Source organism: Podarcis raffonei, chromosome 5, assembly GCF_027172205.1.
Source record: "Podarcis raffonei isolate rPodRaf1 chromosome 5, rPodRaf1.pri, whole genome shotgun sequence".
NCBI lineage: Eukaryota > Metazoa > Chordata > Lepidosauria > Squamata > Lacertidae > Podarcis > Podarcis raffonei.
In genome coordinates, this window is record NC_070606.1 from 71,236,232 (window position 1) to 71,380,410 (window position 144,179).

At 42.1% G+C, this 144,179-nt stretch overlaps 1 protein-coding gene across 4 annotated transcripts; it reads right to left on the reverse strand.

Annotated features, from left to right (window-relative positions):
• Positions 1–10,119: 10,119 nt before the first annotated feature.
• PAX3 (paired box 3) lies at positions 10,120–114,071 on the reverse strand. Of its 4 annotated transcripts, none has more exons than XM_053390011.1 (9): positions 113,809–114,071; positions 111,359–111,594; positions 108,929–109,058; positions 106,269–106,403; positions 38,569–38,774; positions 30,654–30,819; positions 29,611–29,825; positions 13,655–13,901; positions 10,120–11,620 (listed from the first exon to the last, which is right to left on the reverse strand). In XM_053390011.1, the coding sequence occupies exons 1-9, from the start codon at positions 113,891–113,893 to the stop codon at positions 11,586–11,588; spliced, it is 1,455 nt and encodes a 484-aa protein (XP_053245986.1). In that variant the 5' UTR covers positions 113,894–114,071; the 3' UTR covers positions 10,120–11,585. The 4 variants fall into 4 exon arrangements, with proteins under 4 accessions (XP_053245986.1, XP_053245982.1, XP_053245983.1 ...); XM_053390007.1 differs by having other exon boundaries at positions 108,929–109,055; positions 113,809–113,976; XM_053390008.1 differs by lacking the exon at positions 106,269–106,403 and having other exon boundaries at positions 113,809–113,976.
• Between the last annotated feature and the right edge of the window lie 30,108 nt (positions 114,072–144,179).

Genomic DNA, 144,179 nt, shown 5'->3' on the forward strand with positions numbered 1-144,179 from the left:
CTGAGGTTTTCCCTTACATCCCAAGAGTAACGACTTAATGCCACAATCCCTTGAGCCTTGGGAATATGGAAGCGGGGAAGGGAAGAAATATCCTGCAGGAGAAGTGCTTGTAAATATTTCTGTGGAAATTAAATCCTTGACTGTCAGCGACAAGTGGGTGACATGGAGTATTTTGAGAGAAAGAGCAAAGGGTTAAGTTGTGCTCACTGCAGGCTGTCACAGGTCATGGCTACTTGTAGGATAATGGCAAAGCGCAGGAGGCCTTTGTGGATCCCTGCTTTCTATTGTGTTTTACAGGCTTAAGTCATTCTAAAGTAAATTGTTGTTTTACAAAGGAGTGAAACCTTATCTGGCTGCAGAAAGGAAGGGGGGAAAGAGCTTGGCTGCCACAAATGACTATGCCAGCTGTTTCTTCCTGTGATCTGAATTCTAGGGAGCCAGCCCCCGAGACTTTGAAGTGGGGAGCACCTCAGCCGGCTAGCACTTTGCCAACCACGTACTGTTTCTCTAAGCCTGACCCCTGAACTGATTATATGATGACTAATTCACATGCTAAGATTGCGGGTATATCAGTATCACTTATGCAGCCTGCGTTTGTCATTAAGGGTTTGTTGTAAAAAGAAAGATGAAAGCAAAGCCCTGTAACGCTAGATGAGCAGACTGTACGATTTATGGAAGAAATGCACCGCCATGCATTTTAACTATTTGCTTTAAAATTAGCCTTTAAAAAGATGCAAAAATCCCCATAAAGAGTAAACGCTGAAAGAAAAAGAAGGAAACCTCCGGAAGGAATTCATAAGAAGCGGACTTAGGCAGAGTCGGACCATTGGTGCATCTAACTCAATACTGTCTACACTGACTGCCAGCAGCTCTCCAGGCGTCTGGTATCTCCAGTTGGTTCTCAACCAGGACCCTGTTCTACTCATCCTAAGCATGTGTATTGCCCCATCCACTAGTAGGAGCTTATGTATGTCTGCTTAGAATGAAGTGAATCTTCAATGGGGCTTACTTCTAGGGAAGTGGGGGCAGGATTACAGCCGAAGAAGGTTCAGTTGGAGCAGAAACAAGCCTTGAAGTAGGCACAAACCATATCAGAATCAACTTACTTTATAATTAAATGAGGTGAGGCCTGAGACCCTTTGCACTCACAGAAGGGTTTTTAATCCATCAAAGATACCCACTTATGGAAGGGCAAAAGAGGCAGTTTTTACCAATTCTCCCTCTCCCGCACAGCCTTCCGACTGCTCTGGTGAGTCCTCCAAATCACTTGAGATGATTTTCAGGGGATACTGGGGAGGGCAGAAGGAAGGGCCTTGGTCGAAATCACCTCCCATTTTCTTCTATTTGAAGAGCAGCACCAACAACAACTTATTATTTATAACCCCCAATCTATCTGGGTTTCCCAAGCCACTTTGGGTGGCTCCCAACAGAATATTAAAAACACAATAAAACATCAAACATTAAAAACTTCCCTAAACAGGGCTGCCTTCAGATGTCTTCTAAAAGTCTATCTGTTTATTTCCTTGACATCTGACGGGAGGGCATTCCACAGGGCGGGTGCCACAACCATGAAGGCCCTCTGCCTGGTTCCCTGTAACCTCGCTTCTCGCAGTGCGAGGGAACCACCAGAAGGCCTTTGGCGTTGGACCTCAGTGTCTGGGCTGAACGATGGGGGTGGAGACACTCCTTCAAGTATACTGGGCAAAGGCTGTTTAGGGCTTTAAAGGCATAGATTTCCACAGGATCAGAAGCCCTGCTCGAGAGAAATCTGGCTACCACCTTTGACTTTAACAGAAATCTTTGGTCTTCTTTTTGATTTTAATTGTTTTGCTTTCCAGGTTTTTACTAAGTTATTTTTGTACTGGAAGTGTTTCTGGCTTTTCTTGAACTGGGAGAGCTTTGTTTTTTTTAGTAACTCAGGTATAGGTACACTTTCAAATCATGGGCCATAGTATATGAATGGCTTTATTTTGAGAAATACTGGGGTTGTTCGTACCTTCATAGTGCATGAAGGTACTCATCCTGGAATAAGCACAATATCTTATAAGCACAACCCTAATAGTCCCAGGGGGACCTGACATACATTGTGATACTTTTAGTGAAATGATGGCCTGAATGCAGGCTAGCTTCTCCATACATTAGTCCCATTGAAATATCAGAGGGACAAAATAGTAATGAGTATCTTAAGTCCTACTGATTTCAACTGGGCTAAAGTGTGACAAATGTACTTTGGATCCAATCCAACTGGTTTTAAAAAGAAATTCAGTACTTGGAAAATATGGCAGGACCAGGTTAGGAATTGCTTGTTGTTTCCCAAAAAAGATGTTAAACTATTTTTGTATGCCACTATAGCAGCAAGACTGCTGTTAGCAAAAAATTGGAAGTCTCAAGAAATTCCAACGGTGGAAGAACGGCAGATGAAGATGTTGGATTTCCTGGAGCTAGCTGACCTGACTGGAAGAATCTGTGACCAGAAAGAAGAATATCAAGCAGGCTGGAAGAAATTTAAGGACTATTTGAATAAATATTGTAATATAAAAAATTAGAAATCACTTGAAAGTACCAAACAGGCCTAGGATTTAATTAGGATTTAATTAAATAATTGGGATTTAGAACAGTAAGAAAAGTGAACAAATTAGACAGGAGCTGGAAATATTTTTGTGGGAGAATGATATTGGAAAGCTGTTACATGCAGATACAAGGAAATTCAGAAGGGAGGGATTTGAGGAAAATTAACAATGTAAATAAAATTTGGGTTTTAAGGGATATGGCATAAAATTATTTTTTTATTGTTGTGGTTTAGGTTTTCTCCTCTTTTTTCCTTTTTTCCTTTTTGTTTGTTGATGTTTGTATGTTTTTCTGCTGTTGTTTCTCCTTTTTATCAGGTTGTTTTGTTATAATTGTGAAAATTCAATAAAAAATTTTTTTAAAGGAATTGCTTGTTGTTTTAATTTGTAATAAAGTTTTGTAAATTGTGAAGATACTGATAGCCAAAAATATTCTTAAAAAGGAATTGTTTAAATAAAAGATACGGGTTTATAGAAATGACTTAGCAGTTAGGAAATCTTGCCACTTTGATTTATCAGGTTTTATGTGACCTGTAGTGATCTGGTGAAGGTGAGATTCTGGATACGTTGTTACCTACAAGAAGAGGCCACACTAATGATTTGTGTAGCTCTCAGACATCTTAATCTGATGTGTATGTTTTCCCATGATAAAATGCCCCAATAGTTTACTGTGCCAGAATTTCAAATTGGGTCCTGTGGGTCCTTTCTGGATCCTAGCTATTATTTTGTCCATTCTGATCAGTAGATGCAGTATTAAATCTTTATGTAAACCAACTAATTACTTTAGTATGGAATGTTCCTAGCAGGGTAAGGAATCTTTAGCCACCTCCTGGTTCATGATATAATAAATTGCCTCAAATTCAATCCCTAATCCCCATGTGGTGCTTTTCATCTACTCTTGCTCAGTGCTTTTCTTCTAGAAAAAGAGGTGCTGTTACTCACCATGAAGTTGTTACAGAAATGCCACATTTTTAACCAGTGCTTTTCTTCTAGAAAAAAAGGTGATGTTACTGTGTACCCCCAGAAAGAAGCACTGCTCTTGCTAATTTTTGGGCTATTACATTGGACACATTTCATTATTTCATTGCACCCTCTCCAAGATCTATTGGAGAGCAATTCTTAAAACTCTTGTCCTTTATATAATGCATGGACTATAAATGTCACTTCCTGGGTCCTTGGAATCCTTTCTAACGTTTCTGAAGTATTAGCAATTGGACATCACACAAGATGTGCTATATAAGCTATGGCTTCGTGGGACTGAGATTTCCAGAAGGTTAAACCCAAATACTTTAGCGCAATTGAATGTTGACCAGAACCACAAGTTGGACAAGTCAGGAAAAGGTGTGAAGGGTTGTTAATACTTTGTGCATCAGCATTTGGGGTAGTTTAAAATATTGCTCAAGGTATTTTTAGATATGGACCTTGCATTTGCGTGGACAGGCGGAGTCCCCAGATCCCGAGCGGTCCCCGTCCCCCCCCCCCGGTCATGTGGAATAACGACTCAAGACAACGTGCTATGGGATTAAATTGGCCACAACTTTATTAAATTTCAAATGTGGGTAGACCTTGGCTCAGGCATTGGGCGTTCTCCCTCCCCAGTCCCCAGCCGGGGACCTAGGGAGCTTCAGGGTTATCCAGTGTGGGGGGGGGGGATGGGCCGGCTCTGGAGAACATATGTTCAAGCAGAGATAGCTGCCCCCATTACGCCGCCGCCGCAGGGGAGAGCAATGACGACCTTTCGGCGTACGGTCAAAGCCTCCCTTCAGAAACCCCTTTAACGGGGAACCCTGGTATCGCCGCCGCAAAGAGGAAGATGGACTAAAGGATTCCGCCCAGGGCCTGATACCACCAAAGTTGTGACGTTTTGCTACGGGAAAGGTGAAACCTGCCAATGCAGGGAAATTCCTTTCCGGCCCTTTAACAGCGACCTTAACGTAGCAGCACCCGCATACCTATGAGGAAAAGTTAACCTGCAAAACCTATGAAGAAAAGTTAACCTGCAAAAGAAGACATTAACTGAGGGTGGGTAGGGTGGGAGAAGCTCTGGAGCCAAGTGAGGATTCCCAGGTAAGATCCTCCCTCTATTGTGTGGGCAGGTAATCCCTCCCCTACCTGGCCTGGTCTCCTTGGCAACGCTTCCCCCAGGTGGGATTGGACAACTGACTGAGGTAGGCGGAGACCTCCAGGTATCCCACCTGAGGGAAGGCAAAGTCAAGCCTATGCTGATGGGGCCGCTCCAGATCTAGGGCTGCGCGTGTCCACGCAAAGGGCGCCCCCCGTTTTAAGTGGGGAGCGGTCATTACTGCCTGATTATGTGTGAACCAGAAATTACTTTTTAAGACAGATCATGCAATGCAATGGTGTAACAAATGGTGTAAAAACTGTTGTAGAAAGATGTGATGGTGCAAGTGTTTGGAGCTTGGGTCCATGTTTCATTGACATGAAGGCAACATTTGCTTCATGTGCAGACTATCAGAGAATGTGTGCTGAGTGTGTTTAAGAAGTAGATGCCCATCGCTTGTCTTAAAGAAATGGAAAAAAATAATGTTTGGGATTGCACATTATCATTTCCATAGGATAGTTAAAGGATAAGAAATTCATCTAGTGATGGTAGAGACAATGAATGAAGATTAAAAAGAAAGCATAAGATTAAAAGAGAAATGAACACTCAGCAGAGGGAACCAAGATCAAACAGTGGATTAGCCATTTTACTTGTTGTTTCCCAGAAATTAAATAAGTATGGGGGATAAGGAATTTGTTTCCTTTTGGTCCTAGAAAAATGCCAATTATGGAAGCTAAACTGCTGGGATCGCATATCAGTCTGCTTTGGAAATGTGAGAAATGGATGGGAAATATAAACACAGGGCAATAGCTTACAGTTATGTTATGAATTAAGACTAAAAAAGTATCAAGATTTAGTCACTGAATAAACTGTCACAGCTAATCTCCCCTGATGAATTTGAGCAAAATCAGAATAGAAGCAATCGCCCTGTATTTTTGCAGATTATCATTACCATGAGCTGAAGCTCCTGGGCCAAGAAAGTTCTTGCTCACTGGAAGACTGTTAGAAGTTAAAGAGAGAGACGGGTGAACAAAGAGCCAGCCCAGGTCCCACCAATATGGTGGACAGTGACTGTCAAAAGCCCGCATGACTTGACTTCCTGTTCCTCCTGCCTCTGTTCTGTCTGATTGTCCCACCTCCTAACAACAGGGCTCATCACAGCCGAAATAAAGAGAACTAAGGCAATTATCACATGTGATTGTTCACATAGCAACCTTCTTTAACCATTTCTGCTGAGCAGGGCACCATCCTATGCTTCTTTATAAATTTTGGAATCTAGTTCCTTCAGAACTGTAAATGGCTTTTAGTTGAACTTGCCAAGTTCCCAAAGCCAATAAAACTTCCCAGCTCTTCCAGGTCATGTGGTATCTGCAACTTGCCACTGATATCACAGTGGATCTTTGTAGACATTTCACAAGTGTATCAGCTGCTGAAGTGTTGCCCTCCATGCCTTTTGCATCAGCAGCGGTGATGTCCCAGCCTATGATGTCAACTACACCCAGCAAGACTTGAGCCTTACAGCTGATTATTTTTGCAACACTGGAAAGCTTATGATTCTACATTCCAAGATTTGTGGGCAACATTTGGACACCTTGTTTGAGAAGATCTGTTGAGTGGTCTTTGAAGCCCTTCACCGGAGACCTCCCTAGCAGGATGTTTTTCTCTAGAGACAAAGGATCTCAGAGGTGAGTTTTGCCAATGACATAAGTGTATGCTAATTTCTCAAATAAAAAGCATAACAAAACAGTTAATACAATAAAACCCCAAGTTCAGTTCAAGGGAATTCTTATTTAAGTAGGTGTCTGTAGGAGCCACCAGAATGAGCACTGATGGGCCTCTTATATTTCAGCAGGAAAGGCATTCCACAAGAGTAGCAAGGCTAGTCAAAAAGTCTGTTTCCATGCTCCCACAAGCTGAAAATTGTCATGCAGAGAGAAAGAGAGAGAACCAACTCAGACCCATTGAAATCAATGACTTTGTTGAGCATCATTCTCCATCAATAGCAAGATTTGGATACAGTACTGTACCATTATTTCTTTGTGAACCATCAAACAAGCTTCATTGTGAAACCTGGGTTATGTTCCAAACTTTTGACCTAACTGCACCTCTCCATCTGCATGTCTTGGGAGAAGGGCTGCCAGAAAGAAAACTGGTCCGGCCTATTCTTGTGGCATTGAAAGCAGTACAAACTGCTGAGATCAACATTATTGTCTGCTAATGTATGCAGCTTAAGCTACTGTTGAGGCACATGAGCAGGAGGCATTAACATTTAAAATCTTGACCATAGATATGGGATCAGAAATTAATTGAAATGCACATCACCCAAGCATTTGCACCTATCTGTAATTTAAACCAGATGAAGTTGTCCTTCGAAGAGCCTTGTTCTGCTGAGAGGGAGTTGATCATTCATTCAGGAATCCCTAATCCAAGGTTTCCCAAACTTCCTTTGCACATTGACCCCTTCATGAGTTTATAAGACTCCTGTTGATCCTAACCCAAATTCTTAGGAATGTAAATGAAATAAATTCAACAAATACCACCTCTAAACATTTTTTCCCCCAATAAAGAACCACGATCTGAGAACACTCTTGAGTTGTGGAATCCTCTTATGAAATACAGTGATTCTTCAATGGCAAAGGAAGTGCACTCTGTATATGCCCATGCTTTCTGTTCTGAAGCTCATAGTTCCTACTTTTTGTGCTATGATTCATAAATTCATTTTCCACCCATGGGCCCTTTCCATCTCCGTGGTCCTTATTCATCTTCCTGCTTTGAAACCAGCAGATCCCAAGGAAGGGCTATAGTTCAGGGGTAGAGCATCTGCATTGCATGCAAAAGATTCCAGATTCAATACCTGCTATATCCAGTAATGACTGGGAATTATCCCCAGTCTGAAAACCTGGAGAGCTGCTGTAAATCAGTGTGGACGATACTGATGTACCAATGCACTAATTTCGTATAGAGCTGGCTACATTCTTAAAACCTGATCTGCCCCTGCTATGCCTGCTTTTGCCTTCTCCACTGCAAGATGATGGAGAGGCAACCAGAGAGGTATCTGCAGCTGCAAGGAAGATACCTCTATAGTCTTCCTGCTCTACCTGCAGAGGGGAAAATCCACACTATTCCATGGACCATAGGATTGCAGCCAAAATCAACTTTAATCCAATACAAATCAGATAAAAACCACCGTAAGCATTGCTTTTTATCTACCCTGTTTCTGCTTCATCATTACTTGTGGCACACAAGTAGTCTAAAGATTGTTGCCCCTTTGCAAAGCAGCCTGGCATTTGGGGCATTATGTGCATTTAAAGAATACATAACATTGTAGGCAAAGGTGGACACTATCCCTTCACTGCACACAGAACAGGGTAGTACAGCATTCCTTTTGCTGCCCAAAGAAAAGAGGCACAGAAACAGGGAAACAGGCAAATATGCTCACCATATGAAAACAGTATAAGAGCTGCTGAGGACACGGAATAGTTAATGAAGCCTCTGAGCTGCTTCCAAGCTCAAGACAAGGAAGCTATAGTTTTGCCCTTATCAGCAGATGTTCTTTCATATTTGTGCATCGGGCTAACTTGATTAAATTAGCCCGTAAAGGTCAAATGAAGTATGTCTTCCCCACTTGTATTTTGATTTTTCCTGACGTTGCCTGATAGGTTTGATAACAAATGATGCCTGACCACAATGGTTTTGCGCTGCAGACATTTGAGATGACATAAGCTCACAGGATCATTTACCTTTGCAAAAACCACTTGACAACAGAGGGGTGTGGGTGTGTGTACATGTGTTTAACGAATGCATTTTAGTTTCTTCTCATTTTCCTTTCTGTACCATAGGATCAAAGCTTCAAGGCTTAAACTGAGTAGAGGTTGATGGGGGAGGTGGGGTTTAGCACAAGCCTCCCTTAGGCATATAAAGACCACTTGTGGTCCTTGATGGTGGCAGCAGCTGCATCCTGGCAAGCTGTGGAAGGGAAATAAACTCCACGTGGTTGGCTGGCCAGTGTTATCAGCTCCAGCCAGCTGTGGGAAGTGACAGAACTCCTCTACCTCTTTTGAATCGGCCAATCAGAGGTCAGGCTGTGAGGTGGGGATTTGGAAATAGACTCTTTCCACTCAGGTCCAGGTTTAAATCATGGTCCCATCTCTGAAAACCAGCAGAGTCTCCTTCCAGCAGCGCAGTTGGCAATCGGAGCTTCCCAATTAATGTCCTGGAGGAGTCACCCATATTTGATGTACATCATATGGGGATCTTTAACTCAGGATTAACCCTGGTAACTTTATCAGCCAGCAACTGAGTTGGCTGATCCAGGATACATAGCTGATGCCTGAGCCAAAGATTTCTTGCATCTGTAATCAGTAAAGTTGCGGCCATTTCGATCCCCCAAATATTGTCATGTCGTTTGTTGCTTCCTGTGCCCCTACCCTGGCAACGTCAGGCTTACCAAGACATGGCCCGCAAAGTAATGACAAAGCAGAAAACACCTTTAAGCATATTCTGTCACTGTTAGTAGCCACAAGCAGCTCCCAGAGCAGGGCCTTTCAAACAGCCCTGAGCTGAGACTCACTCATTTCTGTTTGAGAGCATAGCAGAATTGCTCTGCAATAAAGCAAGGGCAAACTGATCTTTCCCTGATGTGAGCATGTGGGATATTCACAGCAGGGAAAACACCAGCAAAGATGGTGTTGGTAGACCAAAAGATGGATTGGTAGATGCCTTCAGATATACCAATTAGCATTTTTATAAAATCCATTGGACACGTCATTCTGAACCATGCTTAAGTGTGATGTGAACATGGCTTATATTTTCAACTCGGATGGAAGCCAGTTTGAGGGAAAACACATTGACCCATAGTATTGTTCAAAAAAGTACAAGGAAGTATATGGATTCTGGCTAATATCATGTTGACATGGCTTCAAACACCAGTGGTGGGAGCATGCTGGAATAAACAATAATATGTACACATTCTAGGACCAATTAAAACTTTTCACTTTTGTGCCTGGAGATTTTCTCTCTTTTCCCTTCAAGTTGTGGTCCAAGGCACAGCATTTTATAAATCAAACAAGGCTGGAACTGCATGGAACGTGTATTTCTGACCTTGGACTGTATGTTCCTTGTGAGTAATGCTGCCATAAGAAGTTTCTTGGGGAAAGGGTTATAGTTTAGTGGTACAGCATAAGTGCATCTACAGAAGGTCCCAGGTTCAACCTGTGACATCTTTTGGTGGGAAAGACATGGAGGACTTCTGCCAATCAGTGTTGACAAACTGAGCTAGATGGACCAATGGCCTGAGTCGATACAAGGCAGCCCCCTGTATTACTGTCATTTTACTCCCATTACTCTGTAGAGTGGATTGTACATTGGTGATGCTTTGGGGGGGGGGAGAAGCACTAATAGCAGTAACAACAACAATACTTCATGAAAGCCCATTGATGCTATATCATTGCTGCTTGCACAATTTATGACCAAAAGCAGTGAGTGCTTGGCAAGTTTTCATAGCTGTTTATTCATTATAAATAGTAAATATTTACTGCACTTTTTAATATGAGACTTTTTTTTTTACAACACGTGTGTTGTTGGTAGAGGCTGTAACACAAAGATAGTATTTCTTTTGTTCCATCACCCTTTAAGACCAATCTGAAAACTAATCTCTGTACCTAGTCTTACTAACTCACTATTTTCATTGAGTTGAATTCTAAAAGGAATGTATTTGTGCCCTACCTCACTCATTGTTCCAAGAATAAAGAAAAATAAATAACACTGCCTTCCATCTTCCTGTCCCTCCTAACATTTCAAAACACAAATTTATTGACATTTGAAAATGTCACAACACAAAAACGTATGTAAACCTTGGTTTCCATTGGATTTTCCTTTATATATTGGATGCCACTGTATAATTTAAAATTACATGTCACCTACAGAGACATTGTGATTTATGTCCTGCATTTTGCTAATAATAATAATAAATGTAAACATAAGAATTTTAAAATGTGTTGTCTCCCCAGAATGGTCACCTGTCAAAACTAAGAAACTGGAGATCATTTAAAGAGACTGTGACACCTCAGCATATTAAAAGAGTGAACTATGTACTGAAAAAATAAAAGTACCTGGAAAAATATAATTTTGATTCTATATATAAGGCCTTGGATGTTACCAAGGCTTGGTGAGGTACGCCATATTGCACTTTGTTAAGCAGTCATGGAAATCAAAGGTATTCTGTATTGTTTGTTGTTGCTTGATTCTTCCAGGAGGTCTCACGGACTAGGAAAACTTCACACGCACAAAAAACTTTTGCAGAACTTTTCTTCATGTTACACAATTATTTCATTTGCTGCAATGAAGAAAAAGAAAACCCTCGCATGTGACATTTATCAACAATATGATTACAAAGAACAAGAAGATAGCCAATAACTTATTTCTGGAAGTCTTCAAACATCTAGTCTAGCTTCCTACGGACCTTAACATTTCCTTTTGAGTTTCCAGTGTGTAAAACAGTGTTCTCCTGCCCGTGCTTTGCAAACTGAGCAGAGTCAAAAGTCGGCATCAAATGTCAAAAATGGTTTGAATTTGCAGAATATCCCATGCCATATTCTAGAACATGGTGTGTCCAAATTAATCCATGCCTCTTCGTCAACCTAAAAATGGAATGTTAACTGCAGCCCAGCAGTTTGAAACATTCTGCCATTTTTTTTCTTCTTTATACAAATCAGTGCTGAACTGTACTGCTTTTTATTTGTGTTATGGCTCATGGTCTTTGTCTTCCGAGCTGCTTTACCCAACATGTCCAAATGTCTTATTGAAAGCATTGATTGGAGGAAAAAACATAACAGTCCCATTATCTCTTGTATGATCACTCCGTTCTGGGCCTCATTTTGGTGAGAAGATCACTCCATTCCAAATACTGGAGTGAGACCAGGAACAAGACTGGCTTTAACTTGGAGTGGGCAGTTCATTTATGCAATATCTGGCTTCAGATAATGAAAGGCACCTGTAAGAAAAGAAAATAGCAAAAGAAGCTTTTTAAGTCATGCTGTGACAACCTCACAGCAAGGGGCAGTGTCAACTACAGGTTGACATTGTCATATTTAATACTGATATATCAAAGGAAAGGGCCTAATATTTTTATTTTTAGGACAAGTTTGACAAAACTCTATGTATCTGGGATTATATACTATAATGATTCTTGAGCTGACCTCATTAAGAACATGTGTTTCTAATAGTGGAATGCCAGTGGTTATTTCATTTTGGACAACCCCTCTGTTTTACCTAATGGCAATCAGGTTTCATGTCTCAACAATTAATAACATCAAGATGTTGTTGACATCACTTTAGAAAATAATTATGCAGCAGAAATCTTGCTGGAACAATCCACTGTCTTAGCAGCAAATGTAACTCTACTATGAAAGGAAGAAAATGAATGTGCTTCACCATCGCTCTTGACTTACATGTATTCTTGTTATTTCTTCTTATGGGCAAACATTTTCATCTTGTTTTGTTATTACAGATGTATGCATCACTTTTAATGGTCAAAATAAGACTCCTTTTGTTTTGGAGGAGGTGTTAATGGTTTGAGCAGCCCAATAATCTTACCCAATTTTAAATGGGTTAGAAAATTGACCATTGTGTCATTTTTAAGGAAAATATTTTTGTCCCAGACGAAGAGAGAATGACAATTCACACCTGAATGTTACTATCTCTTTTGGAGGGGTTGTATACAACCCCTTTGGCCATTCTCCTTGGCAGGAGTGAATGAATTTTGTAACTATGAAGTTTTTATTATTAAATATCACTAACTTTATTATAGGGCCTGCCTACCTGTCAAGTTGTGCACTGAAATATGGTTTTGCTGCCGGGATCACTCTAGGAATAACATGGCCCCTGGGAATACTGATATTTGCAAATTCTATACTTAAGTCAAGAAGAGTTAGATTAGGTATAATTTATCATGTCAATATATACAGGCTATTATAATCTCTGTTTTACAAATGCAGAATGGAGGCTTATAGTACCATCCTCTGCCTGTTTGTTTAGAAGTAAGCCCTATTGATTTTAATGGGATTGAAGCCTAGATGAAATTTACTTTGCCAAGGTACTCGGGGGAATCTGTGGCCCACCAGATGTTGTTGGGACTACAACTCTCTCTCTCTCTCTTTAAGATTATCTTTCTTGAATTTTTAGTTACATATTATACATACACATAAATTATATTTCACTACAACTCTCATTAATCCTGACTATTGGCCACACTGGCTTGGGCTGATGGGAACAGAGTCCAGTAGCATCTCAAATGCTGGAGGTTCCCTACCTCTGATATAACATTCATTCATTCATTCATTCATTCATTCCTCTGATATAACAACCACTCAGGCTAAAAACAGGTTTGGACTTGGATTCTCAAGAACTATGATGGTGGTGAAATGTTTTTCATAAACTTGCAAAATTCCCATCATTTATTTATTGTAAAATGTCTAACCCCCTTTTGAAAAAAAAAAACACACACACACACACTATACAGCTTAAAGATATTAGCAAAATACAATCCATAAAAAGCCATGATAAACCATTAAACATACATGATAAATTAAAACAGCATGAAATAGCACAGGTCGTCAGGAAAGAAGGGGTCTGTGCATTAAGAGAGCCTCAAAAGTTTTGTCTTCAACAGGAGACAGGTTCTTCTTGCTGTATCACTGAACTCAGTAGATACTATTGAGAACTGAGCCTCATAACTCCACCCTTGAAGCTTCATAATTCTACCCTGGGTACTGCTTTTGGCTCATGCTAGAGGATGGACCAGTTCGGACAGTACCAGGGTGGTCCTAACTGGCACAACTCAATGATGTCTCAAATAAGACCTGTTCAACTGTTGCCCTGCAATGCTAGAGCAGCCTTTCCCAACCTGGTGCCCTCCAGACAGATGATAATTGTAGTCCAAACCATCTGGAGGACATCCAATTACATGACAAAAAGACAGAACCCCAAAACTGGCTTTTATATAGATTGATCATGACCTAATACTCACTTTGTCCATATTGTCCATACTGATATCCCGTGACAGGGTCCATACTATAACCAGTGGTGCTGTATGTTGGTGGGCAGTACGACTGGGATGTAGGCAGGCTATCTAAACTTTTCATATGATCTAGTCTTTGACTACAGCTAGCCGATACTGTAGTGGTCGGTTCTAAACCCCCAGTTAATGGGGACAAGGCATAGTCAGTTTGGGGCTGGTGAGGTACACCACCATGGTTAGTTAAGAGGCCCATTACCTAAAACAAAAAGGGGGGAAATGGTTAATAGACATGCAAAACTATACATTAAGCAATCCACAAGAATATTAAGTCTCTAATTCTTGACATTCAAATTTCAAGAAGAAATAGATATGGCATATGTTTAAACAGATTGACTGGCATCCCTGCTACATCACCACCACCCAAATAAAATAGTATCTGTAGTGTATAGGAATACCATTTATTTGATTCTATAATGACTGATCACAAATCACAATGGTTTTAGCCTCTTTAAGCTCTATGAAAACACACACACTGAGACTAGTTTCACTGCAGTTGTTATTTTTCATTTGCTATTTATTATATTTTACACCCCACTTTTCTTCTAATGAGCTCAAGTTGGCATACATAATTCCCCGCCTCTCTCCATTTTGTCCTCATAGGCTGAGAGTTGGTGACTGGCCAAGTGAGGATTTGTCCCTGGTATCACATGGCCTAGTTTGACGCCAAAACCATTACATCACACTGGCCCTCCTAAACTAGTGCTCCCAAATGGATAACCAACTTTGGCCTAATAATTCAAAAAGTGGTTTTACTTAGCTGGTTTTCCTATCAGAAGATTTTATTGTTGTTATTATTACCCCCAATCTCCTTCTGAAAGAACTTGTGGTCTTCAGATGTTGTTGGACTGCAACTCCACCATCTCTGAGCTGGCTGGGACTGATGGGAATTGGAATGTAACACAGGTTCTCTGTCCCCAACGGCTAGCATAAGTATTTTGAGGATAATTGTATTTGAATTCAATGGCAATCTGTTTACTAGGAATTCAGATCCACTGAACTTGGTGAAGTCTCCTTCTGAGGAATGTTTGGGGTTGTGAGATTTGTCCTTTCAAGACTCAGAAATAATGGATTGCAGTGGGAGGGGAGGACTTCATTTTGGGCCTGAGTTATGTCAAAAACAGTAAACCTAGAAGATATTTATTTTGGCACAACCTTCATGATTTGATTAGAGGCTAAAGTACAAATTATTTATCAGAAAGTTAAAATTCTTCAATGAACTGCATAACGATAAGATTGTTAACTTGATTAGCTATTTGGAGACAGGTTTGCCTATTTGCTGTAGTTAGCATAATAGGTCAAATCCTGCTCATCTTCAGCTCTGCAGTTTTGCAAAACATTTCATCTGACTGATGCAAATGCAAGATCCCAGCTAAATCCAGTTGCTGGGTTGGTTTAAAACTGAGATGTGAGGATCCGAGCATCACTCACAGAACCCACTGCAACCTCCCAATATCAACACAGTTGCAAGTTTCTTAGGGTTGATTTTCTTAGGGCAAAAATGGCACTTCTACATATCTTTGCAGTTATTTGCAACAGTCTGCTTTCTCTTTAAAAGCTGTATGCCAGCCTTGTGCAACTCTATTCAATCCATGTTTACTCAGATACAAGTTCCAGTAATGGGACCTGCTCCCAACTGAATGTTTATAGGATCGCAGGCACTCATAATTTGGATGCACTTAGAAACGTTCCCTGATCAGGGTAGTTAAGAACATAAGAAGAGCTGTTTGGATATGGCCAAAGGCCCATCTAGTTCATCACTCTAGTCTCACAGTGGCCAACCAGATGCCCATGGGAAACCCACAAGCAAAATAATAAAATAAAATAAAAATTTATACCCTGCCCATCTGGCTGGGTTTCCTCAGGCACTCTGGGTGGCTCCCAACAGAATATTAAAAAAATGATAAAACATCAAACATTAAAAACTTCCCTAAACAGGGTTGCCTTCAGATGTCTTCTAAAAGTCAGATAGTTGTTATTATTGATGGGAGGGCGTTTCACAAGGCGGGCGCCACTACTGAGAAGGCTCTCTGCCTGGTTCCCTGTAGCTTCACTTATCGCAGTGAGGGAACCACCAGAAGGCCCTCGGAGCTGGACCTCAGTGTCTGGGCTGAACCATGGGAGTGGAGACGCTCCTTCAGGTATACTGGGTCAAGAACATGAGCACTCTCCTCACATGTGATTCCCCGCAAGTGGCATTCAGAAGCATACTGCCTCCAACAGTGGTGGTAGAACATAGCAATCATAGCTGGTAGTCACTGACGGCCTCATATTCCATGAATTACCTGTCTGTTGGCTCTGTCTATGACATCAACCCAGCATTACCATGCTTCAGTGAAACAGTGGATGTGGTGGTGCTGAGATCACCATTATCGTCAGGGCATCTCATAAGATTAGGACTGCCTGGAAAGTGTTTTTAATTGCAATCACATTGGCAGGTGGAAATCTATTCCCATTGTAGAAATTACATAGGCAAGATTATCCAGTCCTTAATCCCGGAGTAGATCTAGAAAAGCTCTGTTGTGATATGCTGCCTTTGTATCCCACACTTCTTCTAAGGAGCTGCAAGTGGTGTTTAAGCCCATGACTCTAACTCTTTTCAGGCATTACTGCCATCAAGGACCAGTGTGAGCCAGTTCATTTCAACAGGAGATACTGGCACTACACTTCATTGTTTTTGAGGAAAATTAGGCTGACTTGCAGCAGCTCTCAATGGGAGATGCCAGAGATAAAACCCAGACAGTGCTCTACCAATGTTTTATCTGAAATTCTGAATGCCAGAGTGGTGTAGAGGTTAAAGTATTAGATGGATCCGTGGAAAATTGGGGTTCTAATCTCCACTCAGTGATGAAGCTCACTGGGTAACCTTGGGCCACTCACTGTCTCACCACCTAACCTACCTCACAGGGTTGTTGTAAGGAGGAAAATGGAGAGAAAGAGAGCTATGTGTGCCACCTTGAAGGACAGGTGGGATACAAATGTAATAAAGAATTTCGGGTTTCACTTTTGATGAATAATCACCATTCACCAAATTCTGGATGTTCACTGAAAGGCACCCATTTTGCCATGCCCACATGGTAAAAGTGGACTTGCGAGGTGAATTAATTTCATTTCCTCCCCCCCATTTTAACCAATGTTTGTTTCAGTCATCTCTGTCAAGTGTTAGGCACTACCTAACATATCCAACCACACAACACTCGTAAATAACTAATCTTCATGGATGGAAAAACAATAATACAGAATCAGAGCAAAAATTGTCATATTGGAAATACTTCCAGAGTCTTTTGGATTCGTGCTGCAGTTGATTAGCATCTAGGTAATTAGATTTTGGGCCCTTTCTCTTTGAAAGCTATAAGGGAAGTAGCCTAAAGGCAGAAACTCTCTCTTGCGGTATGTGTCGTGACCTTATAGCACCAGTACAAGGAGTTACAGGAAGGGCATGGCTCGCTTCACCCTAATCGCTCTGTTAGGAAAGCAATTAAAAGACTTATCCTGAGACATGTTGAGCACCTCTACTTCCCAAGGACTTTAGAAGTAAATGATGCACAGCAGGGCAGTTAACCTATAGACCTGCAGATGTTGTTTAACTACAGCTCCTGCCATCCTTGACCATTGGCCATGCTGGCTGGGGCTGATGGGAGTTGGAGTCCATCAACTTCTAGAGCCCCTCCTGATGGAGAGGCCAAGATAAGCAGTACATTCTACACCTGGATCTAAGTTTCTAGAGATGTGAACTGACTTGCAGTAGAGATTTTTCCAGCTACAATTGTGTGGCTTTTCTGAAAGTCTTCCATATATACATATATGATTAAATAAAAAAAACTATAAAAGGAGAACAAATATATGGTGGCATTAAAGAAACAATGAACTGTAAAAAGAGAAATAATTGCTTCTCTATGATGTATACTGTTTTGTTTTGTTTTTTTAAAAAAGCTAAATCTATTTCAGGAAAAAATAATTCTATTTTGCATTCTCTGTTGTGCTAACATGACATTTTAACAAGCTGATAGAAAGGGTAGTGAAAGTTGTTTTGTCCTTGTATTATGACATTGTTGTTTTATTTAAATGTTTATTTTAGGCATTATGTGTTTTAAGGATCTTTCACTCTGAGCTTCCAAGAATGAATGGGAAAGGGAAACATGAATATGAGATACACAAATGTTAGCTGTTTAGGGATATAGTTCCATTCCTGCTAAATGGTTTCAGAAAGCCAGCAAGAAAAAGCCCAGCAGTTCAGTTGGCAGTTTATTTCCTCCTGATAGGATTCATTCAGTGCTATCTTGACCACTTGCATAGAATTCGGTTGCACCCAGCATATGCTAAACTGGGTTCCACTCCCTTTAGAATTAAAATCTAACACCCATTGAAGCCAAAGGTCAAACCAGATGTTGAATATGCTACATATTTTACGTGATTAAAGCATAGGAGGAAAATAAAGTATTTCCTATGTTTTACCTAACTTCAATATTTACTTCAGAAGGAATACAATAGATGCCCTCCAAATGGTGTGAACCTTTGAGTTTACACAACTAATGATTGCATGCCTTATTTGCACACACCTATGGCCCTGGATTCTCAATTGCATGGGAGCCTCCACTGATTCAGAAGGTCCCTCCTTTGCTTCAGAAGTTTCCTTTCTCTATAACGGAGGCTGGTAGAACCATGTGACCTTTGGGGCAAGGCTAAACATGTGGCCTTTCAGCCCTGCTGAATCCACGTTGCCGTTTCCTGCCAGAGTTTCATTAGGGCTCAAATTTTCAATCTACATATATGCAGTGCTATTTTTCTAGAAAAAGAGATGCCAGAACTCACCATAAACGCTACCCTTATTCTCTTATAATGGCAATGCAATCCATCAGAGAGGTGCCAGAACTGAGTTCCTGTGAGTTCTGGCTGAAAAAAAGCCCTGCATATATGATTCAAAAGCACCCTGTTTACTCGCCCCTAGTTTTCCTGGGGATACAATGGATGTGTGGACCCTCCAGACACAGTAGATGTAGAACATCATGTGCAGAGGTCAAACAAATAAATTTAATGATACTGAAAACCCATTTGTTAATATTAGTTTTCAACAAAATTCTGTTGCTTCCAAAAAGCCAGGCAAAATAGTGTTCTGATCTTCTGAGAGAAACTGGTGTGGACTTGGGATCACATTATGCAAGAAAACTCGCTTCATATATGCCGAATGGTTTCATCCTTTCAACTGCCATTTCCCATTATCAAATATGTTCCATCCATCTCTGTAAGAATACACTGTGGGTCCCACTTTCTACCTTGAGCGCAGGCTCCCAAGCATAGAATACTAAGCCTGCCGCTAAATGCATTGAACTAAGAAACATCCAATAATATACAGAGATGTTGTAATTTCCAGAAATAACAAAGTAGCTCAGCTGGTGTAAATGCCCCATCCCCACAACAGCTGAAGAGCTGACCCTCTGTATTTAAGCTGAGGTGAGTGATGAAATCTTAAATATATGTAGGCAACATCTGGTTTATTATTAGGTTATTATGGCAGGTCCATCTATCCTGAATAATGTAAATCCCGCTAATCTGAGAAAAAGGTTATTTCATTGAAATGAAATGTGATGCCACTTAACATGATTAGTATTATAGCAAGTTGGACCTACCATAGGCATCATAAAAGCCTCACATGTTTTAATTCATTTACGCATGCCTGCATCTAATATGCTCTGTGACCATGTCTGCAATTAATATGATTTATGGGAGGCAAACACGTTCTATATTTTGGGGTTACAGTTATACTTTTCCCCCTCCCTCCTCTCTCACCCTGATTGAAAGATTTAATGAAACAGCACAAAGAAAATTGTTGGCTGTTAACGTATTAAGTTGAACTGACAGGATCATGAGTAAACTTTGGTGGAGTTAATGATATCCTCTTATCTGACCCTGACACATTTGCAGCATGTAATTTACAGAAGCTCTGTCCAGGGAATCTTGACAAATGCTCCTAACGATGTCAGGGCAGTGTTCCATTCTAATGTAAAACAGATGTGGGTCAGATACCCTCATTCATCACTACACTGAACATTTCAAACTGCTGCTAAGATGGATGGCATTACCTGCTGTGCTCTCTTTTCACTAGGAAACCACCTCCCCTTTTGCCCCGGCCCTCAAAAAAATTACGCCCCTCAAAAAAAAATCACATTCTGCAGCCCACCTCTTCAATTCTCACGGGCCTTGAACACGTGTCGAGGACTACAGCCTTTAAAGTGATCATCTCACCTCAATCACGAACTCGCTTAGGAGTTCTCTTTCAGCCTTACATATATGGTGGTAAATGAATGATTTGAATAGAAACATCGATGAAGTAAGGATGGGAAGTCAAACTCTTAAAGGAATACTGTATTGAAACTGAATCGGATTTGTTTAATTGTTTGAAAACTAATAAAAAATTATGAAGAAAAGGATTGCAGAAATAATGCATGTGAATGACTTGATAGGCACTATATAATTGCTTATCTGTGTTCTTATCATCACCATCATCAATATTATAAGCCACAGCTGTCATCATTTGTTCAGGGACTATTGTCCCTAGTCACTCCCTCACATTTCTGGAAACTCAGTTGAGTACATGGAGCCCAGGGAATTCCTGCACCTCTCAGGAACAGGGAATGTCTTTAGCATAAATAACATAAATCCGGGCTCCATGTTTCCTACATGATCCATTAAGATTGCTTATCCAGCTCTGTGCTGAGATTTGCTCTTGTTGCAAAGATAGTAGGAAAAGTCAGTGTAGCCGAGTGGTTAGAGTGTTGTACAGTACTAGGATCTGGGAAGCCAGGATTTAAAGCCCCACTTAGCCTTGAGCTCCCTGGGTAAGCTTGTGCTAGTCACAGTCTCTTAGCCTAATCACAGGGCTGCTGTGAGGATAAGATGGAGGCAGGGGGACCATGTACCTCACCTTGAGCTGGAAAGATGGGATATAAATGTGATAATAAATAAATGAAAAGCAAGTAATAGGTGAACGTATCATCCCCCTGTTAAAATTCAGCAACAGTTTTCTTTCCCTCTTTCTTTTTCCACTTCTCACAAGTGTCCTAAAAGATACGCAAGGGTTTGAAACCTCTTTTATACATATCACTATTTAACTGTCGCAACAGAGAAGTCTCTCACTAAAGTGAATATGTGGGGATAGAGAAACACAATGAAGCGTTGTCAGTCCTACTAAAGTCAATGGGGTATACTTGGTTTTAGAGTTAGGGTGATTAAGCAACTAACATATTATATCCAAAGACCTTCATTGGGTGCGGGTTGTCCTGGTGGGCAATGCTGTTTCTCAATCCAAACTATCCAGTCTGAAAGCAGACCACAATAGCGGTTCTTCAGGGCCTGTTACAATGCTGCACATCAGATATATGGTCTCCTTTGTCTGTGTTAGCCAAAACAAGCTTCATTCCTTGCTTCCTTGGAAAGAGGAATGGTAATACTGGAAGGAATTGTGCACTACCGCACATATGCTACGAAACATATTTCATATTTCAGCTTAGTCTGTAGGTCTGTACTTGATACTCCCAAATCTAGCTATGTGTGTTTCTAGAATCACTGAATGTTTTCCAAGAACCTCAGTGGCTCCTGAAACTATCAGTTGCTCCAATAAGATCCTGAACTTTCATTTAAATGAATGTTTCAAAATGGCAGCTTTAGAAATTATTATTATTATTATTATTATTATTATTATTATTATTATTATTATCATTACTACTACTGTTTAGACTTGTTTGTGACTTGTTACCCGAAGATCTCCAAGCAGCTTACAACACATACGAAAGAAAAACCATAATCCCAAACAGTCAAAAATGACAAGGCAATGCCAAAATCATGAAACGTCATTTAAAAAGAAGAAGATTGACTTCTTTATCTACAGGACATGATAGTGCAGGCTGTAGCTAGGGTGATTTTCCTAGATTATTTTAGATTTTAAATCTTTAAAATGAGCAAGACCTTCTGCAACAGAGCAAAGCAGGGAGGGGAATGGCGGGGAGTGAGATGCAAGGACAGAAAAATTGCCCTGTATTCTATTTCATACTTCGGAAGAGTAAAGTCTTAACCTTTTGATCTAATACTTACATGCTGAATCAAGAGCCTTATTGCATTGACTGCAGGGCCATTAAGACTCAGCACCTCTTGGCTACAAATTTCAGGCTTTACAAGTGTTTGCCAAAAAGAAACAGCACTAAAATACCACAATCTCATTTGCAGGAAAACAGAAATAGCCTGCAAAGTATGTGCACAGAAGTCAGAATAGACAGCATTATCACAAAACATACTATTTACCTACATTGCACATCACCAATTGCCATTCCAACATGACAAGTTAAAAGCTTTGTTTCATTGGCTCACACGCTGAGATGAGGAGGATTTCTCTTAAAAAAATACAAACATAGGCAATGCTTGACATTAGATCTTGACACCATTAATCACTTCCTTGTTCCTGTAAAGACTGGCCATTTGTGACAGAAGAACTCTCACCACCACTGAGTATTGGTAATAATGAGCAAAGCAGACAGCAAAGAAATAGTCAATCAGCCTGATGAGAAATGCAGGTCTTCTCAGAGTTGTGAGAGAAGCCAAGACTGGAGAAGGATGTTTTTAGGACTCATTCGGAACAGCTCTAAATTAAGGAGCTGCTGGGCCTTCATCATGGGGTACAAATTCCATTTTGGTGCATACAGATGGAAACCAACTGTATAGGGCCCACGATAGGATGTGAAGAGATCAAATTGGAGAGTACTGATCACTTATTTTGAGCACATCTGTGGAACCCATTCCAGCCCAAGGGCCCATATTGCCTCCTGAGAAACATTGCAGGGGCCATATGCCAGTGGGCCTGGACCAGAGACAAAAGTGGGAGGAGTAACATGTGTAAATTTTACCTTTGGACAGTAGGCTAGTTTCTACACACACACAGTCCCTGCTCTCTATTCTCCATCCAGGCAAACATCAGGTGTTCTTAGAGTTCAAGACACATTGCAGCCAGGAGGGGGTATGACCTGGAGACAGCTCCAAGGGCCAGAGAGAGAGGACTGGAGGGCCACATTGAACCCCTGGGTCTGAGATCCCTGGCCCCTGTTTAGTTAATTTAATTTAATTCCATTTATGATTTACCAATATACACATACATGATGCAATTTGACATACAGTGGTACCTTGTTTTGTGACTGGGATCTATTCCGGAGCCCTGGTTGCTAGCCAAAAAGGACACAGGGCAAAGCGAGCGGCAAGCCCAGAAGTAACCTGTTCCGGTACTTCCAGGTTTGCTGCGGATGTTCACCAGAATGGACGCTAGACAAGGCAGACGTTTGTGGAGGTATTACTGTAGAACAATCTAGCATTTAGAAGCTGGATTCAATCCCCCACCCTCTAAACTACATGCAGGCAGCCTATGGGCCACATGCAGCTCTGGTCAGTCCTTTATGCAGTCCTTCTATCCCACCTCAAAATGTCCCCTGCAACCCAAAGGTTGCTGCCGGTGTTTAAAGATTGCCCTCTATGTCTGCTGCCGATACCTGCCAGCACTGATCTAACCAGTTGCTCTAGTCTTTGCCTGCTTCTCCCAACAGCTGCTCTGCTCTGGTTGTCACTCTCAGAAGACTGACCGCAGAGCACCTCGTTAGAGCACTTGGCACTCTGAATGGTTCTCTGTGGCCAAGCATTATAGTCAATTACAAAGCTGATCAATAATAAAGTAAGGAGGGTGTGGGTGTGTGGGTATGTGGGTATGTAGGCATCTCTGCCAAAAGTCCCTCATGGCAAAGGCACCTCAGATCCCCAGAACAGAGGGAAGAAAGTTCACCTCACTGCAGCTTCTCCAACACACAATTTACTAGCCGTTATAGGGCTTTTACCATAGCTCTTCTGCCCACACACTCAATAAAGACACTGTAGCCCTTATTCCACAATCATGTGCCATTTAGGGCAGAGCAGGCCACACAAAAACTCTGCCATCGTTCTCCCATCAAAGCACTACAGAATTGACATGTCAAAATCCCACCTGTAAATCCCCCAATACACTTCCAACAGCTGGCCTTTGAAGGAATGTCTGCCTGCCTACCCACTACTAGAGTCTTTCTACAATGGCCTGTCACTACATTTTCTTTTTCCAGCTTTGTTCTTCTCCCATGAACCTGTTAGGATATTTCCGTTCCACCTTAAAAGGGAGCAGGCTATGTGAGTCACAGAGTCTGCGTATTTCCTGTTCACAGGATGTTTATGTTTTCTGTTGCTTTCGTTTCTCTTGTTGCCTGAGCATACCGAAACAGGCAGTCATGTTTTCCTTTGTTCTGATCAACGCTGAATAAACTTGGAAAAATGCTCTCCTGCCGTGCATCTTTCGCTGTGTGAATTCTGCTGATAGAGTGTGCACCAGCCTAAGAATGTGGCAATCTATTTCTAAGGCTTCGTGTCGCTAATTGCTGATACTGCCTGTCTACGGGAGGTCGATGGATCGTCCAGCAGCCGGCTTGGGGGCTATGATGGACTTTGCCTCCCTGGCAGTATCCCCTTGCTGTTTCAGATTCAGTGCTGTGTTGTTGGTTTTTTAAAAAAGTTTTGTAATGTTTTGACAGTTTGCAGCTACAGGCAATTCCCCACGCAGGGGTTATGTTCTGGGCCCCTGCACACATAAGTGAGACCATGTAAAATGGGAGCACCCACGAAACACCCTCTCTGCCACTGTCTGTTCAATCCATACCAAAAATACCAGTGCTTTTTAAAAAAAATGTTTAGGGGTACTCTCATTTTCCTACTCATATTGAAATACTGCCCCTCAATGAAGCCAAACTTAGATTCACAAAATGTTTAGGGGTATGCATACCCCTGCGTCCCCCCAGAAAAAAAGCACTGAAAAATACTATATCCACAAGTAGAATTGAAGCTCTGGAGCTGGCAGGAGGCTGGAAAAAGAGGGGACAACATCTGCTGCTGCACTGCCTTGCATGTCAGCTGTTAGACAGGGAGGCTGAGCAGCCAAAACAAGCCCCGCTGCATCTTCAGTCTCTTTGGGGCTTCCTCTGCCTTCACTGACATCCTCTTCAGGCCCTGTGGATGGTCTCCTTGCAAGTCACAAGGTCTCTCCAGCTCTCTCCCCACCATTTCTGGGTATGAATTGAATTATTTAATTATTTCCCAGTGTCATGCATATATAGTGGGGTGGGTGCACACCTATATTGATAATGCCCTCAGTCTCCCCTTTCCTTCCCACTGCAGGGATCAAAAAACTACACACATGTTAAGGACCTTCTTAAACAAGATACATAGATTATACAATGCAATGCACACTGGGCGTCATACATAGCACAGACAGCATGCTAGCACAGCACCCAGAGAAGTACTCATCGATCACAATATCCACACCCTTCGTTCTTCCCATTCCTGATCACAATCTCCCCCATAACTGTAATTTGACCTTTCAAGAAAAATGAAGGTACCTGTATCTCCCACTGCAACAGTATTTCTTCAAAGGACAAATAACAGAAATAGTGTAGGGGGAAGAAAAATAGTCTCTCTGCACTACTGCTGTTCTAAATATATTGACAGTCATCCACAGTATTTCAGAGACAGAGAGAAAAGGATTGGAAGATCCAGACACAAACCTTCCACATACAATACATATCAGCCTCGTCTTTGCTTATGCTTTTTATATTTAAAAAGTTTATATATAAAAAGTTCTATGTTGTGTAATTTTATAATGGTCCATTTAATCAGCAGAAAGGTGTATAAGAAATCCTCCCAAAAAAGTGCCAGAGTAGAATGAAATTGAGGCACCTAACAAAAATGCTACTCAGAAAAGCCACAGGAATTATGGGCCTATGATGAGAATCAACATCAGAAGGGAGTTGATTTACAGCAGCTGAGAAGGTTTCACGTGAATCTTAAAGCAAGACATTGTCTCTCCTATTGCATACTATGCTGAAGAATTTGCCATAAATCCAGCTGGTGTCATGTATATCATACTCCTGTGGTGTTTGCCAAAGGGATGTAATTGATGACAAGGATCACACAGACATAAATGTTCAATAAGAGGAAAAACTTGAGGAGGAACAGTAGCTGATTGATAGAACACGTGCTTTAAATGCAGAAGCTCCTAAAATCTATCCCTGGCATCTCCAGTTGAAAAGAATAGGTAGCAGATGATATAGAAGATTCTCTCACCTGAGGCTCTGAACAGACACTGCCAGCCACTTACAATTATCTTTTCCGTCAAAAATATGTGTGTATCTATTTCAATGTGTTTATATTGTAGCAATTCAAGTCTTTATACAATGGATCTTTTTCCAGGAGAATTCAATACATCAAAAGTTTCCAAAAAGGTATCGTCAATAGTATCCTTTTAATGGACATGGATACACAATCCCATGTAACTGAATCAGTTGCAAAGTGTGTCTTTCAAGCTATAATGATATCTAAGCAATCTTTTACAGCAATGGTTCCCAATTGGGGGTCCGTAGACCCCAGGGGATCCACGTAACCCACCCAGGGGATCCATGTCACCATTCACATAACAAAAATTGCCACAGAGATAGAAAACTTTTCAAAAATAATGTGTCCAGGGCTTGGCTGTTGAAAAAACAGCAGGTCTACAGTACTTAGCTAATTGGGAACCACTGTTTTACCGAACTGTTAAGTGGTACTGATTTTTTACCACAGCCAGACCCATGGATTCACGTTTATTTTCCTTCCAAAATCTAGCCTCATAATGATTGCTTGCTCAGCAGAACTAATTAGATGGGAACAAAAATACGGATTCTGCATTTTTAAAAAGTCATAGGTGAGTAAAACATGCTTGGGAGATTCTGGTGTCTGGAAAACATAGCTCAGATCCACATTACGTTTGACAGATGCATTTAATTTCTAAAATTCTTTCATATGGCAATATGTACCACTGAAGTGAACCATGAATTCTAAACCCCTCTTGGTTTCAAAAAGTCTCATTCCCCATTCCTCCATTTACTGGGCCAAAACAATTTTTTTCCCCATTAACCAATCAAATCTGGAAGATATGAAGTTGTGAACTCCAGACACGCCAGAGGACAGTTATGCATTATTGAGTTGGAAATGTCTACATCCAACTGAAATGTAAACAAAGTACATGGAAAGACAACCTTCCTTAAAGCTTTACCCAATCCTAGGCGACAGTCCTATGCACATTTGCCTAGGAGTAAGACTGGTTAAATTCTTAGGACTTACTTCTGAGTAGACATACATAGGGCACATGAACTGCACAAGTGGAAGATTACGTAGGGTTGCCATATTTCAAACAGTGAAAATTCAGGAAAAGCTTTTTTGGAAAAATTGGAAGAAATGCTGTTTCTGAGCAGATTTTCCTGGGCGATTTCAGCCTGCACACTGCTGTCAGATGCAGTATTCTGGATATGTCTAGCAAATTCTCTGAACTCTAAACAGTCCAAATAGCAATTCAGACTTAACATGGTCAAAAGGACTACTGCGGATACATCATGATAATGAATCAGCCAAAGTAAGACAGATTTAAGTCACATTGATTTCAACAGGCGATCTAAGCACATGTATCTCTCACTGAAACAAGTGGAATTTAATAGTGCTTGACTTTAAATTTGAATTGGGGTACATTCCAGATAAACAAGTTACACAATGAATCCAGATCTTGTGTCTTCAAATTCATTGTGAATACTTAATTCAAAACTTCCAGTTTTGACTGAAAGTTTTGATTGAAACTTTTGATTATTATTTTTTCAGCATGTTGAGAAGTTATAATTTCTAAAATAGCAACTGCTTGGCATTATGGAAGTTCTGAAATGAAGAACTTTGACTAACTGATCTTGATGTTCCAAAATCTGTTTCTGCTTTGAAACATAGATTTAGTTTTTAATTAGTTGTTTTTCTAAAACAAGAAGAGAGCCACAACAAATTCTCTTAGAACACCCTCTTTTTCCTTTTTTTACTACTGCATATTTGAGTATCTACAAGCACCAGTCTTTGAACTTTGTTCTGAACCTTCTGTTCCCTGAACACTGTCTCCTTCTCCACACCATTCCACAACTGGAATCTGAAATGGCATCCCTGATCCATGGCAATGAATCCTTACACTCTATACCTTTTGTAAGAACCCAAGCTTGCTTAGCAATGAGCCACAACCTGAACAAATGTTATCAATTCAAGGATCTCAACTTGATAATCGCAGTGCTGAATAAGTGAGGTTGGTTTATTTAGCGGGAAGATGACTGTGGCATAAGCAGCTATGTCCATCCAAGAAACTAGTTGATCCAAATGTCACAGGACATATCTGTCGTTGCTCTTAATTTTATTTTCACAATGTAATAATTTTGTTTTCATCCAAGAAAACATTCCCTGTTGCTGACAATGGCATTTGCTTAGTTTTGATGGATTAACTCCGAACCTCGGAAATGTTTTATATTTAAGTCACGAGAACATTGCACACTGTGAGTCTAACAGCATAATGAAATGTCAAGCCTTTTGTTGAGAACTGCACTTGAAAATGGAGATTCTTCAAAACCGATATTAATTAAAGTCTTACTGGAACTACATCCACTTGTTTTCCTATTGGTTTCTTTTTCTGCTAAGGTCTAAAGCCATAAAGTTTTGCATCCCACTATGTGCTATACAGGGATCTCTGAAACTTAATTACATTTACTGTTACAAAAAAGGGTTTATGAACTCTTGCCTTTAGGCAAAAATGTTTATTTCATTGCCTTTGCTATTCATTCTTTTCAACTTGGTTGCCTTTGAACTCTTCAGCTGCACAGAGTTATCACCGTGGTGCAGAAACCAGGAAGTGTACTCCCAAGATAGAAACCACAAGTTGAAGCAAGAGAAGGAGGCAAAGATATAGGAGCCGTTAGTTTGGCCACCCTTTGTGCTATTAAAATCTCATTTTCTGCCTGTTAGACTGCCCTCTCACTGCTTAGGCAGTGGTGATAGTCAGTGATTAGTGTGTAATTGAGTATAATTGTCTTTTCACTTTTCATTTGTGTCATTCCAAGCTTCCCTCTGTTTGTTTTTTTTTTTATAAAAAAAGAAACCCCCACACACATACACACAGAGAAAGAAAGAGCAGAGAGAAGATAAAGCCGTTAAAACTCTCACTCTCAGCCCTGAAGATATCCCTGATTGTAATTATAGATTGCATCCCACCCCCCTTTGTGAAATTTGCTCAGGATTCAGTGGACAGCTCTCTCTTCTAAACACCTGTGCTAAATCCACGCTAATAAAATAAACTACCGAACATTTTAGCAATTGCTAATAATGTCAACCCCAAGGCAGATGCCAGAAGTAGGAAATTTAACCAACCTTCTTGACACTCAATTATCAAGGCAATTTATTAACACGATCATCCAGGGAAAGCTCATGCAAATTAGGAAAACAATTATGTCCTTCAAGTAGTTATAGGCTTCCTGGGTGCAGTAATGCTCTTAATTTATGCATTTACAACTCGATTATGGCTCAGCCTGATCTGCATTGCTCATCAGCTGAGCCAGGAGTAACTTGTATTCTACTTTTAAGGTTGTGCGTGTGATTTTCTATTCATTACATTCTCTATAAGTTGACAAAGAATTAAAACTCAAATCATTATCTCTGGAGATAGTTTTTGTTTCATTATTTTTAAAGATAGAAATGGACAAATTAAAAAAAATGCTTGACAACTGACTGCACACAGAAAGTTTTCATGATTACATTAAAAAACATTGCCTTAAACTAAATATAAGCTATGACTTTTGATTCAGTCAGTAGGAAAGGGGGGCAGGGAGGAAACCAGCAAACTGAAATCATGTGGCTTATATAAAGAATACTTTATGGTTTAAATTTGGCAAATCATTGTACTATGGCCTTGGGGAACAGACAATTTAGTTTGGGTATACAAAAAATCCTGTGTCTGAAAAAGCAGGACTGACCTGGGGTGAAAGGCCGTTGCCAATGGCAGGGTTCATAGGATTTGAAGGCCCGGGTGGAGGCACAAAGCTGTCTGTATAGCTGGAAAAGCCATGCCTTGTGCTCGGGAGGCAGTACGCGGAGCTGCTTTCTGGGTTTGATGGCAGGCTGCTTTGGTGCACAGTGCTTGGTGGCAGAGGCTGAGGTCTGTGGACTGTACTGCTTGGGTCTGACACAGCTGCAAGGAAGAGACAATACGTTTTGCAAATCATCCACATTTTCATGCAAAATTCTACACCGAGAAACTTACTCATGAAAACAATAAACCAGGCCAGATAATAATATTTAATGCTATTCAGGTTATATGCCATGCCTTGGCCTTCAATGTTCCCCCTCATCAATCTCACACTGCCTCCCTCAGAGCCTGGTTCAGGAAAACCCCAGTTCTGTGTTATTTTGAAAGCAGGTAAACTATGGGTTTAGCAAACGAGAAAGTGAAAGAGTGAATCAACAAATGCATGAAAAAGAGAAGACGCATAAGCTCAAAGCATGGTCCCAATGGTAAAACCGTGGCTTATATGTTTAAAATGGGCCATTAAAAGAAACTCATCTAAGGCAGCAACAGAAAGTTCCAACAGAAAGTTCCACTAACTTCTAGAAAGAAACTGAGAGGCAGTTATCACTCATAAATTCAATGACTATTTTTGCTCAGGAACACACACCTTGATGTGGACTAATCCATTGTGATAGATTTTTAAAAGCTAACTACACTGATAAAACAGAATCTGGCTGCTTTATTTAACTTCTTCCCGTTCATACCATTCTAGGACTTACACATGCTGTGTTATAAATTAAAAGTAAGGATTTAACTAAGGGGACCAATTCAAATCAGCTATATCTTGGTTTTCAGAAGATAGATGGACTGTTGGTCTGACTTGATATAGGCTTCCTAGGTTTCTATAGTGAAAATATCTCTTAAGAAGTTGTGTTAATATTTTTAATACTGCCCAGGGATAGAAAACAACTGAAAACACCAGTAAATAGAATGTTCTGTTTCCTACTGTACCTTGTGGGATAGAAGTGGGCTGGTAGGAAGATTCTGATAGCTGGTACGTTGGCAGAGTTGGCATGGCACTAGGTGGGAATCCACCTGGGATCAAGTGATTGAAAGCCATCAGTTGATTGGCACCAGCTTGCTTCCTCCATCTAGCTCGACGATTACTAAACCACACCTACAAATGGTTGGAAGGGAAAGAGGCATTTGTGATGGTGCTACAATCAATTTTATGTCCATTCAGTGTTCGCCAAACCACTTGGCACAATAAAGTAGGCACAGTGGTACATTCCCTCCTTAACTGGATTACCATAATACACAGTCGTTACACTGAGCTGCCATGGATGGGCCTAAGAAAGACCCAACAGGTGCAAAATGCAGCAACTCCTGGGAAAGTAGATGGCCACAAATATTGCATCTATTTTGGAACAGCTGCACAGGCTACCAAAACATTTCTGGCTAAAATTCAAAGTGTTGGTTATTATAGCCAAACCCTCAGTGGCTTGAGCTGAGGATGTCTAAATGACAACTTCTTCCCATAACCAAAGATGGAGAAGCCCCTCTTTGCATCCTTTTGTGGGCTAATATCAAACCTAACATGCCAGGATGTGTTGGAAGGCCTTATCTGTGGTAGCACCCCTTTTCAGCAACCACTGCAACCTTTTCATCAGCCTTCATTTCTTTGTTGATGGGTGGCTTTATCTTCCATGTTGTCTCTTTTTCTGGGCTTATCCCCACTTCCCCTTCTTCTGATGCTTTCCCCTGGGAAAAACCACTCTTTAGCACTCAACTGGAGCAAACAGCAATTCAAGTTTTCCCCAGATTTCCATTCGCTAAAGAGTGGGCTTTTCCTTGGAAAGGAGCGGGACAAGGGGAAAACCACTCAGATCCATGCCTTCTAGGCATGACACAAGCAGAAATGTGGCTAAGCTCTCTTATTTGAAATTGTTCCGACTCTTTTGTTGTGTTCATTTCATTGGATTGTTTGGAATGGAATTAGCCACCATGAGTGCTCTCTTATAGGGAAACATTCACTATCAGATATTATAATTAGTTAAGGTCTCCTCCAAATAACCCGTTTATTGGCCATTCATCCTGATTTGCTTGCATAAAGACTATGTTTGGTCTTTACTGACCATTTGTTCTGATACATTTGCAGGGTTATAATAAGCATTCATCCTTATTTGCTTGCCGAGCACATACATGTCTTTCTGTTAATCATTTGTTCAACCCACACTTTTCAGCACATTCCTCCATCAGTTTGTTTATGGAAATCATCTCCCTCCAGCTGCTATTTGCCCCAGGTGTGCTGCTTGCAGTGAACGGCTACCTGTCTACCCACCTTGTTTTCATGGGGCTTGAATTCATAGCAATATAATTCTTGAGAGCAAACTATCCACACGTAGACCACATCAAGACTTCTGCCTGAAACCCTGAAGGGCCAGGGTAGACAATACTGAGCTAGATGGAACAAGGGCCTGACTCTGTTTAAGTAGGGTTGCCCTTTTGTTCTTTTTTCTTTTGGCTAAAGTTGTTGAGCTATTTTAAAGGAAAATTAAACTGCTGACATGGGTTGCCATATGTCCAGATTTTCCTGGACTACTTTTTTTGGTTTTTTTGCAATTTCCACCCAGACACTGCTTCCAACTGCAGTATTTCAGCTATGTCTGGGAAATTTTGGACATACTACAACCCTAGTTTAAAGCCATTCATGTCCGCTTCTCAAATTTATGATAGGTAGTGGGTGGGATAAAAAAGTTGGAACTTCTAGGCTTGCTGCAGTGATTCTCCTGACCACCTCCAGTCCTACCATCACCATTTTGTTAGTTATGGGAGCAGAATTCCATGATTCAGACATTGTGCAGAGTATGAATCAATAACCTCTCCAAACAAAGAAAGAGCTCCAAAGCTTTACTGCAAACTGTTTTTAAACTTGTTACAAAAAAGTTGTAAATACAAATCAACACATTGTTCTTAAACAACTAGCAGTGTCGTCCAGTTTTCTTTTACTTGTTAATATAGTCCCAGAAGAGATAGAGAGAGATACTGTACAGATCCAGAGAGAGATTCAAATAAGCAAATGGCTTCTTCAGTGTGCTGGTAGCTTCTGAGACCCAGGTTGCCAGGGATGAGTCATCAATTAGCATAAAGATTGAATCAAAGACTCCACCCTTTTGTCTGCAGCTTTAGCTGCAGAAGCACCTTTTTACATTTGCTATAGCTACATTCTGCAAATGCAGACCTCCACTAAATTTCATACACTATGCACACAAACATAACATTTTATGCGCAATGAACTTTTAACTTTTTATAACTTCTGTTAAAAAAAATACCGCTTTTCATTTGCGCAAAAGCAGGCAGGAGAATTTAAAGGCCTCTTGCAAGGAAGCAGAGAGGGGGCGTGGCAAAGTATCTGCTTTGCATGCTAAAAATCCCAGGTTCAATCTCTGGCCTCTCCAGGCAAGTCTGGGAGAGATGCCTGCTTGAAATCATGGAGAGCGGCTGACAGTCAGACCATATTGGGCTAGAGATGGGTCAGCAGTCTGACTTAGCCTAAGGCAGCTTGCTATCTTCCTAAATGAATGTTATCAGCTAACCAAGCAGAGAGAGAAATGGAGAGGTTTACAAGGGGTGGCTTTGGCTACAGGACAAAGCAGCAGCAGAAAGGTGTCCAAGAGACACAATCTCTGCCTTATCCTCTCAGCCATCCCTAGGCTAGGTCTGCATACAACCCTTTAGGCTGCAACCCTATACCTATTTACCTGGGATTAAGCCATGCTCAACTCAATGGAATTACTGAATGGACTTGTACAGTGGTACCTCGGGTTAAGTACTTAATTCATTCTGGAGGTCCGTACTTAACCTGAAACTGTTCTTAACCTGAAGCACCACTTTAGCTAATGGGGCCTCCGGCTGCTGCCGCGCCGCCAGAATACGATTTCTGTTCTTATCCTGAAGCAAAGTTCTTAACCTGAAGCACTATTTCTGGGTTAGCAGAGTCTGTAACCTGAAGCTTATGTAACCTGAAGCGTATGTAACCTGAGGTACCACTGTATAGGACTGCAATGTTAGTTTTTCCCGATATATTGCTATATTAGCTATGTATATATTTGCCAAGACACACACACACATCTAAAAATGATATACACATCATGCAGAACAAAATGAGATGGGTGTCACTGTAGCTGTGTCATAATGGAGGTAGCAAAAGATAGACACATACAGAGAGAACAACACAATGTATCATTTATTTCATTCATATCCCACCTTTTCTCTAGGCTAAAAAAAGTGTCCACAATTTCCCTGCTCCCATTGTCATCCTCGCAGCAACCCTATGGTGTTAATTTAGTGGAGAGACGGCCACTGGCCCAAGGTCACACAGTGAGCTTCATGGATTGGTGGGGATTTGAACCCTTGTCTCCCAGGTCTTAGTCCAACACTCTAACCACTACAGCCCTATGTATTTCCCATCATCTCCTTTGCGGTGTTGTTGCAGTAGCAGACCTTCCTGGTTTTCTTCTTGTCCCTTAACTGAGGTTCTGCCTCTACTTCCCTTTTAATTCATATCCTTCCATCTTCAAACTCCCCACCTCATACCAGTCCTCTCTCTCCTGCTTTCCCCCCTTTCCTTTCCTTCATGGCCACTGAAACTAACCAAAAAACACATAAATATTTCTGATGTACAGCAGTGCAGCAAAGGGAATACATTCTCTGGCTTAAATTAGACGTGTCTTTATCAATGTGCCATTCTTTTGATTTGATACATATTTGGCATTCATCCTTGTAAAGCCCAGACTCTGTTTAGAAGAAACTATCCTCTATTGTCTTTCTGAATTCCCTTTTCAAACATTTTGCCTATTTGAATATGAGATCTCGTTGCCTTAAAAGCACATTGGAAACTCTCTGTTTAGGATAAGGCAGTTGAACTGTCAAGGCCAATTTCGCTACGGCAAGCCTTGAGGAAGAACTGCAGCTTTGAAAGGATACCCAGCCAGCGTCAAGGAAATAGGATGTTGCCTTGTTCGGTTACAAACTACTTAAGGGAAAAATGATAACAAAAAAGGCAAGACGTAAATATTAGGAATCAGAGATGGGAAAGGTCTACAAGGTCATCCAGTCGAATCCTTGCCAGAGCTGAACATACTTGACTGATTTGTCCAATTTAATTTGAAGTGCCTCAAGTGATAGTCTGTACTTTCTCCCACAAGAGACTATACTGTGGCCTGATATGATTAATTGTTAAGAAAATATATCTGTGTAATAAGACTTCACTTTATCATGTATCTTTAGGCTACAAAGAAAAATTTCCCCACAAAGGCTCATAGATCTCTAAAACCAAAATTATTTTTCAGTGGGGAAGCTTTGACTGCATCTACATTGGCTAGCACCTGAACTAAGCTGTTCTGAAAAGTCCTTCAAAACCCCACCTCCAACTATTCTGCAGCAATTACCAAGAAAAGAAATTGCATTAAAAATTCTCAAAGGGAAGAGAAAATTTAGGTGAAATTCTCATGGGTGGGGTGCAGGGTTTTTGTTGCACTTGCCTTACTTTCAGTGTAATGAAGGGATTTTTTGACTGTCCTTTCATTTTACAAATCATCTCCCTAGTGGTCTGCATTCTGCAGCCTCCCCAGGTGCCTACACTTCCTTAAAAAAAAAACCCATAACATCCTTGGCTGGGCTTTGCTGTAAGCCCAGGAGAATGGGGAGGCTGCCTCCTATACACCTGGTAGATGTTCATTGTTCTCTCTCTTTTTTTAGGTGAAGTCTTAAATAAATGGACTTTATTCTCTGAGGTAACATTCCTTCAACTGTTAGGGGAAACTTCCCAGTATGGCTTCTATTTAGCCCTTAAAATAAAATTTATCTCTACCTCTGTTAATATAAAGGACTGACTAGTTGCTGTTTATCCCTGTTTTCCACGTACCAAGACACTATGTGTTTTATTAAGGATAAAGACAGGACTGAGCAACAGTGGGTCACTTTATTTCCAGAGATGGGGATTCTGCCATTATCTTTCTCCACATGAGGTGGTAGTGAAACTTGATACCAGAGGAGCTTCTTAAAACAGCCCAATCTGAATATCTGCTGACCCTTCTGATATTCCTGAACAACAACTCCCATTGTCCCTGAGAATTGGCCATGTTGGATGGGACTGATGGGGGATGGAGTCCAACAACATCTGGAGGGCCACAGATTCTCCATCCCTGATAGACGCTCATCTATTATGATGGTATAAAACCATTTGGGTGTTTCTTTTGATAAATTCCTTGCAGTCCTCCTCCAGTTCCATCTGCTGGTAGGCGTGGGACATGTCAAGCTTGCTGACATAGTGACCTCCTCTAAGTACTTCAGACTGGTTATCTGTATACAGAATGTAGTAACTGGAGGCTGGATGTATTGCAACTTCATAATTCCATTGATGTGGATGGTTCCATCTGAAGTAGCTGTTGGTACTATGGATATTGCCCAGTCCAAAACTCTACTGAGACAATTATCTTTCTTTTCCCAAATGTTGAATTTCACCACAGTCTTCTCTATGGCAGCCTATGTGACAGGTCTAGCTTTAAAATATTTTTGCTTGCTCTTTGCTAGAATATCCTTTCTTTAAGTCTCCTTTATGGTACATGATCCTCCTTGAAACTCTCAGCATTAGAGCACATCAATTGCATGACTAAGGTCCCAGGCTCGGTTCCTGGAATCCAAGTAGGGCTGATTCCAGAATATTAAGATCTGTGGATATTAAGATCTGCTTTCCCTGATTTGCTATCTTATTTTTACCATTGAATAGTGTCCCAATCTTTCAGCATGTTGCTATTATCATTTGGGGACTCAAAAACCCATTGTATAAGGTGTAACTTCTTGTATCAAGTTCCTTTTCTTTCTTTCTTACAGCTTGATTAAGACTGGACATGAACTGAAATGAACTGCTAAGAAGAGATGAAGGGCGGAGCTCTACTTTATCCCATAATAATATATACACAGTGGCACTCAGCCTAACCATAGATGTCGAGAAGCAGTGATTGCTGGAATGACAAAACTCAGAACAATCTCCCTGGAGCCCTCTGTGTCAGTTATGTAAAATATGGCTTAACTTTAACAAGTATTCACAACTTGGGCCACTTAAACTCCTGTTCATCTTTAATTCCCAGAAGGTTCCCTCCCACCCCCGGTATTTTAATCATTGATTGACTGAGGTCTCCCCCCCCCCCATGTTGTTCTAAGCAAAAAGTCCATATGTTCAACATAGTAGGGAATTTGCTGGGCTGTAGATCACAGAAGTGAGTATGAGACAAGATGTGTCTCAAGGGAACCCAAGGAAGCCATAAGGAATGTAAAAAGTCACAGGGTTAAAGCCACATTAAGACAGCTGTTATGTTAATGAGACTTCTGCTTTTCTTGTAACTGTGGGTCACTGCTTTAGAAAAATATGAACATTTATTGTTGCCTTTAAAGCTCACAGGTCCCAAAATTGCATCTAAAGGAATTAAAGAGTCTACTTCTGATTAACTGAATTTTTATAAAATCTTCAAATAGTGATTCAGCACCCATATTCAGTTCAATTCCTTTGGGGGGGGAATCACCCGTTTTTGTATCATTTGTTTTTCAACCAATCTCTTTTTCAATAATGGAATCTATTTAAAAACAGTAGCTCATACCTACTTTAGATTATCCTCCACAACCCATTATTGTAGTACTACAGCCTTTTCCTAGTCTCAAGTAGGAGAATTGTGAAAAGATGAGAAATGAACAAAACTAAATATTTTCTCTAGGTTATCAAATGTACTCAGCAGCAGAACTGTAAGGAAATTTGGGAGTCAGGCTTTGAAAAATCTCAACCATCTTTAGGTTTGACTTTTCAAACCTTATTATTTACAACTCCACAGTTTTGATACACAGAGTATGTTTTTGATTTCTTTTTTCATTTTTTAAGATTATTATCATTACAGAACATTCAGCTCTTACAAATTTCAAAATAATGAAATTTTCTCTTTTACTTGTACTGTATGGGCAAAATGATTGTTAACTGGTCAGAAACTTCTCTTTCCAATACTTTTGCAGGGTGACTTCAGGTCTACCTTTTCAAATGAATTCTACATGATCTGTAGTTGGAGGGCAGCACCTGGAGTTTTTTCCTCAAAATCACCATCTGCTTTTTTCCCCAAATGCACACAACCTTGTTTTTCTTAAGCCTGTTTCACATTATATCTGGGACCCTGGACACAAAGGGGATGGAATTATTCATTCAATGTTGCTTTGTAATATAAATTGTATGGGTGTAGACTCTCTCCGTGTGACTGGAAATCATGGCAAAGAAAACACTTGAACATCAAGTTGTGAACCCCATGAAATGACCTGCAATTTCCAAAATAACCTGAAGACCAAGGGGCTGAGTCAGTCACTCATCACATCCTACCTAGCCTTTCCATTAGTGGTAGTTTCCTGCCACTGGCCAGCCTCCCGCTGAGAATTATGCTTCCAGGAGGATTATGCTTGCTTAACAGTGGACATAAGTGACCAGTGGAACAAACCCTCAAATTAAAAGTGGCAGAATTCCTGCCACTTTTACTACTACCTTTGAAATAGCCTGATAATTCACCGTTCATATTTCATTCATTCATTTAAAATATATTTTATCCTGTTCTTCATCCAATTAAAAAAAAAAGACTTGCAGGATGGCTTGTAGTGATAAGATAATCCCTGCCATACCCTACAGGTCAAAAAGACACAACACAAAATGAAATGGGTTTGGGAGGGAGGAGAAGGAAAAGGAAAAGGAAGCTCAGGAACTATTTGTTAGTTACAAACCAATAAACTTAGTTTCTTCAGCAAGAAAATTAATTCGTATTATAAAATAGCAATAGTGTTTCTGTCTAGACACCAAAGTGGCTGAAAATCTTAAAACTCTTTCAGTAAGGATATTCACCTGAACCCGAGCTTCAGTGAGTTTAGCTCGTTGTGCAAGTTCCTCTCGGGTGTATATATCAGGGTAGTGGGTCCTCTCGAAAGCCCTTTCCAGCTCCTCTAATTGTTCTGCAGTGAAGGTTGTTCTACTGCGGCGTTGCTTTCTCTTTAATGGCAGATCTGGTTCAGAATCTATGTCAGAACCTTCATCGGACTGTGGTGCTGAAGCTGGGAAGAAATGAAGAATGGAACAATTAATCTATGGCTAGAGAATGGGGGTAGGTGGGTGAGGGAAGAATCAAGAATTAAAGTAACAGGAGGGGACACAGAATAAAAATACTTTCTTGGAATAAGCCAGGATCATCCTATGAACTAAACAGTCTTGGAGAGATTGCTACAGCATATTTAATTCTAATGAATGAATAATTATCAGTATTTCTTCCATTAATCTAGTCACTTTTCGCCTTTTGAAATATCTGTAGGCAGATACCAATTTGCTTGCCTGCGTTATTTCTTCAAATATATTCAGCACTGGTTTCCTAATGACGGTGCCATATGTGAAATCAAAAGCCATGCAGCGTCACGTTACTGTAACTGGTCAAGTAAAATCACAAGGCCTTGATCCAAAACAGGTAAAGAACAATGTTCATTAATTTAAATGTTCAAACTGCTCTTCCAATTAATTACCGTATTTTTTGCTCCATAACACTCACTTTTTTCCTCCTAGAAAGTAAGGGGAAATGTCTGTGTGTGTTATGGAGCGAATGCCTATGGATGGCGGGGGGATCTGCTGCAGTCGTGAGCAGAGGATCCATGGTTCCCCTTCCTTCCCTCCTCCGTGGATCGCTTTGCTCGCTTTGAAACAGCAAAGCGGGAGAAGAGCCGCTTAGTGGGGAGAAGAGAGGGACAGAGAGCCTGGTTACAAAGCACGGATCCACATGGATCCTCAGGATTTTTGCACTGGGTCACCCCAAATTCACCATCAGATCACATAGCATGTCCACGGCTACAGCTTGCACCAAAAAAATCATGCACCCACTGTTGCCTGGGGCCGCAGTGGTGCAAAAACGTGGTTACAAAGCATGGATCCACATGGAGCCTCAGGATTTTTGCATTGGGCTACCCCAAACTCACCGTCAGATCACATGTCTGTGGCCACAGCATGAACCACAAAAATCATACATTCACTGTTTCGTTTAGAATGTTTTTTTTCTTGTTTTCCTCCTCTAAAAACTATGTGCGTGTTATGGTCGGGTGCGTGTTATAGAGCGAAAAATACGGGTAAAAGGCTGGCGGGTTTCTATGGTTTTGCCATGACTGGTAGAGACCACACTTAGCAAATACTGATGGAGGACAAATTCATCAATTTCCATTTCTTTCCATTTTTCTAATACATCACATTTTCACATCAGTTTGTATTAACAGAAAACGTCCTCATGGAAATCTGTCAGCGTTGAATGTGCACATTTCTCCTAATATGAACATTTTGTATTCAATTTTGCCTAATATACACATTTTCTAGCATTTTCCCTAATGTATTTTATCTTCACTGGCATGTGCATTTTGGGGGCATACTTTCCTCAAATACATATATAGACATCATTTGGTTGGAGAACTGCATCACAAAATTCGGAGAAGAGATTCTTTCGAGCTGCATTCTGTTCTGTTGATTATTTCAGGAAGTGTGAATTAGGGAGGCTTGCATCATAACGCAAACCAAACTGAATTTCTCTACCATCCATATTCTTCAGAATTTTATGCATTGCCCACCCTTCATCTTAAGGTCCCAAGACACAACAATTTACAATACGGCATTAAAAACAATTTAAAACAAATGACAGCTACAACAGGTGTCAAAAGCCAAAGTATGGACCCAGTACATCTTCAACATTCACTGAAAACTGTATAATGAAGGTGCCAGACGCACTCCCCTGTGGGGAGGGAATTCCACAATTTAGGGGCTGCTGAAGACAAAGCCCTCTCCCAGAAGAAAGGCCATGGAACTGCCAAGAAGATCTGTAGGCAATGAAGTGGTCTTTGGTGCCTAAGGGTTACCTATTAGAGGAGTAAAGAGGTTCTGGTGGCTTATTAGTAACCAGTGAGTCAGAGATGCCCCAGCTGCCCCAGCAAATGTCACTTCTGACCTCTTCCTCCAATACAATAAACATGTAGAAAGTTAGAAACATGATTTAACAGCATGTCCTAAATAAGTAGCACCTACATATGGTACCTCTGTATTCCACCCATGGGGAATATTGCTTCAGAATATTGCTTCAAATCAGAAACACCACCTGGGGGAAGGAATTAAAAAGGGTATGGTGGCCCTGATCTCTCTCTCTCTCTCTCTCACACACACACACACACACACAGAGAGAGAGAGAGAGAGAGAGATTGCTTATAATATTATATTTGGCTCAATTTTTCTGATATAGCGAATACACCAATGTAATCCTGTACAAGTGTAAGTCAATGAGGCTTATTTCCAGGGAAATGGATATAGGATTGCAGCCCCCTTCTTCTTCTTCTTCTTCTTCTTCTTCTTCTTCTTCTTCTTCTTCTTCTTCTTCCTCTTCTTTCTTCTTTACTAAACCTCAACACAGGAGGAAAGACCAGCGGAGGAGGAGGTTGGGGGCAGAGGTGAGGGGTGGGCATGTAGCAGCAGGAGGAGAGGGGCAGCAGGCGGGCATGGAGCAGGGTGTAATTTTCTACTTTGCCTCTAGCATCAAAATGCCTTGGACCAGCGCTGCCAGCAACTCTCATAGCCGAGAGGAGGTTTGAACCCAGATCTCAGTCCAGTAAACTATCCATTTCACCACAGGGGCACAGTCTGATTATTTGCTATGCTGTGATAGAGGAGAAAGTTCATTACATTGTTGCTTTAGTTTATATTGCTATTGTCACTTTTAAATTTCTCTGTATCCTTTTTTGTATGAATGGCGTTTTAGGAGTTTTGGTAATAAATAAATAAATAATCATTGCAGGAGAGGAAGCTGGGTTCAGGAGTATCCTTCAATCTCCAAATAAATACAAAAATACAGAGAGAGCACCCCTCCCAGAGAAGCTAATAACTGCTTCCAACTTGTTACAGAAGAGCTAAATAAATGGAAACAGAATGGATTCCAAATTGTGTGTTTTGGGAGAAAAGCATCTGGTCTATGAAACTCAGTCAAAACACAAGACGGGTAAAAGTCTCAACATTGAGCAAATGTAGGTTGTTCTTGGAGGCCTTAGCGCCTTTCCAGATGCTGTTTTTTTGTTAGCACAAGAATGTCACAGTTGTTACCATGGATTCAGTCATCTTCCCCCATAGTAGTAGTACTGTGGTGGAGGGATTGTGTTTTCCTGTAATTCAACCTGATCTATCCACACAGAGAGAGAAGCAAAAGCTATCACTAACTGTGTGTGTTATTTCATCACGCTAGCATCATGGGTAATGCCCCATGGCATCACTAGGGAAAAGAAATACACTTATTTCCTCCCCTCCCTCCAAAATATCAATTACTCATCAAATATGACATCTCTCCATCAGATATATATTGGTGGGAAAGACCTTGAGTAAGATATCACCTGCGTTCTCTGGGCCAGAGAATGATTATCTGAAAACTGCCTTAGTACAAAATAATAGAGACTGTATGACACTTTCTTTGAATGGATGTTGCCTAGGATACTACATGGAGTAGGACAGAACTGAACTTCTGTATTGGTAACATTTCCCCTAATTTCACTTATACAAAATGTCTGTGGGAACAGTCCAGCCACTGCCAAGCCTTTAGTCCCAAAAATCTCAGTGGAAGACATTTAAACACATGCTTAAATCTGTCCCATTGAGTCCTATCGGTCTTAAAAGTACTTACCTTTGGCTGGAATCCGAACCTTACACTTTTCAAAATGTTCACTGACACATACTCCTCCCCCAGAGATCTTTGAACCCAACCTATCCCAAAGTAGATGAAAAAGGGAGGAGTGTAAATCAGTCTCCAAAAAGATCAAGTACAGAACAACAGTCAGACTCCACAGGATTACAAATTCCTTCTTAAAGAATGGGAGGAGAAAACCCATAAGCACCAAACGCCAGTGGAATAGCCATGAAGTTTAATTAAAGAAGGAATTGCAGAATTATAGAGTGGTTCTTTGTCCCTTGAACCCTCACGACCTGTTTGGTGGCCCCGGGAAATACTTCATCCAAGTTAACACTCTTATACACAAAATCTTTGCACAATTTCATAGGGATTTGGTCACATGGAATTCTGTAATTATCAGTTCCCCAAAGAACATCATAAACAGACATGCCTAGGCGAAACACTGAACAACAATAAATACACACAAACACCCATTCTGTTCATTGTTTGTCCTCTCAGTGGGATATTTCATTTGAATAATTATAGGAGCAAAACATGACAACCATTTAAAAACCATATATTTATTACAAACGCAATACAGTGCACTTTACAATTATCTGAATACAGACACTTTCCGCTCAAGAGCTGCAAGAGCACATGGCTTCATTAGCAATGGGATGCTCGCCTCTTATTCTTTAATACCATAATGTTGAGTTATATTTTAAAGCCCTTTCATCTAGCTGTGCATTGCTAGAAAACAGGGGGTGATTCAAATGTAGCATCAAATTTCAATTTAATGACACCTCTGGAGTCACACAGAGCTGGGTTTTCTATCAATTGCTAGGGGAGTGGGGTCATACACAACTGGATGAGGCAATGCAATATTTCGCCTGCCCCACCCCACTCCCCCGACTAACTGCAAGATGCTCTAAAGCTTGCACTATTTTTCATTCAACACAGAAGATGCAGTGGCATTTTCCACTGTAGTTAAGCTGCACACCTTATTGGACACAATACATTTAAAACATATTTAAAAGACATTCCCCTCCTCACAAGAAAACAAAGAACCCTGGGAATGATGGGTTGTGATAGGTGCAGGGAATTTTAGCTCTGTGAGGGGTAAACGTCAGTTCTTTGAGGGGAATGTGTTGAGGGGGGGTGTCCTTTAAATGTATGGCATGTAAGCAACCCTAGTGACATGCACTGGATTGTAACTAAAGCTGCAACTTATCCAACAAAAAGCAGCCTGCCTGGATCACACAAATTTGCTGGAGAGCACTGAATTTTAAAATGATGATAACATTGTGAGTTAGTCGTGCAATGCAGCCACAGCAATACATTTCTAGGTTACAAGGCAACTTACGTTTTGAGAGTAATGTTGTGGAGTGGGGTGTTCAAGAGCATACCACCAGGCCCGATTGGGGCAACTGGCTCATTTTAGCTCCTTCCAATGATCCCCTGCACCCCTTCTTCACGTACCATAAGCCAAATACACCTATTTTACCTCATCAGACGTTGGAGGGTGTATAGCAGGCCTGCACTCTGATCCCTGATCTGAAGTATCCTTTCTGTGGCAAAATCTACGTGACTGACCTCTACCGTGTTTACTCGGGTGCAAGGCAGCAGGAGGAGGAGGAGTGCAAGGAAGGCCGATACCCCTCCTTGAGCTCATAGTAAATGACAAATGACACTTTCCCTTTTGTGAACTTTGGGATTTTTGTTGACTTATTTGGCAGCTTTTGTTGAGTCCTTAGAAATGGCCTGTGGCCGAGGCCTATTCTGCCAATTTCCACGCTCCATCTGTGGTATCCATCAACAGGGCCTTTTACCCACATTCAGGGCTCTGACACCTGCCTAGCAGGATGCAGGAGACAACAAAGAAAACTGAAGTGGATGAGAAGGGGGGAGATTGTGTGGATTTTTATTTTTTTAAGATGAGGTTGAAATAGATGCTCTGTAGGGGTTAATCCCATGTCTCTTCAGTCCAGAGACTTCAGCACCTGGAAGCTCCCTTTCAATTTTTTTTTTATCTCCTCTAGGGAAGGCAGGGGAGTTTTAAAATGTTAAATACATGACCTTAACATTAAAATAAAATAAAAACTCTAAGGGCAGGGGGGAAATCTGTTTAGCCATTTCAGGAGCTTCCCAGTAAATCACAATTGTACACACGGCACACGGCGAAATGTTGTTCTTAGATCCTTGTTTGCTTTAACCAAAAGGCTTCAGCAGCTGCTATTTTAACTGGGGGGGGGGTTAAGGGAGTCCTTTATTGTCAGCGGAGGATGTGGGAAAACGTCTAAAGGAAAACGGAGCGCCTCTCTCCTTCACTTCGATTTGTTTTCCCCAAGCATTTCCATTTAAGGAAACATTCCCATTGGAATCTTAAACATAATTAAGAATTTAGACCCAGCTACTCCCCACAGCTTCCTTCCAGCACAGGCAGAGTTTCTTCTACTTTTCTATTCTCTCTCTCTCCCTCTCTCTATCTCCATCTCCCCCTCCTCCCACCAGTAATATTGTGCAGTTCCTCTCCTCCCTCCTTTTGAATACTCAGCTTCACAGCAGGGGGTCATTAGAAAGAAAATAAACCCCTGCCAGGTCTGGGCTAATCAAAATGGTACAAATAAATTCTGACACTTAGCAACTCCCCAAGTGCTCACAACCCTGGGAGGAGTGTACAGATTACTTATGAATATGCTAGGCAGCAGGAGACAAGTTCAGAAGGTCTAATGTCAGTATGCAGCCACCTGTGCATAGAGTAAAGTGCCCCACATGCATTAATGCAGATTTGTTTAAGATAAGGACCTACAAACTCAGAGTGTAATACCCAACACACACTTTAATGTAAGGGAATAGCTTGGGCCTTTTGAGTAGCTCTTGAAGTTCTCCCACCCAATACCTGTGTAATATTCATTTAACTGACATGAAATGTTGGGATTAGTCACTGAAATCTTTCATGCATTTGGCTTCTAAAAATTGACAATCCTGGTTTTTGTTTTGTTTTTTAATTCTTTGCTGCTAAAGACTTAGTATCAGCAGCAGCAGCTAATTCTATTGGCATTATGTGTTTATTTTCACCAACCTGGGCAGTTTTTATTGAAAAGGCAATCTACAGTGAAACAAGGGTGGGCCAGAGGATCCACTCAAGATCAAAGGTGGCTCCTGGCCAATTTCTATTGGACCATTTGCCAACAGTGAGTTGTTCAAATTCTGCCACAGAATGCAGGACTGGGACTTTGCGGAGGTCCAGTAAGACAGGTCTGAGACTTTCTAGCAAGCTGCAGACACTGGTTAGGTTTGTCTTAGCTATCAAGAGATCCTGTCTTGCTTTATACATTTAAGCAAGAATATTCACAAACCATGACGAGTCTAGTAATATATATGAGCAACAGAACTTCTCCCTCTTCTCCTCTTCTCTTCAGCCTCTATGCACCTTCTGTTCCAGAGGTCTACCAGCATATTTATACCTACCTACATATAACATGCATATAAGTCAGCCCATAGATGTAAAGCATTTATTTATAATCTCTGCAGTGATTATAAGCAATTTGTAATAAATTTAGTAGTAGTAATAGTAGTAGCAGTAGTAGTAGTAGTAGTAGTAGTAGTAATGTAGGGAAAACCCATCCATCTTCAGCATTCAACACCTTAACAGAGGAAATTCCTATCATGCTTACACCACCCTAAGATTGTATGACATGCCCACAGCCAGCTACAACACACTACTTATTTCCTCCTTAAACTAGAGAAGCTTAGGATCTTATGAATCTCCCAGAAGGAACCATCTGGCAACCTTGAAGGTTGAATCACTTGACATTCCATCCAGTGCTTTTTTTCTAGAAAAATAGGTGCTGGTACTCACCATGAAATTGTTATAGTAAATGCCACACCTTTTAACAACAAAAAAGAGGTGCTGGTACTGTGTACCCTTGAATACCCCCTGAAAAAAGCACTGATCCCATCCCACATGAAGGCAGGTTGCAACCAATATCCACCTCTGTTCCTGACAAAGCTACTATCTACTATCATTACACAACTACTACTTGAATTCATGAACTATACCTGCAGATCCATAGTACTGTAAAGGGTATACGTGGCAATAGTCCAATCATTTAACTCTTGACTCAGATCAATGTTTCCTGGCTAGTTATTTTCGGACACCACTTGTACACCTTAGGAAAGGGATGGGGAATCTTGGCCCTCCTTATGTTGTTAGACTAGTGTAAAACCATTCATGTTAGGTCTTCATTTCTTTCCATCCCAGCATAAACCTGTGTCTTTCCTATTCTACCACTAATACTAATTTTCTAGATACCACTGTTTATAGAAAGAAGCAACAGCGCACCTTCAGACCTCCTTATATAGGAAACTGATACACACATCACCAATGCTAGCAGTTAGCATTCTGACTACATCAAAAAATCTATTGCTTTCAGCCCAGTCTTACTTTGCAGCTGCTTTTGATTAAATTTGCTTGATCATGAACAGTTTGAAACAGGCTCTCTGAAATCTTAAGTATCTTCCCAGTGTTGGTGATTACTAAGTGAATACACAGAACATAATACTTGCAACATAAACCACACAAGCAACATCTCTGATAAAACCTCTGGTTATTACCTACAACACATAATTCAGGATACTGCAACATATCATAAGGCAACTGCAACCTATATTTGAGAATGAGCCATACCTCCAAAAAGCCATAGAAGGCAGTCTACCGCTTGTGTATAGGCAGTCACCTAAACTGAACTATTACTTACCAGTGGCAAGTACAGCTCCCTGAAATCACAACAAAGCAAAATATCTTGCTGCAGACCTAAATGTTAATGATGTCTTCTTATCAAAATAAGTAACACCATGTGTAAATGAAATAGTACCATCTGTCACATCCACGGCACTTATATCTGCATAATCCAGGTGTGTTGGCTGGAATTAAAACCTCTGGTATAGATGTGATCCTGTATCTAATATTGCTTGTATTTTTGTTCCATATTAAATACAAATGATTCTTTATCCAACTCAACAATAACAGGTCTGGACTCACACCCATGGTGCTTTGGAGATAGTTTCAATGTTTCAAAAGAACTCCAGCCAGCTTGTCTCCAAACTCCCAGTAGTCGAGTTTTTCAGTCCCGTTTTGACAATTCTTATTTCTCTTTCTGCTAAAGCATTACAAGCTGAATGAAAGTGTTAATAGAATGTTAATATGGTTATATTCTATAATTAATGATTTATAAAATATGCCCCATTTACCGTGATCAACGCTATGGGCACACCACATATGGTAAAGGTCTATTGTTTTTCACAGCTCACTGCTGTGATGCACTTCCAGCCATTTTGAAGCAGGGGTGCCAACTTGAATAAAATATTGGCGGGGGCAGGTAAGCCCTGCCCTGCATAATCAATCACATGATGTGATGCATGCTCACCATTTGACTGGCAATGCCAATCAACTTGGGGGGGCTGCCCCTTCAAATATTTTATTGGGGGGCCGAAGACCTCTCGGCCCCTAGGAGTTGGATCTTATGTTTTTGAAGATTCATCTACTGCTGTCCCACAGTTGTCCTGTACAGTGCTGTGGATGAAGATGTCCCAGTACTAGAGACTGTAGATGTTATTGACATTGGAGACAGTTCGAATCTGCACTTTCCAAGACTGCTTTATTCACCAAACATAGCTGCAAACCAAAACCTACATCGGTTCAGTTTCTAGATGTGATCATGCAGATCCGTCAGAATATGCTATCATATTTTGGAGGCATAACTTCACGCTCTGCTTCAGGTAGAACTATGAGGGGAAATATGCTGAAGGCAGAATGAGGGTCTGAATGGTAGAACAAGACTTCTTAAACTACTGGTCCTACCAAGGGATGGGTGCCATTTACACTCTACTCTGGTCAACAAATGACTTGGGCCAACACTGAAAGGACCCATTTTCTATGTTTCCCATGCTTATTCCTGTCTTCCTGGCCCAAAGTAAGCCCTTTTCCTTGATTCTGTTTCAACTTCTCTGTAGTATGAGTTACATCACTTGGGAAAGAATAAGATCTATCTCCTATTCATAATCTGGAAAGCCTTCAATGGGATATGATCAAGATTTTCAACTTCCCCAGGACCCATCAACAGATGATGATGACTCAGATGGATGGAGTCTAAGTGCACCCTTGTTTTCTGTATTGTGATGTGTCCAATGTCAAAACATAATATTGCTGCTGTATCGCTGCCATAATTGGGCACAGCTTCATTGTCACTGAAGGATTGAGGCATTTAAATTTAGAAGATCTTTGTGGAATTTCTTCATCTCAAACATCAGGAACTCTATTTCCTCTTGAAAAACTACTGCCACTGAAGTGTCCCTAAAAAGCAGGGGGGCTGCATATAAACATGACTAGGGCTGTTATTCCTAAGTACACTTAGGAAACAAGGTTCACATAAATTAATGGAGGATGTCCCAATTAAGTTGATTTAGAAGGGTACAGGAAGCTGCAGTGAGGACGAGAGGAAGGGGAGGCCCTGTTGCATGAGCAGATGCCCACTTTCAGTGTTTACATTTTGCAGTTAATATGTCTCTCTATATTGTATTTGTGCTGCTCTGTCATCATGTGGCAATGGACTGTGCATGCTCCAGGGTGAGGGAAGCCTGGAAGGAAGTGAGAACAAGTGGGTTGGCAGGGTAGGCAAGTGAGCCGAGTTTATGGTGGGTGGGCTTAAAAGCAGGTGAGTGAGCTGGGCTTGCAGCAGCAGAGAGAAGCAGGGGCAGAGTGGGTGAGCAACAGTGTGTGCAAGTGAGTGTGTAGGGCTTCTGGCATGAGGTTGAAATGGGCACATGAGATGGGCATGGGGCAGTGGGTGGGTTGGTGCTGCAGTGGCATGGGCAAAACAGGCAGGGCTGGAGTTGGCAAATGATCTAGTTTTGCAGCATTTGAGCAAAAGGAGTGTTGTGGGGGCACAGGCTGGGGCAGAGCGGGTGAGTGAGCCAGTCTTGTGGTGATGTAACACATTGAGTGGGTGGTGGCACAGGGGCATGGATGAATGTATAAGGGGGAGAGGCTTAAGGGCTCAATGTGTAAGGGGGAGTGGTTTAAGGGAGGGGAGCTTGGTGGGGGAGGGGCTTTGATGAGGAGTCCTTGGAGGAGGGGAGGAGGCTTGGTGGGAAAGGGCTTTGAGGAGAGGGGGTTGACAAATGAAACATCATTGCCCAGTTAACATAAAGTGATGAAAAATTGACCTACACTGCTCTTTTAAACTGTCACACTGTGACAGCCTTTAACAGTCTGAGGCTGAAGGGCACTGAGGGTGGAGAGGACTGCATCTTGTTATTTTTAGAAAGTACCCCATTTTTTATATCAGTTTAAAGATTTAACTTAAAAAATGGCCATTTCCCTCAATTTCATAAGCAGGAGAAAGAACATGAAATCATTTTGCTTTTATATAGCATCTCAAATCTCAGACCGTATTTCAGAATAAAATAGTAGTGATGTGCAAATGATTTGCTCCAGAAGCTACCTAATCAAAGTAGCCAGAATTACGTGTAATAGATATCAGTGACACTAAATTTGATTCACTCCAAACACTTTAGCTTAATGAATGGGGATTTGGCTGGAAACAATGTGAACCCTTTGTAAATATAAGCATCAATTTGCTAGTTGGTTCTTACAAAAATCACCACTGCTGTCCCAAGCTTAAGTATCTCTCTCTGAACAACCTTAAATGAAGCTCCCTTTTTATCCTTCAAAAAGGGCTAACTTGCAACATTCCAAATGTTTTAATATGCCACTGACAATGTTTTCTTGAGTGGTACATTCAAGAATAAGTATGGTTATTGAAAGCTCTAAACTTTGGCCTAAAACAGAATACAGTTAAATGGGAAGAGTAATAGGTGACTTAGTTGTAAATGTTATTTCTGGAGAAGAGGCCTTGAACCAATAAACATCATATGCTGCAATGTACAGGGAAACGGTATCTGGGGCAAGAGTGATTTTTTTTATTATTATTATTTACAATTGCCAAGAGACTGGCTATTATTCCCCATATGTGCCACAAACGCTGCCCTTATCATCGGCAGGCCGTCGTGACCATTGGGAGCTGTTAATGAACTGGGTAATTGAGCTGCTGACATGTGTTACCAAAACAAAACAATAGGAAGAAGAGACAAATGAACATTTTATTTGCCAATCAGAGTGGGCTCTGCTTTTCAGAGGTCTGCAGCTAAGTAAGTGACTGAATACATCAAGCAGTACATTGAAAGCAAGCAGATGCGCACACAATAATGGTTAACTGACAGCTTACGGCCCATCTGCGCGTTAACATTTTGTTAAAGAAATTACTTGACTTGCTAAAGAGGCCAATCATACAGCTGCCCAAAGCACAGCAGTGGAAGAGATAAATCATTAGCTAAACCATTTCATGCTTAAAATGACTGTGCATATTAACAGTTATGTGGGGACATTTGGTCAGGAGGTTTAAGGCAGCTACAACGTACCATTAAAAAAAAATAGTCGCTTGTGGATTAGAAATTAGAACAGCAGCACAACGCAAAACAGTTTAACTTAGCTGACAACAAGACCACTCACATTATTGTCTTTGGATCACCCCGCAAAGCATGTCGATTTTTTTATATTTATTTTTGAATTGTTATGAGTTTGCACTGAACCACATTAATGGTTTGCCGAAAAGCTAGTTTTTGCTTTACTTATGGCGTTTGTTACATGATTATTATTAATTGGATTTCTTATATTGGTAGAAATGTTGCTTGCTGAATTGTAATGCTTTGTAACTGTTGAGAGCTGCCTTGAGTGCAATGTTGTTGTTGTTGGAAATGCTTCGAATAAAATCAGTTCAAGCACTGAAATCATATGCAAAGGTAAAAAATAAAAACTGAACAGTTTCACCTAATATTCTGGGTCAACAATCAGCTTTTGTGCACTTTATTCACATGGCAGAGATCATCAAAAGAAAGACATTCTGTTTTAGATAAAAGAGCTGTGAAAGAAGTCTGCTCAGTGACGGAACAGAATTCTGAACAAGAAGAAAATGATAACTGCAAGATTCTAATAATTTCTCACCCTCTCAGCAATCCACAGGCTGTTTCTGTGTGAATGCTTTGCTACACATTTTATACAGTGATGACCAAATGACAATAATGAACAGATTTATTTATTTATTATTCTTAATGACCCAATGTGTTTCTGTTATTCAAAAAATACTTGGCTTACATAATATTTTTTTAAAAAACCAATAACATCTTGACAATTAAAATAATGATAAGTTAAAGGAGATAACAATAAAAATAATAATTCTTTCTCCGACAGAAATACACATTTTTTGCAAAGCATTTTCCCCTTATATAATTCGTTATTGTGTTCTATTTTCAGTAATGGATTTCTTTGCACACTTTACCCTAGTATATGCATTTTTGTGCACATCAATTGGCTGGCAAACTGCATTGCAAAATTCAGAGGAGTGTGGGTTTATGGCTCTGTCTCTGGTTGCATGTTGTTTTGGGAAATGTGACTTGGATACGTTCAGCTACAAACACAAACTGAAATTATTCCTCCCTGCCCCCCCCCCCATCTCTAGTTCTTAGCTATGGCAAAGGACAAGCCCAATCTGCAAGCTGGTTTTTTGCTGTCAGAACAGCAGCTCCATATGCTACATGGCAAACAAAACTGCCATTGGTACACTGATGTTAACTCTGATATTTCTCATAGCCAAGAAAGAAATCATGAATGATTCATACTTCTTGGAACTCCTGTGAACACACTAGAAAACACTACTGCTAATAAAGATTTGAAACGGGGATTTAAAGAGGTGCAAATATTATTCATACTTTATGAGTTTGTTGCAGGAAACTCCCATTCACCTGCCATGTAATGTGTACTGCTCTGTGTGTCTTGAAGCACATGAGAAAGGAAGAAATGGACCTAATGAATGAAACAATTTTTAAAATCCAAAGCAGGATACATCGTACTGTATCAGTATCTACTCGTACTGATGTATCAATAGTAGCAGCAGTACTGATAGTTTTGCTAGAACTCTTGTATCCACGTGAACTCTTAGGTAACAATGTAAATATAAAAGTACAGCATGTGGCTCAATAAGAGAACATGCATTTTGCATGCAAAAGGTTCTGGGTTATTTCCACAGCATCTCCAGGAAAGTAGACCATCTCAACATCAGTATCAATTGATGAGGAAATGGTTTGTAATGTTGGGTGGCAGGCAGCAAACAAGTAGATTTCATACACTGAGAAACACGGTCTACCTGCACATGAAGGGTAGAGAACCTATGGTCTTACGTTGCTGGTCTCCAACTCCTATCAACCCTAGCCAACATTGCCAATGATCAGGGATGTTGGGAGCTGGAGTCCAGCAATATCTGGAGTGCCCAATGCCTTTGCCATAGAGGGGAAAAAGGATATGCAAATGTATAGAACATAGGTATAGTTGAAGATGAGAGAAGAAGCAGTGTCACATTGGATAGAGACGTGGTGGTGCTGTGGTTGCCAGGACAGGAACAGGGTTGGGTGAGGTAGCACCAAGGTTAGGGGAGCTCTAGATGTGCAGTGGCCCTGCAGGTGCCTCTGCTTTTACCTCTGTCTTGCTATACTCTATCCTAGTAATCATGCCACTGCTGCCCTGCCCTTCCCTCTCCCCTTTATGCAGTGCTGCCAGCCAGAAGAGGAACATAGTTGGGATGGATCACTTTTGTCCTCTCCCACAGTCCGGATAAAATACATGATTGATGTCATCCTGCCTAGATGGGATTTCAGATGTTGTTGCAGCTGACAGAGAATTCCAAAATGTCAAAACAAACTTTATTTAAAAAGCACTTGTCATTTGACCCAATTAAACACAATTGCATGTTTTCCCACAAAAACAGAGAAGGTCGCCAAAGAAATCACCCCACTGAGAGAGGCCAGAGGTTCTCAGATGTCTTCAATGCTTAGCTTCCTTAACCGTAATGGAGACAAGAGGTTTCATCAGCAATACTCATCTTCAGACTAGGACCAATGGGAAGCAAAGGTGGAAAGCTATCCATGGTGCATTTTCAGCATTGTTGTGGGAAGAACTCAAGGGAAGCAGAAGGACCTCAACAGAAAAGCATGTCATACCCCATCACCACCAAGAGCATCATCAATTCACACATGTGGAGAGGCACTCCTGACATAAACATAAGATCAGCACCATGTCTTCTGGTTGAGTAAATATACACATAAGAATTGTCTTAGAAGAAGAGGGGGTGTTTGCTCCTCCCCAACAACTGCTTTCACTGCCTTAGGAACATCTACCTTTTATTTTACATTACTTGGCACAGGGCAATTATCTATACTTTATATCATATCAATTAAGCTGCACTTACTAACTGACAGAAAAAGGCCTAGTTTTGTATTCCTTTCCCTACTGTACTAGGAATCCCCTAAGTGTTTTAATTAAATACTTCCTGAGCAAGGTTCTGGAGTGGGTGGTTGCAGACCAGATCCAGGTGCTCTTGGAGGAAACTGATGTTCTAGACTGCCTCTTTCCTTCTACTCAACTTTTATTTCTAAATATACGTGGGCTAAAGGTAAAGGTAAAGGGACCCCTGACCATTAGGTCCAGTCATGGCCGACTCTGGGGTTGCGGCGCTCATCTCGCTTTATTGGCCAAGGGAGCCAGCATACAGCTTCTGGGTCATGTGGCCAGCATGACTAAGCCGCTTCTGGCAAACCAGAGCAGCGCACAAAAACGCCGTTTACCTTCCCGCCGGAGTGGTACCTATTTATCTATTTGCACTTTGACGTGTTTTTGAACTGCTAGGTTGGCAGGAGCAGGGACCGAGCAACAGGAGCTCACTCCATTGCGGGGATTCAAACCGCCGACCTTCTGATTGGCAAGTCCTAGGCTCTGTGGTTTAACCCACAGCGCCACCCGCGTCCCTTGTACGTGGGCTACACAGCCATAATAAAGCATCAAACAACTACCATACAAAATGCTTACATCACAGAGTTTGAACTGCGTCTTACCACTGCTTAGCCTGGCATGTGAATTCAGTACCAGACTCAGCTCTGCAATGTTTGGTGGAATAATATATTTTTTATTTTAAAAAAAATGTGTCTCAGAGCATGGTCTGTGAATCTTTTTTCACTATGGTAGTCTCACTTCTGACATTAGCTTTCATGTCTATCAGTGCAGAAGTCTATTTTTTTCTGTCCCATGCACACCGTAAACCAGAGATGAAGAACCAAAGCTGCTGAACTCTGCCTCTGGTCGGCAGCAGACAGCATGGCCAATGCTCTAGGATCACAGGAGTTGTAGTTCAACAACATCTGGAAGACCACAGGTTCTTCAGCCCCCATGTAACTTATACCTACAACACTTTAAAGCTCTAAATGGCTTATGATCAGGTTACTGGAATGATATCAGAAGCCTGACCTACAGCCTGAAATGATAACACTCACACACAGGTTTAACATCTCAACTAAGCTATATGGTTAACTTTAGATTGGGATTTTAAAGTATTTAGAACTTTTTTTATTTGCCCAGGCATCTTGAGTATTTTCAGTAGTAGTAGCAACATTTGTTAGTTACTTTACAACAACAACAAAAAGTCTCAAAGCAATTTCAATAGATAAAATAACTTACAAGCCAGAACATTTAAAACTGTGTACATTGAAAACAGAATTCCTAAAATGCTCATCAAATAGCAGGTCCTATACCACCACCCCACTAAAATATGAGCACCATAACAGAGGCTAACTTATGTAACTACCAAAGACTTGGGTAAATGAAGACGTGTTAGCTTGGCATCTAGAAATGGACAGTGATACTGCCAGGTACATTTCCCTGCAGGGATCATTCCATAGATGAGGGGGTCACCACCGAAAAGGCCTGTTTGTGTGGCTACCCTCTGCATATCCCTTGGGGCACACAGAGAAGGACCTGTGATGAAGACCGCGGGGTCTGGGGTGATGGAAGTATTGGTTGGGTAGCTGCTGGATTATTTAAAATGTTTTGAACTGTGTCGTACTTGATGGTTATTGGGTGATTATAATGGCTTGGCATTTTGGTTTTTTTGTTATGATTGTTGGACATGCCAACATCTCTAAGTTTACTTTTTGATAAAGAAACAAATTGAATCAGGCCATTGTGCTGTGTATGTGCTCCTCTTCTCCATCAAAGAGGTTTATTAAAAAATGTTTTGCTAAGAAGATATCAAACCTCACTGGGATTAAATATAACCACACCTCTCTCCCCCCTCCAAATTTAGAGCTTTCCTTCCTTCATTTTCAATGTAAATATCCCTGTTTTGCTTTCTTTCCACTTATTTGCATTTTGTAAACAGATGCTAAGAGCTGTTCTTTCCCTTTGTTCGAAATCTAATCTTTCTAATCCTCAAGGAAAATTAAAAGCAGGTGAATGAATGGCTATTAATAATGAAGAAGTAACAAACCTATAACCTGATATAAGTGCATATTCTCCAACATCTCAGACACTAAACAGGGATGCTAGGCACACTTTCAACTCCCCTATCCATACACCAAGGATCACTGCTGAGTTAGTCATCCCTTTGCCAATTACATATTGCTGTCAAATGCTTCCCCCACCCCCACCCCCCTGCCATGTGTATCTGTGCTGTATTAATTTGCCCTACAGTAGCTTGTTCTGCATTGGATTTGGAAGCAGTGTATGCTACTAGATAAACTAATAGTAGAAGTTTTTAAAACCTTAATATTATTCCTTCCTTCATTCATTCATTGAACAAATTTATAAACCTTTCCTACAAACACTAAAACCATTGTTACAGATGTACAATAATGTTTCAGAAATGACTGGGTCACACCTCAGGGAAAGCCTTCTTAAACAAAAACATCTTCCATAGATGTCTGTCTAATTTGGGCTGGTAGTTGATTCCAGAGGGCTGGAGATGCAACATTAAAAAAACCTCATTTCTAGTACAAACTAAGCACACCTCCATGGCATGCAATACCTTCAGCAGTGCCCTACCTGAAGCATGAAGTTGCCAGGCCACTGCAATATATGGACGGTGATATATGGGGCAATGTAGTCCCTCAGGTAACCTTTCATAGAATGAATGCTTGCAGCTTGATCCAAGAGAAGTTTACTCAGAAGTAAGTGTACATAGGAGTGCAACCTTTGGAAAAGCAAGACTTGTCTCTTCACCCTTTCGTTCTGGGATAAGTAATCTTGGCTTCAGCCTCACTCACACTTTATTTATTTAACTTTTTGCAATGTTGTATTTAAAATTGTTGCAACAACTAATGCTTTGAAATGCTTTAAAGGACATTACTTTCTTTATCAATCCATTAAAGATCTATATATCCTATTTCACTTCCTATGTTTCCATGTCAGTATCCAACTGACAAAATAATATAGGAATGCACTCTCTCTTTTAAATGTTATTACTTTCCACAGGTTAGCTATAAAGTTTTCCATGTTTAGATATAAAACGTGGGTTGGTGGATATGTAAACTGGAAGTGCAAACAATTTATCTTAAACCAGGGTGGGGTATCTGTGCCCCTCCAGATATTGTTGGACTCCAACTCTCCTTATCCCTGGCCAGCATGGCCAATGGTTAGGGCACTGTAGTCCAATAAAATCTGGAGGCCACAGACTTCACCATCCCTGCTATTAAAAAAACCTGCTATAATTGCACCACTATTGCTTATTGAGCTGTGCAGACTTTCACCAGACACACATTTTCAGTGCAGTCAGAAAGGCAGCTGAGTTATGGCCCTTCCCTAAGGTCTTCCCCCAGTCTCATCACTCACACTTTCTTCCCACCTATATGGGAATGAGTATCCTGTCCCCTCAAGAAAGGAGGTGGGAAGTGTGTGTAATTGGACCAAAGGAGGAACAGAGCAGAAGGAATTGTCTTTGCATCCTCCCTTCTGGCTGCAGAACAACTTGGGGGGGGTGTAAAAATAGCAGGATTCTCCAGTTCTGTCTCACCAACCTAACACAGGGCTGACCTACCCTCAGTTTACTCAAATCCAGCATCATGTTCTGTGCACAAGGAGTAGGGGGCTGGGGTTTTTGGTGGGGGTTTTTTTGGTGGGGTTGTCTTACAGCTACATTCTGCTGTCCAGGATTCAAAAATACTTCCATAAGAAATATGTGCATTGGGGTGAGGGCCTGGGGAACCTATAGCACACACACACACACACACACACACACACACACACGGCATTGCTAGACTCTCATCAGTCTCACTGAATATGACCAATGGTTGTGGTTGATGGCAGTTGTAGTTTAGCGCATATGGTTAGCCACCATTTGCTATCACTGATCTACAGAGTAATAATAATTTATTATTTGTACCCCGCCCATCTGGCTGGGTTTCCCCAGCCACTCTGGGCAGCTTCCAACAAAGATACATTAAAATGTCACACATTAAAAACTTCCCTAAACAGGACTGCCTTCAGATGTCTTCTAAAAGTCATATAGTTGTTTATTTCCTTGACATCTGATGGGACAGCGTTCCACAGGGTGGGTGCCACTACCAAGAAGGCCCTCTGCCTGATTCCCTGTAACCTCACTTCTCACAGTGTGGGAACTGCCAGAAGGCCCTCGGAGCTGGACCTGAGTGTCTGGGCTGAATGATGGGGGTGGGCCGGATTTTAATTTTGACTGATTTACTGGGCAATCCTAAAAATGCTAATTTAGCTATGAGTAGAATCTGTTGCCTGTGTGCTTAGGCTTCAGCTGTAATCCTAAACATACTTATTTGGAAGCAGAAGTCAACATGCCTAGGAAGGTGGGACCAACCAGCATAATGTAAGCATTCTAGCTTAACTGGTTTATAGACAAGCAGGCTGCAACAATATTTTGCACAAATTGTAGATCTCCAAAATAGATAAGGGGTGAGGTAAAATAAGGATACTAGCCGGGCAGCTTTAAAAAAAATAGCATTATATGTTCTTTGTTCAACAAGTTCGTCATTTGTGAAGATAGTAGCCCACAAGGGTCGGGCTTCAGCAGCTTCAAAGACATACACATTAATGAAGAACTCCTCTTACAGGAAAGATAAAAATCAAAATAAATGCCGTGGTTTCTGCATTTAGCCTAAAACACAAGGGATCCCGTTGAAGTTTTTGCCATATACAAAGCCAAACATGAAGCCTGAAAAGTAAACTTTTCATTCCACCAAGCTGATTGGCTCCTTCCCACCACTCCAGAGGCCTCCAGGCATGCAAACGAGTTGGCATCTTCCATTCCTACCCTTCGGAAAGTGGACAAAGTATTTTGACAAGCATCCCTTAGCACAGACAGACCTCAAAGAACAACCAGGGCATGCAGCGGTCTAAGCACCGTAATGGAAGGGACTGAAAGAGCAACTGAGACTGAAATGCAGAATGAAACTGGTTTTTGTGATTGCAAGATAATGATTTAGAGGAAACTTTGGGCATCAGAGAGAGAGAGAGAGAGATGATAGATCATAGATAGATAGATGATAGATAGATAGATGATAGATAGATAGATAGATAGATAGATAGATAGATAGATAGGATAGATAGATAGATAGATAGATAGATAGATAGATAGATAGATGATAGATAGATAGATGATAGATAGATGTTTGGAAAAGAAGAAATGAGTGATCTGAATGCAACATTCAGGTCTTGTTATTGCCATCCTAAGAAGGTATATGGCGGAGTATCAGGAAGAATGGACAAAATTTAATAATTATTTAGTTAAATATGTAAAATTAAATTAATTGAAAATAGCTTGCATATATTTAATTGGCTTAGGATTTCATATAAGTTAAGTGATGAATCAATATGTTTAATTTTAAAATTAAAGGATATAAGGATGTTAATGTTTAAGTTAAATTTCATAAGAACTTCGATTTGGAAAACCGTTAAAAGGAAGTGCATGAAAATTCAACCAAGGGGAAGCGAGGAAGTCACTTAACAATGTTAATAAGTGTAATTTTTAAAAGGTTATGATCTATGTTTGTTTGTTTATTTGTTTGTTTTGTTTATAATTTTGTGAAAATTAATAGAAAAATTATTTAAAAAAAGAAAGAAGAAGGTATATGGCAGCCTTTCCCAAAGTGATCTCCCATGTTTTGGACTTTAAGTCGCATCAGACTCAGCCATTTTGAACTACAAGTCCTATCAGCCTCATCCAACATGGCTTCTGTAGTACAAAACATCTAGAGACAACAGGTTTGTGGGGGGTGGGGTGGAAATGCATTGGAAATGAGTTGTTAGAGTTCAATACCTTTGATACAGTAGTAATATTGGAGCAACAATTGCTCCAGGTAGCGGCAAAAGCAGCAGAAAAAGCAGGTAATAATAGCTTCAGAATATGGTTATAATTTTAAATTTTATATTGGCATGTGGCTCTCAATCCCCTCCCTCCACCAGAGCACTGGAAAACTGCTGGTGGGTTTCAGAAAACTGCTATGGTTTTTATTTAAGAGTTCTACATTTCAAAGCATAATATTTTGATAACAATATATTATTCAACACGCGCATCCTTGTCAGAAAATTGTGCCATATTATACAAGGGGCTCAGCAAGATATAAACTGGCCCACTGTAATTTGTTTTTTTATATATATAATAGAAGCAGAATGCAACACACACACACAAACACAAACAAGCAATTTTGTTGCTCCACAACAAAGTCTTGGCATCAAGACTTTTACCCAGACCTCTGAGCCCAGAGATCTGGGTACAAGTTGGATTCAGAAGAATTAAAATAGATCTTATTGAATTGGCATGAATTTACAGGTCGTCCCACCACCACTACCCCAAATTAAAATTTAGGTAAAGGTAAAGGTACCCCTGCCCGTAAGGGCCAGTCTTGACAGACTCTAGGGTTGTGCGCCCATCTCACTTAAGAGGCCGGGGGCCAGCGCTGTCCGAAGACACTTCCGGGTCACGTGGCCAGCGTGACATCGCTGCTCTGGCAAGCCAGAGCCGCACATGGAAACGCCGTTTACCTTCCCGCTAGTAAGCGGTCCCTATTTATCTACTTGCACCCGGGAGTGCTTTCGAACTGCTAGGTTGGCAGGCGCTGGGACCGAGCAGCGGGAGCGCACCCCACCGCAGGGATTCGAACCGCTGACCTTTCGATCGGCAAGCCCTAGGCGCTGAGGCTTTTACCCACAGCGCCACCCGCGTCCCTCAAAATTAAAATTTACATAGGCATAAATGGACGGTAAAAACCACAGATCCAGTGCTTGCCAGCCTCACATAAACATTGATCCAAGGCAAATATCACCATGAATCTCATGATATTTATACCGGATGACAATGAAACCAACTCACAGAACACATTCGTGGATCTACAGGTGGCCTATAAGTTGATGGTGATTTTGATGAGATCCCTTTTTTTTTAATAAGAATAAAAAAGAATCCATACAAGCACTCCTTGTTTTTGTTTCACAGCAGTGCTGAAAACTACCAGATCATGGAGACCATAACGCTCATAGGTCTCATGCTGTTGGCAACGTCAGAATGAAAGAAACACATATCCAGGAGGGGAAAAAATAGCATTCCATCTACAGGCCATTTTATAACCAATTGTTAATTTTGCTTAAAGTCTGGGTGCTACTTTGCTTTAACACTGCCTTTTCTGCTTTTTAGATACATAGAATCATAGAACTGTAAAGTTGGAAGGGCGATGAGGGTCATCTACTGCAATCCCCTGCAATGTAGGAATCTTTTGACCGATGTGGGGCTTGAATCGATGACCCTAAGATTAAGAGTCTCATACTCTACCAAGATAGATACGGTAGATAGATAGATGATAGATACTAGATAGATAGATAGATAGATAGATAGATAGATAGATAGATAGATAGATGATAGATAGATAGATAGATGATAGATAGATAGATAGATGATAGATAGATAGATAGATAGATGATAGATAGATAGATAGATGATAGATAGATAGATGATAGATAGATAGATGATAGATAGATAGATGATAGATAGATGGTAGATAGATAGATGATAGATAGATGATAGATGATAGATAGATAGATAGATAGATAGATAGATAGATAGATAGATAGATAGATGATAGATAGATAGATAGATGATAGATAGATGATAGATAGATAGATAGATGATAGATAGATAGATAGATGATGACAGATAGATAGACGGACACACATAAGTAGGATATAGGGCACAATCTAGCAGGGCCAGCCTTGAAAGAGACCAAAAGTTAAGCATTTTAAAGTTTCATTCATGTTGATGAGGAAAGTTAAGCACGTGCATAAATCTCTTCCATTGATATCAGCGTTGGACTTAAAGGTGCTTAACTTCAGCTAAATTGAGCCCTGAAGAAGTAGGAGTTATTATGGTAGGACTGCTGTTGCTGAAAATCAACAGAGGACATTACCATTTTTATGAGCACCGTGAAGCTTCCATTATGCTAATAGTCATCTCTGGAATGCAGGTTTTCTCAGAGCATCATGTTAAATGCTAAATAAGCAGCAGTGAATGGTGTATTCATCAGCCTTTAAATCAGTTTCAATGGAAGCTGATTTTTATATCAAACTCCTTGTTATCAAGGATGCTTAGCACTGCTTATTGTATGCGCTCCATTCACATTTCTCCCAAAGCAACGATTTGATTAAACAATTGCAATTATTTTAAAAATTAAATGCAACATGAGATAATCTTTTAAACTTAAGCTTTCCAAAGCTAAATAACTATTTTGCTAAAGTTACTGGAATAAAATGATTGAAAAGGAGTTAGGGATCCTGTGGTGGTGGTTGTTAATATTACTATTATTATTGTTTTCAATAGAGAGAGAATCTAACCAGAGAGCACAAAAGAGAGTGAGGATTTTCTGCAGGACAGGCTTGTCAAGCAGGAGGCCTTTGTGGGCTGCTGCACAGCAGGGAGTTCTGCCAGGCCTCCTTTGCCGATCACCATTACCCTGAATTCAGGGGTTCCCACACTAAAGGCTGTGGGAATTGGGAGACGCAGCATTGTCAGGCGAGGTGAGCTGGCAAACCTACTTCTCAAGCGCAGCAGTGCTTGCAGTAAGATCACGTCAAAGGAGTTGCGCTGTCAGTGCATCAAAGGCTTGATATTTGTAACTGGGTGATAATTTGCACTGGTTGATTTTAAAAAGGCACACCTTTATTTTACTTCCTCAGCCAGGAGGATACCACAAAGTATTCCTGGTACTAAACCTTTCCTAAAGCTTGCCGTGCCACCTTTGAGTCACAGGGTGAAATCCAATGGTGTCTGTCCACCACTGGAATGGGCACCATGGACCTCCCCACTGCAGCACCCGTCTCACTGCCAAAATCTGCTCTGGAGGATTGGGGAACGCTATGGAACAGACTGGGAGGCACAAAGGGTTTCAGGGAGAGAAGAGGAATGGGAAGTCTCATCACACGAGTGGAACTCTACTAGCGCAATATTGGATATCAACCATAGTTCTCCAAAGCACTTTCATACAGCTAATCTTCCCTCCCCTCTCTTCTTCTCTGTGTGTGGATAAATATAATGGTCTTCTCTTGAACAACTTGCACCAAGACAACTTTACGGATTCAGTTTTGCTCCTAGCAATGAATAGGTGACTCCAGAACACACTGACCCAAACTTAAGCTTTTACTTTGTGTTTGCTGATGCTGCTCCTTCTTAAGGAGCCTTGCTTCCTTCTTTGGTGAACTACCATCTGACCCCAGCATTGTCCATGCACCTGGAGTGAAGACATGAGACAGATGTGGGATCGCTAAAGAGCCTCATCTTTTATTAGCTGAAAGGATCGGCAGTGCATAGCAACTTGTATAACTTCGCTAAGTGCAGGTCCCTGCAACTTCATGAGAGGGCGGGGAGGAAACTTCTCCCAGTGTCAGAAACCTTAGATGGACAACTTCACCCTGACTCAAAGTACTGCATAAGTCCATAAATTGATTAGAATTTCTCATTATTGGCCTGTCCATGTCCCCACTATCCTAGCAGTTTCCAAGCACAATTCAAAGTGTTGGTGCTGACCTTTGAAGCCCTAAATGGCCTTGGTCCTGTATACCTGGAGGAGCATCTCCACCCCCATCGTTCTGCCCTGACACTGAGGTCCAGTGCCGAGGGCCTTCTGGCGGTTCCCTCACTGTGAAAAGTGAGGTTACAGGGAACCAGGCAGAGGGCCTTCTCAGTAGTGGTGCCCGCCCTGTGGAATGCCCTCCCATCATATGTCAAGGAAATAAACAACTATCTGGCTTTTAGAAGACATCTGAAGGCAACCCTGTTTAGGGAAGTTTTTGATGTTTGATGTTTTATTGTGTTTTTAATATTCCATTGGGAGCCACCCAGAGTGGCTGGGGAAATCCAGTCAGATAGGAGGGGTATAAATTATTCATTGTTGTTGTTGTTGTTGTTGTTGTTGTTGTTGTTGTTGCAGGTCAGCTTTAAATGTGATAATGTGATGGTGTCACCAGAGTCCAAGGGCAGTTTCTCCTAATATCATCTGAGCCTGGTCAGCAAGGAAAAATTACTTGGAGATGTGCTTAGGATGCCTCATCTTGCTTTCTAGGGTAGCCTATCCTTCCATCTCTCCAAACCCACTTTGGACCTCTCAAATGTGATTGATAAATGATATAGAATCCAATGAAATGGTTAAAAAAAAATCACACATTGAGAAATGACAATAGCATGGAATAGATGACAGCACAGTGTCACATAACTATAAGCTGCACACCCAAAAACCCTACTCACACACTGTGAAGCCTTGAAGGTGGGCTGCTACTTATGAACTACTGTGTGTGTTGCAGGATAAGTGCCTGCCTTATAAGGCAATCTCCTGCTCTCTCTTCATTGGTTGGTCATGACCTCTGAGCCATGGACTTTGAGCGGAAATCCCTGCCGTTCATAGGATATGCATACTGGCCAATGGTCACTCTTTTTTTAAAGATGTATTGATCTCTATCTTTTACCATCTGGTCTGATTCAGCATTGTTTTGGTGTATTTGTTTCCTTAGTTACGGAGCTACATTCAAGGGCTTCAGTTGAGAATTCACTGTGTTGAAACTGGAAGGCTCATGATGTTTGGAATTCTTGTACAAACTCCAGTTCAGTTATAAATCCCACTTTTGTGTTTGGAAGCCTCGACTCATACAATTCTGGAGCATTTTTAATAGAAAACAGCTGGAAAGTGTGTCCTCAGAAGACTGAAACGTAGATGCAAGGGGTGATGGGTGGGAAACTTTATTTAAACACTATCAGGAATAAGTCCCAGTTTTTCAAAGCCACTAGATAGCAAAATTGTATTTCATTCTCATCTCGAACTCACACATTGTACCTGCTGCATACAGAATCTATCTATAGCATAGTACCAATCATCTTACCTATTTTGGTTGTAGTAGAATGCCAACAAAGGATATAGCTTTGCATAAAATGTGCATATGTTTTGTGGAAGGCCCAAAAATAAATCAGCAGCCACACATCTAATAAAATGTCTGACAGACACAATATGAGCAGGTGAGCCTTTCCCATAACTGCATTTCCATACTATAAAATGCTTAACCTGATGAATTTCTGCCTGCTGCACAGCTGTTGAAGGCACAAGAACCCTCCTTCCCCCAATGTCAACCTAAACCCAAGACTAGGTTGCAATCATGTACCCATTTACCTGGGAGTAAGGGATTTTGTATAATACCATTGTATTATAAGTTAACTATACAGTAAATTCTTAATGAGGCCCTGCATTTTTTAGGGAGTACCTGATCTCAGATGAGCCCACCACAGGAAAGATGCATCCTGTGTGCTAGGAAAAAAGAAAAGGCAAACTACAGAGATTTCAATGGCTAGAAAATGAGATAGAAGCAGAGAAAGTATGCTAAAGGAAAGGGTGAAACAGCAGCCCTTTAGGACTCTAGGGATTCCTATTGCCTGGTGTCCAAATAATTTACTGACTTTGGTTCATTGGTTAAAATTCTGAAAGATTGGAGCAGCTGGGACAAATCATTTCAGATAAATCACCTAGAAGTGTACCTGCAGACTGTTGTTGCTGCTGCTGTTGTTTGCTTCGTGACTTTCTTTCTGGGAGAGCTAGTACTTTTTAAAAAAAAAAATTTAAGGCATTCTGGATATGAGGGCCCTGATGACTGTTGGCCTAGGACGTTAACAGGAAACCTTCTCTAGGTCCCCTTCCCTCTTCTTAAGTGAAGAAGGTGATCAATAGAGATAGGATGCTCTTGACTGTGTCACTATGCCTCTAAAATTCCTCCTTCTGATAGCTTCATTCACATCTCCATGTGCCTTTAGTTCATTTTGATTCAGCTTCTGCTTGATTTCTCAGCCATTTGAGGCAAAGTGGGCAGTGGCAGTTAGCAAGGTCTTCCCTGTGGTGGCACCAACCTTGTGGCATGCCCTTCCAGATGTGATATGTCAAGCTCCAACACTATGGGCTGTATCCAACAGTGTTGCTCAGCTGCCACTTGACTCTAAGATGTTTGTCAGTAGAACAGGAAGAGAAACACACACAAATCTCCTACTGTGCTCACCCACCCCACCCCGTGGCGCAGGACTTTTCATTCCTCTTTGATCTCTCCATTCTAGTCCAGCTGGCTTGCTTAAACTAACCATAGTACAAACCACAATCCCTAATTCAGATGAACCAGAAAGCTATGATTTACGAAAACTGAAAGCAAAGCTGCCTTCTGGCTTTGCTGGAGGAGGAGAGAGTAGTGTATATCAATCCAAGGGTCACTACAGGTTGTATAGGTCAGGACTACGGCCAGTGCAAGAGTGTCAGCTGAGGTGGGTTGTGGGAGCTGCCACCACCAACCCCACTTCCTCCTTTTATTTGCCACAACAAAACAACAGGACAGGCATATTCCATTCCACCTCACCCAGAATGCCTTGCTTAAAAGAATAACCCTCTTGGCTCTTACTTAAAATGAGGCAGTGAGAAGGAAAGCCTACAGAAGGCCCGGGTGAGCAACAGAAAGAGTATCCTACTATAGCCCACATGAGGCCTCTTTGGGGCTAGTAGGGACAGGACTATAATAAGTGCCCCCAATACTCCTGTAAGTCCAACATAAGTCCAACACCTAAGACCACTGTCTCTATTGACTCATGACTTGACCAGCCCTTATCAAAACAAGCCATGGTTCAGCATGCTGTGTGAACAAGGCTGTTAAGTATGTCCTCCTGCTGTGTACATGCTGTGGAATAACCACCCTCATATAACCAACATGCTTAAGTCTAATTAATGCATGAAGTGGTTAAAACCATAGAATCAGTTCTCCTGCCAGGCTTAGCTCACCTTGGGAGGTACTGGGTAACCAAGCCTTTGTTCCTCAGTCTACCAGAGAAGCTCAGTTTGTAAGGAGCTCTGAGCTGGTTGCTCCAAGCTCAGACTGCATGGCTCTTACAAGCCACTCTTGAGTTCCTATCTCATAATTGAGGAACTTTCAACACTGTTACTAAGCCAAGTTTTCCTGCCTGTGAAACCTATTCTGAAGCAGGTGGTTCTGACCTTTGGAGGGTTCATAAGTAAATCATTTTTAACTTATCAAATAAGTGGTCTTTTTCTATGCTAGGGAAAGAGAGGAAGTTTGGAAGGAACTTAGAAGGACACATTTTAAACGTCTAACAGTCTATATTTCCACACTTTTACTTTGATGCATATTTTGTGATTTTCAATCTCTGCTGGGGCTCTCTCACCAAAGAGTACTTGCCCTGCAGCCCCAGACTTGGATCTTGGCATCCAGGAATTGGCAGTCTTTTCTACCTATTTTTCCTTGCCACCAGTACATGCAAAATGTATCAATGGACCACATGACTTCTAGTAAAGCAACAAATGGTCTATACTGCTAAACTGCCCCATTTCAAGAGGGACATCCAGGAGTAGCAGAAGCCAGTCCCAGCTTCTGACTGGATCCAGGAATGTCCCATTTTTTTGGTTCAACACTCTGGTGTGAGTCAACTGGGTTGCACTAGAGCACCAAAACAAAAGCCGCTAATGTTTTGGTCTTGTGAGACAAAAAATGAGCATCTTTTGATCTCACACTCCCATGCATGTGCGAGAGTTTGGGACATAAAAAGAAGCGTCACAGTTTTGGTCCCCAGGATGTTGGAGGGTATGCTGGTCAGCCTATTCCAGAAACAGAACACAATCAATAACTTTACCTACCGACATTTCTAGCAACCATAAGAGCTAAAGCACTTTTCATATGAACAACTCGGGATCTTTCCTTCACACACCCTCCATGATTTTTCAGAATGAAACTGGTGCATATCCCTAACAAATCAGTGTCTTCTGTATTAAAATAGCAAGTACTGTTCCTTCCTTTGCTGCAAGGTACTGCAGTACACATCCAGTAGCACCAAAAGTGTCCTAGGAAAAAAATCATAGGCACCCTTTCTCTTGAAACATTATGCATTCACCCTTAGGGTGGTGGTCTCATAACGCAAGTCTACTGTCTCATAACGCAAGTGAGATTGTACCCAGTTATATTAATCCCTCTTCTGCTCATTCATGTGTGTGTGCAACTTTATGCACACAGGCTTTGTATGTATTGTTGCGGATCTTACCTTATACATGGTTCCTGAATACAGAGATGGAACCTACACTTTTTCAATTGGATCCATTCAAACCTCCGGCTGGACCTGACCAGAGCAGGACAAAGGTGTGATCCTCCCTCCTCTATCACCACCACCACCACAATGTGTTCAATGAACAAAATATATCATGAGAAAAGAGGAACGGTTACATGCCAATTTTGAACATATGAAATCAGCAAATCAGATAGCTTATGATACAACAACCAAGCAGTGAAATGTAATGTGTGAATGAGATTTAAGCGTCCCTGTGTTTAACTGTCTCACATTATTATTTTTTCCAGGGCATTTCCCTCATTATCTGAGCACCCTATCAATCGCTGAACAATGTATTTTGCATGAAAATTGCTTAATTATAGGATCTGCAACCCCTGCCCCTCTTTTTCCTCAGCTTGATCAGTGTCAGTGGTTTATTTCTCTCAAGTGCACTGGGAGTGGCAAGAGAGAGAGGTTCTCTTTGGGCATGACAGGCTAATGTGTGTTTTCAGAACTGCAGTGAACTGATTCTGTGTATCCAACCTCTGAAAACTACACAGCATTTGTGCAGAACTAACTCTGATCCCAAACACTGCAGGCTGGGGGAATAAGGGGCATGATTCCATCTACACAAGGAAAGGATGTGCAAAACATTGTATGATAGTACTGTCTTGTCTTTGAGGTGCTGTTTGCTCTTACAGAACAGACATTGCCAGTGCAGATTTGACCTTTGAATTGAACAGATCTGGATCAGGCCCTCGCAGAGCTCTGGATAAATACATGTTCAACAGTGCATACACACACATACAAATTCAGTGGCTTTGTATAATTAGCCCAGCTGGAATTCCTAGACAGTGAAGTGTGGATGCATTGCTACAGTAAAATGATCTTGTAACAAGCTTTGAAATTGTCCTGTGTGTCTCATGAATATAGGAATTCCTTTCTTGATATTCCAGTGGCTATATAAAAAGGATGTTGACATTTATTAGCCCACATAAATTATAGCAGAGTACTATTGTGCTCTGTTACTTACAAACCTGTTCTTTAAACAGCTGCAGCTTCACTTACCCAGCCCCCAACCCCACTCTCATACACACACTGCTAATATTTATCAGGTAAAGTTATCATCCTCAAGCCCATGAGTGCTATGTTAATGGCTTCCCCCTCCCCACACTTTTGACTTTACTCTAATAAACAGTATATTAACAACTAGCACTGCTCTTTAAAAAATTTTAAAAGAAAATATTGAGCAACTATAACATACTTAGAGGAGACCCATTGAAACACCTAGAAATCAAATTCCATTGAATCCACTGGCTCTGATATGAGTAGGCTGTATATCTCCTCTTCTAAATAATTTTCTAAACATTCATTACTTAATTTAAGAAATTCCATCCCATCTTATCCTCCAAATGCCTCCAGAAAGTTCAACATCAAATACCAAATTAAAGGCATTTAAATTTATATAAATCACAACTGTAAATCTCAAAAACAGAATGTCAGTACTCGGAAACTATGTATCAGGTAAGAGCAAATCTCAACTGGAAGCTCATTTGCCTAAGGTCAGAATTTGTCTGTTGCCAGTCTCAGATAATACTTGGCAATTGATTTGAAACATTCTCATCATCACTGAGAAACCTTGACCCAGGTAACTGCCATTCTCACCTCACAAAGGGATGAAACTATGAGCAGATACCACCTCAGTCTCATAAGAACATGAGTAGAGCCCAAATGTCCATCTAAGTCCTCCAGTTTCTAACCAACCAGATTCCCCTGGGAAGCCAACAAACAGGGCATGAGCACAGTCACTCTCTCCTGTTATTTGGTTATTTGTCACCCAAAGGTCAAAGCAACTTATATTTAAGAATATAAACATATATACCTTATATCATTTTAAGCCCTTCATTATTAGTTCCCATCAGTTCTGGAGAATGTACTGCCTCTGAACTTGGAGGATACAGATAGCCATACAGATAGCCACTGGTAGCTCAGTCTTCCATGATTTTTTTTTAATCCCCTTTGAAGACCATATAACACCACCACAACCTGTGACCCTAGATTCCATAAATTGGACACTGTGGAGGAACCAATGGTGTTGCAGCAGCGTGACGAAACAAAAGAATAAGTCTCACCATACCACTAAAACCCCAAGTAAGGGGTGAGGATCCACCTGAAGGTATCTTGAGCTAGCCATGCTTTACTGCTGCAGTTAAGATTGAGATGTGAGGTTTTCCAAGCCCTGGTATCTTTCTGTAATGAGTTGCCACCTCTCCAGCATAAACACCTCAGAACAAAATGCCTGTAAGTCAGGTTTCACCACCCTCACTCCGTGACAATAGCTGCCACTGGTGGGAGCAAGGAAAATTGCTATGTAGAACCAAAGAGCTGGAAAGAACCTGGGAGCTCATCTTGTCTAACTAACCCTCTGCTCAGTCCTTCCCAGATGATGCCATAGTGCATGAGCCTTTAGAGATGTTCTGCCAGAGAGATGAACTCATTTGCAAGGAAGTGGCTCCATTGTGGGAAAGAAGATATCTAGACTGGCTCTCAGTGGTTGCTTATTGGTTTTTAGAATCATGCCAGCCACATTTAAACACTAATTATCTGATGAGTCGCCTATTTTTTAAGGCCAGCATTGATAACCCATTAGACTCTTGTGGGGCCCACCTATATATAGTATAGTAACTTGAGCATGTGCTAACAGAGGCCAGTGGGGAAACTAGTCCCTTGGGGCCCTTATTTAATCTGTGAAACCAATGGAAATTGTGAATAGAATTTTACCAGGTTGTGGTCTTATATAGAAGAAGGGAGACCTCAGACCATATGTGCAGAGCAATAACCTGGCACCCCTGGAATCAGTATGCAGAAGGGACTTCTCCGTGTAAACTCCCGGGCTCATTGTTTGATGTGGGTTAAAGTCTGAGCCTTAGCTTTGCACGCGGTGTTCAAACCGTATTCCTCGCAAACTTTCTTTCGACTTTGCAAAATGTGTTTTCCTTTAAGGCTTGTTCCATTGGAAGCCCTGCTTTGCTACGTAGGGAAAACGCTGCAAGAATTTCAAACATGCTAATGCCCCTCTGCAGAGCCTCGGATTATTTGCTTTCCAGTTGGTTTGTCGGCTTTGTTTGGGGTCGGATTTGCTTCTCCCCCCACCCCTCCAAAGTAGCCTACAATATGGCAGTACACAACCCTTTATGTATATATGTTGCATAATTATGAAGACGCGAGTATTTATCACCTTTTCGGAGCACTAAGCAGAAAGAAATACAATACTATTACTTCCAGCTAGTGGCTTTCCCAAGATAATTAGATAACACAGTGAACTGAAGCCTTGGTTAGTCCAATGCTTTTCAAGTTAAGTGATTGACATGCCTCTGTCTGGCTGCTCTATTAACTGTTTCATTTTGTTGCTATTTGCAGTTTGCTCGGCTAATACTTCGAACAAATACAGACTGTTTCTTTAGCCGCTTTTTTCTCTTTGACCTTCTCCTGCCCATTTTCTTTGAGTCACTTCAAGCTGCCTTGAAAAGGCCTGTTGAATGTGCACAGTCCATCAGAGTCCCAGGTTCATCCCCTTCGTTGCCCTGAATGCCTGACTTCAAAGATGGGCCGCATTCTTTAATTGCCCTTTGAATTAATATCAAAGGGTCACAATGCGAGTGCCAACAGAGAAAGAGGCTTTAATGAAGCAAAGAGCTGCCATTCATTTGCAGATAAGCACGTTTTTATGCCTGAGTGGTCACCACGGCTAAACGCTTCGTTAAGAGAAGGCAGGCCAAGGCAAAAGGGACTCTTGCTTAAGTGGTGATTAGTTCAAACAAACAAGAGTAAACATTTTTTAAAAGAAAAAGGAAAGAAAAGAAAAGAAAACAAACATCTCTGACAAGAGAAAATAATTTAATATGGCGGGGTGTGTTAAAAATCACCACAACAGTAGCTCCTAGGGGCGAATCTGTTAGCCCTTTGCAAAGAAAACACACACACACAAACACACCCTCTGAAATTCCTTCAATAGCTTCATGGGGTTACAGTTCTGCTCCTGTTCTCTTGTTCCTGTTTGTTTATTGACTCTTGTCCTCCTTGTTCACAGCTATCTCAAATTTTCTCTTATTCGGCTGGGACTTTCTATCCTTAATCTGGTACCTGATACAACAGGTGAATTTTTTTAAAAAATGGATTTGGGTTTTTTTCCTTTTGGTTCACCAACTACAAAAGTAGTTTCCTGTTTTATTATAAAATAAAAAGTAAACATGTATATCAATGCATTTTAAGCAAAGCTCATATCTGAAAGCAGGGAATATTTTAGTGATGTAGTCCAAGTGGGGCAATATTTATACCGTGTTTGATTAGTTTCTTTGTAATGTTCTTAATGGCATTGTTGCAAAACATTGCAACACAGAGGATTTGCTTCTGTTCAAATCTGGGGTTTTCTTTTCAAGTGCATCTGGGTAGTTGTTTTGGGCAAAATGTTAAAAGCTGTTGAGAAACAATGTAATGATCAATGTTATGAGTTTTTTCCTTGTTTTGTTTCTTAAATAAGAAACAGGTGCAAGGACATAATATTTTAATATTTATATTATAGTGGCTCCAAATTAGGAAAAGTTAACTCTAGTAACGAGATTTAAGCTGGGAGTTCCTATCCAGCTATATGCTTGTTTACATGAAAGTGAAATGTCACTTAATTAAATGGGACTCTGGTATCAAATACATTGAATTACAGGACTTCAATATGTTGCCTTCAGATTCTTGAGTTAAGGAAGTGAGAGACCAAGATTTCTACCATTAAAATTAGAAGCATCATGGATAAAATTCAACTTCCATATGGGGTAAACCCCTGTCACAAATAGAGACACCCTAACTTTGAACACATTCACTTGATTTCAGCAGAACCTTCCGCCCAAGTGTGTGCACTTAGGGTTAAAGCCAAAGGTTTAAGTCCCCAAAACATGCCACCCATATAAGGCAATGTTAGGGAAGGTATGAAAAAAAGCTGCCAAAATTGTTCAGGAGGCTGCCTCACTTTCCTTATTAAATTTTTTGATATTATTAAAATCATTTCAAAGAAATACCAAAGGGGTTTAGAGACCAATAAAGCAATCATATAACGAAATGTAACAATACAAACCATATCAATAAAATGGCAATAAAACACCAGTATCAATTACAATGCTGGGAACCTGTATTAACAGTCTGGAAAAGCTCCAGGAAATAGTTTTGCTTTCAATTGTCAGCAGAACCTAGGAAGCTGCTTTATATTGAGTCAGGCCATTGGTCTAGCCAGTTCACTATTGTCTGCACTGGCATCTGGAAAAGATACACTAGAGAAGTATAAAATGATACACAGTGTGAGAGAAAGTGGATGGACACAAGTCATTCTCCCTCTCTCATAATGTTATTACTTAGACTTGGAGACATCCAACCAAACTGATTGGCAGGTGATGCAGAGCAGACCCCCCCCCCCAAAAAAAGCACTTGCATGCATAGCACACCATCACATTAGTGGAATTCACTGCCACAAACTGTGGTGATGACCACTAACTTAGGTGGGATTAAGAGGAGATAAGACTTTACAATTTTGTCTTATCAACAGCTGCTCATTATCACCCTTTTTTAAACCAGAAGAACTGAAAAGTAACAGGAATTCTGTAACTGATGGTCAGTAAAGTGTGCATTAAGTTATATTAATTGTAATGCCAGGAAATGATCACTAAACCTTAATCCTAAACCATCTCAGACCTATATTAGACCCTATGATGTGGCAGGTGAGGCCTTATTGGTGGTGTCACCACCAGAGGCTGCCCCGTTGGTGTTGATCTGTGACAAGGCCTTTTCAGTGGTGGTTCCCCAGTTGTGGAATGTCCTTCCTAGTGAGATGTGACTGTTAGGAATTTGAATACACCACTTTTATAACATTTTCAGTATGTTTCCGAGCACAATTCAAAGTGTTGGTGCTGACCTTTAAAGTCCTAAATGGCCTCGACCCAGTATACCTGAAGGAACGTCTCCACCCCCATCATTCTGCCCGGACAACAGAGATCCAGCTCTGAGGGCCTTCTGGCGGTTCCCTCACTGCGAGAAGTGAAGCTACAGGGAACAAGGCAGAGGGCCTTCTCGGTAGTGGCACCCACCCTGTGGAACACCCTCCCATCAGACGTCAAGGAAAAAAACAACTATCTGACATTATTATTATTATTAATGTTGCTGTTGTTGTAAATGCTTTTAGATGTTTTTAATTGTAATAGTTTTTAGAATGTTTAAATCCATTTTGGAATGTTTTCATTTTTCAAATGTATATCTTTTTGCCATCCTGGGCTCATTGAGGAGGTAGAGGTGGACATAAATTCATTCAAGCAAGGAAGCAAGCAATATTGCACTGATTTTCAGTAGTAGTTAATTATGTGGAATTGCTGTGATTCAGGGGAGTGTATCCACAGTGTATCTACTTCTTAGGGTCTTGGGCTCCAACTCACTGCAATTTGCTTTCAGCCCCTTGTAAGTGTAAGGGCTCCTCTTCCCATATGGAGCATCACAACCTGCATGAACTTCTCCACTTCTTTCAGAAGAGGAGGCACCAGGACTGGTCTATCCATGAGGCAAGGTGAGGTGACTGCCTCAGGCAGCAGCAGCAGAAGAAGAGGAGTTTGGATTTGATATCCCACCTTTCACTCCCTTTAAGGAGTCTCAAAGCGGCTCACATTCTCCTTTCCCTTCCTCCCCCACAACAAACACTCTGTGAGGTGAGTGAGGCTAAGAGACTTCAAAGAAGTGTGACTGGCCCAAGGTCACCCAGCAGCTGCATGTGGAGGAGCGGGGAATCGAACCCGGTTCCCCAGATTGCAAGACTACCGCTCTTAACCACTACACCACACAGGGTCCGCCAGGACAGCAGATCCTGATTTTCCCTCCCCGCTTCTTCCCTGTCAGGTAGGGGAGCTATTTTGGGGTCCGCCTCAGGTGCCAAAAGATATTGGGCTGGCACTCTGAGGCATCTTCATCCATACAAAGGATGCCCGTGCAGAGGATGCTCTTTCCATTGAAGTGAATGGGAATGTCTGCAAACACAGGAGCACTGCAAGCTGCGCAGAGAACTCAATGTGCCACTTTGACTTTTAAGTGATGGGAAATTATTCCATTTTGAATATGGTGAATTGTATAAGCATTAAACAACCATAGGAAGAATGTCAGAAAAACATTCCTAAGGGGTTATTTCATTACCAACATACTACATAGGAATACACATCAACATATGGAAATCCATCCTTACTTCCACCTTGTAGCCTTAATCCAAAATAACATGTTATTCTTATTCTAGAAAGAAAAAACAAAAGCTGTTCACACAAAAAAGACTGCAAGAAAATTAGAAATATATGGCCACATATCAAATTACTGTGCCTATATCTCTGTGCCTTTGTAACACTGTGAATCTTCTTCATAATTTATTGTACAAACAATTATAAGCTTTTGTGAATATGGGAGGATATCTTTACAAGAACCAATACGCCTCTTAGGACATGGTTGTATTTTTGTATTTAAGGAACTTACATGAAATGCTAATATCCTCCCCCCACCCAATATTCCTACAAAATAAGGTAAGGTTATTAAGAATCTAAATAGATCCATTCCGGACAAAATATATAAAACTGTTTCTAACCCAATATTAGTTTAGTTTTACCTTTGTTCTAGTAACTTTTTATTCATGTGAATGTGTTTTTCTTGTGTACTGATCCTAAAGTTTGCTTTGTGTGTGCGTTTTTAATTGCAGTGTACAACATAAAGGTGAGTGTATATAGACTCCAAAAGTCTTGCTCTCTGAGCCTTACAATGCAATCCTATGCATGATTACATATGTTCAGTGGTGCTTACTCCAAACAAAGTGTACTTAGGATAGCAGCCTATATGTTTACCTACACAAAATTACTCCAGCCCTAAATTAATAGATACAAGAAGTTTGCATATGATTGCATTCTATACACACACCATTAACTCTAGACATTGTGAAATAGCTTGGGATAAATAAATGCAGCTCCTTGCTACATAGAGGTCCCTGTGACTGAACAGCTCATACTTTCAAGGCTGCAATCCTATATTCTCTTACATTAAAGTAAGTCCCATTGAACTTACTGGGACTTTTATCTGAGTAGACATATAAATGAAAGATGAGCATCTCCACCTTTGGGTTGATGACATTTTTCAAATATCTATCTATATTTTTAGGAAACCACCCAATTTTTTGTGTTGCTTTTTTTGCTTTTTTTTTAGGAAAATCCCGAAAGTTGTTGAGCAAAAAAATGTGATTTCTGGGAAAATCCAGACATATGGCAGCCCTAACTGATGCACTTCTAGAAACCACATTGCATCTGGCTCCTATATGCTAGTCATTATTATGTGTTGAGATACACAGAATGGATAGAATATCAGAAGAAATACTGTGTTACCAGTAAAATGAGAACAGTATATATTGCCATTCTACCAGCAACAAATCCAATAACAATTCTAAAAAGGCAAAACCATTCTTTTTCAAGTTCTATAGAGTATGTGCATTTTTAAGCATTTGTGTGTAACACAGGGAAACACAGTAATGGATACAGCTTTCCCAGTACATTCACTGCCTTCTTCCTGAACACTCTGATTTAAACAGTTGGTCCATACTTCTGGACAGCAAAAAAAAAAATCAACGTCAGCAAATATCTTCAGCATCATTTTATTTGTTCTTATGGGCACATCACAGCACACGATGTGCACTAAAAATATATTTTAAAAATCCATTGCATACTTGTTAGAATGTGCAGAAATGGCTATACTTGAAAAGATTTGGAGATTTCACCCCAGTAGGCTATAATTATTTCATCAGTAGAACCCAGTGCATGTCATACAATATTTCCTGCATGTATCTTTTATTTTACTTACTCTTACTCCTACCGTTACTAAGATTATATTACTTATGTAGCACCACCGTTGTGCATACTTGCTTTAAAATGTAGAATTTAACAAATACAGAAGAGAAATTTGTGAGAATTTGAAAGGGGCTACTAATATTCCAATCCTAAACATTTGCACTAGCAGTTTAGCACTGCAACACCAATGCAACTAGCTTGTATTATCCTGGATGAGTCTTTCCTATTGGTACAGAGGTATGCATCTTGAGGTCTTTTCATTTAAATGTAAAATTGCAGAACTCGAAGGTGCCCCGAGTGTCATCTAGTCCAATGCAAGAATCGCAGCTAAAGAACCTCTGACACATGGCCATCCAACCTCTGCTTAAAAACCTCCAACGAAGGTGAGCCCTTCATCTTCTGAGATGGCCCATTCCCTGCCAAACAGCTGCTGTCAGAAAGCTCTTCCTAATGTTTAGTTGGAACCTCCTTTCTTGTAATTTAAATCCATTGGTTTGGCTCCTGCCCTCTAGAGCAGCAGAAATCATGCTTGCTCCATCATCATGCAACAAAACTTAGAATCCACTCATTAGGTTGATCCCTATTTCATAGAGCTTACATATAAAACACAGTGTATATGACGTACCTGGGTCCTTTTCGAATTAATGGGCAGTTAAGCACACACCTTCCATTGAAATCAGTAAGACTATGGCCACCACACAATGTGAAACAGACTTCCATTTTTCTGCCTCATTCTCTGGGTGCTTGAGAATGTTTTTAGTATTTTGGCTAGTACAGGGTTTTGAACTTCCCGTACCATTGTGAGGTGGTCACGGAGGGTGTTTGTGTTTTTCTTCCCAATGAAAAACTCTCCAGCCACCCTGTAGCCTCCCTAGCTGTTCACACATCTTGATCTGAAAGGAAAAGTCCATTGGAGCAGTTGCTTCATGATCATAGAATCTTAGGAGCCCAAGGGTCATCTAGTCTAACCCCCTGCAACGCAGGAACCTCAGCTAAAGTAACTATGACAGGTGGTTACCGTCATAATTTCTTTTTATGTGTCTAGCCAGAATCTCCTTTCCTCAACTTGAAGCCATTGGTTCAAGTCTTGCCTTCCAGAGCAGGAGAAAACAAGCTTGCTCCATCCTCCATATGACAGCCCTTCAGATATTTGAAGATGGCTATCATATCTCCTCTCAGTCTCCTCTTTTCCAGGTTAAACATACATAGCTCCTTCAACCGTTCCTTATAAGGCTTAGTTTCCAGACCCTTAATCATCTTGGTTGCCCTCCTCTGCACATGTTCCAGCTTGTCAACATCCTTTTTAAATTGTGGTGCCCAGAACTGGACACGGTATTCCAGGTGTGGTCTGACCAAGGCAGAATAGAGTAGTACTATTACTTCCCTTGACCTGGACACTAGACTTCTGTTGATGCAGCCTAGAATAGCATTTGCTTCTTTTGCTGCTGCATCACATGGTTGATTCGCCTTAAGCTTGTGGTCCACCAAGACCCCTATGTACTGCTAGTAAGCCAGGCATCCCCCATCCTGTATTTGTGCATCTGGTTCTTCCCGCAACAAAGCAGTTAATCAAACATGGTAGAAATATTGCCCCACTTTGACTACATCACTAAAATATTCCCCAGTTTCAGATATGAACCTTGCTTGAAATACATTGCTATACATTGTTACTTTTTATTTTATAATAAAACAGGAAATCACTTTTGTCCTCCTGCTTGGTGAACCTAAAGGGAAAACCCAAACCCAATAATAATAATAATAATAATAATAATAATAATAATAATAATAATAATAATAAAAAATTCACCTTTGTATCAAGTACCCCATAGCAAAACCAAAGATTAAGCATAGAAAGTGGGAGTCAATCCCTATTTGGCCATGAAGTTCAGTGGATGGTCTTAGACCAGTCACTGCCTCTCAGCCTAACTTCCTTCACAGTGTTGTTGTGGGGATTAAATGAGAAAGGGGAGAACCATGTATACCACCTTGAGGTCCTTGGAGGAAAAGGTGGGATACAAATGCAATCCATCAGTCAACCATGGGACAAATGAACTCCACAGGTAGCATCCTAGACAGTCTCGCATTATAAGGCTGAGCACCAGAAAGTCTAGTGTGAAAATGCAAAATTGTGAAAATGTACAGGAAAGAATATACCCTTGTACAAGTTTTTAAAGTAAGGAGGAGGAACAGACAAATACTCATTCCCCACCTCCTCAAAAGCATGAAACTACTATGGATTGTGGAGGAAAGTGAATCCCTTTTACTTCCCCTACAAAAGTCCCTGGACCTCATTTTCTGCCATTACTCCACTCTAGAGAGTGTCTGTAAATTTGTGTCTGTAAATGCTTTGTGTCTGTAAATTTCATCTACTTTGGTCAAAAGAGATAAAAATGATAACCATTTTTGTACTTCCCATTTAAAATGACTGAGGAACAAAGTGTTTTGGTTTTATAGAGAGGGGCTCAGACCCTAAAACACAGACTGAAGCAGAGAGAGCACAAACTGGCTCAGAAACACATCTGAATATTTAAAAATGTACAGATGCCAATATAGTGCCAATCTTTCGACCTGCACACTCCCCTAGAGTTTACCGTAACCCACAGCGTGCAGTCATTTCATCACAAGTAATTAGATTTCCTCTCCACTTTGCAGCAATAAAATGTAAAAGTGATTAATATTATGATTGCATTGTGTAGAGTGGTGGCTTCATTAATTTTGTAGAGTCAAGCGTTGTTGCCAAAAAGCTTTTCTTCAGTTTCAAGACTGAATTAGAAGGAACATGGAGAAGTGCATGATGTTTTGTGGCTATGGAGAGCAGCTCTGCTCCCCAAGCATCAGAAATCCATATGGATGGTTTCCTGGAAAAAGGACCCACGCTTGTCAACACACACTCTCATTCTGTCTAACTGCTGCAGCAGACATTGTTTATATATATAGCCACCGACTCTATCCACATTTGTTATAAACCAATTATGGCAGGGTGTGGAAATATGTCTACCTGTGCGCTAAGCATTGCTTCAGTAGATCACCAAATTCTGGCTTAATTTTAATGATTTTGCTTGTTTTGCAACCTACCTGTTGTGCATCAAGAGTGCCTCTTTAAAGATGGGGATTTTCTGTGGCCTGGTGTACATCAGTTCAAATGTTATGCAAAATTCATTCACGCTAATTTCACTAAAAGGATTCAGTTCTACAACAACCAAACAGGAGAGACGGGCAAGCCCACTCACCTTTAATATTGGAGAATCGGTGCTTCTTCTTAGCCTCTAGACTAGCTAAGGTATTTGCTTAGTGTAATCAAGGAAGTGAGACATGCATATTTAAAAACACACACCAGTTACACTAATTCTGAATACAAGGCTATCTGTGCAACTTCACAATATTGAATGTGGATATTGGGTGCCTTCTGCTAAGCCTCATTGTCACACATCCCGATCTTTAGCACGGAAAATCAGAAGACGCATTTTGAAGGCGGTCATGCTTAAATCGTTAAGGGAAGCTTTGTGCAACCTTGGAAAAGCATGCTCTGATGTAATGCACTTTGCGGCATTAATTCACTGCATAGAGTCCCTCTCTTAAGGAGGCATACTCCCGTGAGAGCAGATTGGCTTGTAGACAGACTATAATAAGTGTCTAACATCCTTTCATTCACTTCTCTAGTAGTATTAATGGAAAGTATCGATCCCATAGCCAAACAAATATCCTAAATGTAATTAACAAACCATACAAACAGAATGGCGATGAGTAATTTATCTGGCAAAATGCTGGAAGAAGATGCTCACCAGAGTGATCTGGTGGGAGAATTGTAGCCCCTGAGATAGCAATGCACAGAGTCACTGAAAGAGCCACAGTTCTCTCTCACACACACACACAAAATGGAGAAAAGCAATTGTCCTATACTATGCAAACTCTTCCATTTTTCTTTTAACAAATCCTTAGTCTGGACGTAATGCTCCTTTTCCTAGTTACCAAACAGAATGCAGAGCTCATGTTAGGTCAGCTAATGGGCTTTAAAGGAAAAGATAAATATCCACCATACAAAGCTTTCCAAAAAGGCATCCCGCTAGAAGCTTCATGGAAAAACATTTGGCATGAAGTAATAAGCATTTGCATCATTTTGAAGTAGACTTTGTGGTGGTTGTTGTTGTTGTTGTTTTCCGAGTCATTCTCTTTTCACCTGCTTGGGCCTTTGCCGTGCATGGCTTTGGTTAAGGTTTGTTGATGGAGCCTCATGTTGAACCGACTGTTTTTAATTTACAAATTAAACTTGTCAGAAGTAGAAATCCTTCCCTTGGAAGCCTTCCAATATGTCAAGAATTAATTCTAATGAAAACGGTATTGCTTAAATGCAGGATGGCCAGTTACTTACTTTATTTACACAAAGTCCTTCTCAGTTTCTTTGATAAAAGCAGCTAAATCTTTTCCCGCTTTCATGTTTTGTCAGCACTTGATTCCTTTTGTCCCCTGGCTATTTGCCTAGCTGTGGACAATAAGGCAGGAAGAATGGAAGCAGATTGTTGGAGTGGCCCTCAATAAACCTAATTATGACATGTTGACTGCACTCACCATGACATATTCAGGGGATCCAGGCTTATTCAATTACCCTTGCCAGGTTTCTCTTTCAGAGCTAAAGTTATCCTTTGACTGTTTGTATTTCTGAACAGTATTCATGTTCATTGTGAAAGAAAATCCCTGGGACTTTGAGGGGTTTTTTTAAAAAAAAGGAAAAGGGGGAAAAAGAAGAAAAAAGAAGTTGCTGTTAGTGTAGCTAATTTTTATTAACTGAATGATAACATGATAAAGAAATAGACTTTTTGTTCTGTAACAAGAACAAATCAGTGTGTGCTTAAAAGTTACACCTTGCTTTCCTCTCCCCCCATACTAATGGTGCATATAATAAGCTAATAAAGAAAAGAATTCCATCCCAATTCCCCCCCATGGCCCCAAATTTAACTTTACAGATATGCATCATTCAGAAAGGGGGTTTTTTTGAGGGGGGGTACATGTAAGATTCAGACCCACCTCACCACCCCTCTGAAGTGCTTTTCTTTATTAACCCCAGAAAGCATCTATGCCCTGGAACTTGGTACAAGGATGCCAACAGCTATTTCTTCAGCTGTTTGAAATACTTTGTACAGACAGCATTTAATTAAATTCCTGACTCTTCAGAGATCATCCCAAGAGTTCCCGCAAAGATACGCTACAGAAACTCTGAGGGCAAGAGAGAGTTAAAGGAAGGAATTAAAGAAGAAAAAGGCAGAAACTGCTAATCGAATGTTACTTTTGTTCACCAGTTCTGAGGGAATTAATATTAACACGTCATTTCACAATGTTATTTAACTAGATGTAACTAATGTTGTAGAGCTGGTCCCTTCTAAACAATTTTAGTTTACTTTTTTATAAATCTTGACAGGCCTTTAAGAGAACGAAGAAATCTCAGAAGTAAACGGATGTTTTAGAAGTATTTCACGCAACAGATCTCTCTCTTAGAACTTTTTTGTCCTGAGTAGACCTGCAAAGTTATACAAACCTGCTAAGTGTTATATTTTGGCTGCAATCTATAAACTATTTAATTCAAAGTAGTCCTATTCATTCTTGTGAGAACTCGCAGGTGTTTAGGGGTTCTGAAATCTGGCCTCTGAAATTGCTCATATTGTAACTTACCTTGTTTTAAAGTCTCTAATATTCATATTTAAATGCATCCTTTGGGATGCAAAAACAGAATAAAGTGTTGTTTTCTGTCTTTACTGTAGTAATTCAAAATGTTTTAAAAGAGGAAGATTTGGGACTTTCCTTCCCCCTCCGTTTAGTTGAACCTAGGGCTCTAGTGGAGTGCATTTAATTTGAAAACGATCCCTTCTGCAGCAAGGATTTAAAATGGAAATCAATGCAAATCTGAAAATGCTCACATTTGACAAGAATTCTCTCCCCCCCCCCCAGTTTGGTTGTTTCCTCACCCCTCTGCCACTTAAAGATCTATTGGTCCCACATAAAAGAAAGTTTGAAGAGGAGGAACAAAATGATCCATGGACAGAGAAGAAACAACTACACAACTGAAACACGCAAAATTTCAAACCCCCAACATCAGAGGGCCGATAAAAAGATACTACTAATTGCAAAAACCTTACGACTCAAAAATGTATTTAACAACTTTTTCAAAAATGTCGACTCTTTAGAGATTTTGAGGGTCAATGCCTTTTAGACAATTGTAGATTGTGTAACTTATTTCTATGTTGCTTTCTTGAAACACGCTCTGAAAATATCTATTACAGCAATTATAATATCCACAAGTATTGATGCAGTCGATCAATTAACAGCTGCTGCTTTACACAAGCTATTCATTTCCATGGGGCTTGCTTTAAGTCACAACACATATTAAGTACAGAGAGAGCACAAGATGCGCAATGATTGCCATCCAAATAAATGCTCACTTAAGTGCAACCGAAAACAAGGGAATTTGGAAGCATAGTTCTGTACTTAGATCCCACTGATTTCAGTACAACATGTACAAGTTCACTTTGTTGGGCATGCGATCACAAAACTGTAACCCTCCACACAGCCCCACGCTCCAGATCTGTGCTCTGTTTGGCTTTCCCTTACAGTGTTTGAGGCAGCAGCACCCAACCCCAAGTCAGCCAACTGCTCTTTACGCTTGCAGAATAAAGAATTTTTGCAGTCCGGGTCTAGGAGCAGACACAGTGAAATCAAAGACAACAACAAGATTGCGTGCCTGCTGTCTTTTGTGGAGGCCATTGTTAAATCCTTTGGCTCTTGGCAAAAGTCTACAATGTTTTTAAAACCTTTGAAGCAGGCCTAGGGGACTATTAAGTGACAAATTACACCAAAGTAGTTGTATTGATACCAATAGGGTTGCACCAGCCTATATGATAATTGGATCCTACTTTTCATTATTTCTTTTCTTCTGACTTAATATCAACTCAGATTTATTCCTGGTGTAATTTTACTGAAATCTCTGACTGTCTATTTATACACAAAGTAACCTCTTTTAATCACGAGGCAAAACACTTTCCCAGTAGGGATCTGATGTACGTAGTCAGAATTTTCCGAAGCCTCTAATCAGTAAATGTAACTTTCTAGACTATTAAAGTAGGCTTTACCACTTTACAAATATAATCTGCATTGTAACGACAAAGAACTCTAAATATTTTAACAGAAAACACATGTGAAGCTCCAGTACACAACTTGATTTAATGTATTCTGGAGTTAAATAGAATATTAACTCATCCTCAAACCTCTACCAGCATTTTGCTGAAGGAAGAAAATAAGAGACACCAAAGAGAAATAATTACAGGAAACAAAATCCTGTAATGGATGTTTTCAAACTTGGCTATATGACCTCCCCTAGGGAAAGGTCCCTGAATTACTTCTCTTGTTCAATCTATATCAAACACAAATATCAGGAGATTATTCTGACCTGACTCACAGTATGAGTAAATCGGGGATATAAAAAAATGGATTTAACAGCAAATTCAAAATGGTGTAACTAAAGCCAGGGTGTGGCCATTAATATTAGTTTTCTAGCATGATTCAGAACTGGTTTCTCCTGGTAATTTGTTGAAAAGCAGCTGGGCACCTCTTTTGTAATAAAGCTGTTTAGATTATTTTTACAAATGATCCCACTAACTGATAGCCTAATTACATAAATATATTTATATCTAAATAAATAAATAAAATTGTCCAGAAGCACCTTAGAGACCAACTAAGTTTGTTCTGGGTATAAGTTTTCATGTGCATGCACACTTCTTCAGATACCTGAAGAAGCTTATACCCAGAACAAACTTGTACAGGCCAGGAATAATGACTCTGGTGCAATATTAGGGGCTTTCCCCGATAACCAAGCAATCCATCTTATTTAATAGTAAAGGAAAAATACCTTAGAAGAAGCACACCCACAATCAGTCGGTTCTGTGACACACCTAACACATGTTGCAAAATAAGAACACAGCCAAGGCCTCCGGCAGTTGGGTCACTAGTGCAAAGCCAGAGCCAAACCGTCCTTAATACTGTGAGTGAAACAAGTGTTTCAGACCCATCAGGAAACAGCGAGGGGCATTTCATAACAGTTTTGGCTAGTCGTGAATGGCAGCTGTGTCTCAAAACTGGTTTGTCTGTCTGTGGCCTCTTTTGGAACCCACCAGGGCTACAGTTCAGGGCTGGATTGCGTTCCTAAACTACTTGGCTGCAAAGTGCCTTTATTCTGCCAATGCGACAGTGTTCACTCTCCAGGCAGATTTGAACCACTGACTTGCAAATGGCTTTACTTTGCAAGGTTCTTTTGCAGAGTCAATAACTTCAGCTCAGTCATTTTCAAGGTCTAGTCAGAAATGAAATGCTTAAAAACAGTTCAGAGAAAGGAAGCATCTTTTTTTTATTTTTCTGACCTTTGGGGCATCTACAGCGTCATCAGCTGTGTGGGTTTTACCGCAAAGACAACTCATTTTTGGTTAACCAGTGCAGAAGTTCATACATGTACACACCCCATATATATGCATGTGTCAATGGAGGATGGTCCATTAGGGTGAATGGGGCACTGCCCCACTAACCTTCCCCCAGCCACCCTTACAACCAGTCCTGATGGCAGCACTGGCTATTAACTTCCTCCTCCATCTCAGTGCTACCTTTGTAGAACGCACAAGGAAGTAGAACTCAATAATTAGTTGGCTTTGCTTGTTATTGTCTCTGGCTCCATCTCCTGTTGGCCTCCCTCCCTTCCCTGCTACTAGTCCCACTAGGCATCAGCCCCCACTGGCATGCGCTCACATGTACATGCACTGTGAAATGGAAGCACAATCGGCAAACAAAATCCCATATGTGATCATCTTTACTTCCTTGTAAAGTATTAACATGCTGTTCTGTAATCGCTCTCAAATTTAACAGGAGCATTCTGAAAGCTTTCATATAGTTAGCTCTTCCACTTCATTATGCAAGTATTTCTCCTAACCATTATTATGTATATACTGGGCAAATCTAAATACTATCTCAATGCATGTTTGCTATACATGATATTATTATATAAAGGACTTATGATGCATACGGACATGGAAGCAAGTTCTATTGAAACCAATAAAATTAGCAGGGTTGGATTTGGATTGTTTTTCTTTATGCGATTGTTTTAACTGTTGTTATATATGTAATGTTGTTGGTTTTTTACATGTGCAGTTGTTTTATTTTTTTATTGTGCTCTGAAATTGCTTCAAGATGCTTCATAGGAAGTGATTTATAATGAAACAAAATAAGTAATTATAGTAAGTGTCTAAGTCAATGTGTTTAAGATTTTGATGTAAGCAAACTTCCCTACTTTCACTAACTAGCTATTGGGGTGGGTGAGACAACAGAATGAATTTTAGGAGAATCATGAATTATATACGCTAAGAACACAACTTGAAAAATATGTAACGCCTTCCATGTAAGGAGCAAATTTATGTACAAGAAACTGGCATAAAGCAAGCCAGTGTAAGTTAAGCCGGCACAAAGTTACACCAGATTCAAAATCTGGCAGAGAGGAAATAAGCCTTTAAAACAGTGTTCTGTGCTCAATTGCCAAGTGTCAGGGACTGACTAGATGAGGAGGAGTGGTGGGAGGCGCTAGCTGGAGAACTCTCTAGGAAAGCCTTGGAAGAGGAAGGCTCAGAGACAGGGGAGTTGGTGGTAGCACACGGAAGACAGGTCAGAGGATGACAGGGGAGTGCAGAATGGCTGGATGATGAACAAGCAACTGGCTTGAGTAAGAGAGAAGAAGAAGAGGCAGAAAGCAGTGCAGATGTAGAACAGGCAGCTGGGGAGGAAGTGGGGGCTGAGGCTTCAACAGATTCACAGCCAGTGCTGTATTCATCTCCCTTGTATCCAAGGGCATGGAGAGCTTTGCACACAGCAGAGCAAAGAGCTCAGAGAGTGGATGGAGCCCCTCTCTGATGAAGTTTAAGACTGCTGGCTGGGAAGGAGACTTGGGGAAAAGTGGGAGGCACAGATCATCAGGTCTGACAAGTGTTTTACCAGGGCCGGTCTTGCCCATAGGTTTCTGTTTGTATTCTGTTTCCTGCTGCTGGACCAGCAATGACACCAAGTGATGTGACCAAGCTAAACGGATTTAGTTTCCAGCCCAAGCCCCTCTCCCTCTAGTTCCACACCACCATGCCCATGATCAACCTTTTGGGAGGACATACACTGGCCTCTGCTCGGAAAGCTTTGGCTCAGCTGGCTGAGCCCCAGCTGAGCAAGTTACACTGATGTATTTTCAGCTCAGCTGAGATTGGGGATGTAACACCAGCTGAGCTGGGAAACAGCTGGCTGAGCCAGAGATCTGCTGTGTCTTAAGCTGCTCATCCTGGCAGATCTTGCCATAAGATTGTCCCTGAATGTGTTCTGGGTGTATATGCAGGTCAGAAGCATCATGTGTAATATGGCATAGCAGTTGCAGCAGGTGAGCCTTGCTTGCCACAGCTTTCCTTTTAGCCTTACCCAGTGCTGCCCTGTTGCCCCAACCCACATTGCGAAATGCATGAGTGTGAAAACTGGGATGTCACTCCACACTGAATTATTTTCTCCCTGCCTTTTTGAGCTGTGGTTTCCCTTTCCAGCCACATACCATTTGGGAGTCTCACCTTATGAGTAAAAGTAAACACCCTATGGAATATTGAGGAGGAGTTGGGGAATGTCATAGCTACTGATTCATCCAATGACACATCAGCATACTGGGGGGGAGCAAATGCTAATGTGGCCTCCTGCGATGCTCAATTAAATGTCACAGGTCGGAAACCACCAAATTCGCATTCCTGGCTACAAAAATATCAATCAGTTTTAATGCCATTTTAGAAGTTTGGGCTTTCAAATTCTGAGAGTTTTCAAACTCTGCTACCAACATACAATCAGTCATAACTGGACATTTGTTCGCTCTTTTCTATCCTGACTTTCTCATCCAAAGATCCCACAGCATAGGCTAATTCACAATATCCTTGGGGGCGGGGATAGTTAAAACTGTTCAAGACTAATACCAGAAAGAAGACTCCATGTTCAAGAGAATGGATATTTGCTACTGTGTTCCAGTTTTGCCACCACACTTATGAATGAATGGCTACACATTCCACTTTAGATTAGATACTTGGTTTAGAACAGATGCTTGCACTGTTTCTTCTCACTACCTACTGAAGATCTTCCTCCTCCAACGAGCCTTTTGAGTGGAGTTCATTATCCTGTTCTACATCTGTATAGGAATTGTTTTCAACTGAATCTATATGTGGAGTCATTTTTAAATGTTTGTACTTTCTTAATATACGGAAATGTTTTCAATTAATTATTCATTTTTCTTGTTTTGGGGGAAGGGGCTAAACTGTTTAATAATTGTATATTTTATTGTAGCAACCCATCCCAGAGACCTTACGGTAAAGGGCAAGTAAAAAAAAAAATCTAATAAAATACATAATTAAATGGTTTAAATGTTTGGATTCAATTCTGAATCTAATTGGGGAGAATAGCATGTACCTGAAGAGTTGAATATTTGGGGTATTGTTCCTTCTTAGCATTATTCCTTCTTCACACTGGAAAATTTACATGCCTGCATCTCTTTCAAAGTTACAGAAATTCATGGAAGCGCCTAGTAACTCTCCTGTGAGTCTCTGAGGTTCTTCTGGGACTGATTGACACTCACCCATACATAACTGGAAGAAAAGCATTCCATTGTACCAAGTGTATTATTCTCAACAACAAAAGATTCCTAGGCTACTTTTTTTTTTTAATCACACCTCGTTTTAGGGCATAGTAAACTGTGGGCAGATCTCTGGCAATTTGTGGTTTGTCCTGACCAACAAACTATTTGATTTTGTACACTGATGGTAGAGAACAAAAAAAAAAACCTGATGCAGCACAAGTCTTAGTCTTTAGGGGCACACAATGTTTGCCAGTAAGTCGTGTAATTAGATTCGCAGATCGCCTATCACATGCATTTGATAAATGAGCAGGTACATATCTCCATTCTTGGAGGCTCACATATTTCACTCATTTCCCAAGCCACCCCACAAAAATTTTCTAGTGTTCTTGGTTAGAGCATTATCAAAACATCAAAGAAGATTCAGATATGTTACCATGGCAATTCAATAAGCATAAACAGCACCTCTGTGTTCCCACCACACCCAGTTCTGCACAGTTCCTTTTTTGTGTACAAAGATTTATTCACATGTACAGTACATAAAAAAGCATTCCAAAAACCCATAATATGAAAATGATCACATGATTTCTATTTGGATTCATAGAGATGTGATAAGAACCTTAAAGAAGGGACTGCTGTATTAGGCCAATGACCCATCTATAATCCAGCATCCTACCAGTGGCCAACCCATATGGCCAACCCCCATGAGTTGCCTGTGGGAAACCCATAAGTGGAACCTGAGCAGAAGAACTCTTTCCCAATTATGTGAAATACCTGTGGGAAGAGAAGGGGTGCGTGGCTTTCATCAGCACTGCTGAGAAGCTCGACTCCTCCTTCCATCAACCAAGACCTCACAGAAGCCATTGCATCAAGCTCAGCAGGGGAGATGAGGCAAAGACGCTTTCCATCCTCATTCAGCAGCCCAGAGGCCTAGTGAAAAATGATATCTCTTCCATTTCAGTCCATTACCCTATTCTTAGGGTCGCATTGCAGCTAGTGTCTTAGGAGGAGAAGGGCTAGAAGTTGAAATGCCAGCCTGACCAGACCCAACATTGCTTCTATCCATCTGCTCAAGTTTGTTATGGAGGAAAAACAATAGGCACACTGTGAAAAGGAAAATGCAGCTAGACTTGCACCACATTCAGTAGAGCTGACAGAATAAATATATAATGAAACCACTTACATATGCTCAAAGGCACCCAAATTTGTTATTGCTTCACATAATCCATGGCTAATCACAGTTACATACCCTCCAACATTTTTCTGATGAAAATAAGGACATCCTATTCCATAATTATAATAATAATTCTATTATTTATACACCACCCATTAAACATTAAAATCATTCCGATACAGGGCTGCCTTCAAATGTCTTCTAAAGGTTGTATAGTTACTTATCTCCTTGGCTCAGGGGTCGCATAACTCCATACCCTCCAATATTTCTCAGATGAAAATAGGGGCATCCTAAGAAATTATGAGATCCAAATCAGAAACTGGAACAAGTTTCTGCAAATCCAAGACTGTCCCTGGAAAATAGGGACATTTGAAGGGTCTGCAGTTACTGTTTCAGGACAAAGTTTCAAGTCAACCGCATTTAGACTAACTTTACTTTGTAATCCTTTATTAATGTAAACGGGACAGAAGTGGAAGAGAGAGAAAATGGTAGACTTCTCCCAAAGGTTTCCACTGCTGAGTTGGCAAGGTTAAGAAAGGACAACCCCTTCCTTTCCACTTGCTCATCTGACCAAGCGCAGAGCCTCAGGCTTCTCATTCTGCCCTTTAAAAATGGAAAGCAGGACAGCACTGTTAATACATCTTCGGGAGGCAGGCAGAGTAACCTTAATGTGCTGATATCATATAGATATGCCAGGATCATTCACAGAGATAAAGTATTATTTCAGATGTAGCATTACAGTCAGGCGCGTTTGCATCTTACAACTAACGGAACCAATTAGCTTTTACTTTATCAGGAAATATTGCATCTCAAGAGATAACACCCACAATCTCGGCATACTTGTGAAACATCCAGTGCGAGGTCAAAATTGAACCACAGCAGAAAACGATCTCCCTTTGAATTTAAAACAGGGTAAAACTGGTAGATATTTTGTGCATTGAACATCAAATGGCAAATGCACACATGTGGATGGAAGTACAAACTCCATTCTTTCTGCATGGCTGCTCCATAGATCTTCAAAAGGAGCAGGAGCAGGACAAGGGCTTATGGATAATCTAAAAACACCAAGAAAATGTACTAATATACTTGAAGTACAATGGTTGGCTGGTTGGTTTCTTAACAAAATATATTCGGATAATCAGACAATGCTTAGAGAAGAATTAAGGCTGGTGCTTTGGGGAGAAGACTTGGAGTTCGGGGGCAAAGGATATGTTTTGCACACAAAAGGGTCCACATTCAGCTCCCAGCATCTTTAGATATCACTGGGGGAGACCCTCTTAGTGAAACTCTGGAGAGCTACTGCCAGCCAAATGCACTAATGGTCTCACCCAGTATAAAGCAGTTTCCCATGTTTCTTTTTTTAAAAAATAAATTTTATTAGGGTTTATAGAGAAAAATACAAAACTTATTATCAAATATAGTTTCCCATTTTTGTCCAAACTAAGACTTTGATCTAAATACAATAAAAAGATAAAGAGAAGAGATGGGAGAAAGGAATAAAGAACGAGAAAGAGACAAATAAGGAAAAGGAAATTGAACAGAAGTTAAAAGAGAGAGAGCACAAATAAAATTCAGAAGGTAAGGGACCTCCAATTCTTCATCTGTCCACTATATATAAACAGTATTCACTTTGTCGACTCCAATATAACACCCAACGAAGCCGCTTTCTATAAACAAACACTATCGTCAATCCTCAAATCCAAATGACATTTTTTTCATTTTCTTTTTCTTTTTCACACAAAAAGTCTATGAGAGGTTTTCAATATTTAACAGACGTTAACAATGATAAAATTGGATTTTGTCATCTCAGCTAAGTCTGTTAGTTTTAACAGCCATTTTTCCATTCCTGGCAATAATGGTTCCTTCCATCTATGTTCCTATGTAAGTAGTCCAAATAGGTTGCTCACTATAACTGACCTAAGGCATTTTTGCTAATATTATTATTATTATTATTATTATTATTATTATTATTATTAACTGGAAAGTAAAATTTATATTGAACAGGAATGTATATAAAAATGGTTCTTTTCTTTGTGCTGTATCAAGAACATTCACACAAGGCACAAAGATGAAGAGGGAGCAGCAAAAATGTTTTGTAGTGTCATTTGTTAAAACAGTCATAGTCAGCAGACTTTGTTCTGTGTCAAGTCAGCAAGCTGTCTGACCTCCAGAATGTCTATTGCCCATTGTTTACTTTTCATGTGATATTCAAAACACCATGATGAGCTACTACAAGTCTCACAGAGAAATAGCTGCATATCCATTTTTGAACTTTTTTTTAAAAAAGAGAGAGAGAGAGAGAGACAATGGATATACAAATTCTTAACAAGGCCCTCTGTAACTGATACATGCAGGATTGAAAATAAATAAATATGGACATGAAACCGTGTATTACTTATCCATTTGGGAAAGAGAAATAAAGGAAACTCAATCCATGAAGTTGTTAAATTGTGCTGAAGTCTAGGTGGAAGTCATTTCATTCTCTTCGCTTCTGCAGAACTATTTAAATTGATTTCTAAGAAAGTGACTAAGGATCACAGCTGAAGTCCAATGCACACTTACTTAGAAGGAAATCCCAATTGACATCAGTATGTTGCACACCAACATAAAATCAAAATGGCATAATCCAAATGGGACTGGAAAATATTTGTGTTTGACTGGATTGTGCCCCAAGTATTTTACAGTGCATATTTGATGTTTAAACTAGATTCAATTGTGTTTACTCCCAGATAAGAGGATTGACTCTTTAACCAATTTTTAATCAGGAAATGAGACATACCAGTGAAGCCCAGTGATGTATCCAGCACTTTGGGAACTGAAGGCCTTCACTCAAAACCTTCTGTTCTATAAATACTTTGTTTCAAGAAAAGAACTAATGATCGCATTAAATCTGAACACAAACGTACACAACAAATGTTTGTAAGGAGTGTTATTCCACTGAAGGAATTGCTTGAAGTTAAAGCAAATGCAAATCCACAGACATTTAAAAGTCATGTTTGTAAAAGCAGACTTGCCTGGAACCTAACTTTTACCCATCACAACTTCTCTTGTAACGATTAAAGCTCTACACTATTAGACTATACTACCAAAAATTGATCTCCAGATTCTCTTCCTGAGGCTTTCTCACCCTGTGTTTTGCTGTGTTCCTCCACCCCACCCCTGAAGATGCCATCTGATAAAAAGCTTCTGAGTCATTGTTTCCAAAAATAGGAGTCAAGCTGTATACATTGCATCAGGCTGTACATTCACAGTTTGATTGCATAAGGCACATACTTCACCCTTCATAGGACAAATGCTTGTTTGAGTTACACAGCTCGGAAATTGCTTACTTTCCAGTGCTAAAACCTGTTTGTTTTCCACATGACTACTCCTGTTAGCTGTGTGGCACAGAATTCTGCAAGGGGGCAGTACATGAATCCTCAGGAAATGACGCATAAGCACATAAGTGGATGTATTGTATGTTGCATTGACAAAATTCCACTAAGACCGCATCTACCACCCAGGTGCCTGTATTCCCACCTGAATGTCACCTTGAGTACAATTGGAAATGCTGTAAGTCCCTGGGAAAAGGCAGCAGAATTTCCTCCCAAGATATCACACACAAAGATGCTAGACATGCAAACCACAGCCTTCCTGTGCAGTTCTGCAGTTGCCCCCAACAAGGCAAGCAAGAGACTAATCTGGGCTGCCTCACCCAGTATATGCAAGCTGCATGACCCCATCTGACCCAGGAATAAGCAGCATGGATGCAGGCTAGTAGACCAACTTCTAAATGCCTATATCTTCTGAGACCATTTTTAATGTCCACTTGCATACAGTACCGTAGTTAATCAACCTACTTATGCTAGAGCAGTTGCATGGACTGTTCTGAACCACCCAGTGTAAACCTGAAACCTGCTTGATCATCACTGCTTGCTCATGGTCAGAATCTGATGGGCACTTTCTAAGGCCCTGGAATTTGAACACTATTTAATCTGAGACACAATGCATACATAGAAACAACCCTACCAGCATGATGTGCTGAGAATTGGGCCGAGGATGCACTTTGCTGGACACATGAGGGATGCTTTTTCTTGGTGATCAAACCTTTATTAAGTTGCTTGAGGAGTGTGGCTGTCCCTACCACATGGTTTCATCGCACACTGCCCTAGTGACGTTCTAAATGCAAAACCAACATGGAAAGGACACATGATGTGATTATGGCCATTTGTAGCTTCATTGGCTTCCAATATTAATCACAAGGTATGCCAAACCTACTTTAATATCAACTTACATTAGCTTCTTGCAACTCAGTTCTAAACACATTTGCTCAATAAGTTAGGTCTCACTGCATTTTTTAAGACCAGGCTCTTGAACTTAGAGGCTACCATTATTACTGGCTTAAATCAGTTAAAAGTAAATTTTAAAAGCATTGTTGTTCCTGTAAGAACTCTACTAATACACACAAAAAATGCCTGCTCATGTAATTTCAAAATAAGTGACAATGAAACTTTGTTTTAACTGAAGATTAATTGGGTTGCCCGGCATCTATACCCAAAATGAATTGGATATAAATAGAATAACCTTATATATGTATAATTACATTGACTGTTAAAATGAAGGATATGTATACAGACTCTCTTTAATCTCATGGATCGCCATAGGCAATGCAGCCATTAATCCATGGAGGGTTAAGGACACAAAGGAGGGTTTTCCAAGACAGATAAATTGAAATGACCCTTCTTTGATCTCAGGAATTACAATGGAGCATCAACAGCCAGGAGAGAGTGAGCTACTACCATGTTAGTAGCACTTAAAGTTATCCCCAAATTAGTACATAATTAATATTTGCCAGGGATGCTGGAACTTCCTTTTCGGATTGTAATTCTTACTTGTAAATAACAAGAGGAGCACCCAGAAAGATAAGATATCCAACTGACTGCTTAATTGCCTTTTACTGCCTCCTTAGTTAAAGGTGTAAACTCTGGATCACTCTGAAAACTTTCACGCCCTTAGAATTATCATGTAGCCTTTCATGGGGCATCTTGATGTGCAACCAATTAAACAGGCATCTCCCATCACCCTATTAAACTGTCATAGGTCTGTTGTGAGTTTTTAATGTTGATTTCACAATATTTCAGTTTGATTTTCTCTAGTAACATGAATTTCAAAACTGAATTAGGGAAACAGCATGTGATAGGACAGAGTACCTCAGGGCAAAGACAAGAAAGGGGTGCCCCACTGGCTATTAAACAAAGCCTTGCGGGACACACTGTCTTGCTGTATATCATGTTTCCTAACAAAATGATCCCTGAATTTGGCAAGCAATTTCGAATTCTTGCAAATTGGATTGCTTGTCTGCTCAGTCCTTACTTTTGTTCCGTGCAATAGAAGATGGCATTTTACAATGAGAAGCCTACACTGACAAGATTGCTCTGATTTATTGCTTTGTGTTTCACTCAATTTCTTCTTAAATTAACCATTGAGTACTTTGTAGTTCTGCTTCATTTCCCACTGCTGTTTTATAAACTGCCCCTGGGGGACTCCTGACGATCTATCAAGCTCAACTTTGCTTGATCTCTTCTCTCTAAAGCATATTACAATATTAAACACTAAACGAAACCTAATCTAAGGTGAACTAGGCCCTTGCCAAGCCTACAGTATTCTAGGTACTGGAAATATCTCAATCTTTCAATGCATCTCAGAAACTTCCTAGAATTACACACACACACCTTTAGTTTTGCCATGGATTTTCTGTGTAAGTCTGATTAGACTCCTAAAACATTACATCCTGTGTTCTGCTGAATTTACAAAAAAAAGTTTAGAATGGAATACAGCAAGTGTTTGAATACTTTAGAATGCTTTGAATGGAATACTTGGTGGGTCACCCTACACTTCCCATCGCAGCAAAACCAGATTTGCCTCAGCATTTACACTCTCCAAGGAGTTGTGACCATTGAGCATATCTTTCTATCAGGAATAGAGAAACTTAAAAAAAAAAATCATTCATACAGTCAAGACTGTCAATTCCAACAGTGGAGTTGCTTTGTTTAAATTGTTCAGCAAAGTTGCCAGGGTTATCAAAGAAGATCTGTGAAATACAGTGGTATCTCGGGTTAAGTACTTAATTCGTTCTGGAGGTCCATTCTTAACCTGAAACTGTTCTTAACTTGAAGCACCACTTTAACTAATGGGGCCTCCTGCTGCCGCTGTGCCGCCGGAGCATGATTTCTGTTCTTATACCGAAGCAAAGTTCTTAACCTGAAGCACTATTTCTGGGTTAACGGAGTCTGTAACCTGAAGCGTATGTAACCTGAAGCGTATGTAACCCAAGGTACCACTGTAGTTTTATTCACTTGATTAGGCAGAGTGAGGTAGCCCCCTCAGGCAGCCAACACTGAGGAACAGGGGGTGGCAGCAAGGTGCCGGAGGACAGAACTAAGAGTGCCCTATCACCACTAAACTAGACTCCCACCCTCAGGACAACACAGACCTTCCACCAGTGCTGAAACAGGATTTGACTGCTAGTCAGATCGGCTTCTGCAGCAGGACACCGTTTTGTCCTTAGCTTCAGTCAGACAGCAATATGTATGCTTTGGGTCAGCCCTGGTTTCTCTGAAGATGTTCATGTTAAGAACATAGCTGATTTACCCTGTAACAACACACACACAGAGCTTTCTTATAAAAAGTTGCTTGGAATCACGGTAGAAGAGCTCTGTTGCTCTCAGGTTTCACTTGCAGGCTTCCCACAGGTATCTGGTTGGCCATGTGAGAAGAGTCTGCTGGACTAGATGGGCCTTTGGTCTGATCCAACAGGCTCTTCTTATGTATCAAGGAAGGCCTACAAGCATATCTACAGAAGGACAAACACACCCACACCCCAACAATTCCCCACTTGTTCCCCTATTTCTGGACTCCTGTCATTAGCAAATACTGTTATTTTTCTTTCTGTGATCTTAGCATGAGAGACACAACTCTCCCACCTAGAAAATTGCTTCCCCTCTTTCTTTTTTTCCTGATGCCACCACATCTTCACACAAATATGGCACACATAGCTTGTCACTTGATCACTTCTGCCACTTGAATGCAACCCTTAAAGAAGTAGCAGTAGAAAATGAAAATGATCTATTCCCCCATTCAGGACCAGTAAGCTCTTCTGTGATAATAAAGAAAATGATTAATGACAGCCTGGGATCTGGATGTGACAACGTTATCTCCGCTTTGACTAGTCATTGCAAAATATTTATATGCTTTAATGAGCCAAAAAATATCCTTAAAAACCCATGCCTAGCAACAAAACCCTAAACATCTGATCATCCATAGAGGCCCAACAGTCTCTTAGATCATGTGCAACCACTTCAAAGTTGGCGTATCAAGTCAGTAATTGTAATGCTGCTTCAAAATATTTAAGCTAGAGGCCGGTTGTCGCGTGTCCCATTTACAGTCAGCATCTGTCCTCTGGTTCTATTAGAGCACAAAGCAAAAAATGTTTCCCCAAACTCACAAACAGGAAAAGCATCACCCAGCTAGAGAAGCCGCATTGGTCTCAGCTTTTTAGTTACTGAGCAGGCCTTTTGTGTCCGCATCTTTTTTTTCTCTCTCTCTCTCAAAAAGAAAGAAAGAACCCTCCACTCCACAACACACACACCCCTTCAAAATAGCGGTGGCTGAAGAAATTGCACTAATGTGTGCCTCGGGCAAAGAAGAAATAAAGAGAAGGGAGGGAGGGCTTGGCCGAGATGAAAGTAAGAGAGAAAGAAAGGAGGCAATTTAGTCTGCTCCAGCCTGAATTGCTCTCTCACTGAAGCCAAGGGTAGAGGGTTGGGATGAGTAGAGCTCTTTGGAATAGTGCACATGACTAGGGAACAATTCATTGTGACCATGCCTGCAGGCCAATTCCACTGGGTCAGAGAACAGAGAGTGCCATTCAAGTGCCGAGCAGGAGGAGTCACCCAGCGCAGCAGTAAAAGAAACAGCAATGTCTCCCAAGCACATGCTTCAGAAGGAGCCGGGGGAAGGCCTAGAGAGGATGGTTGTCTATCTCCTTTTCACTTGACCAGAGCTTCCATTCCAGGCTAAAACCACATCATTTCCCAAACTTGGAAACAGACAAGGGAGCTATCCACAGGTAAGCCAGAACAATACAGGGTCAAGTAATTATTCATTTAAAAAAACCACCGCCATGCGTCACTGAATGCTTCTCAGGTCAACACAAAGGCTTCTCTTCCACTTTGTTTCTTTAGAGACTCTTAGCAATTGCAAGAAAGCTATCAATGTGTCCATCAAATACACCACCATATGTGCCCATGGTTGCAGATTCTAGTATGGTGCAACTCTCCGTAATTGTTTGTCATAGGCGGCAGTGATGCTGATTCCCCCCCCCCATCCCTTTTCTAAGAGTGGTAAATTTGGGGGCAGGGCACTAGAAACTTATTGCAATGTATTTTGGGATCTTAGTGGTGATCTGTTTACAGTGTGCAGGTTCACAATGTATTGCAGAGGTGCAGAAAGAAATGCATGAGCAGTAAACCAATTCACAGCCACATCTTCAGGAGTCTTCCCCATCCATACCTACAGTATGTGCTGCTTTGAAGTTTTCTTCGTAACCAGTCTCGACTCAGACAAGCAGGTTTCCAGTCCTGACACAGGCGCCCTTCTTGCAGTACCAGCATGGCAGCCGCTTATTTGAGACTCACTTCACATTTTTATAGCAGGGGTTCCTCCCACACCAATCCTTACCCAGCCAAGAGCAATGAGTGGGCAGGAGATATCTACATGATTGATCCCAGGCCTGCAAACGGTATGGCCATTTGAAATGAAGCCATGTATTATTGCTGAAAAGGAACTTCACATACATACATGTCCAGTGATTCACATTTCACATATTGGAAGCTGAGGACTGCCCATCTTAGATATTCAACTGTGTTGTCTTCCAATAGATTGCCAGTATACAGACCCTCCCTCCCAGTACATGCAGAATCAGAGACAAGGGTAAGCCTTGCAGGCTGTTGGCACCCTGAACTAAGGCGGGTGGGGGGCTTTTGTTCAGAGGAGCCGTCCCCAGATTGCTGCCTTCCAGATGCTTTGGACCACAACTCCCATAACCCAATGGGTTATCCAAAACATCTGGAAGGCACTATGTTAGGGACGGCTGGTTTAGAGGGATTGGATAGGCCTTCCGATAAGCAGCAGTCTCAAATGGAGACCCTAAACAAACTGACTCGAAATCAAGCAGAACTTTGTTGTTTTGCCAAAAGTGATAACACTCCAAAAAAAATTATACATTTAAAAAAAAGAGACTATACACTGGTCCACACAAATAATTAGTTAAGGCATCTTAGTCATATCCTTCACCATCAATAGCATTAGTTTGAAGACACTGAAATCTAATTTTAGATGCTGCCACAAGAAATATTGCAACCCTCCAAGGAACGAAATGAATTCATACACTGTAACTACAGGAAATAGAATTTATGGAGTGCATTTCAAAAAAGCAAGAATTTCAACCAAGAATACCACAGAACTATTTTTCTTTAGGAGACCATTATAGAAAGCACAACCAAAGGTCCTTTCAACTGCAAGGTCAATGAAACACAACTCATGGGATGGAGGCAGCACTGTTATCCATAGAACACGATTCGTGAACAGGGATCCTTATAACAGGTTGGTGAAGGGGTGGGGAGAGAACCTAGTCCACAGGCCTGATTCAACCCCTCAAGCAACTTATTTTCCTCTTGCCCCCCAAGAATCCATTGATGTTTGGCAAAAAGAAAATAAATTAAAGTTGTGACTGTGCTCCACTAAGTGAAGAGGTTTAAACCTCAGCTGCAGAGGGAACATCTGAGACTGTGTATGTGTTTCTACTGTGTGTGTCCACAATGTGGGTTCCCAGTGTTGTGTGTGCAGACTAGAGGTGGCAACACCTCATGCCAGTGGCGTAGCGTGGGGGGGTGCAGGGGGGCCGGCCGCACCGGGTGCAACATCTGGGGGGGCGCGCTCGCACTCACAGCTCTCTGCCCCCTGCTAAAATCCACGGGTTAGGGGGCGCAAATTACTTGTCTTGCCCCGGGTGCTGACAACCCACGCTACGCCACTGCCTAATGCTGACATGTGGCCCTCGAAGGGAGGGTTTGGCAAAGGCGAAGGTGGTCCTCAGGTCCAATAAGAGTAGTCATTCCTGTTCAAGAACTATATATGAGATGGTCCGATTGGGAACAATAAATGTTATTTGTAATACACAGGCAACTACCCTGGGATCATTGTCTGAGGCCCTTCTTCGTGTGCTTCCTCTGCAAAAGATCCGGAGGGTGGCAACACAAGAACAGGCCTTTTCTGTGGTGGCTCCCCACTTGTGGAATGCTCTCCCCAGGAAGGCCTACATGGCATCTTTATTACATATCTTTAGGCACCAAACAAAAACATTCCTCTTCTCTCAGGCCTGTGGCTAATTAAACAATCTATGGCACTTTAAACTGGGGGGGAAGGGTGTTATTGCTTGCTTTGTTACTATGTTATGTATTTTTGTATTTTTTATAATGTAAACAGCCCTGCTTGTGAATGCTACAGAAACTTTAACAACAACTAGTGTGCACTTTTTAAAATGTAGCTAGGAAGGCTCACACATAATCAGATAATCTGGTCCACTTCACTGGGGGTATCTGAATACTTGTATTTTGGGGGGGAAATTGAAATCTGTCCTGTTGTTTTTAATTTTACCTGAATAAAAACCCTACAAGGTGGGATATGCAAAGTAATGCCAGCATGCCCAAACTGGAAAATCAGAGATTTGAGCCTGAGTTTCCTGCAACCAGCAACACAACAAATATCACATCTCCACTAGGGCAAACTGGCTTTCTGGGAAGGGGCGTTGTTATTTATTCTTCTTAAATCACTCATAATCATAGGAATCTTTCCCAAATTAGCAGCTGCTTACACTAACAAATACCTTCTTCCTTCGAGATTAAGGCTGGAATTGAATAATATGTACTAGTGTACAGCAAAATCTCTTCGTGTGCTAGTAAAATATTTCAACCACATCCAGCACTGAAAAATTCAAGAAAAATATGTAATCAATTTCTGTCTTAACTCATCTCATCCCTAGATGTCAACATGTCTGAGAACAAAGTTATAGTGAAAGACTGAGCTGTGAATTATGCAAAGTTCTCTACATTTTCCCAGAACTGTTTTTGTTTTGTTTTTTTGTTTTGTTTTTTTAAAAAAGGTTGGAGATGCAGAAAGCCAGCTCTTTCTGAAATTTGTGAAGCCTACATTTCATCGAGGTTGCTGGACAAACATTTCATGAGAGGTCATTGCACCATTCATAACCCTGGAGTTTCTGCCACAGAAGTTTCTGTTCATAATTCTAAAGTTTCCAACACAGAACCAAGAGCAAGACCAGTCATAAACCAATGCCTTCATAAAGGAAATCTAAAAGAGAGCTTATGATGCAGTTCGTAAGGTTATCTGAGCTCCAACTCAATAATAATTACTTCTGCACAAACATGTTGAGATTCCGGCAAGTGTCTTAAAGATTCATTTCATACATAATGTTTTCAAAACAAATCCACTGATACCAATTCTTTTGAGCATTTAGAAACAGCTATCAATATTAAATAATGGCAACAATAAATCTCCATTTCTTGAGGCTCAGAAAATTAACCATATTCCATTTTTCTCACTGTTATTAGTTGCAGTAGTTATCAGCTTACTAAAGACACATTTAGAGTTAAAAGAAACAAAAAAATGATTATCCTTTAAGTTTTACTACGACAAAAAAAAATCCATTTATTTCACAGATATCGAAGGAACAAATAGCAAGACTTCCAATAGCCTTTGCAAATATGTTTATGATTAAACTTCCCGATTCAATTCAAAACAAAAAACTGTTTGTCACTTGGAGTGCCTCCATTTTGGGGAATATGTGTTCTGAAAAGCCAAAAATGATCTGAAATGCATTTTGTTAAGGACTGAATAAAATAAATAACAGTTATTCGGTGTTCTTGAGGTTTGGCACCATGACTTAGCCCAGAACCAAGACATCTCCATCCAAAGATCCTTACCTAAATTTTAAATCAACAAGGTTCATTTTCAAATAAATGAGCTCAAGACTGGGCACTACGCAATGAAAACAGGCATTATCATTAATAAAAATGTGTTGGCCATTAACATTAGCTATTTCTTCCCTAGCCATCCTTTCTTCACCCCACATTTTATTCCACTGCTAAGATTTAAGAGAGTGGAAATCTACTTTCAGTGCAGAGGCCTCCTGCTCAGTGACCAATCTGCCTTAAAGAAAATAAAAAAATAAACCCATGAACCTGCCGGCATTGTTTTTCTCCATTTGTGCCTCTCTTTCTTGACATATACATTTGAACACTGTGAAGATGCAGCTCTCCTTAAATCTCTAGTAGGCTTGAGGGTGTCACCTCCCCCTCCCCTCTCTTTTTACAATGTGGAGGGATGCTATAGTCTTAAAGAATGGTTTCAGTTGTCCTTCCTGAATGGCTGTCGGCATCTCTAGCCGTCTAGAAAGGCTAGAGACATTTTGTAGGTGAAAATAGCCACTTTTTCCACGGTGGAGAGTCCATAAAACTCCTCAGAGCATTGGCTATTGGGGCTCATTGAATAATTCATCCCTCATTGCAAGCCCATAATGTCTTTTCTGGCCCTATTGTAGGGCCTGTTTTCTCTTCTTTTCTCCTTGAATTATAAAAAGGTTGCCTTCTTTTGTCCACATCAAGCTGCTGCGAGCTGAACCTTTGTCTGGCCAGAGCTAAAGTGCGAGTTTCAATGGACTCTCCCCTCTTTGTTTTCCAAGTTCATCTCCAAGTGTAGATTGTGTATAGAAGGCCTTCTTTGTAAAAGCTGGAAAAGTTGTACAAATGTTTGACCAGCTCATTTGGTACTTTTTGTCTCCTGTTCTCCAGGGCCTACGGTGGATGTGCAAGGGGCAAGCTTTGGAGGAGGAGTGCGAGGGGAACCTCAAACAACAAGTCATCCCGGCACTGGCAACAGCCCCGTCTGCCGACTCAAGCCATAAGGTCTTGGAAAACCAGCTCCAACATCAACAACAGACAACCTGCAGAGAAGTGGATTAAGGATTCTCCCCTCCTTTAGATGGCAACTGCAACAGACTCTGAATTTGGGGGTGGGGGTGGGGAAGAAGAACCCTACTGAAGCAGATGGAAATCTATCTTGCACCCTGATCCATAATGCACTTACTTGGAAGTCAGCTCCATTGATTACTGTTACTGTGTTCATGCAAAGCTGCAATCTTTCTATATGTAGTAGACCTGACTGAAGCAGGATTTGCAACAGACTAAGCATGCACAGCAGAGGTTCAAAATAGAATCATAGCCCCAGACTGTGTATTAATCTAGCTATGGTTTGTTTTTCACATTAAATGTGTGTGTGTGTGCACGCGCATGTGTACAGAGAGAGAGAAAGAGAGTTCCTTTTCCCCCCCAAAAAAATCTCTCTTTATTCTTTAACTTTCTTCCCTCTGTTGCTAGAATAAAACTTGGAAGTTCTATAAATCAACAACCCAGGTAGCCTTTGGAGGAGAGCAGCATATAGAAATTGATATATAGATATGGTATCTTCCTGCGTTCCTGGCATCTCAAGCCTATTTATTTTTACTTCAAAGTAAGCAAAGCCCACTACAATAGTAGTAAAGATGGCTTAAGCAGGCTACTATCCTACTTTAACGGGCAGGATCGCGACCTTCTCTCAAGGACTTCTCTCCCTCCTCCTCCTCCCCCCCCACGGTTCCCTCCCCTGTCCCTTTTTATTTAATGACTTCAGCTTGACTAACCCAAAATACTGTTCAGATTTAAGGACACGGGGGGGAAGGGACTAAACGGCTCTGGCCACACGATTGAGCAACTAGCTTTTCACAACGAGTTCATACAACGAACCTCCCCTCCCCCCCCCTCCCCACCCCCCCCCCACTCCTACCCCTACTGGGAGCCTCTTTCCCCCCAGATTGCGAACTCTTCATAAATAACGCCAACTGAATACTGTGCGATTTAAAAGGCGGGGGAGGGAGCCTTGCTTTGTGGGGGAGGGGAAAGAAGTTTTGGACGTGCATCCTTATCTGCTTCTAGATTTCACACACGCGCTTGCTGATCGGAACATCAGACTCAGAACTCTTCCCACTTCTGGGTCGAATTTGCGAGATCGCAAGTTGTTTAATAACATGAAATTAAGGTGAATAAGAGACTAGAACTCTCCAACAGGGATGTTTAGAGACCAGGGAATTCACACAACTGGGTGTCCTCCATCTCTCTCTCTCTCTCTCTCTCTCTCTCTCTCTCTCTCTCTCTCTCTCTCTTCGGCTCACCCAGAAATATACAGAATTGAGTCGAGCGTTTCTGGCAGCCCATTCCATAACCCACACATGCCGATAACTTTGTTGTTGTAGTAGTAACCTCCGGTTCCGTCCATTCCAAATTTTAGAGAAAAGCTTTCCTATGCCTGTTCACCCGCTAAATTCAATCTTGCTCGCTTGCTTACTTGCTTTCCTGGGCGCAGGATCGCGCTGTCTCTCTGGCAAAGATGCTCAGCTCTCCAGTTTGGAAATAAAGCGCCCCCGGGATTCCGTGGGACTCCCTTGGGCTGCAATCCCAGGCGCACTTACTAGGGAGTAAAGCCCTATCGAACGCCAGGGGACTTGCTTCTGAGTAAACGTGGATAGGATCGCACTATTACTTCCTTGCGCGTAAACGTTGCTAGAACCGGGAGGCCTACAACGCATCCCCCCCCCCATTCCTGCATTAAAACACATTGCCAGGCTGGTTCTGCAGCGCAAAAAGCGCGCATCCCGACGTTTTCAGATAAGTTAGTTCCAAGCGAGCGTGTTAATTTGCAACTGAGCCCAGCAAAATCGACTTCCTAGCAACGGGGGTAGAGAAGACGAGAGATGAGAGCAAATCTTACTCAGGGTCAGACAGACTGTCATCTTTCCGTCCCATCCCAGCCTAACACGGATGAGCCGGAGAATAATAACTCTTCCCTGAGCCACGGGAGTGGGGGGGCAGGGAGGCAGCTGCCCCCCCCCCCAAATCAAGTAAATAAATAAAAAATAGTTAACTAACTGACCAATTGCATCACAGATAACTCGGTTCTGCCTCCCCCATAATGCCTGCCCCCCTAAAAAAAAACCTGGCTATGCCCATGCCCTGAACTCTCTTACTTCGGTTAAAGAGCAGCCGACGACCCTGGATGCAGACGGAAGCTCGACGGAAATCAGCGGACTTGCTCCCAAGCAAGCAAACAGGCACGCAAGCAAGCTGCAGGGACACCAATTTGGAAGTCGTGCCATCGGAAAGGATGGACTTTGTTTCTTTTTTTGTCTGACAAGTAGCATTTAGGGCCCGACCCCAACTCCCTGTTTCTTCAGAAGTAAGTCCCATTGAGTTCATCGGGTGCTTTCCCCTGGGCAACTGTCCTCAAGATTTCAGCCCGAGATTTTGAACGCACCGAATGGGTGTGGGACTTCAAGCAGATGTAAAATATCAAAATGAGTTGTAGTCGATGTGCTTACATTTGAAGGGGGAAACCCGGCTGCAGGTTACAGGCTGACTAGATGGTCGACCTTTCTTCCCGGCCCTGCTCCTGTGCCTTGGACAACCGCCTCACACAGAAGTGAAGCTTTGATCCCTGCTCTTTCTCCATCCTAGGAAGAATCTCTATCTGCTTTTATTTCTGCCTGTGTCAGGCGCCAGACACAAGAAAAGGACAAGAGGAGTGCAACAAGTATCATTGTCTGTACTGTTGGAACCGCGGAAGACACGTTCCTTCAGTGGGGATGTCCTCTTCCTGAGGGAGATCTCGCCAAAGATAGTACTGCGACTCCCAGACAAAAGGTAGCATAGGCCGAGACTAGAGTCTGTCTAAACGCAAGGTCTAAACCTATATACATAATTCCATCCTGCAAAACTCCCAAATAAACCTATTTAGGACAATTGTACCGCCAGGGTGGGACTTTGGGGCAGACGTCCAGGGCCCCCGCACAGTGGAATGAGCTAGTAGACGGGAAACGCAGCAAGGGGCTCACCATGTTTTTAAGTAAGTGCCGGAGTGACGAAGGCCATTAAGTCCAGAATCAAAATTTACCCAACTGCACCACTTGTTGGCCGACAGAGTCACAATATCTCGCTGAAACTGACATGCACCACCCATAGATAGGCAGACAAGGAGAGCAGTCATCTCAACCAACTTCTCTTCAACCGGGAAACCTTTCAAAGGCTAGGGAGCTGGGGACCTGTTCGTGGTTCTCTCTTTTCTGAATCTACCTATTGCCGCCGCCCAAAAGTCTCACTCTTAGAGGGTCCTCTTTTCACAATCCCAAACGAGGGCTTCTCCGCCGACACCTGGGGAAGCCCATCTCCATCCCTCCCCTCCCCTCCAAAGCCAAACACCACCGAAGTGTCTCTCCCGTAAATTCTCCTAAATGGAAACGGAGCAGCCAGTACTACCCTTTCGACGCCCCCCCAACATGCGATCAACATGCTCGACGGCTCCCCTAGCCAAAGAGTCCGGCCTTTCTACACCTTCCTCTGTCCCATAAAGCTATAGGCCCTGATCAATCATCTTTGCACTCTCTAACGGCGCCTCGGTCCCCTCAAAGAAGAAGAAGAAGCCGGCCGCCCTTTACCTCGTTCGCTGAGGATGCCGTCGATGCTGTGCTTGGCTTTCTTCTCGCTCTCCTCCACTTCCTTCCTCTCCAGCTCGGCTTCTTCTTCTTCTCCCTTCCCAAATTTGCTTCTCAGAATACGGCTGATGGAGCTCACTTGGGGAAAGAGGGGGAAATATAACTGAAGGCAGAAGCTGGATGGAGGCGGCAGCAGCTGCAACTAACTATGGAGAGCATCCTTTGCTTATGTGCTGAGGGGTTGGCAATGAACCTCCTTCGGGACTAGTGGCGTTTGGCAGTCTCGGGGCGAATCCTTTCGGATCCCTTGCTCATCACAGAAAGTTTTAGCGCTCCTTCTGATTTGTAGCTTAAAGGATTACGACTGCTCGGCCGTTTATGGCATTTTTACGATTCTGTTGTAAACAGCCTTGACATAGAATATTTTTAAAAACTGAAGGAGTGAATGTATAATTCTTCCCACCCACCCCCAACACAAACAAACGAAGAAATAAATAGGAAAGACCCCGTGCGCATTTAAAAGCGTTAATATGATCAACAGCTGAAGCGCGAGGAAATCAGGATCTGCAATCCAACTAAACGAAAGATTTAAAGAGAGGTTGGTACCCTACATTAAAAAATAATCATCATCATTTAAAAGGCTGTAATTGTATGAACACTGCCTTGAGAGGAGCCACACTGAGCACACCTCTGAATGCGCAGTGCAGATTGACTTCCGAATAAACTTGCGGAGGATCCGGATCTTGGAGCTCTGGAAGCTTTGCAGCCCATTCCTCTGCAAGTTTACTTGGAAGTAAATGTTCATTAGTGCTTAACCCCCACCCCAAAAAAGCGTGCATAGAAATGCAGCCTCACGTCGAAGCCCTTTCGAGTTAGGTTCAACCTTTGTTGCAAAACAGCAGCGAGCAGAATATATGTGTGTACCCTACGGGCCTCGGGTGCATCTGGCTGGGTGGAGTGAAAGCCCTTCTTCTCCCATGGATTTTCACTCCCATCGATCTCAATGGAACTTTGTAAAGGTTCTGGGGTGAACTTGAGTTCAAATCCAAAACTTTCGCTTCCCAAAACTGGTTGCGGATCAGGCTATTAAATTCCTTTCTTTTTGCTATAAGCATGAACTTGCCTGGGGAAGGAAAGTTGGATATTTTAACTCAGCGCACCGCATTTTTTCCGCGCTGGAACCATCAAAGAACTAATTCCTACCAAGTCTTGACTATGTCGGGGGCCACCACCAATCAGTCCTTCCACGTTCCCACGGGCTTCTCGCCCACCTACTCCCCGCCACCGCTTCCTGATTTAGATAGCTTACAATTCACTTCTTGCGACGGTTCAGCGCGAAACACCTCGATAGACTAGTTCTGGAATTCTTCCGAGGAAGAGTGATTCCCCCACCCCCAGTTCTTTCTCAGAGGATGCCGGAGTGGAAAACGAGACGGCACAATCGCGTCGCACCGTTTGCAAAAGCCCTTTCCCATCCCCAATGAGCAAAATAAATAATAAAGAAAGAATGTCCTTGTGCTTCTTATATATTGTGCCATTTAAAAATAAATAAATACGGGGTTTATTTTTTCCAATCCCAGGCCTGCTAAACATTCCCGTCCCAGGATTGTTGCTCTGGGAGGAAAGGAATGAGAGAGAGAGAGAGAGAGGGAGAGAGAGAGAGAGAGAGAGAGAAGCGGAAAGCGATGCTCTAGGATGTTAATTAAAAACAAACCTTCCCAGCCCGATGCTTCGAAGCTACATGTGCTTCAATAGTGGTTAATCGGATCACCCGGATTTATGAGAACTCAAGGAAATGACAAGCCACGAAGATTGCTTGCCTTCTTTTACTACGTCCCACTACCTAGCCCGGCTCGCAGCCTTTTCCCCAACGCTACGCGATCTCTTTCCCTCGGTTTCTTTCATCCAGTGCCTATAAGATAAAGCCAGATCATAGACACTCATCCAGCAAGTCGCGCAAGGCCCCACAGGGCCCGTGAAAGCCTGCAGTCTGTCGAGAGCAGCGTCGTTTGATGTCTCTTATGGGAACTCAGGGCGGGGGGTTGAGGGGAGGAAGGCAGGGCGAGCTTCTAAAACAATCATATATATTTGGTGTTTAAACCGACCTCGATCCGGCCTGCATCTTTAATTGTGCTATTTGGTGGGGGAAAGTTCCAATGAAATCCATGGGAGTGAAAGCTCCGGTCTTTCTTAGACTTGTTGTCCACTGAATTAAGTGCGGCTTCCTTGCGAGTAAAGCCGCTTAGGATCGAGCTGTAAAAACGACTGGCTGTAAGGAAGCATTTTCAGGGCTGGGTTGACAATTCCAGAGAAGTTTTCGAGGGCACTAGCCTCTTTCTTTAGAGGCGTTCCCCTAATTTCGATGGCACCTTCCGCACACTTACCTGGGAGCTGGTGTACCAGAATCAACTGAATCAGCTTCCCTATCAATATATTTTAGGAAGATAGATCGCCTTAGGCAGACCATTGGTAGCTCAGTATGGTCTACACTGGCCGGCAGAGGCTCTCAACCCTTCCTTGGGGGTGCCAAGCAGATGCTCTGCGGTTGAGCCCTTTCCTGCCATGCCAGACGTCGTCGATCTGTGCAATCGGCTTAAGTGGGTGCAGGATCCGGAAGCTGGTGAACCCCAAAAGCATTTTGAATGAGTCTCCTTCGGACTTACCTGAAGGCACGGTGTTTCTGTCGCATACGCCGTCCTTCAGCAGCTTGTCCCGGATCTCCCAGCTGAACATGCCCGCGTTGTCTCGTTTATATTCCTCGATCTTCTTCTCGACATCCGGCGTCGTCACCTGCTTTAATAGAAACGACCCAGAAAGGAACAAAAGTTGGGACACTTTGCGGGGAGAGAAATGGGAAAGAAAGGGGGGGTGGGGAGCAGAACCCGGCGCCCCACGAGGATGAATGAACATCGAGGGCTCAGCCTAGGGGTGGAATCCCTTCAGACTGATGCTGCTGAAAGTCAGGACCAATCCCGGATACTTCCTGAACAAATCCTTCATCTCCTCGGCTTTGCAGACCCTGGGGTGCCAATTTGACAGAAAACAGCTGAAGCAAAGATGTGAAATGACTCGAACATGGGCTTTTAAAATTAGCAGCACTCCCCATAAAAGGAACTGTTCATGGGGGGGGCTAAAGAATCAGGACTCACGTTTGAAACAGAAAATTGAGAGACCAAGAAACGCTGTCTTCTGTGTGACACGAAACAGGCTTGCAAAAGGATTCAGAGCAGAATTAGACAGGAAACCCTCCGGTAGCTTCCTAAAGCCGCAGGTTGGCAATCAAGGTCGATCGGAATCGAATAGGACTCCTTTCAAAGTAATGTATCGGGGTGTAAAAATGAAATGCCAACAAGGGAGAAGAGGGAGGGAGACGGGGAGGTGGGGGGGGATCCCATTCACTTTATGATTAGAACAAAACATCATTTAAATAAAAGTCCTGAAAGTTCATAGAAACTTTTGCCAAGCAAAAGCAGCCAAATCCCGGAAAACATAAAAGAGGGGCTGCTGCAGCCAACGTCCTATTTCTAAAGATCCACGAAAATTTGCTGCATGCATGAAGCCTTTAATGAAGCGGAAATTAATATCCCCTTCTGTTGAAAGATGAAATAAGATTACTTTTAATTTTATGTATAGAAATATAAATACACACAAAATAAACACCCTAAAATGCTGTGTATTCGCGTTGAGGTTTCAAACCTATCTGTTCCTTTGCCATTTAAGATGGGGATGGGGAGGGAATGGCGAGGACGGGGCAAAAAACAAAACCCAGTGTCAGAATAAATTTATTCAAAGTTGGGAAATGGTTTCTCAGACAAACTTTTATTAACATTAAAATCAGACTGGAAGCGTGGACGTGACTGTTCAATTTAGTATCTTTCTGACCTCTTAACGTTTGTATGTAAACAGTTTGGGAAACTAGTAATTTATACGCTAGACTGCGCAATGCACCTCGGAGGAAGAAGGCTAAGGAAGGAATAAAGCGCTTGGCTCCAAAATTCATTTACCCGGATTACATTGAATTCAGTGATAATTAGTTTCCAGAGAGGGAGGAGGAAGTATATTTAGGGGTGAGATGAGAATGCAACGTTTGTAGCAGAAGTTGGACGACAGAGACGGGTAGATGGAAAGGTAAATTACTGAAATTCAAGTTTCTCTTGGATACAGTCCACTCTCGTTAGTGGTGTGATCCAAAATCAATTAGACCTCCGCGTTTATTGGCACACTTGTCCCAAGGCCATTATCAGCCTCGCGGATTCCTGCCCTGGTTAAGGAAAGTCGCTTAGGATCCCAGCCTTCGCTAGCGTCGCAGCGCGCTGATCCCGGTTCTGGGCTATAGTCCCCTTCCCCTCCCCCCATTACCCGACACTGCTTCGAGGGATCCGCAAGGTCTAACAACTGTCTTTCTGAAAGTTACTTTGGCCAGGAGAGAGTTGGAGTAGTGCAGAGTTTACTTTTCTAGATCCTACTTAGAAAAAAACGGCGCATGCTTCTTGAGGATGGCTGGGTAAGTGTGCAGCAATATGCACGCGCTAGAAGGGGGTTGGGATCTGTATCTCCGCAAGGCTAGGGTGGTTGTAAAGGGGTGTAAGGAAAACCGAGAGCGTTCCAACGAGGAGAGAGAGAGAAAAGGAATGCGTTGCGTTCAGAGCCTAGCGCTCCTGCGCTCTGCCAGGCCCGTTTGAAGCAGCGAGCAGTCGGCGCTGCAAATCCCAGACACAGCGATGTCAGGATCGCGAAGGAAGTGCACCAACGTGGACCTGCGGGGACCTGCGCGCTGGCCAAGGAGTTCAGAACTGGTTGGAACTTTAGAGCTGAAGTTCTGCACGTCTGTCCCCCGCCCCCCTTAATTAACAGAACCACCCAGTCCTTTCTTATTCCATATGATCCCAATCCGGATGTCTTGCTACAAGATCCCAAGCGCCCGGGAGCATGCACTGGAAGGGACGGAGAGGGTGATGCACCCATTTTGTAGGCCTTTGGATTGGCCAGATTCTGAATAAAAGCGCAACTGAGTTCTTCAGGTCCGCGGCCCGAAGCTGCCCCGTCAATTCCCGCCCCCCTCGCCCGATCCGGCGGCGCTGCGCCTTCCTCACCTTGGGTTTGCTGCCTCCGATTGCCCCCGGCCGGATGGAGCCGGTCTCCTGGTACCTGCAGAGGATCTTGGAGACGCAGCCGTGCGAGACTCGCAGCTGGCGAGAGATGACGCACGGCCTGATCCCGTGGTGAGCCATCTCCACGATCTTGTGGCGGATGTGGTTGGGCAGAGGCCGGCCGTTGATGAAGACGCCCCCGAGCTGGTTGACTCGGCCTTGGCCCAGCGGAGTCGACACTGGACAGAAGGGGGACAAAGAAGAGAGGGCTCCTTCGGTATCCGAGCGGCCTACCTCACGTACACGCAAGGTACAGCGACAGTTACACACGATACACAGAGACGCGCGTTCCAGGCAGCTTCCCCTCTCCCTTGCGATTTGGTGGCATCGTTTGAGCCTGGCACACGGATCCTGAAACACTTTCGCTTGGAACTTTTCGCGCACGTGTTCAGGATTGGTTAACAAACGGGTTAGTTATTCCCTGATACCGTTTGCTGTCTCCGTCGTAGCAAACAGAGGCTAAGCCGTGGCAAAACTGTGGACTTTCTTATATCTGTAAGAGATATATAGTTCTGGGCGAAGTGGGCATTTTGATCTGTTTTAAAAACCGAACCGGGAAGGTTATATTTATTCTCGGTCGGCTTCCACTGAATTTTCTTCCGAGAAAAAGTGCTTTGGGTATCAGTTCAATAAATATTTATTCCTAGGTTGAAAACTCCCTAAGACAAGCCGCGGTTGGTGTTCGGAAGTCTTTGGCTACCGCAGGTATTTTCCTTCTTTTAAATCGCTCTTTCTTTTCCTCGGAAGGAAAACAGACAGTGTTGACAAGTGCTCTAAGTAATCGGAGTATCCCCAATTCCCCCCTCAAAAGGAGCAATTTATGATTCAAAAAGATCCAGAAAAGAGGGTAAATATAAGTAACAGCAACTTTTCTGCAACTGGTGCTCCTGCTTCTCACTGTAGGAAGAATCTAAGCATCGTAGACATTTGACCACGGGTCTCCTGAAGTCTGCTAGAATGTGACAATCTGCCCCATTTTGAATAAACACAGAGTTTTTCTAAAATAACCCCCCCACACACAACTTTAATATTTACTTATACTGTTTGCGTTTCATATGTCGGGGCAGTTTTGGAAGGGAAATGGTAGGTACCATGCATTTGGGAGAGGAATAGAAATGTTAATATTAAGAGTCACACGAAAACCCGATTTCGAAAGACGTTTGGTGTTTTGTTTATTTGTTTGCTTGTTTCCGATTAGTCCGCTTTCTTGCCCACCTGTTTGTGCATCCCTTCTCCAGATCACACTGACTCGTTTCGCCCTGAAACAATTTGTACAGTATTGTTTCATCGCTTGCTTTAACCATCTTTAACGTTTTCATAAACTCGCAGAAGAGTTGCCAACTTCCTTGGGTCCTGTCTGAGTGATTATGCGAAAATCAACAGGCTAGGAAAATATCCCACCTGTTTTTAGTCTCTCTTGCAAGAGGGAACAGAAAAGTCCCTCACATTTAATAATGAAATCCTAGTTGGAAAGCTCTTAAGATTCAATTAATGGAAGGGAGTTTCTTGACATGTTTTGGACAAACTGAGAAGGTCCACACGAACCCTGCTGTGTGTTGCGCGGGTGTGTGCCTACATGCACGAAAGTGAGAGTTTGAGCTGAGTTGCTTAACAGCACTTAAGGCGTTTTTCTACCTATTACTGTCCCTAAACAGTAGTCGTTGGAATTGCTAGTTTTGTGGTGGCATTACCGGCTTGTGTTTGTAAAGGAAGCAAGGCAACGCCGGACGAAAGTCCTGTAAACTTCCCTTACGCAAGGGAGTTTCTGGCGGAGTTAGAAATCTGGGGTGTCCTCCTGCTCTGACACTGCGACCAGGTTTAGTGACTCGCTCACCTACAACGCTTACCATCGCCCAGCCAGGTGACAATTCCACCCTCCAAGTGAAACCGACATGAAAAGCAAAGAGAGAAATAAACTCGTTTGGAATCTGCGCTGCCTCTGCCTTCTCCAGTGACCTTCCTGTTTTTTCCTATCTTCTCTCCTTTCATCCCCCCAAATTTTTAAAAAGTTGACGAAAAAGTAATGTGTATAATTCGTGGGTGTGTCGAGAGAGGGGGACATTCCTGTCTGCGCTTTTCCATGCTGTTGAAACTAGGTTACGCTCCAATCCAGTCTCCTTGGAAAGGAACCCCTGTTAATTTCGCTGGCACCTACTTCCAAGGAAGCGTGCCTACAATGACAGCTGAAACCTTCTCTCTTGCTCACGACCCGCTCCTTTTAAGCGTGTGCACATCAACTTGTTTTTCCGCAACTCCACGAACTCAGGAGTTCAGGTCCACAGCCAGGCATGCCCAATTCGGCCTCATTGGCACCAAAGCAGGCCACAGATTTCCCCCACCCCCTCCTCCCCACCCCCACCCCAACATCCCATTTTCCTGCTCCACGGTCTTACCTTCTAATGGGAACCCGCTGCGAGGATAATTCTGTCCGGGAGCTGGTCGCATCATCCTTGGGACAGCTCCACCCAGACTTGTCATTTTGAAGGCAGCTTGACTCTCTTTCAACGTATTATATCCAGGTATGGCGGAGGTTAAGAGGAAAGGGCAAACGCAGATCAGCTCTGGGAAAAGATCCGCAGAGAATGAATCGAGTAGAGGAGCTGTTGTTGTTGTTGTTGTTGTTGTTAAAAAAGATATTAATAAAAAGGAGAGGAAGGACAAAAGGGGGAAGGGATAAAGCTATGGGAAGGGGGGAAGGGGGGTCGTTGTCCCTGGTCTGTTTCTCAATCAAACGTGGTATCTCGAGTCAAAAATGTGGCCGAGAGAGAAAGTGAGGGCGAGGGAAAGAGAGAGTGAGCAAGGAAAAGGGGGTGGGAAAAGTTTTGCCCGGAGAAAAAGGCTGCCGAGGAAGCCGCGAGGTGCCTGGTCCCTGCCGTGGGATGAGCTCACTTTGCTACGAACTGGGCTTGAGTGGCAGGAATGATTTCTTCCTGTTGTTGATACGAAGTGAAAGGAAGCTCCGCTCCGGAGTATTTATTAGTTCTTTCACCCCAAGCTTCCTTAGGATCTCTGCGCCGCGATTGGCCAGCCTGGAGACTGTCCCGTCTGGAGAAGACACGAGCTGATTGGACGACAGCGCCAACTTTCTCTTCTCCTCCTGACAATCGAAGGGCTCCGGCTTAGGAGGGTGACCCGGGATTTGCCTCTCTCTTCCCTTGATGAAGTGCCTTTTCTTTCAGAGAATGGCTGGACAGGAGAAAATGCAAGAGGAGCAGGGGAGGGAAGCGGCGGAGGAGGGAGGAGGAGGAGGAGGAGGAGAAGGTGGGGGGGAAGGACGGTCCCTTCCTTTTTTCTCCTTTTTTTTTACAACTCCTCTTGGCACAATGCCACTGTGCGAGAGATTACAATGAGGAAGTAGCCAACCTCTTGCATGGCTTGAAGTCAGTGTCTTTCTCTGCCTCTCTGCCTCTCTCTTTCTGGGCCACCTTTTCTTTCTTCTACGGAGAGGTTGTAAATGCGCAGCTGTACGCAGGGAAACTCAAGAGAAACTCCAGCGTTTCTCTCGAGACTATCCTTTGTCCTTTCAAACTCCAGACTAGATTCCCCTGGGCGTGTGTCTGGCATCCAGCAAAACTCTCTCTCTCTCTCTCTCTCTCTCTCTCTCTCTCTCTCTCTCTCTCTCTCTCTCTTACTTATCCCCCCCTCAACCCCCTCCCTTCTGTTTTCAAACTTTTCAAAGCAGCATTTAGAGGGAGTGGAAACCCAGCTTTTCGTGCAATCGTATTTTTAAAAACAAAACAAAAACCAAGACAGCGACGGCGGCAACAGGAATCTTTATAGATCCCCCAAACGGATTCTTGCTTTTAAAAACTGGAAAGATAGGTAGGAGTCGGTCTTTGTGCATATTTACGGAGCCGTGTGCTGTATATATATATATAGATACACACACACACACATATATATATTGCACATTCCTATATATGTTTGCCAAAGTGAACTTTGCTAAGAAGCAGATCTTCCCAGGAATTTATTATAGCATTGAAACTAAACTGCTGGGGGAGGGGAAGGGTTTTTTTAAAAAAAGAAGAAAAAAGAAAAAGAAAGAGAGAGAGAAAAGACTGACTAGGAGCTGAAGTGACCACAGCAGGATATGACGCCAGGAGTGTTGTAAAGACTGTCTGTCTTTAAAGAAGGTACTATTGTGCATGTCCTTTTATTTATAACTTAGTAAGTGCCAGCAAACTCGCCTCCTTTGCACTCTGAAGTGCCAGCCCGGCTTTCCACAGGGCTTTTTTTATTTGCAATAGTCTATTCAGTAACTGTCACTCTCAAGCCTCAAGTTATTCAAGACCTTAATCAATCAAAAGGATGAGAATCGTTCAGGTTTCCCCCCCTTTGAAATAAAGGAAACAATGAGTTTTAGGCTTCAAGTCCCTCCCCACCCTACTTCTCAACTTATGATACATTTTATAATTTCAGTGGGGCGAACAATGTGTGCCCGGTTTTCTTCCAGTCATACAACGAAAAGTTACCCGTAAATATAGAATAGAGTAAAAGCTGGTAGAAGTCTTTAAAAGGCGGGTCAGTTCCTCCCCCAGTGATAACTTAAAAGAAGTCCATGTGCAAAAGGAGTCCAGTGTACGGTGGGGGTTTTTTCAAAGTACCGAAGCCAATGCAATGTGAGTCTAGTCATTATTATATGGGTGGGTGCGCTCGCGGGTGCGCGCGTTTATATTGCCTTAAAAATATTTTGCTTTCCTAGTTAAAAGTCTTCCGACCGGTGCCTCTCAAAATCACAGAATTCGTAAACAGATAAAGGTACAGCAGATTATTAGCCACTTTTAAGACGGACGCATTCGTAGAACACTGTATTAATGTGTGGCTTTTGTACGTTACAAAGCGCTAACCAGGCCCTGAAAGGTAATGAAAAGTAAGGAAAATATGCCCCTAAATATATTTTTTACAAAAGTTGAAAAAGAAATAAAACCTGCCGTTATTTTTGCTGTCGTCCACATATCATGGCCTGAGAGCAGACCCAATCCAAGCATGGCCTTTACTCCCAAGTAGCGCATTTAGGATGGAAGTGCCTGCGCCTTGTTCTTCCACAGGCACCCTAGGGCAGTCGGGGGAACTAACCGGATCTGGGAAATACGCCATGGTAGAAGAATTGTTGCTTCACAAAATACTTCGAATTTTCCAACCTACCTGCGCGCAACACTGGTTTGCAAAGATCGCTTTTTATTAAGTTTCGAAAAACACGCCTCTAGCCTTTTCTGAAAATCCCCAAGTTTTACTCGAGCCCTCCTGTTTTTGCCACGGCATTTGAAAGCGACTGACTGATCATGTGAGAACCGTATTGCTTGAAGGGCCCAGGCAACAGATCTTGAAGCGCCAGGATAGTGAATACATGTGAACTGAATTGAGACACATTGTTTGTTTGGAAGCAGTTTCCATCGAACCGAATTGCGTTTAAGATCAGGGTGGATGCCAAACATTGATTTCAGAGCTGCTGAATTAATAGCACAGTCCTAGAGGTGTAACTCCACTGCGACTTACACCTCATAAAGTGTGCATAGGATTGCAGCCTTACAGTGAAATCTTATCTATGTCTACTCAGAAGTAAGTCCCAGGGGGCCAAGGGACTCACCTGGGACTTCCTCCTAGGTGTTTATAAGCCCCAGTGATCCTCCACTGCGCATACATTATTTCCGTGTTCCTCGTCAACACCGTGACTAAAGGAAAATCATATTCCTTTCCATGGGTGTGATGTCGTTTTATTTTTTAACCCGCTCAACCACATGGGCGCGCACACAGGGTAATTACTACACCTATGAACATTTTTTGGGGGGGGAGGATTGCACTATACGAACTCTAAATGGCAGCAATTATTAACTGATTTGATTCAGAGTAGTCCTATTGGAGTCAACAGAACTCCCAATGTGTTTTTTTGTTTTGTTTTGTTTTACGATTCCCGATCGATACAGATCAATATGCAGCCGGGATTCTACTGATGTTTAGTCGGAAGGAAGTCTTGTTGAATTAAATGAGACTTACTCCCCAGTAAGAGTGCATAGATTGTTGCCTACCTTTCAGCCTGAAGTGCGCAGAAATCAGACGGGCGTTAAAGGAATGGAACCAGAGCGCGTGTTATATACCTAGCATATATAGACTCGTCAACAGATTCGTCAACTCTCCATCCTCAGCTGTTTACTTGAAAGTAAATCGTCAGCTCTCCATCTTGATCCTCAACTATTTACGTGACACGAAATCCCCATTGATTTACTTGCAATTTAGTTGCATCGAAGAGCCTGAAAAGCTGGAAGTGCGGTATATTGTTTCTCTGTCTTCCACCGTTTTAAAAAGAAAATTGTTTTAATTTACTATTAGTTCCGCCCTAATGACATCTCATTGCTCCCAACGCCGAGATCTGTATTATTCGCCTGGTGTGTGTGTGGGGGGGGGGTGTTGTCTGCGTGTATAACATAAGCTCATCACAATTGATCCTGCAGAGATAATGAAAGGGAGTCATCTTGCCAGGCCCCCTTACCTTGCCTGTGCAAAACCAACTCTGAACCAAATTTGGCTGCCCCTTAAAAGCCAAACTAAGCTGGTTCCGGTTTGGACACAGTGCTTCGGGAAGCGATCCGGCCTAACTCCCACCCTCTGGCATTGAAATGAATAGGACCTGCTAGTGCTCTTGCGCAAGGTCCATTATTTCCTTTGGGGCTCGTGGATGAGAATCTCCCGGTGGGTTGTTGTGACCTCTGTTCTTTAATTAGCTCCCAGAAGTGCTCATCCCCCCTCCAGCCTACAGGCCCAAAGCACAGGTCGGAAGAAAGTCTGCATTGGCCTTAAAAGAACACTGAAATTCAAACGCGTGAACCGTAGAATTGGGCAGCTCGGGCGCATGCTTTTGTAGAAAGTTATGACCAAAACTTAGACATAAAATGAAAGTGTCCCTTCTATTGCAGTGAAGCCCCAGGCCAAATGAACCCTGCTCCAGAATGCAATTTTGGATCCTACCCCTCTCCGAAACACATTTAATTGGAAGCTTCCGGAATATTCCACTGTACCATAAAGCAAGGTTGCAATCCTGTTGAAGCGGCCCAATTCAAAGCACATTGAAGTTTTAAATCACCCTGTACACACTTACTTACCTGCGAGTAAGGCTCAGTGAACTCAACAGGACATGCTCTTGCATAAGACTGCTGGCAGACTGCAATCCTATGCATATTTACCAGGAAGGAAGATCTACTGAACGGCGTGGGACCTGCTTTTGAGTAAATATGCCTAGAATTGCATTATAAGGTTCCTGTGCCTATTTACCATTAATATTAAGGAAATGATTTCTGAATCAACGTGCTTGGAAACGGGCAGGATATCCATGTTCCAGGATGCGATCTTAATCATTGTTGAGTGGAAGTAGATTCCACTGAAATCACAGAATCATATAGTGGGAAGGGACCTCAAAGACCTTCTAGCCTAACCCATTGCCTGAAAGTCACCTCTTCTGCCTCTGCTTAAAAACATCTGGGGAAGAAGGATCCAGCACCTTCCAAGGCAATCCCTTCCATCACAGAACAGCTCTCAGGAAGTTCCTCCCTGTGCGTGAGTGAAAAACAACAACTTTCTTCTCCTTAGAAGAACACATGGACTCTGGTCCTACCATATGGGCAACAAAAAGAGACTCGCCCCATCCTCGAAGTGGCCAGCCTTTCAAATAATAATAATAATAATAATAATAATAATAATAATAATAATAATAATATATCCCGCTCAGGCGGCTCCCAACATAATATTAAAAAACACAATACAACATCAAACATTAAAAACTTCCCTAAACAGGGTTGCCTTCAGATGTCTTCTAAAAGTCAGATAGTTGTGTATTTCCTTGACATCTGATGGGACGGCGTTCTACAGGGCTGGCGCCACTACCAAGAAGGCTCTCTGCCTGGTTCCCTTTAACCAAACTTCTTGCAGGGAGGGAACCGCCAGAAGGCCCTCTGAGCCCTCAGTGTCCGGGCTGAACGATGGGGGTGGAGACGCTCCTTATACTGGGATATGTTTCCCGGTGCCTTAGGTGCGGAGTGCAGGTCCCAGTAACACTTTCTTGGATCCTAGCCCCATTTCCCGTCCAAAGGGATTTACACACAAGGAAAGCCGCGACGCCTGGAACAGGCTTCAAACCGGATTGCCCAACAGTGTCCTCTCTGCATTGCTCACTCTCACCGCCGCCTCCCTTTCACTTGGGTCCGAGCCTGTGGCCACTGAGCCACGCTGTGGGCCACCGGCCTCTCACCCTTCGTCTCCCACCCCCAAGCCCACTGTGGGCCGTCCGCCAGCTCCGGGGATCCTGTGCTGTTGTTGCGTCCCGCTTGAATCCGCCGGGTCTCCCTCCCCACCACTAACATTAAGATATCTTCCCCCACGATCGCGCCAGCAGTGCCAGGCGCAACGCGACGCTGCTGAATAGCTCCATAGAGCAGAGCTTGGCTGGAGCTGCAGTTTCTAATTGGAACATTATTGCCCTTCAGGCCCCTCCGAGCGCAAAAAAATGGAGAGGGGGCGCCGGTCTCCGGCAGGTCTCCATGCAGTTTTATAGCTCAGCATGCAGGAATTCAAGCCTCGTTTTCCAAGTGGCCTTCCGTTTGTTACAAGAAGCTCAGGATTGTATTCGGTAGGTATATGAAGAGAAAAGGCCCGGGCATTTGTGCGGCAAAGCTGGATTTTAAGATGGACATGCAACAGGTCCTCATGATCTGTGTGGGGAATTGCAGCTCCCGACTAATGAAGGCGGGCGCAGTTCGGCCACCTTGAAGGACCTTGAAGCCCCGTGGACTTTAATGGACGAGAGAGTTAAGCAGGCGCTTAATTCTCTCCCCTGCTAAAGTCACTGGGACGTAGGACTGCAAGCCTAAAAGCAGTCTTTCTGGAACTCCAGTGAAGCTTATCTCAGAGCTAACACGGGTGAAAGTGAAATTCAAGTGTACTGATTTTATTATTGTACTGATTTTATTATTTACTGTAGCTATTTTATACCTACAGAAGTCCTTTTCAAACTATATGCTGAGGGGGAATTATCAGGATTTATATACTGCTTAATCATCAAAATCTAAAGCGCTTTACATAAAATAAGGCGAGGGTGGAGGCGTGGCCTCTAGAACAATTTCTCTCCACGTGTACTCGGAGACAAGGAGCCTCCGCAAGCACATGCTTCCACTTCTCTGGATCCCGTTCTGAGGCATCCTCCCTCGAGACGTGTGGGCGCTTCTATTCACGCGCCAGGGCGTAAGACCTTGTGCAGGCTTCCACGCTATATGGAGGGTTCTCGATCGCGTGGTTTCCCTGCTGCCTTTCAGACGTTTACGCGCTCTGAGTGGACGCTAGCAGAAGGGTCTGCTCGCGCCGAACCCTCCCATCCCCTCTCATCGCGTGTTCACATTCAATGTCAGCAGACAGCCCCTCCCCCCCAACACGTGCCCCGCTCCATTTCTGAACTCTTGTTATTAACATGTGCTGCTGTTTTTCTTACTCGCCCACCTAGAAATACACTTTGACTTTGCTGTCCACCCCATAGCTGTCAACGTTTCCCTTTTTTAAAGGGAAATTCCCTTATTCCGAATAGGATTCCTCGCAAAAAATGGAAAAAGTTGACAGCTATGGTCCCCCCCACCTCTGATTTTCATTTCCTGGTGCCGCCACTATCAGCATAACGCCTGAAGAGGGTTAATAATCTTCCCCAAAACAGTAAAGGCCATCTCCTCCGGGGACAGGTCGCTAATTTAAGTGCTTCTCCCCATAAATTAGCAAGTTCAGAATATGTACAACCAGCCAGATTGTAGTTGCAGATCATTTGCAAATAACCAAAGGCTTCACTTCTGAGGTATCAACCCTGACATAAACTCTGAACAAGAAGTATGGCTGAAACCTTCAGATAATTTCCTTCCGAGGAGCCTCACGACAGGACGGATAAGATCTGAATTTCTGAAGGTCTGTTGTGCACAATCTTACGGTGATCTAATTATCAAGAACTCTGGGTGGAGTCCAGAATCAATGCAGTCATAGGAATTCTATCATTGGCTTTAATGATGCGAGGACTGCATCCCAGATAAACAGCTCGGCTCTTCCCCTTTCTCAAAGTGAAAAGAAGCCTGGCAAGGCTATGGTCTCGTGGTCCTACGAACGGCTGACCGGACAATTATTCACGTTTTCCAAACGAGGCCGGCTACCGGCTAGATGGAGACATCCCTTCGCGAGTTTCCCATCGGACAAAGTGGACCCGTCCTCCCAGGGCCGTGCATGGCAAATTGTCGACTATGCTTGTCTTACACAACCAGACGTTCCTTTCACGGGACACAAAGAAAGGGTTTCATTTCATGGGGATTCAGAATTGCCCCACCAACCAGAAAGTTTGCGAAACCCGGAGGGGAGGGTTGGGAGGAAAAGGAGAACAAACACATGTAGCATCATTCTGCAGAGAAAAAATGCCAAGAATCGTCTCTCTGTGTGTGTTATTGGCTATCTGTGGTGAGTCTTTGGTATAATATTGTGAATGAAAACGCGAGACCTCTGAGAAATTATGGCCGCCCCCAAAAGCAAATATCATTCTATTTAGGCTTCTGCTGCCTAAACAAAAAAATGTGAACGAATTTAACAATCACACCAAGGAAGCGCGGTGCGGGAGGGAGTCCTCGGGACGTTCGAAAGGCTCCCATTGGCTGAATCGGGCCCTCCGGCGTTCCATTGGAATTCTCCGTGCACTTTGGCATGAATGGCTCTGGCTACCCCTGCTGTGCGTAAAAATCTTCTTCTCTCTCCCCCGCCCCCAAGCCACCAGCAAGATCCTGGGGACCCGATCCCGTCCCGTCCCGGCTATTTGAGCGAAGAAAGGGCCGCCCCCCTTGGGCCTATGGCTTTTCATTTCCCAAGAGGAGACAAAAGTCGCTCAACTTCTTCCCCTGCCCGGGAACTTGTTCACATTCCAGGCGAACGATTAGCCACGAATGCCTGGACCCCCATATTAGCCCAGCGGAGAGGATTTCACGCCTTTCCAGTGGAAATAGCTAAAAATGCTCCTGCTAATTATAGAGCTCTTCCAGGCCAGGTGCACTTTTAATTGGATTAGTAAGTGCTCAATATTAAACCTGCAGCACATCAAATGGGCAGGGAAAATTAGAGCTATTAACAACACCCAGGCAATTATTTATGGACGGTAACATTAGGATGTTTCTCCCCTGTTGGAAGGAAAAATATCAATTATGCTATTTAGCAGGCTTCCCACCCTCTCTCAAATACAGTAGAAAGCTTTCGTATTCCTGTTTCTCATGATTTTTCTTTAATAAAAAAATATAAGTCTAGCATAAAGGAACTTCTAAGCTGTTCAGGACAAGAATAACCTGCCAAATCACCTCCCGCCTCCTAATCTTTGGAACATCTGTAAGTTTTTGCAAAGAATAATTCCAGTTGCTAACTTGGAAGTAAGATCCCCACCCCTCAAAATTAAGGGAATCTTGTTTCCGGGTAGCTGCGTTTAGGCTTTAGATTGCAAAGAAGAAAGAAAGATTTGGCGTGGCTGGTCATGCGAAAGATTCCCTTATGGACCAGGCAGTTTTATAAGAGAAGAGCACGATTCTGAAACGTGCCTCTCTTTATTGCACAACTCACGCAGAAAACGATATAGCCCAAGTCAAGAACTTTCGATTTATGTTGATTTCAATGGAGAGTTAGACATACACCTAGAAAGTCTTTTCTCTCCCCCGTTTAGTTTTCGAAGCTTAGCTTTAGCTGGATCGTAAGCACACAATTTCAGTTCAGTCTTAGTTATTACTGGTTGTAGTTTAGCGGACCGTTTAGCGTGGTGGGTGTTGGTTTGCTTTTGTGGGTGTTTCTTTTTGAGCGACTCACTCATTTTTCTCTCTCCTTTTATTTCCTGCTTTTATCCCACGATATAGATTCACGGCAGACTGAATGAAAAGCGGGGCATGCAAAGTACCTTTTAAAAGTAATTTGTTTATTTTGAAAGTAATAGTTGCAGATGGGGATTCCGCCGCCCCCCAGACATGCAGCTCTTGGAGTGCACGTGGGTGCATTTCTTCGTGCGCTGGCTAAAGCTATTTTGGTTCGGCGCTTGCCTTCACTTCGTTGGCTTCCTGAGTAGGTAGGAAAACGTCGCTCCTGCCTCCCAAATGAAAGTGTAACGTCTAGAGGAAATTAACGCTGCGATTTGAGCGAAAAAAGTGGGTGTTTTCAGTGCAAACAAATGGACCCAGCTAAGGAAACATAGGGGACGCTGGTGGCGCTGTGGGTTAAACCACAGAGCCTAGGGCTTGCCGATCAGAAAGTTGGCGGTTCGAATCCCCGCGACGGGGTGAGCTCCCGTTGCTCGGTCCCTGCTCCTGCCAATCTAGCAGTTCGAAAGCACGTCAAAGTGCAAGAGTCCTCCGCGACTGGACCTAATGGTCAGGGGTCCCTTTACCTTTACCTAAGGAAGCATAGACTTCTCTGAACCCAGTTGCCTCAAGTTAGGAAATAGGAACTTTAGAAAGAAATGCCAGTGGCGGCAGGGTGGGGAACTACATTTGCCAACCCTATCAGTGCTTACTTGGAAGTAAGTCCCATTGAGATCAATGGGGCTTACTCCTTTGTGTATTTAGGGTCACAGCCTAATGATTTCGTATTTTCGTTTATTTATGTGTTTGAAGAAGCACAACCATCCCCATTAACCGGTTAAAGGTGGGCTAAGTAGATGTAAACCTTTTGGTCCTGTTTCCATACAGGGATCCTGTACAAGCTTCCTGCGAAGTAAGTCTCATTGCATTGGAATAAGCTGGACTTGACTTTTGATTGGAATGTTGGACTTCTGAGAAATCACACCCTGGATCCATCTGCAGGTTAAACGATCTCAGGCAGCCGAGCGATCCTCGGCAAGTTTGCGTGGAGCTAGCAGTCCCACAGAGTTTGATTTCCCTGCCACATTGCTTAGATTTGCAAGCCCCAAACGCTTCGGCGTCGTAAACAGTAGTGGGAATTGAGACGCAGGTTTAACTTTTGACTCCCAGCAAATTGCATGAATCTCCCGCGCTTTGAAGTCAGTTCCACTGGACTCAATAGGAATTTAATTTCCAAGTAAAAGTGTTTGGGATTGGGGCAAGGGTTTGGAATCTCTCCACCACTGCCACCCAGTTATCTGCAAGCACTGAGGCTGAAGCTGTAAACAGGAAAACAATCGAGCAGTTGGGAAGCTGATCTTAAATTCGGCGTCCTCTTTTGTATTAAACATCTTATCTGGAGGAAGTAACGCTCACTGATTTCAACGGGACAAACTTCCAGGCAATATTTTTAGGACAAGACTTCCAAACAAGATTTGACCATGTCTAACTCCCAGATAGATCCACCACTAACAGCTCAAGCCCTATGCATATTTATTAGGTGGAAAGTCAGCCTTAGAAAGTTAATTCCATTGACACTAATGCCATTTAATTGGATCTACTACTCTTTGGTTTTCTTCCACAGGTAAATATGTTTACAAACTGATATTAAATGCGAAAGTTTCGCTGAGTTCAATGAGATGTTCAAGATGTTCCATGCAAGCTTTACTTTAAAAAAAGTCCCACTTACAACTTATTCTTAAACATGGAAGTTAAGCCTCACGGGCTTCAATGGGACTTACTCCCAGGTAAGTGAGTATAAGATTACAACCTTAATTGAGTGGGGTTTACTCCAAAGTAAATGTGCATGGATTGCAGATTTACCTCTTGTGAGCAAAAGAGCTGAAGAAATGCAAGCTGTCCAATTCTATCCATGTTTACTCGGAAGTAAGTCTGCATATAACAGGCCTTATACATAAGCTTGTGTGAATTAGTTTGCACAGGACTATCCTATGCACACAAATATATTTGCAGTGCACTGTCACTAGAGCTGCATGTCCTCTCTTTATTTATTACAGTTTTTGCAAGGAATCAGAAGGGGGAAATCCATAACTAGCAGAAAACAGCAGACCCTAAATATACAGCTAGGGACTAAGTCTGCCATTCTACGCAGACTAACTTGGGGGCGTGTGTATTGAACACCGTGGAAATTACTTCCATCAAGTTAGGCATAAGCTCAGTTTTTCACATTATATCCTGGTCTGAAATCAGTGAGACAATTGCCAATTTAAGACGTCTGAGCTTATGGCACTTGTTGAGATTCCACCCGCGTAACCCTCAGAATATTCGCTCATAAACTGAGTTCAGTTGGACTTAATGCCTGGTAAATGTGTATAAGGTTGCAGCCTTACGTTAATATCTCAGCCCCAAATATATAAACTCACTGAAATGCATAGCGGGGAATCCTGAGTAAACGTCCTTAGGGCAGTGTGAAAAGCAAGCTTCACGGGGGTGGGGGATCAGCTACCCTCTCTTAGTTTTATTCTGTAGCTGTGCGTAAAGCATTACTACTCTCCGTGGAGCATATGCATTGGAATCTGGGCTTTAGCCTGCAAATAAAAATTCCTTTTCAGGATTGGGTGAGGCGGGGGCGGGAGAGAGAGATAAATGGACCCCTCTCTGCAGAAAGTAATGATTAGCGGACTATAAAACGAGCGCAGCGGTCTTAGGGTACCCCTCTGTTTCCAAGCGAAGTCAATTTCCACAGCCAACCGACGCTCACCAGGCTAGCGGCATTTTTATGACTCCGGTCAAGTGGCACCATCTCTCCTCAAAGGGAACCTCGCCTGGAAAAGCAGCAGGAAATTCGTCAGGCCGGCCCTGCACGAGGTTTTTGAGCAGCGGTCCTTGGATCGTTTGCCGCGATCAAGCGCCACCGAGGGACAAACCTCGCCACGTCCTGCAGCGCCCAGATAATAAATTCCCTACGTTCTTCATAATGAGACGATCTTCTCCAGCAATCGAACCCATCACTCCAGTTATACCCAACATATCAGATCTCATTCGCCTGGCTCTGGTTGAGGGCAAAGATAATACACACACCTCACGGATTTATTGGGATTCCCTTCCGAGAATGTGTCCTTTTGGTGCGATGCTTTCGTCAGCTCGCTTCCCAAAACGCACTTGAGGGCGCATGTTCTATTGAAATAAAGGGGGCCTGCGGTCCAAGGATCGGAATGGTAGGTTAGAAATCCCCAAGCACTCTTACACGGATGTATATATGAGATCTGAGTATCCTTGCATCCCAGTTCAACAGCGCTTACTCTTAAGTGTACAAAGATTTGCAGTCTGGGCTGTTGGGGGCACCTTTCCTCCAAGGACAGCGGACAGTCATTCTATAAACTTAGGTTTTACAACAAGAGGAAACTTTATAAAGCAATCCCTGGCCACGTGCAATCCCAAAGGACTGGTAAATGGTAATTTTAATTGTTGGTTGCAGTAGGAACAGATCTGCAGTCACTGTTTAAAAAATAAACACAGAAAGGCTCTTTGATGTGGGACAGACTTCGCGCAGGTCCGTACCTGTGCACAGCCTGAATTATTCTAGAAAATAGAATAAACTAGGCACACTTTCCCTTAAATATGCATGGAATTGCTGTCTAAAGCTGCAGCATATCCTTACTTATAACGGGATAAATCTCATTGATTTCAGTGGGACTTATTTCCGAGGAAACATGCATAACCTCTTAAATATTCAGTAGAGCGCTGTGTGACACTTCCTCCTGAAAGGTTGCAAAGATGTCAGAAGTCCACAGTAACTCGGAGCGGGACTTTTAGTGTGGCTGTCCCTGTTCCGTGGAGTAGTATGTTCCTGTTCAGATATGACAGGCGCCCAATGGCCGCTATCTTCACTTTGCGGAAACAATTGAAGAATTGAAGACAGCTGGATAAATGAGTCTTTTCCAGGAGTGTCTAATTTGTATTACTTTGGTTCTGTATTAAATATAACGGCTGTTTTGTGTTTTAAACTTTTTCTGTTTTTATTGTATATCGCCGTGGTACATATCCTTGAGGCAAGTGTGTAGAAGGGATGATGATGATGATGATGATGATGATGATGATTAGGCTGCATGACTTCAATCCTATGCACCCCCTTTAGGAGCAAGCCTTACTGAACTCAGTGAAACTTTCTTCCCAGCAAACATACACAGATAGGATCCGGTTTCACTTGCAAGTTCCACAACAGGCAGAAAACGCAAGAAAACTGACGCCACAGAAATCTAAAAGCTGAAAAACTCTACAGTAAATCCTGATCGCTCGAATTTTTTTTAATCCAAGAAACGCGTTGGGGGCGGGAAGGGAAGTGTTTGGTAAGTTTTTAACGTGTTTATGTCTAAATGATTTCGGTAAGAGCCTTAAATACTCAAAAGCTTACAACAAGTGTGTGACCTCGGGTTACATACCCTTCAGGTTACAGACTCCACTAATCCAGAAATAGTACCTCGGGTTAAGAACTTTGCTTCAGGATGAGAACAGAAATCTAGCGGTGGCGGCGCGGCAGCAGCAGCAGGAGGCCCCATTAGCTAAAGTGGTGCTTCGGGCTAAGAACAGTTTCAGGTTAAGTACGGACCTCCGGAACGAATTAAGTACTTAACCCGAGGTACTACTGTAAAGGACAGATTTTTGAGTGATGTTTTTCCAGGTATTTTGGAGGGTTTGTTTCTTTAAATGGACGAACTAGGTTACAGTTGCTTTCTTTGAGTTCAAGAGAACTCAGTCTTAGGTAACAATGTATAGGTCTGCATGCGCCATTAAATGGGAAACTCTCATCTTGGTTTCGGTGGAAAATGCTTAACAACCAAGTATGCTCGCCTGGAGTTTCGGTGTCTCAAAGGTGAGAAAGAGTGCGTGTGTTTGTGTGCGTGTACACAAACACAAATACTGGACTGGCTGCCAATACATTACCAAGCTAAGCTTCCAGATATTACTGTGAACATCCTAAATGCCTAGGACCAGGTCACCTGAAGGTCTCCCTTATACACTGGCCAGACCGCTGCGAACACTGTCTCCACTGAAATCCAAGCATTTTTGAGAAAATGAATTGGAATCGTTGCTGGTCATTTATTCTGGATATTATGCTATTTAAATGCCTTTACTGTAGGTGGCCATGACTTTTCATAATGAGAAAGCGGTATAGAAATAGCTATAGAACTAAATAAGCAACACGTACAGGGTTGTGTGTGTGTGTGTGTGTGTGTGTGTGTGTGTGTGTGAGAGAGAGAGAGAGAGAGAGAGAGAGAGAGAAAGGATATCCTGGTGTGCTTGAAGGAAAATGTTTCCAAGGCCGAAATCTAAATACTTAGGGATAAATCCTGCCGAACTCCGAGGCCCTTTGCATGGGACCGGAGTGGACGTCAACAAAACACGACCCATTGGGCTGGGATTCCAAACTCTCCTGGATAGACTCCCATAAAGCGCGCAGCCCTTCCGTCTGCCGCCGGCTGGTTAAGAGGCAACCCGCTTCCCCTCCCTGTTTCCCCGTCCCGAGTAAATGTGACACCCCCTCCCCAAGAGAGAGGAGCCAGCCTTCCTCTCCCCCTGCCTTTAGCCTTTTTTAAAAAAAAAGTCCTTCTCAATCAAGTAGCCCGAAGATTAATTGTTCGGAGGGTTCCTTTCACCTCCCTCGACTGCCGAAACATAATATGAGATGGCGAAAGAAAGGGGGGGAAATTAACAGTCAGGACCTAGAGAGAAAAAAGTGGGGGGAAGAGTAACATTTGGGATCTTATGAAATGTAATCTGCATATCTAATTGATTCCCAGCATATCAGTTGAAAGGATAAAGATGTATATCTGCGCGATGGAGATTGCATTAATAGCCACATAAATAAAGGTTGGAAAGTCATCAGGGGGCCCTTTGAAGCTTGCGCCCCGCGCTTTTATGGCCCTGACACACTTTCGCAGCGCTCCCTCGAAGGACCGCCTTCGCTGCTGCTGCTGCTGCTGAAGAAGAACTTAGGAACCGAAGCATCTTGGTCATAAGAGAGAAACAGAGGAGGTTAGCTGGGCTTTCCCTGTTTCTCGTAGGCTATGGACAAGGCAGGTGCGCTCAAGGGTGAAGAGCCTTCCGGGATCCCATCATCAGCGAAGAAATCAAGCGGAGACACAACTGGGGAGCCAGATGTGTTGCCAAAGAATCTCTCCCCAATCTCGCTTTCTCTCTCATCAGCTCCAAGGCGAAAAGGGAAAGGAGGCTGGATTTTACTAATGGATGGATTGGCCGCTTCATGACAAAATGAGCGATCTATGCCGTTTGCGAAATATAGAAAACAGTGCCACGGCCGTTAAAATAGTAACATCCGTAAATAAATCCGTAAATAAATCCGTAAATAAAACACAAAGTAAAAACAACCGGGTGAAAACAGTTTATAGAAATAGCTTTCCTATACAGACACACTTTGAAAAATGGATCATGCCTGAAGCAGATCCAGGCTAGGAAGCGCTGCGGAATATTGGTTCGATTCCTAGGAGAGGCTGGTCTTGAAAAGGGGAGCGCGGGACGCGAGGAAATAGAGGTCGTCTGTAGGCAACGCTAAGTGGGATAAAATGCCGTGCAGGGTTTCTGCGAACGATGGGGGAGATTCGGGGTTTTAATTAGGCAACCGAACTGTATTTATAAAATCATGCATGGCATGAAGAAAGAGGACAGCAAAATGTTTTACTCCCTCTCTAGAACTCGTAGTCATTCAATGCAGCGGAATGTTGGAAGAGTCAGGACAGAGAAAAGAAAGAGCTTCACCGAACGCAGAGTTAAACTACGAACTCACTTCCACAGAAGGTAGTGGTGGCCTGGATGGCTTTAGAAGAGGTTTGGACCTTTAGAAGAGGTTTAGACATTCTTGGAGGAGGCGGCTATTGATGGCTATGCTCTGCATCCATGGTGGAAGACAGTACAGTGCTACCTCGGGTTACAGACGCTTCAGGTTACATATGCTTCAGGTTACAGACTCTGCTAACCCAGAAATAGTACCTCGGGTTAAGAACTTTGCTTCAGGATGAGAACAGAAATCTAGCGGTGGCGGCGCAGCAGCAGCAGGAGGCCCCATTAGCTAAAGTGGTGCTTCAGGTTAAGAACAGTTTCAGGTTAAGTACGAACCTCTGGAACGAATTAAGTACTTAACCCGAGGTACCACTGTATTAGCCATGCTGGTTGTGGTGCTTCCTGTGGCAGTGATGGATCCCAGAACACCTGCAAGCTGCTGCCGTGCCACTGCTGCACGATTTCTGTTCTCATCCTGAAGCAAATTTCTTAACCCGAGGTACTATTTCTGGGTTAGCGGAGTTTGTAACCTGAAGTGTATGTAACCTGAAGCGTCTGTAACCCGAGGTACCACTGTAATGCTTCTGAATACCACTTCCTGGTAACCGCAGGAGGGGAGAGTGCTGTTCTGCTCGGATTCTGCTTGCAAGTTTCCCACAGGTTGGGCTAGCTGGGCCATTGGTATGATCCAGCAGGCTCTTCACCTGGCGCTGGTGAGCAGCATAATGTCCATCTAGGGGTAAGTAGATCTCCTAGGATCTGGGAGACCAGGGTTGTTGGAATCCCCTCTCAGCCATGAAGCTCCCTGGGCAACCTTGGGCCAGTCACTGCCTCTCAGCCTAACCTACCTCACAGCTTCTACCCAGAACAAACTTAGTTAGTCTCTAAGATGCTACTAGACATTTCTTTTTACAGGGTTGTTGTGGGAAATAAATAAGGAGGGGATGAACAATGGACTCCATCTTGAGCTTCTTGGAACAAAGGTGGGATATAAACACAATAAATAAAAAGCCAGAGACTGTGCTGTACATGTACGCTGCATGTGTGTATTTTTGTGTGCTGATGAGTGTGCAAGTGTGTGAATGATGAGTGAAGTAGAATGAAAGTGCCTGTGGGGTAAGTATATATATGTGTGCATAAGTTTGGTCTTCCCTGCCCTGTTACATTATAGAGTAAGAAGTCTCTTTCTGGACCAGGTCAAAGATCCATCTGGTCCACCATCCTGTTCTCACAATGCCCAGCCAGATGCTTGTGCACTGATGGACCTACATTTTGGGGACCTTTCGCAACCAGCAACAAGGTCTGATTAACCACTTGTTGTCTTCAAGGGGGTTGTTCCACGGCAGATTGCCACATTTCCCCCGTGTGTTTGCATTTTTTGTTATCCACTGAAGTACTTTCGTGAACTCATTGTTATTCTTCTCAGGTCTTGACCTCTGTCAAAAAAAGGGGGGGATTACATTTGCCACAGCAGAAGAGCCAATTTAGCACAACACTTCAACTCTATAACACCTGTGTTTTATTGAATCTCAAGCTTTGGGATTCTTGAAATTCATACAACAACAAAAAACTAAGCAACTTGTGAGACTCAGATTGGGTCTACTACACTTACGGGATAGATTCCAGGTGTATGTATTTTGTAACTTAAGTCTGCCTTCTGGGATCCATCTGTGAACAGAATGTGTGTGAGTAAACTCTTTTATACTTTTATGCAAGTGTCTAATAGTTTTATGAGGGAATAAAGGGGAATTATCAGGAAACTTATTTTAGAGGCTTATACAAGCCTGACAAAGACATTATCCGCTGTACAAGTTTAAAAAGAGGAATGTTACTCTGCTAAATTGTAGAACTTGTTAACACAAGTTGGGAAGGATATAATTAAATAATATATCCTCTCCTGCCTCCCTGAATGTTCCCACAGGAAGCCCATGAAACAGGGCTCTCCCCACCTATGATTCCCAATATCTAGGGAAACCTCTGTCCGTGGTGTTCTAGATCTGTATTTCCCAGCCTGTGGTCACAAAGCCTGTGCAAGTGGATTATGGGCTTTAGAAGCACATCCAAAATAATGGCTGCTTTTAATCCTTAACTGGTGTGGTAATACCCCTTACAACTTTTTGTTTCGTTGACATATTATAATGCCATGTTGACACTTTTAACTGAAGTTGGAAAGGTTTGAGTCTCACATTTTAACACTTGCGAACCACTCTCTGGCAGGCAGATCAGAGGGCAATTGGCCACAAAGGGCTCATATAAGGCACTGCTTGTGTAACCATATGTTTTAAGAATACATTTTTTATAACTTATGAAGCAAAGTCCTGCAAAGAAAAGGTTGGCACTCTTACACTCCCATTAAAAACTGCGAATAACTTTGTAAGCAATATAAATATTTCAACAAATTCCACATTAACAGGGCCATTAAGCAAACTTCTGCTTGGATGCCTTAAGGAGTGGTTAGGAAACAGGCGAACTTGAAGTTGAAAAGCACAAAACCAAAGGCTGCTAAAGACCTAAGGTCCGAAAGTCAGATGACAATCAGTGGATTTGGAGCACTATTTTAGATGGAAAGGGAATTCTAGGAGGAAAACGAATCTGCCACACCTGCAAGACATCACTTGATGTTGCAGTCATACCTTACCGTCGGCGTGACTAGGACGGTCTGTGGTAAGCCACCAAAAGTTAAGCTAGCAAACGGTACACAAAGGCAGCGTGAGTCAGTACTGCGTCGAAGTTTTTTGAATACTTTTAAAGTGGATGTGTTTTAAAGCATATCTCTTCGATTTGCTTTGCATTAGTGCCGCGCAATGTTTTCCTCTGCGTCAGTGACCCTGCGCTATTTAATTGCGAGATAGGCTGACTGAATTTACTTCCCAGTTAACCCTCTTAGGAGGCAGGGTGTTAGCAAAATGTTGCCTATCCTCATCCACCTCTAATGTGCTTTGCTTTGAACTCCTCTGCCTGAAGAAGAGCTCTGTGTAACGCCAAAGCTGACATCCACCCTGGTCCAGCCAAAGGCTCTGCCTTTGGGTTTTGTGTCTGCCTGTTTGTTTGTTTCAGTCCGCGGAACTAAATCAGCTACTGCCTGTGATGTCCTCGCTGCCACTGCGAGGGACCAGATATGCCTCCTGCCCTTCCTCGAGCAGCCTCGGCGCAGTGAGATCCGTGCGAGAAGCGAGGCCAGCCCAAGAACAGTAGTCGCTGCCGGTGTAGCTTATCTCCGGCGTTGTCTCAGGGCTGAAGAACCTGGTCTGTTTATGAATGGGTGTTTGGTTTGCTGGGCGGAGCGCCGACTAGCTGCATGGAAGCGCCAAGGCGGGCTGGTGTGGAATCTCGGAGTGGGGTCACGACCTGAAATCACAAACCAATTCAAAATGTTTATTTTAGTCTCTCGCAGAAAGGCAGCGAGACCGCAGCGGGCAACCAAAATAAAGAATAAATCACAAAAGGGACACAACGGGCCGACCAGAAGAAAAACAAAGTGTATTTGGTCACACCACAAATGGATACATTGGGTTCCTCCTCCTCTCCGGTCCTCCTCCGTCCTTCGCTTGCTTTTGGGATGGCGCAGAAGCTGGTGACGGCCATCACCACCAAAGGGTCCAAGCTTGTCTCTGCTGCTATCACTTATTCAAAGCCTCGCCTAACCACTTTTGGTACTATGCTAAAGTTGAATCGGCTCTCCCAACTCCTGCTGAAATTCCTAAGGCTACTGAGGACATGAAGGGATTGCTGAAGAGCATGCAGTCTGGCCGCATCAAACAACAGCTCACCGTCAAAGAAGCTCTAAGGAACGGCTAACGAAATCATAGGCAAACGTGGCATGGTTGGCTATAATGTTTGAAAGTTTTTGTTTTTTACTTCCTAACAGTGTCTTAATATTAAATTACAGCGCAGAGATGAAATTGTGGGGGGTCTCTACAAATATCATTCCGATTGGGGCAGAATCAGACGGTGGTGACGTGAATGCTGACGAGGATCCCTAAAATAGTCCTTCTCTTCTTCCTCCTCTTGGGGGGTAGGGGGGCTATTCAAATAAATGCTACACACACATAAACCAAAATAATAAAGAACACAAATGGATACATTGGAAGAAATCCTCCTCAAAATGCACCCCTCCTTCCCCCCTTTTTTCTGACGATGCCTTGCTTCCAAATCAAAAGGACCATCTTGTTCTTAAACCTCTTTTGCCCATTCTTTCAGCAAGAGATGAGAGAGAGAGAGAGAGAGAGAGAGAGAGATCCCATATATGAGCAAGAATCCTAACTTTATTCTCAGAGAAACTACTGGGAATATTTATACTATTTATGCTGGTTTATAATGGTTTCTTCCTAGGTAGAAGTAGCAAAGCAGTCCTATAATCTCTACTCAGAAGGAAGCCCTATTATTATTATTATTATTATTATTATTATTATTATTAGTCAGTAGAGCATAAGACTCTTAATCTCAGGGCCACGGGTTCGAGCCCCACAATGAGCAAAAGATTCCTGCATTGTAGCAGGTTGGACTAGAGTACGCTTGTGCTGCCTTCCAACTCTATGATTCTTTGACATTTATTTACTATATTTACATCCAGCCTTCCTCCCAAGTTGGGCTTCAAGGGTTCCCTGGTAAGTGTGCAGAATGGCAGCTGCCGTGTGCACAGGATCTCAAAATTGCGCAAGGTGTCACACTTCCTCCTGAGGGCTGCCTTCCTCCTCATGCAAAATACTTAAATGGAAGTCTCCGAACTTCCATGGCGTGCATAATGTGGAATCAGCTCATTTTATTTCCATGGGGAGTTTTCTTTCTTTCGTAAAGTTGACTGAATTGGGTGGGATTTACTGCTGGGTAAAAAAAGAGAGAGAGGCTTGCTGGGAAAACTTTCCATTTACAAACTTATCCTTTTTGGCCTCACGGAGTGCAAAGGCTGCACATCCCTTACTTGGTGTGTTGCCTTTATGGGTGGGGGGGTGGAGGTGGGAAGATTCTGGGTGCTGCCTGGAAAAAGAAGAGAGCTCCAGGAAGGGTGGTGAGGTCATTTGACCTCACCTTTTGGTGGGAGCTTAATTTGGGAAAGGATAGCAACAGAAGTGAGGGTGCTGTACATAAATACATGCTTGTATACTTGGTGGGTAGAGCTGGTTGTGTCTGTTGTATTTGTGGGAATGTTCAGGGAGGCAGGAGAGGATATATTGTTTAATTATAACCTTCCCAACTTGTGATAACAAGTTCTATAATTTTGCAGAGTAACATTCCCCTTTTTAAAAATTGCACAGCGGATAACATCTTTGCCAGGCTTGCATAAGCCTCTAAAATAAGTTTCCTGGTAATTCCCCTTTATTCCCTCTTAAAAGAATAGACACGACACAGTCTTGTGTAAAAGTATATAAAATAGTTTACTCACATTCTGTTCACAGAAGGATCCCAGAAGGCAGACTTAGGTTACAAAATATATAAATGTGGAATCTATCCCATAAGCAGATACAATGGTACCTCTGGATACGAACAGGATCCATTCCGGAGCACCGTTCGCATCCTGAGTAGAACATAACACACGTCTGCGTGTGTGTGGGTCACGTTTTGCTGCTTCCGCACATGCGCATGATGTCATTTTGAGCGCCTGTGCATGCGCAAGCAGCGAAACGCAGAAGTAACACACTCTATTACTTCCGGGTTGCCAGGGAGCGTAACTTGAAAACGCTCAACCTGAAGCATATTTAACCCGAGGAATGGCTGTAGTTCCTTTGTCCTCTCTTGGCTGAGAGCATCTCAGGATAAGGAGATGTTGCTTCTTCAAGGAATGGAGTCAGAGAGAGAGATGGCTGCCTCCCCTGTGCTATTTTGTTACCTGCACTGGTGAGGTCACGCCCACCTCTGGTTACATGTCGAGGACATCTGTCCGAGCCCAGGAGCAAACAGGAAGTTCTGACTGGCTGGTCCAGACACCCCCTTTTATGTCCACTCTAGGAATGTTGTATTTGACTGCTCTGTGTTTCACACCCCAAAGTATTTTGGATCTGCTAGTAGTTATTATAGTGATTATACAAGGTGTGACCTGAAAGTTCAGTGAATGGTCACATAAACCGGACAGTGAGAAATATTCGAAATTACATACCTTACAGGCCTTCAAAGTAGGCCCCCTCTGATACAATGCACCGTTGATAACGTTTGTAGAACTGTTGGAAACTTCTGGAAAAGTCCTCTTTTCGGACTGCTTTCAGTTCCCTCGTCACAGCAGCTTGGACATGTAAAATGTTAGAAAATCTGTGATCTTTCAGTAAAGATTTCAATTTTGGAAAAAGAAAGAAATCCAGCAGCGCCAGATTGGGAGAATATGAAGGATGGGGCAACTCAGTAACCTCAGTAACAATTTCATGCAGAATATGCAATTCTTCTGCCATCATTTGGACGGACAAATGATGATCCCACATCAATAGCTCACAAACTCTGTCAACATTTGCCGCCATTTGGTTCGTTGACGGTCTGCCAGACCAAGGGCTATTTTTGATGGTTTGCTGCCCTTCACGGAAATGCTTAAACCACGCATACACTGTCTTTCAAGTTACAACTTCATCTCCGTACACAATTGTGAGCTTTTCATGGGTTTCCGATGCTGATTGTATGTTCAAATATTTCTCGCTGTCCGATTTCTGTGACCATTCACCGAACTTTCTGGTCACACCTTGTATAATAATATATTATTATTATCGTTTCTGTTTCATATTTAAGAGATATCTGTGCATCTCTTTTAAAAATTGTTCTCTTTTAAAATTTGATTTTTACTTGTGATGTTTATTTGAGGTGTAGTGGTTGGGGTTTGGGCTAGGACGAAGCAGAACAGGATTCAAGTCCCCACTCAACCATGAAGTTCAGCTCTTGGGTCAGCCTAATCTACTTCACAGGGTTATTTTGAGGCAAATACAGAGCCACGTATACCACCTCGAGCTCCTTGGAGGAAAAGGTGAGATAGAGATGCAATAATAAATAAAGTATTTTTAGGACTTTGTAACCCACTTAAGAGATTTTTTTTTAATGTGAAGCGGCAGACAAAAAAGTTAATTAAAGATGCCCAGGACTGACTTGCACATCCACTGACTTTGAAGCTCCATTGATTCCATTTGGATTGTTTCCAAGTGAGATCTTGGTGTTCCTGAGCTAGTGCACATTCTAAGCACAATTTGGAAATTGGGCTCTATTGATATCAGCAGACTGGCTTCCAAAACCATGTGGGATTCGGGTTGTTAACGGGCTTCGACCCAATAACACTTCCCTTAAGTAAAATGGGGACTAAGCATTTATGATTAACAGCCAGATGCACTGACCCATTGTACCACAACTAATCAGTTACTTTTTTAATCCAGCAAATTAACATCTAATTTCACATAGTATTAGAATAAATGATTTTTTTTTAATGTGTGCTGAAGAAAAGCAACAAAATCTTGATGTTGCCTCTTGCAATTAGAAACGTAAGAAAGTAGAAGCCAGAAATTACAACAGTGGGTCATTTGGATCCCCTCCAATCTACTTGGTGGGTTGGTTATTTTACTGTTCAATTTATCATGGGTATCACATTATCACTCAGTACCAAGTAATACTTTGACTGGCGTGGAACTGCACGTTCTTCTCGCATTCACTTTTAAGCACAGTATCCTCCCTTGGGTTTGTTTCGGAGTGACGTCATGTGCTTTGGAGCAGCAAAGTTTTTCTGTCTACATTGTAATGCTTCATCTCAAGAGGAAAATAGATGCTTGGCATTCCACTACTGAGAAGGAAGCCTCATGAAACTTTATGGAAACTACATTTTAAAAAACTGAGTTTAATCCTACAGTATGAGAAAATAAATTATTTAGGTTACTTCTGGTAGGGAAACTACTAGTAGGGCAGTAGTACTACAATAACAGTACTTTGTTGGGAGAACTATATGAATTTTCTGCTGGAGAGAAAGCGTGAAATCTTGGCCCCATCCAAGTCAATCACAAATTCCCTTTGACCTCAAGAGGGGTCACAGTTTCACCCCCCTCTGCCCCTTCTGTCTTTAAAAGGACAGAGCATATTTTTAGAGGATTAACTGTGTAATCTACACGGCTGCCGGACTTTCTGCTTCTTGAGCTGATTCCATCAGCTTGGCTCCCATTTGTGATTTTTAAATCCCAGTAGAAGACAATCACCTCTCAGTTTACTGCAGAAAGGGAGTCCCTAGCTCAGGAGTCTTTTGTTTGGTGAAAGCAAGCATTCTGTTTGAGTTTCAGGAATTCTGTTCCTTCTGTCAGAAGATCATCTTTAATACCTCTACATTTTCAGACCCACAGACTATTTACCAGATCTAGATAGAAGCAATTTTTACTATCAACCATCATGTCGCCTATGATCTCCATTGTAGAGCACTGGACTAAGGTCATCAACATTAGCTGGCAGCGCACAGGTGTATTAAATGTGATACAATCCATCTACTGTGTTAAGCATTGATGTGGCTGGCAGGCTGGCAAGCCAACAGATGGATTGCCTGTTTTACACACTGGTTTCCAATAGTGTTGTCACACAATTTTTAAAACATAAAAAATTAAAATACTAATCGTATGAGTTGTAATGATACATTTAAGATACCTGTAAATGCCTTCTCTAAAGACCTATGCTAAAATTTTGTGTTAGTTTTGTGCTGCCATCCACAAGTGTGCATTGACATATCCAGTTGGAGTTTGCAGTTAATACCTCCCAAAATGGTCAGATCTTCTCCAAACCTGTGCCAGAGTTTGGGATGCATTTTGTGCTGTTCAGGGTTAAACCACAAAACATGAGCATTTTGGGGGTGGGTTTCATAGTAAATGGACCTGGGTTTATTTGTTCACGGCATACTTTTTGCATAATGGCAAACCCAATAGTTCTGAATCAAGGAGAATACTTACCTACTTTGTAAATGATGTGTGAAAGAGGAATTCCTATCTTAGAAAAAAAAGACAAAGCTTCTTTTAAATGTGGTGCTTGCAATCTTCTTTTTGTATCCCTATTGTGTGTGTGTGTGTGTGTGTGTGTGTGTGTGTGTGTCTGTTTGTCTGTCTGTCTGTCTACTGCCTAATTAATCAAAGACACCTTTAGGGCGTTGTTGTTCATGCTTATTCACAGCATAATCCTATTACTCAGAAGTAAGCCCCACTGAGGATGTGTTTATTGGTAGATGTCTATGGTGATTGCACTATAACATTTTAAAAAGTTGCTGTTCCAAATACACTTACCAGAGAATATATGCCATCGAACACAGTGCCAATTACTTATCAGTAAATAAACTTTAACACTGTAACCCAAATTTATGGATACAGAAAACTTGTTATGGCTTAATAAAATATGCTAAGCTAACCTAACCTAATTGTGAAATATTTTGGTTAACAATGGAAGCAGTATGATTCATATAGAATGGATGGCATGGTATTATTGGAGAAAAGGATGTTCTATTCTATAAACAAAAAAAATCTGCTAAGTAATGGCCGACAGAGGGCAGCCTTCAGCAACGGTGCCATTTGAACTTCTGAGGTCACTTCCAGATGACCTGTTTCATAAGCATTCAACCTGATTTGCTTGTGGGGAGATTAGACAAAGTTGCAAGAAGCAAGTGCTATCGCACATTTTTATGTGTATCTTTCTGTATAAGGAAAAGTATGACCTTTTTGGGAAGCTGATTTTGAAGCACGGCGTTTCAAATCAGATTTAATTGTGCAGCCTGCATCTGCTGGGATGTTATTGAATCCCATCCCCAATAGTGTAGCTGTAGGTGCTGATTCTACATCCTCAAAGTGGAAGAGAGAGCATGAGAACATTGCAGGCCTGAAGACTTTTTGTCTTATTAAGTGTTCATTTTAATAACCACCTTGCCGTTTATTCTGCCCTTCTCCTAATTGGAAGGTGAAATCTACACCATCAGCAGAATGGAACAGTCATACATCTCCCAGACTATGCCACTTCAGAAGTGTGTGTGTGACTGTAAAATTCTATATCTATATCTGTATCTATCTATATCTCCTTGATATACTATCTTGATTTGCTATCTGTCAGGAGGTGGAATCAGGAGTAGGTCAGTAATAAAACACCAAGTGTCAGTGAAGTCAACTCTTTATTCAGAAAAACCAAAACAGTGCAGGCCAGGTGACCACAGCAACTCTTCCCAGTAGGTCTTGCCCCAATGAGGCCGTTGTGAGGACTGAAGGTCCCTGTCTTCCCATTGCTCCCTAAGACTCATCCTCCCCTTTGTAAGGAATCTCAGGCTCCTTACTCTCTTATTGCTCCTCCCTCTTCATTCCTCTACATGTTCTGGGAGACCAGTGGGAAGGGGAGCTGGTCATAGCATGGGTAGGGGCACAGAGACTACCTGGCTTCTTCAGCAGCCTGTCTCATCTCTGTCTCTTGGACCCCCTTCTCTCCTGCCTCTGATTCTGGACTGCTCTCTGCCCCAGCCTCTTCCTGCTCACTAATGCCTGTTGCCTCTTCAGCTTCCTCCTCCTCCCAGTCTGCCCCCTCTTCTCCCTCTGACCACTAATCATCATCCCTGATGGACTTTTCGGAGCTAGCCAACCTGACTGGAAGAGTCCGTGACCAGAAGGAGGAGGAGCACCAGGAAGAATGGAAGAACTTCAAAGATTATTTACTTAAATATGTTAAGATAAATTAATTTGAAATACTTGCAAAAAATAGATAGGCTAAGGATTTAAATATGTGAAGTTATAGAATATTATGTTTAAAGCAAAGATGAAAAGAAACAACGATGTTAAGAGGATTAAGTAAATTTTATGAGATTTTGTTTTGGAAAACCGTTACAATGATGTATATTGAAATTCAGTCAAGGGAATTTGAGGAAGTCACTTAACAATGTTATTAAGATTGGATTAAGTACTGTTATGATGTGTATTTGTTTGTTTATTTAAAATTTTGGAAAATTGGGGGGAGGATTGGGGGAAAAACTAATCATCATCCCACACACCAATCCCCTGGCTCTGAGTCTTCTTCCTTTGGGGGTTCCCTTGGGGTTCCCCAGATGGTGCCTCCCAGCACTCCTCTGCATTCAGCCAGTCCATAACACTATCTATATGTAGGGTAGATGATGTCTCTGCCACTGAAGCATTGTGAGAGATGGCAAGCAGTGGGATGAATGAATCAATCTGCTGTGTGCCACACCTTCCCTCTAGTGTTACAGTGACACTTCACTTTCTGCTTTGTTCCAGTTTCCAGAAAGTAAGAATCTAGTGCCTTACAGCAAAATCCAAGGTAAGTGTGTTAAGGTAGTTGAAAGCCCTGAGACATTTCCAAAGGTAAAGGTAAAGGGACCTCTGACCATTAGGTCCAGTCACGGACGACTCTGGGGTTGCGGCGCTCATCTCGCTTTACTGGCTGAGGGAGCCAGCGTACAGCTTCTGGGTCATGTGGCCAGCATGACTAAGCTGCTTCTGGTGAACCAGAGCAGTGCACGGAAACACCATTTACCAAAACTACATGGTAAATACCCATGTAGGTCTTTGGAGAGTTTGGGCATATTTTAGGAAACAAAGTGCAAAGACAATTAACTAATTGGTTGTGCCCAGCTAGGGAAAATGGGGCACTGCCCCAGCAAGCTCAGCCTGCCCTCAGCCAGCCCCAACTTGCCTGTCTTCTTATTCACAACAACCAATCAGCTAATGGATCTCCCTGCCATTGGCTCTGGCTCCACCTACTCTTGAGCTCCCTGCCTTCTGCCCTGCTGGTCCCAATGACCATCAGTTTGTGGCACCAGTTGTGCCACAATTAAAATTGCAATTACATGGTCAATCAGGATGTAATTACAACAGGGCAGGACTTGGGGGTGGGGGGAGACGTCCAGGACTGCACTCAGCAGAAGGTAAAGGGGGATTGCCAAACACAGTAGAACTGGCCATCTGCCACATTTTAAAGTAAAAAGAGAAATGACCCCTGGATGGTTAAGTCCAGTCAAAAGGCAACTATGGGGTGCGACACTCATCTCGCTTTTCAGGCCCAGGGAGCCAGCATTTGTCTACATGCAAAATAACATCAAACTTAGCGTTACGTAAAATACATTCAACAAACACACAAAAAACGTAATTGGCTGCGCATTCACATAAACAATTCTCTTCTGTATTTTTATCACACTATCAAATATTTCTCTTGCACATATTCAACACATAAAGTACAACAATATAAACGGAAGTCCCAGTAGATCAGTTCATTCATAGAGTCCAAATGTCTGCTAGTTTCTGTTCCACGTATGTCTTTGTATGTTCATAAAATCCAAATGGGAGCTTACTACAGTTCCACAGAATCTTGACAAGGATTTCCGGAATAATGCCTTGTTTTGCCCTTCTGGGCTTCATCAGTTATACATGTTCTATGTTATTCTTATTTGTTAAAATATGTTGAAATACGATATTATATTCATTTATATTATCTAGAACATACAAAGACATACGTGGAACAGAAACTAGCAGACATTTGGACTCTATGAATGAACTGATCTATTGGGACTTCCGTTTATATTGTTGTACTTTATGTGTTGATTATGTGCAAGAGAAATATTTAATACTGTGATAAAAATACAGAAGAGAATTGTTTATGTGAATGCACAGGCGGTTACATTTTGTGTGTGTTTGTTAAGCATTTGTCTACAGACAGCTTTCCAGGTCATGTGGCCAGCATGACTAAACTGCTACTGGCGCACAGAGGACCGTGACAGAAACCAGAGTGCATGGAAACTCTGTTTACCTTCCTGCCACAGCGCCACCCGCTCCCTCACATTTTAAAGTACACAAAGTAATACATATTACCATGTAAAGAACTCCCACCTGTTATGAACATTTAGTCTGGAACATAAAACTATGCAGCTGCCTCCCAATGGAATTCATGAAGTGTGTATGCAGCTAAATTCTGTGCTGTTCTGCAGTCCCAAACACCCTGCTGTGCTCAATGGATGCAAACACATAGCAGCACTTCTGACTTGCTAAATGTGCATGCTACGAGCCCTCCCAGTCTTGACTTGGCACACTGATAACCTTAACAAAGTATAATAGTAATCAATGCTAAAGGTAGAGGTGGAGACAGTTTATTTAATGTATTGACCACTTAGGGTTTCAAATGTTGTCACCAGCACTTTGAATTCTGTCTGGAAAGAAAGAGGCAGCTAATGAAAGGAGCACTGAGATATTATGTTTCCAGAAAGCTGGTAACTCACCCCAGAGAGAATGCTAGATGTCATCTGAGTATAGAGACCACTGAACACCATTTCTCAAGATGATCTCATCCCGTGGCCTCATATATACACTGACAAAAAGGGACAGAGTCAAGCAATCTCTCCTGATCACTTGGGAGTTCAGGAAAGACTCTCTGTCTCTCTCCCTCCCCTCCCCAACAAACACAAAAACTGACTCAAGGGTATTGTTTTGCTGCTATTAAGTACAGCAATCTCTTCAAGTATTAAGCATGAAAATGAGAGCCTTGTTGTCCAAATACCATAGAAATACTGCAAACCCCCCCCCCATGGTTACAGCATGGTGCTAATAACACCAAGGTTGCAGGTTCGATCCCTGTAAGGGACAGCTGCATATTCCTGCATTGCTGGGGGTTGGACTAGATGATCCTCAGGGTCCCTTCCAACTCAATGACTCTGTGGCAAAAGGCTTGATGGCAAAAAGTCATAAAAATATTAATTGATTTCAGTAAGATAATCTCAGTGATAAGTATATGGTGGGAAAGAGACTTAGGACACAGCATTTCTGAGCACAAAATGCTCTGAATTTACCAGTTCAGGAAGCTCAATATAAAGTGTTATTATGCTGGTACTCAATGCCATCCAGGCTTCATAAAATCTGTTCAGGTGCATGTTTTAAGGGAACAACCCTATGACAAGATGCAGTGGCTCTCCAGTTCAGATGAGTTCAGCTAGTCCGGATGCAGCCCATTCGCCTTCTCAATCCGGCCTGTGGACGGTCCAGGAATCAGCGTGTTTTTACATGAGTAGAATGTGTCCTTTTATTTAAAATGCATCTCTGGGTTATTTGTGGGGCATAGGAATTCATCCCCCCCTTCAAAATATAGTCCAGCCCCCCCCCCACATGGTCTGAGGGACAGTAGACCAGCCCACAGCTGAAAAAGGTTGCTGACCCCTGAACTAGTCCCCAACCCAACCCAGC

What these genes read in the sequence shown, in the direction of transcription:
- PAX3 (XM_053390011.1), bottom strand. Translation starts at nt 113,893, where the DNA reads ATGACAAGTCTGGGTGGAGCTGTCCCAAGGATGATGCGACCAGCTCCC. An exon ending in GCCCACTTCTATCCCACAAG is followed by an intron (nt 29,826 to 30,653) that starts GTACAGTAGGAA and finishes TCTTCCTTGCAG; the next exon opens with CTGTGTCAGACCCAAGCAGT. An exon ending in GTATGGACAATATGGACAAA is followed by an intron (nt 11,621 to 13,654) that starts GTGAGTATTAGG and finishes CTTTTCTTACAG; the next exon opens with GTGCCTTTCATTATCTGAAG.